Source organism: Psittacula echo, assembly GCF_963264785.1.
Source record: "Psittacula echo genome assembly, chromosome: 4".
NCBI lineage: Eukaryota > Metazoa > Chordata > Aves > Psittaciformes > Psittacidae > Psittacula > Psittacula echo.
The window spans coordinates 116,094,550-116,226,042 of record NC_137738.1 but is presented as its reverse complement, the minus strand read 5'-3'; the positions used below and the strand labels follow the sequence as shown (position 1 = coordinate 116,226,042).

Sequence of the window (131,493 nt, the reverse complement as noted above, 5' to 3'; positions counted from 1 at the left end):
TTTCCCATGGCAGTAGCACACCAACAATGACAACAAAAGCATGCTCAGTATTCGGACTCTTTTGGGAATATGTTATACCAGCAAGTTTGCAGTTGTGCCACTTTTTTCTTGTTGATATATATATATAGTTATTAATCATGATCATTATTTTTTAATTATATATAAAAAAAAGAGGGATTTGGCACTCACCATTTAGCCATTGCCAGCAAAATAAAAGCTTGGCTGAAAATATGTCAAAGACAAAAAGAAATAAGTGTAATATATTGGGTTTGTCTGCTGCTTTTGAAGACTATCTTTTGGAGGAAACGACTACCATACGAAATGGTGCAAAGAAATGTAATTTTTATAAGGCTCTCTCTTACTAGTCGCTATCCCCATGTGGTTTGTTATCGGTACAGTTCTCTGTTGCTTACCTAGAGCTATGCACACCAAATCGCTGAGATGTTTAGTAGCTGACAATGAAAAACTAACTAAAAAAAACCTAAATGAATGAACTCTAGATAAACTGTGAGATAAATATCATTTACAGCATGTAATATGAAATTCCTTCTGTCTCCTGTCAGTTTGTGAAGTGATTGACATTTTGTAGTTAGTTTAAAAATTATTAAAAACTATAGATCTCAGAATCCATGCTTCCTTTATCCATTTGTTGCCCTTCGTGTCAGTGACAACCAGTTATTTGCCATGTACCTGGAAAGAAGGAGAAGTGCAAAGTCTAAAGACTCTATAAACTGGGTCTGTATTACATAGAAAACTGATGATTTCTGTTTGCGATACTGTATAGAAGCAACTACTCTAAAAATAGCATTTTACACTCTGTGCATTCCAAATGAATGCTATTTTAAATAACCTGGCTTGGATTGCCAAACACTGAATCAAAATATACTCTCTTGTTCTAGGGAAAAAAAAATGAAATGAACGTTACAGTACAGAAAGATACAGTTCCACAGTCAATAGAATCTGTTCGTGTAGTGGATCTAGCCACATGCTAATACACCTCTTTTTAGGGAGCACTTTGATCTCCAGAGTTTGTATAGTCTGCTAAGAATAATTTCCTCAAATGACTAACAACAACTAGTGTCTACTGCCACTGAAAAGTGTTATCATATTTACCCAAGGATTTTTTTCCCCTATATGGACAAATTATAATTAACCGTGTGTGAGTGACAGTTCACTCATGTGTCTCACATGGCCCCAAGTCAAAACACACGAAGAACATAAATGCTTGCATAATTAAAATCGCATGATAATGCAGACAAGTTGTATTTTCTGTAGCAGCTTTTTATTTTTAATATCTATTAAAAATTCATTTATGCAAATGTTTTCCCCCACTCCTTTAAACCAAAGAGTAAACTTAAAGCAAGCGTTTTTAATCTGCTGACCATTTCCAATCCTGTTCGCTCAGGGATTGTAGCATTTGTGACAGCACTATCATTTGGCAATGTCAAAGCCTACTGAAGGAAAGCAATAATTGTACTGGAAAACATGTCAGTATGGGAAGATACAAATACAAGGATAATTGAGAAGGGCAAGAAATATGTAGAAAAATAATGAAGATATTAACGGAGGTGTTATTCTCATCTGCTTGACAAAAATGCACCCTGTCTGAAGAAGATCATACTTCCAAAAGCCGTTAAAGCTATCAGAAACATAAGTTGTTGCTGTGAAGGAAGTCACTATGTTTTGACATCTGGTTTTTGTCTTAAAGACCAAAACCCAAAGTGTTGGAACTTTCTGCCAAATGGAAGTTTTAAAGGATAGAAATCTTGAAATGCTTCATTATATTTGTCTTTGTATCCTCCCCCACTGCACCAGGATCTCTTAGGAGCTGGCTGAGAATGACTCAAGTCAGTAAGTTTAATACATTGCATTTCTCTGATAGTTTTGGGAATTGACTTTCGTAGGATTCATTATTCTTGGAATAATTCAAAGAAAGGCTCGATCTCACGCAGTTTGTTATTAGAACAATCCACTTCTGATTGTTGAGTGTTGCGCACACCAAATCCCTGGTGTAGCAGCTGACTCAATAGGAAAAAGAAATAAGACATTTTGAACTGAACATTGCCTCAAACGTGGCATTTCTCTTCCCCCCATCCCTTCTCTGGTCGGCCCCGTTTCCCATGACAAACTGTACTTTCCCTGAGGCCAAACATGCACAGTGCACTGTTGACTGCTTGAGGGGCAATGCTCACTAGAAGGAAAGGGAAACAGGAAAGGAGCTGGAATTACAACTCCCACAAGATAAAATGGTCACATTGATCATGGAAACAACAAAGAAACCTCTAGATTTTTCTCAAGGCAAAGCCTTTTTTTTTCCTGCTAAGAAACTTCCCTTTGACCACGCTATATTTTCTAATCAGTAATCTCTTTTGTCTCTGTACCAGTGCCATCTGGAAATCCAGATTTGAGAGAAAAGAAGGAAAAGAATAAAAAAAGAGGGTGCTCAGAGACAAAGCTTCATGAAATATCACTCATTTCTAGACTTTCAATGCAATTTCACCAAGTTTTTAACATGGCAAGATCCTCACACTGGTGTGGGTTTAAGGTGGTCATAGGGAAAAGGTTTTTCATGTTCTCAAGCGCCACAGCTGAATGAACAACCCATCCAGATTACCTCAGATTTTGCTTAAAAACTGAAGTCCAACTAAAGGACAAACTTCTGTTGAGCTCTACAAATCCACAATTAATGACTTCTTCCATATCATGCATTCTTTTGCTTTCCTAGTCTAGTCTGGAAATGGAAATATCAAAGTAATCCCAAAGTAGTATGTTTCAATGTTATTTCTCAACAGAACAAAATTCATACGTAACGTAATATCTCATGCAAAGAAAAATGTCCTTCATTAAATACCAGACCTGATTTCAGCAGTGAGAAACTAAGGGAGGAAACTACAAAAGCCAAATAAAAATGAAGGTGGCTTGTCTCAAAGAATCATAGAATCATAGAATAGTTAGGGTTGGAAAGGACCTTGAGATCATCTAGTTCCAACCCCCCTGCCAAACCTTAACACTTTTAGGATGTTAATGATTCCCAACCCCAGCATAAACACATGGCTTCTAAGCTCAAAAGAGTGTTACAGCTTTCCAGACTGACACAACGCAAGAAGCGCAAGAGAGATGCTTGTCCATTGATCACACGCGGCACCTTTTAGCTTGTTGGAGCACATCTGATGAAAAACAAATGGGCTTGATGTAAAGGTACAAAGTGAAAAATAAATGATTAAAATTCCTTGCAGATTTGATGGTATTACTGTATATAGCAGAAAATGGTAACTAAAATGGTGATGAGGTGTTTGGGGTTTTGCAAGTGTAAATGTTATTAGTTTATGTGGCTTAAATACAATAGGTTCATGGAATGTTTTGGGTTGGAAGGGACCCTAAAGATCAACCAGTTCCAATACCCTGCCACAGGCAGGGACACCTTCCACTAGAGCAGGTTGATCCAAGCCCCATCCAACCTGGCCTTGAACACTGCCAGGGATGGGGTAGCCACAGCTTCTGTGCCAGTGTCTTTCCTTATATGCCACCTTTTTCCTTATATCTAAATATGCCCGAGTTTTCATGGCAAACCGTAAAGAGAGATGCTTGTGTGATGTGACACCCTTATTATAGATACACTTAAAATGTAGAACTATAGATCACAATCATCCTCCAAAATACTCTGTGTGCCTCACTAGTAACTGGTAACCTCCACACGCTTTGGATTTGGACCTGAATCTGTAGAGATTGCTCAATACTTTTATTAGAGGGATCTAGAGGCAGACAAAGCTATTCCCACACTTTCTTACCTCCCTCTTTCTTCTCCTGTGTGTACATATGCACATCCAAATCTTTTATTTTCAAGGCATTGAAGGGGGAAGAGAGGAGTACTTAGTAATAAGTAAAATTACGTGTGTTAGAGACAGCTTAAGTATATGCACTGCTGCACTGTGCGCCTGTGGGCGTAGGTGTGTAGGATGTGACTGCTGTCTTCTGAGCCATTTTGTTGCCTTTCTAGAGAAAGATGAGGAATGTTTGCTTGGAAGTCAGTAGAACACCGAGTATTTCTGAACCTGCAAATAGCTACAAGAAACGCAGACATGGGAGATAAACCCTGCTGAGACATTAGGGCGTTGGGCTGGTTCGATAGGGTTGAAGGGGGGCAGGTTCTAGCTGTTTTATTTACAAAGCACTTGCCACATAGCATTGGATCCTCTCTGTAGAAGTATCCAGAGAGATTATGTTTGTGTTGTAGAATACCAAAGAGTTTAAATGTGTTTAGTTTTTAATATTATTTTTTATTTACCACCCCCTTCCAAAAAGAAAATGATCAAAAACCAAACCCACACAGGATGGTGGTGAGGGAAGTCAAAATAAATCACTATGTAGGACCATGCTGATTCCCACACATTCAGGATCTATTCCGAGATCACTGCTGCCCATCCGAAAACTGCACATAACAGGGTAAACAGTTTGGTCAAGCAATGGGTAGCAGATGGAGGGGGTGCTCATTTGCCTGGTAGGCTTCACAGATGCTTGCTCAAAGTGAAAAGTAGCAACTAGGGTATTTAGTTATACCTCATAATATATATATATAAGTACGATAATGTAATTATACAATATATAATATATAGTATACCAGTTATTGCCTTGGTTAAAACAGTGCTGAGGGGGGTCTTTCGTGGCAGAGTCCCAGCCTTGAACTGTCTTTTCTCTGCACCTACCAAACCACACCTCCCTTCACACTGCTCCTACTCTGCACCTCTGTTCCCTTCTCCCCTGGCTTCTCCCAGCTCTCCTCACTCCCTCCCGCATCTCTTAGCACCTACCCAATTGCTTGTTCCTTTCCCATTTTCCATGTGCTGAATGAGCCTGCTTTCACTCCTATCCCCCATTTCACTTGCTTCAGATCCCTGCATGTTCTTCCACCCCTGGGCTTTCGGTCAGGGTCTTTCCTCCATCGCTTCAGCAGGAGAAGAAACAAAGGAACAAACATCCTCCTGCTTTACACTGCACAGCAGAGCACCATCCAGCATCACCCAGCCGGATGCCTGCAAGAAAGCCTTGCTCAGCCCTGATAGTCTCAGAAGGCAAAATGCTTGTGCCCCTCCATCTCAACTTCCCTTCTTCCCCAAATTTCATTCATTAAAACTACCAAGATATTTTTTTGATTTGTTGTTTTGGTTTTTTTGGTTTGTTTGGCTTGGGTTTTTTTACTGAATTTGTACAATTTATGTGTTTAAAAAGCAGCCAAAAGAAGCAGATTTGCCTCACCCCACCTAGGATAACTATCCAGTGGTGGGTTATTTAATTCAAAATCCAGAACAGTTCAAGCTGACATAAAAAATTGAATACTGCATCAGAAATGGTTTAGTAAACTTCACTATAGGCTAATTCACTAAGTTAATTTGTTAAGTGTTAAACACAGGCAGCTGTAAGTTCCACTTACAGCACAGTAGGGTTTCCATCTAAATTCTGCTCAAAAGTTCATTAAAAGGAACAAAATGATTCTTTTCCATATTGGTTGGGTGTTGGTTAGACCTCCAAATCATGAATACGCATAAATCCCACTGCACTAAGAGCATTGCTGGGCACCAAACCCAACACTATGCAAAGAGGAGCAAAGTATCTTTTGAGAAACTTTACCTCTTTTGACTTTACTGTGCAGTACTCTCAGACTTTACTGTACCTACGATAAGAGATCCAGCTGACAACAGTATTTTATGAACTACTTTTGATGTTCTGTAGGACCCCTAAAAGCCCTGGTGACTCTAAAGTCATTTTATAAACACATGCTGAGAAGTTAATTTTTAAGAGAGAATAGCTACAACTCTGACATTCAGCCTTAAGCCCTTATAAACCATATTTTCAGTGCCCACTGCACATTTCTGTTTCTTGGATTAAATCAGGATATGAGGGGAAACTAACCAGAAACATAAAAATTAATGAACTGCTGCTTCTTTGGAGTGATCCTTAGAGCCTTGCCCTTAGAAGTCAACCCATATTCATTGACTCCTCCTGGGCCTTGAGGTGGAGAAGAGAGAAAGCCTCTTTGCCTGCCAACTAAAGTATAATTAGGTTTTAAACCTCTAAACATACTGGAGCTGGAGGAGGGCAAAGGACCGAGGCCAGAGGAGGGTGCAGAGGTCCAGAAATCAAAGCTGAAATGGACACAATAAAACGCATGCTGTGAAGCAGAGCTGCTGTGATGGATGTGAGGACACAGTGGGAACTCCAGCCAGATCCTCCTCTGCTCTGTGATGACCTCATTTAAAGACATAGAAAGCAAAGAGGCAGTAAGGACTTGATACAGCCCACTGTAAACATGAGCAGTTACCTGAGTGAACAAAGACGTGAGTAAAGTTAAGGCTCAACTGATACTGAGTTGGAAACCTATTGACTGCATATTGCTGCATTATGAAATTATAATAGTTCTGATTATGCTCAACAGTAAAAGTTAAACCTTGAAAAGCAATATGGGGGAGAGGGAAAGCTCTACTTAAGTATCTTGGTAATTTATTCAAAAGATTTGCTTATAACTCCCTTTAAAATACTTCTGTTTAAAGCCAGTCAGGAGAACTAAAGAACCTTAGTTCAACTGAAGTCAGTAGTAGTTTATTGTAGGAACAGATCTGAGTTGTTCTGCATTAGGTGCCAGTCAGATGTTCTCCTTGCCCATCAAATCTGCTGTATCAACAGTACTTGTGTCACAGCAACACCTCCAAGTTCCTACTGAGGTCAGCATCCCTTTGGTAGAGGCACACACAGCCCATTGCTGCCCCAAGCTTACAGCCTAAGCTGACAAGGCAGGCAAGCAGAGTTACACAAAAGGCAGTTTGCTCAAAAGCCAATACCCATATGTTGGAGGGAGAAACTGAAGTGGCATAGGGCTGTCTTCTTTCAGTCATCCCTACTGGTAAAGGTTCACCTTAGTTGAGTCTGGCTATCAAATGTGTCGACAGTGCTGAAGTCAATGTGAGCGCGGTTCTGGTTTTTCATGGCTATCTAGAGACTCTGCAAAGAAGCAAGTCGTCATCCTACACTAATCAAAATCCACCTGCAATTGATGGTCCAACACATACAGCAGGTTTCTGCAGAGTTTTAAAAGTGAGAACAGCTACTGAGAATTGAGATCATTATTAAAGGAGTAACAGACATATGCTGTGTACCAGCTTTGATTTTCACCTCTTATTTAACTGTCCAAACCAACCAAGCATGTTATTAGTCATTTAGAGTTCCAGTCTGACAAAATACTAAGAAAAACCATGAGAAATGATGAGTGGGCTTAAGACACCAGAGAAATCTATAAGGTGTACTTTACCTCTTGCCAGCCCCCATACAGTGCTGCCTGGAAATGCTCAGCTTGATAGATCTTGCCTAAGACAAACTCCCTAGGCTCTGCATAACACGAGAGGTAGGAAATGGTGTAACTTAATTTCAACATTACTTCTGCAAATGCTTTGAAATACATAAAATCCTTTGAATGTAGGGAAAATGCAAGATGAGGGTGTCAGGAGTAGAGATTTTATGGAGTTTATGAATTCGTGAGAGAGCACTAAGAAGAACATTTGTTCTCTGTTATTTCCCGAGTCTTCTGACAGCAACTGCTAGTCAAATATTCAATCCTGAGCCAGCAGACCAAACCAGTTAGTTTGAATCTGAGCTCTGAAATTGGATTTCTCAATCTGATTTTACTTCAAGGGAAACTAAGTGGGACACATGACTTCAGTCAATGAAGTGACACAGGTGATAGTAAAATTAATCTGACAAACCAAGAAGATGCAGGTCTATGACATACACATTGCCTCAAACACAAAACTTGGCCTTGTCTAAACTCGCTAGAATTAAGATCCACTTTATATGTTGTACAAAATTGTGATACAATCAGCTTTTTATGAAGGTGGTGATACGCAAAGCACCCAAAATCATGGGATTTACAAGAATCACATATGATGGGAATGTACAAGTAAATGGTTGCATGATACACGAGGACGCTGGCTTGCTGCCTGTGAGTCACGCAAACATAGGAAATGCTAATAAATGAGGCAAGGCAAACAAAAAAGCAGAAAGCAAGGTGAGGAAGGGACAGCTCTAAGCAAGCCCTGTCCATCCTTTCACTGAGGAGCGGCTGGCAGAACTTGAGCCTGAATTGAACACTTAAGAGGTAACTCAAAACCCCCAAACCTCTCGGGTCTGGTATAGCCTTTGGGTTTGGCCCATCTCTGGCAGAATATCCCCACAGATATTCCCCCCCATGCCATGGGTGATACGTTCTATAACATCTCTCTCTACTTAAGTGAACAACCACATTAAATCTATTTATACCCTAAAGAAATGGAGTTTTCTGAGCATTCTTTTTTCTTTTAAGAAGTTCCTTCCCAGAAGTAATTTTCATTGCTCTATTTAACAAAACAAAACCCACACACACAAAACCCAAATGAAGCCCAACACTTTGTTTAGACAAGCCTAAAACAAAGTCTAGTGATTGCAAAACTTAACAACTACCACCACTTTTTCCTCTTTTTGTTTTATCTGAGCTGAATTTCCATGCTGACGGGGGATATAACACAGTGTTGGTGGAGTCATAAGTAACAGGAAGTACTAAAAGGAAGATTATCCCTGCAGAGAGGGGGAAGAGGGAGTGGGAAGACGAATGCAAAAAAACCCCAAAACCAAACAAAAACTATATACACACAAAAAAAGCAAACCCAAAACCCCAATAAAGCTCCAAACCAAAGAGTGCACAAAAGACCTGGACAGCATCTCCCATGGAACAAACAGGCGGCATTTCCGGCTCAAACACTGTGCTGGATTTGGTTTTTTCTTCTGTAACTTTTACCTTGGTTTCTGAGTGAACTAGATGGGTTTTTTTTTTCTTTTCAATTCAAATTTTTTGATTTTTGGCAGGAAAAGAACAATTTTTTCCAAAGTGTCCTTCCATTTTTCAATCCTCTCAAGAAACACCCAACACCTGCGAAGGCATATCCTGCAGCACCTGATGCTCATAGCTGGGACTAACTTCAGCAAAGAGGTTATTTTGCAGCTCAGAGTAAAGAAAATACACTGTCAAGACAAACTGCAGCTGTTTAAATCATTCCTCTGTGAAACGATGGTTTCCCGCAGGGAGAAGTCCCAGAAGTGTGTTTTTGCATCTGCAAATGCCTCGGCTGCTCTTCTGCACAGCACAGCATGGAGAGAATTGGGAAGATGAAGTCAGGCTTCTGCAGCTTGGGGTTTGGGTTGTTTGTTGTTGCTGGTATTTGGAACAAATGCTTCAGATGAGGAGAGATCATTTCTCACTGCCTCCAGCAGCTCCACTAAAATCAGTGCGGCTGTACAAGTGGTAGTAAGTGTTAAACAGAGCACGTAACTCCTCAGCTGTGAATGGGTTTCTGATGTTGACCCCCACATGCTGCAGCATATCACAACCATATGGATATAAGGAATGCTAACAGCAATACTTAGGGATGAGGTGGGCTGATGCCAACCTGATGAAGTTTAACCATGCCAAGTGCAAGGTCCTACACCTGGGTCGGAGCAATCCCAGGCACAGCTACAGGTTGGGCAGAGAAGAGATTCAGAGCAGCCCTGCAGAGAAGGACTTGGGGGTGTTGGGCAATGAGAAAATGAACATGAGCCGGCTTCAATGTGCGATCACAGCCCAGAAAGCAACCGTATCCTGGGCTGCATCAAAAGGAGCGTGACCAGCAGGTCGAAGGAGGTGATCCTGCCCCTCTACTCTGCTCTCGGGAGACCTCACTTGGAGCTGGTGTCCTCAACATAAAAAGGACATGGAACTGTTGGAACAAGTCCAGAGGAGGCCACGAGGATGATCAGGGGACTGGAGCACCTCCTGTATGGAGACAGGCTGAGAAAGTTGGGGCTGCTCAGCCTGGAGAAGAGAAGGCTGCATGGAGACCTCAGAGCAGCCTTCCAGTATCTGAAGGGGGCCTACAAAGATGCTGGGGAGGGACTCTTCATCAGGGACTGTAGTGACAGGACAAAGGGTAACGGGTTCAAACTGAAACAGGGGAAGTTTAGATTGGATCTAAGGAAGAAATTCTTTACTGAGAGGGTGGTGAGGCACTGGAATGGGTTGCCCAGGGAAGTTGTGAATGCTCCATCCTTGGTGGTGTTCAAGGCCAGGTTGGATGAAACCTTGGGTGGCATGGTTTAGTGTGGGGTGTCCCTGCCCATGGCAGGGGGGTTGGAACTAGATGATCTTAAGGTCCTTTCTAACCCTAACTATTCTGATTCTATGATTCTATGTTCCATCTAGTTTTGTTCCAAGGGACTTTGGTGCCTGGGCAGGGGACACCTTCAGGAGATCCCTATGGCTCTGGCCAAATGCTACTCAAAAATGCACTAAATTGACCTTGAGTTGCTCCTGACAACACATGTAAGGTAATGGTTGCTTCTGCACATAGAATTAGAGAATAGAACCACAGACTGGTTTGGGTTGAAAAGGACCTAAAGCTCACCCAGTTCCAACCCCCTGCCATGGGCCAGGGACACCTTCCACTAGAGCAGGTTGCTCCAAGCCCCTGTGTCCAACCTGGCCTTGAGCACTGCCAGGGATGGGGCAGCCACAACTTCCTTGGGCAGCCTGTTCCATATCCTTGGCACAGCTTTATGCCAGGCTGTGCTCTCTTGACTCTGGTGACATAAGATTGTACCATGATCTCCATTAGAGCAGTCTCAGGATAAAAATCAGACCTAAATATCTGTATTTGACAAAAGAAGAAAAATGAAAAGTAGTAAGCTCTATTCTTCCTTTCAGGCAGGGCCAAAATATAGAGCCTATACCTGACAAGTAGGGCCATATACATAGGTAGAAAGGAAAAAAATCAGTCAGAATAAGGACTTAAGGGTAACCTCAGAATGAGAACAGGTTTGTGCTAAAACCCATGACAGTGAAAAAAGAGGCTCTGAAGCAGCAGCCTGGAATTTAGCAATCTCTGTGGGAGTAGAACCTGAGCTTAGCTCTTGCTGCTTCCACCTGAGGAGCATATGTTGAGGTGTTCACTACCCTTTAGGAGAGTTCCTTCTCCCCGGATAGCAGCAGGCATCTCCTGACGGCACAGGTATAAAGAAACCCCCAAATCAAAACCCAAACAAAAACCCCCTCAACCTTCACACATCCCCAAACTCTCCCATCTGTCAGAAATCACTGCGACCCTCTGCTCATCTCAGGGAAACAAACAGGATCCCTGGACAGGCACTGGATTTGGCCATACAGGGATGCAAGGACACGCTGCTCACCACAGTCTGCAATCCTCTCAAGATGTGATCATTAGGATTTGTTCTAGAAGTCCCTGATGCAGACTAGGGGCTCTGCCTGTCTTGGCACATCAGCTCTTCGCTTTCAGTGCTAGCGCTGCCAGGTACCACATCTATTTGTGTCGCTGTAGCCTCCACAGACAGAAGGCTGAGGAGCAAGTCCAGCAGCGCAACCCATGGCTTCCTGCCGCAGCCTTGCCCTGGAGGGCTGCAGTCAGGGTGGATGGAGACTGGTGGCTGTGCACGCCCTGGCTTGACCTCCTCAGGGCACCACATGCTGTCTAGTGGGCCAGCAGTCATCCCAGATGTGAGCTGAAAACGCTGCAGCAAGGTTTGTTAATGCAGCTCTTCAGAAAAGTGCTGGATTAGCCCGGATTAGCGGCTGACATCGTGGCTGCGCATAATGAATTATGTAAAATGGTCCTGTTGGTGTAAAGCAGATGTGCTGCCACATGACTTGAGCTGCAGGCACAGCCAGGAATAAAATAGATTGGATTCAGTTAAGGGGAGGATAAAGAAAAAAGGGGGTGTGTGTGTGTACATTTCATATCATATACTTCCAACATGCACTGTATCGTTGCTTATTCCAACGATATTTGAAACCACACAAAACAGCGTTTTCAGCACTGGAAGCAAGACAGAGTTCTTCACTTACAATTAGGGAAAACCATTTTCCTTTGCCTCTGTTCACAGTTACATGACTCAGTAAATAACATAAGAACAGGAACAGCAGTCAGCTATCACTGCTCTTGAAGAGATACTGAAGATATGGTCTAATCATTTTCCATTTAAACCAAAATGCTTTCACCTAATAAGATTAGTCCATGCATTTTGATAACATGCTCCCCTTTGGAGTCAGGTCTTCTATCAACTTAAATGAAGCCAACTGCCAATTAGACAACAAGCACAGAGACATTCATCAGACAGCAAGAAAAAATACAGGGGAAGAAGGAAAGCCAGGACACTTCGTGTTTTCAAAACAAACAGAAATGAGGCTAATTTAGGTTGATATGTGGTCAACATCCCCTTTAGATATCACACATGAAAATGCTAATATCTGGACAATGCGACCCTGCAGCTCAGTGGTATCAGACATTTCTTACCACAGGCAAACTCTGCACAGGCAAGTGCTAACTGATGTAAAATGTACAATGAATAATTTGTCTGCAGTGACTAGATAAAATGGCAAAGGCATCTGGATGCTCTCTATAACCAGTGAAGGTAAAATCATGAGATTTAAGCATTCAGAGAAGAGCCCTTCCCTTCACTGACAGTTTTGGTAGATGGACCAGTTAGAGAGAGCTCCCCAGTTGCTGACCGCTACCATGATGTCCATTCATGAGCAACCTCATAAATAATCTTGTCAAACCACAGCCACCAGATCTTCTAAAGCTTATACTTTAGGTTGCCACTGTCTGCATTAAGGCTGAGACACAGAAATGAAAACACATGAATATCACTCGTGTGTGATGTGTTGTCAGAGGAGAGAAGATAAGACACCCAACTTCATCTTCTGTGATGCTGCTGCGCTATCCAGCAGCAGGGAAGGTAAGAACTTGCTGTGTGCTTGCCAGACATAAGTGGCAGGACTTTAGGAGAATGTACTGAAATGGTTCTAGCACTTCCAGAGGGTCATTCCTCCCTGTGAAAAGGATGCACACCTTCAACTAGGGAATTCATTTACTGATCACACCAGAATCAAACCTCTTCTCGCTCTTTTTGCACTTAGATCCAGCTACTAGATGAGATACACAGGCTGATACTCAACCGCCACACATCATTCTTCTATTCCTTCATGTTATACAATTTAGTACTAATGCTAGTTGTTCAGATAAGATTGGTTTGTGGATGAAGTACAGCCAAAAAGTCTGAGGCCGGTGGGAAGAACACAGAAATGAAGACTTGGTGCTTGCTTTGTTCAGTCTGCACTTTGTGCTAATAGGAGATATCAGTGGAAAATCCAAGAGAGGCTCTAGAGATTTCATCCATGCCCAGCTGATGAGTTAAACCCAATCACGCACACTTTGCAGCATGCTTATGCACATTACCTCCCACAGTACTGTGATGAAAGCATGACATAGTAGAAACAAGCTAATGGCAAACTGGCATGGAGAACAATTCCAACAAGGCAGTTGTTAACCAGCCAGGAGGTATTATCAATAATCTGGTAACCCTATATTGCTACTCACATCTGGGATAGTTTTAGCACATGCAAAGCACTCCCTAAAAAGACCCCCAAAAACCCCAAAGGGACAAGAGAATGTGAGCAACACAAAGTCTTCCTATCTGTCTGTTAAAATAAATTGTGACAAACTATATTTTTCTATTCCCCCTCCTGAATTTGCTTTTTGCCTGTTAGATTGACTGCTTTCAGAAGAATCTATTTAATATTTTCAGAGAAACAGCCATCCCCTGTACGAGTACAGAAGAGGAAATTGAGAGCATTATTAATGCTGCTCGGTTCAGAATGCAGCTATTCGCCTGAAAACAAAAATAATACTACTTTGATTGAGAAAAGATTTACGAACAAGCAAATCAAATGGCACGGAAGTTGCCTAGAAATGTACGCTGCAGCATTTTATATTGCAGCATTCTGAGCTGCCTATGAGCTCTGTACATTTGGGTGATTTTCATTGAAATTCAGCACACTACATTGCAGGCAGGGAAGCCTGCCAATGATTTTATTTTTAAGATGCAGCAGCTACATGACCCATTTATGCCTTCCACAACCAGCAACTTCTCCCCCAAAATAAAAAGCCCCAAACAACCCCCCACCCAAAACCAGCACAGATTTAAATACCCGTCCTGTGTTTTGCTTTCTATCTTTGCCACATGGATAATGTGGAAAAGCAGCAAGGATTTACAGTGGACAACTACTGAGATCTGGCTGGTTTCCTTCTCCGTTCTTCTGCTTTTAATCTCCTCATGTCCAAAAGAAAAAGTGAAACACTATGAGAGGCTCTACTTTGTTTACTGCCAAATTAGTTTTACCTATCATTTGATGAGGCCCTAACATGAACAGAGATCTTGTCTGACAGCATCAGGGTAACAATGGCATTTGCCATCCCCTTCAAAACAGCACGGTCCTCTTCTATCCCTGTACCTCCTGGTTATTGCTTTGGCTGCCTGTCAGTCAGATTGTCCTCTCACTGCAGAGATGGCAGAGGTCTCAGCAGCCCATTATTTATATGACACTACAGTGGAGGAGAACAGGCTGTTCCCTTGGCTTCCTACAGCTTCCAGGAAGAATTGTACTCCTAGCCCTTAGGGAAGAAGAAAGGTGGCCTGTCCAGTTCCTCAGGCTGGAATGGACATGGCAAAGTTACAATGTGCAACTGGGTGCTGGGGGTGGAAAAAGACAACCCCCCCTTAGCAGCTACAGAGCTAATAGCCATGACCAAATGTGCTATGGGAAAGTATGTCTCACTATGCACATCAGTGGGGAAAGCAAATCTGCTCCTTATGCACCTCTGGGACAAAACTCATCATGACTCCCCATACGAGTCGCCTAGCACATATGCTAATCTAAATCCCATTTTGAAAACCAATATTAGTCATGTCAGACCTTTAAACTCCCTCCAATGCCTCCTCCCTGCTTTATAATAAGGTATACCAAAGGACTGGCTTTATAATTGCAGTTTTTCACTTGTTTGGAAACTGTCAGGTTCATATTTTTAAGCTTCTCTGCTTACTGCAATCAGTGCACATGGATTTTGTTTTATTCTAAAATGAAAACGGGGCTCCAAGTGTTAGTAACTGCGGGAAGAAGCCAAGCTCATAAAAGTTCTGTGGGAAGTGCAGTTATGCCCATTTCCACTGCCTTAAGCCAGAAATGTCAAGAGTTGCAGTTTGTACCTGCCAAGTTAAAGCATTACATCTGATTATTTAACACTGCAGCAGAGGAGTATTCCAGTCTTCCTAAACAAGAAAAGTGGAAGCTTGCACCAGGATTCACGAGGAATTAACCAGATACACAGTAAAATTCCTCCTGCCAAAGGGTTGAACTGCTTGTGGGTGTTTATGCACACTCTAAACCCCCAGATGACACTCAAGATCAGTAAATGGGCATGAATGTAGGAGTATCTTATTAGAAATTAAGGTTACAGATTATCCCAAAACAACGGATCTGGGACATGTTTCTTGCCATATGATGCTTGCATTTGCCCTCTGTTACACATAAAATACCCTCAGTATAATTCCATTAGAGGCACAAGCACACGTGAAAGAAGAGATAGGACTTACTTATGATTCAAATATGTCAAAAATAATAGCACGTTTTTGAGCAGATTAACAAAACAGTACTTATTTGGTTTTCCACTGTACTTCTGTGGAGATGATTTGGACTCAATTTGAGATTAACACTTCATGATGGCAGCTTTGCTTGACTAGAGCTCCAAGCAAAAATCATTTATATGCATGCATATGGATGAAAATAGATTAAAACATAATAAATAGGAGGGCCATTAGAGTGGATGACTTCCCAGGAATGCGTTTGGCTGATGTTATGAAAACTGACAGGACAAGATGAAACAAGGCTAAAGTGAAGCGGTCTGACTGAAACACAGTGAACCCTCCTAGAAGGAAAGAATCCAAATTAATTCACCTGTTACTTCTTGGAAGTTGGTTTGGATCTTTACCATTAGCTTCTATCATTTAAGCAACCAGGCCTATTTTTTGTTTTTTAATCTCAGCAACTATGATATTTTTGTTTGATTCCAAAAGGAAGTTCTCTTATATAATTTATTTCCCAAAGAATAGTAAATATCTCCTATCCAAAATCACAGATTTCCCAGTTCTCTGATACAGATCTCAGACTCAGTCTTCATGCCCTATCCTACCCCTGTCTTGGGCAGTCTTACGTCCAGAGTCCTTCTGGTGGTCCAAACTCTACCATTTCCAGCTGTGGAAAGTTGTTTACTGCCTCAAATGTTGCTGTGTATGAAGTGAAAACTGCCTGTGTGCTATTGCCCTTTTCCAGCAACTTTCTGCAGTGTTTGCCACTACAATGGTTCAGAGGCAGCCTTCCTAGGAGCAACAATATATGCGCACCATGGGCATTCAAGAATCCAGATAGACTGAACATCACTTGAAGCAGTTCCCAAAAAAGATCAAGAGACATAAAGATCAGTACAACAAGGCTTGGACTAATAATAGTCAATCCACTACTGGGATGAACTGAATCAGATCTTCAAAGAGCTCTAACAGCTTTTTTCAGGCTTTCGATACTGCTGAATGTCTTTCACAAAGTCAGAATAATGCAAGGAGGAAAAGGAGGACACTGGCTCAGGATTCCAGATAAGAACTACCAAAGTCCTGAAATCCAGAAAGAACACCTTAGTCTCTTTAGAGAAGAAACTGTAGGATATAAAAATGTGTGCCTGAATTCACAAGGTCAATGACAAAGAAGAGTATTTTGTATATAATCTTACTTGAAAAGCTTCATCTGGATAGAAAGCAGAAGCAGTAGAGGTAACCTGTTGTAAGGAATAAAGACTCAACAGCCACTTCAACAAATCAATGGGCCAGAAATCCTGGCAATTTATTCTGTGATTGCCCATGAGTTTTTGTGTTCCTGGGGATGTGAGCCAAGGAGTTTTTGGGGCTTCGTGCATAGCAGCATGAACAAAGAATTCCCTCTGTGTTTGTAAGAGTGCTTGCTTGTCTTATATGTTGTTTTGAGATGGAAGAACACAATGAAAGTTAATAGCATAGGCTGTGGCACAAATGATTTGGGTAAATTGTCTCCAGAGAACAAAACCATCCTTGCTTTGCTTGCTAAGCCTAGAAATCTCTTGACTACTGGACCGAGCACCCTAAGAAGTCCTGTGAACAGCAAAACTAAGGCAATTCTGTGCCTTGCAATCTCTGTTTCTTTTATTCCTGCCCAAAAGTATGCCAAAACTTTCCATTAACTTCAAACATACCTATGATATATCTTTAAAAAAATTAATCCTTGTAATTGCTGTATAATAACTTAAGGCAGCCACTTACTACTTACTTTAATTGAGTAACCTTTAATGAGCCAATTTCAAGTGTCTAAACAGTCAAATTACAGAGCACCAATTCTTTTCCTCAAAACCCCTGCAGTAATCCTATTTTCATCATATCCTTGGGTGACTGAGTAGTGTTTAATTGTATTTTAACCTAAAACACACTCTGAAAAGGAGGATATCATGAAGCAATCATCTCAAATGGGTTCAATCAAGTTCTTGCAGTGAAACTAGTTTAATTAATGATTACTTTAATCTTATCTATATTTCATTTCATGTTAAACATTTATTAGCTCTGTGCTACTAAAACAACAACAACAAAAAAGACTTTGGTATTTAATTTTACTTATTCTCTTCTTTGCGCAAAACTCCCATATTTTCATTGCAAGAACACTTTAGTTATAAAAATACATTTTATTCCCCAGAATGTTTTCTTTTAGCAACCAGATTATAAACTAGAGAGTTAAATTCTGAAAGCTGGTCGAATAGTTTGCCCCTGTCAATTCTGCCTTTAAGATTCCCATATTCAATTAATGACACTGATGGAATGAGATATCCAGGTAGCACGTACAGACAGCTCTTTATTGTCGCAAAGAAATTCTGCTGACACAATACAGCAATACAGAAGAAATCCAAGCACTGGATCGGCACCAGTGATAAGGCACCCTGGGATCACTGGCAAAGGAGAAGCGCGCCCAGAGAAAACATGCAAGAAATTGGAGAGTAAGAGTGCTTATTGCTTCCATAGGAAACTATCTGTTTCCTAGCCCAGCTAGCTGTAAGGGAACTGAGACGTGTCAGCAGGGACAGCCTGACAGCAAGCAAAGAGGCTGAGAGTACACTGGAAGCCCACTAACCACTTAGCAGTCAACACCTTCCCTTTCACAGTAAGCTCAAGAGAGGCATGAGCCTGTGCAGAGCTTCACTGGGTCACATCAAGTAATCAGAACATCTCAGAACCAAGAGGACTGCCTAGATGTGAATTGTCAAAACAGTGACTAGTGTAGCTCTAGGCCAGGCGCAGAAGCACAGAAGCACTCCTGCTGTTGAGTCACAGCAACAGGGAGCTGTAAGTAGGTGTGTAGCAGTTCGAAAGCCACAGGCACACCACAGGATGACGACTGTCAGAGATGACTAGTGATTTTTGCTACAAAACAGTTTATGGCTACTGCAAAAGTCTGAATTCTGCTATTTCTTTTAAAAAAGATAACGCTTGGCTCCTTTTGGAGATCAGGTCCCTTTGCTATGGCAGGTGACTGTAAAGTCACAGCTGCTGTGAAATACAGAAGGTCAAGATGACTCAATTTGTCTTAACAGGACTTATAGCTTATGAGCAGTTACTTTTGTGATAAACATGGAAATCTAAATGTTGAACCACAGTAACAAGTGCCTATTGAAGTGATCATAGACCTTTTCTAGTATGGAAAGATCCATTTTAAACCAGAGAACAAATAACAGATGATATGGAGGGAATTTGCTTCAGCCATGACAATTTCATGTACATACTGCATGTTACATGGCACTGCTTCAAGATTCTATGGTTATCCTTCACCTGACAGCAGCCTTCCAGTATCTGAAGGGGGCCTACAAGGATGCTGGGAAGGGACTGTAGTGATAGGACAAGGGGTGATGAGTTTAAATTGAAACAGGGGAAGTTCAGGTTAGATATAAGAAAGAAATTCTTTACTGTGAGGGTGGTGAGGAGCTGGAATGGGTTGCCCAGGGAAGTTGTGAATGTTCCATCCCTGGCGGTGTTCAAGGCCAAGTTGCACAGAGCCTTGGGTGGCATGGTTTAGTGTGAGGTGTCCCTGCCCATGGCAGGGGTGCTGGAACTGGATGATCTTAAGGTCCTTTCCAATTCCAAACTCTTCTATGGTTCCATTCTATGACAGACACATTGAACACTCATGTAACTCAGTCTTCTGAGTGTCATGACACTCGTGGCTCTGCACTTCAAATAAGTACCAGCAGGCAAGCATTAAAGGTTTCTCAATTTCTCCGACTACACAGACCACATCCATGGATTTTGCTGCTGGAGATGACTCCTGCTAATCTCATGGAAAATAAAGTCATTCCCTGCAGTCTCCACCACTCACCAAAAGTAGAACAAACCAATAGGTGAATCTGGCAAATATATTCAAAAATACATTAACTAGATCAGACATCGTCCAGAACACATCTGTTTGCATAAGAAAAATAAGCTTAAAATTTTGTCTTAAAAATAGAAATCCTAAGGCATGGTCATGCCCAGATATGGAAGGAAAACTGATGCTTTTATTGGAAGATACATTGCGTTTAAAAGAAAAGTTGAACTCATTAGATCCTCATTTTAGACATAAAACTTACAGAGTGAAAGAAATAGTGCCTGTCATCCCAAAGCAATACACTAGCTTGAACTAACGAAAAAAACGCAGAAAGATGGAATTCACACCACACTGCCATCGTGGAAATTGCTATTTGCTATCTTGGACACACCAGTAAAGTGGAAAATTCAAACAAAACTGAATTTCCAGCTTTTCTCCTTTTATAACCACTGAAAAAGCACAGGGCTTAGATCTCAGAAGAGCAGTAACATCTGGATTCACTATGCCTGACTTCATATATTGCTTTTACCCACTGAAAGGGCAAAAAAAAGACTAGACATTTCAGAAAATGCTTCTCAGCCATCAGGACTTGTTGGATCCTAGATTTGTTGAAACATATGGTGTAGCAGCACCTCCTAAACAGAGGTATTTATTAAAGAAAACAGTTATAAATATAGATCCAAATAAACAACTTTCAGTGTGAAAAGCTCCCCAGCTCTGCCTTCTTTGTTTACCCATGTTAGCTTTTTCCTTAGAGCACGGTATACCAGAGATAGCTAAGGGCTGAATGTTAATGCAGATTGATACAGAGCACCATTTTTGTTTGCTTAAAACTGACTTTATACTTCCCCCTGTTACTGACTGCTCTGGCTCCCCTTTACCAGTCTTTGGCCAATATATCATGACCCCAAAGTTACTTTCAGCATGGTGACTGTTCTTCTCTAACTTAATCCATTTCACGTTAAAAAAAACCAAGCAAAGCAAAACTAAGCACCCAAGAACCGAAACCCTTGCTTATTCTAAAGGGGATAATGAGAAGGAGGAAGGACAGACTGACTGCTGGCATGGGCAATGGCTTAGAGAGATTTGGTCAATGAGCAGACATCGCATGAGAGCTAAGGTGGGTACCCCAAGTGGTTGACCCAAAACTGGACTGAAATGGACTGAAACATCTAGGAAATGACTATTGAAATCCTAAATTTATAGTCTCAATTGCTGATTTGCATTAAAAAGGTAGTGGATCAGACTGCTGGAGCTCAGCAATGAAAGCACAGGGACAGGCCATATCACTGGGGAATTTGACCTTGTTGGTCTCCTTATTCCCACCCAACAGCCAGAACCAAAACACGTAGAGAAGCAGCTTGTTCTGTAAGGGATTTGCCATGAGTTTTGCATATTTCACTTGCCAGTTTTGTGAACCAATATAAGCGACACTGCAGTGTTTCACTGATGTACTGGGAGCAGGGGAGGGAATACTGCTAAGGCCTGAGCTGCTCTGCAAACAGGTATGTCCAATACCACGAAGAACGTAAAATGTATATTTGCAACCCAACTTTATCATCAAAGCAAATTTTACAGGCATTTTGTGCAAATTAAACCAAAGGATTGGGAGGAAGGTGCTTGCCTTACCACAGCAGCCTGACTGCAGTCCCATGACAGCATTGCAGCAAGCCAGAGTAATTGTGACTTAGTCTTATCATAGCAACCAAATTCTTATTTATTTTGCTAAAATGAGATTGGGTTTGGAAGGATTGGACACCTGCCACTTTCTCTGTCCTTCGCTTATTGCCCATCTGCAGCTGACAGAAGTGTTAAACTATACAAATAGCAGAGGGAAGAAAAGCAGCAAAAGCAGAGCAGCAGAGCTTTTCTTTGATTTGCATAGTCACTCCAGACATAAATTCAGCAACAGGCACAGATTTTCTCCCTCTTACGGTTTCCCTGTCTTTTGTATTATTCCCAAAGTTCTGTACTATTGGCTTTTTCCCAATAAAGTTAATTCTAGAGAAAGGGACACTCTCAAAGAATCACCTCGACACGCTTGTGAGGTGGGCTGATGCCAACCTTATGAAGTTTAACCATGCCAAGTGCAAGGTCCCACACCTGGGTTGGAGCAATCCCAGGCACAGCTACAGGTTGGGCAGAGAAGAGATTCAGAGCAGCCCTGCAGAGAAGGACTTGGGGGTGTTGGTCGATGAGAAAATGAACATGAGCCAGCTTCAGTGTGCGCTCGCAGCCCAGAAAGCAACCGTATCCTGGGCTGCATCAAGAGGAGCGTGACCAGCAGGTCGAAGGAGGTGATCCTGCCCCTCTACTCTGCTCTCGGGAGACCTCACTTGCAGCATTGTGTGCAGTTCTGGTGTCCTCAACATAAAAAGGACATGGAACTGTTGGAACAAGTCCAGAGGAGGCCACGAGGATGATCAGGGGACTGGAGCACCTCCCATATGAAGATAGGCTGAGAAAGTTGGGGCTGTTCAGCCTGGAGAAGAGAAGGCTGCGTGGAGACCTCAGAGCAGCCTTCCAGTATCTGAAGGGGGCCTACAAGGATGCTGGGGATGGGACTCTTCATCAGGGACTGTAGTGACAGGACAAGGGGTAACGGGTTCAAACTGAAACAGGGGAAGTTTGGATTGGATCTAAGGAAGAAATTCTTTACTGAGAGGGTGGTGAGGCACTGGAATGGGTTGCCCAGGGAGGTTGTGAATGCTCCATCCTTGGTGGTGTTCAAGGCCAGGTTGGATGAGGCCTTGGGTGACATGGTTTAGTGTGTGGTGTCCCTGCCCATGGCAGGGGGTTTGGAACTGGATGATCTTAAGGTCCTTTCCAACCCTAACTATTCTATGATTCTATGAATCACAGAATTGTTAGGGGAAGGGACCTCTGGAGATCATCAAGTCCAACCACCCTGCAAAGGCAGGGCCACCTACAGCATGTTACACATGAACATGTCCAGGTGGGACTCTCATCCTTGATATCAAAGGCATCTCAATGGTTTCAACCTTTAATCCAATGTGGACATCAGTATTAGCTTCACACGCAGATATAGGAGAACTGTGATATACAGCTGCAAAATCCCAAATGCCCAGATCTAATGAACCCTTACTCTTTAATTCATAAGGATGTGGATGTAAAGCAGAAAATCTCAGGCCCTCTGCAGACAAGCTGTGAATTTAGGGCTCATGAGAAAAAAGATCAAATACCACCTCTTCTCACCTAACATGTGAACTACAGCATCTTAATTTAGGCTTCCCAATCTAGCTGGAAGCTGCATCTCTCTATACTTGCTCCATCATAACGAGTAACAAAGACTGAATCTGCCCTTTATTTTATATGCAGACAGCTCTGACTAAACAATTTTACTTTTTTACCTGTTTTTAGAATAAAACCAGGAAATACACATGGCTTTTCTCTTCTAGAAAGACTCAGACTGGCAGTTGGGGCACTCCCATGGAGTGTAGGATGCTGCCACACAGTGCAAGGATTTTAACTAGATGCTCAAATGGATACTCTGATCAGTGGGATATCGACTACTGATACAGTGGGATGTTGACTACTCAAGTGGGTCTCTCCTAACTTCCTTCATCCCCATTTAGAAAAAGCAAATAGGGTTTATTTCACTGTATTTATCATCACAACAGGAAACAAGTCCAAAGTTAAGTCCCCCCATGTCCATTAAAAGATCTGTTAAATTCACCTTGTGGTCTCTTACTGCTGGCACTCTCATGATGAATAATTCAAGGCTGCTCCTGCCGCAGAGGACAGCACTCCATCACGGGTGGTTTGTCCAGCCTACACTGTGCTTTGCAGTTGTAGTTTTTGATCTCTTAGAACAACTTAGTGCACTGGTTTACTAAAAGCAATGTGACCATTTAGACATCAGGAAGCTAAGCCATCTTAAATACTTCCTATTACAAAATAGCTGATGATTCTGGAGTGCATTTACCATGAAACCAGTTTCCTAGGTGACTTAACCCTTAAATGTTTCGTATACTTAAAATCTTTTGTATTATGATTGTTACAACCTGATTCTGTGAGTTCTAGAAGAGATGGCATTGAGTATGGGTGGGCAGAAGAACAGGGACACTGGAGAGTTCAAGAGTAAGGCATGCACAACTTTCCTATTTCTTTGCCTGCTTTCACATATTAAATCTGTTTGGATCTTAAGCTCAGCCCCCCGGCTCTGTCCCTAAAGTAGATAAAGTGATCTCTGTGATCAAAAGAGTCTTATAACCAGAGCAGAGCCTGAAAATCTCTGACTAAGCCTGACCCAGGGCCTCCAAAACAGTCCGTATAAACACTTTCGTACCTCATCCTGACATGTCAGTATTTTCACTATGGCTTTTAGGTACTGGTCTTAGTCAGAACCAGCTCCAGCAAGGCTCAGCCCTAGACATAGTCCTTTGTAGATCTGAAATCTCAACTGAGCACTTGCTTCCTTTGTACTCTTATTTTGATTTTTAAATAGTTGCTCCAAATATAGACATACCTACAGAAACACATATTTAGCCTAACTGAGGACTAGCCCCAGCAATGCCTGTTAAAACTGACAATCCAGATGCAGCCTGACCCAGAAAGTCCTTAACTTGATGATTGTTAGAAGCTAAAAGAGCAGTCCAGGGGAGCTCTCGCTGTTCTACCCTCAGCATTTAAGGGCCACTGTAGACAATAATCATATCCCATCTAAGAGTGTACTGACTTTGTCTCATCATCAGTCATATCTTTGGAGACCATCTTTTTGGTCTGTACCTTGTTTTGTGTCTTCTATACTCAGTGTCAAGAAACAGATGAAATTCTCACAATGGTGGTGGGAAATTACATTTTTCCATCCTCCTAGGACAAAGAAGAGGCAAAAGCCTCCTTAACGTTCCGAAGATCTGCCCCAGATTTGAATATTTCCCTTTTTAAAAACTGGAATGAAATCACAGTTATAGATTTTCTTACTATCCAAGTCATTGAGATTCCCCCATTAAACAATCATAAAGAAAATAAAAAAGAAGCTTAACACATCAGCAAAATTAACACACTAGCTCTTGAAAAGGCCAGAATCTCAATAACTCCAGCTTTTGCAATCTAAGCTGAGCACACAGAACTATGACAACATCCTTCTGACACAGTGTTTAAGGCCCAAAGAAATCAGGAAGCATTTGTGCAAGCTCCGGAAAGGTACCTGCTGTCTGGCTGAAGCTGAGAATCTCTTTTGTAGACACCTCTCACACAACATCTCCAGGTTCTCCATCAAGGTCTACACATGGAACACAGCCTGCCATGCTTTGGTGATAACCAGAACCACACGGACTAACAGCTGTCTTCAAATTCATCACACAAAGAACCTTCTGTTGAGATAATCACTTCAACTTGATTTATTATCAACCTGTCCCTAAAATTCCATCAGGAAAAGGATGAAGTATGGTGTTTGTGCTTCTAGATGTCTTTTTATGGCAAAAAGTAGTTATTTAAGTGACTTGCCCACAGCAAAGATAAACATCATGTTCAACTGGACTTCTACTGATAGCCAGACCCCTGGTAGAACCAATCCTCCTTCCTGTGACAGCTATCCCTGTGTAGGAATTTAGATCAATTCTTGATTAAATATTATTGAACACAAGTGTCAAGCATATTGGACACAGTTTGCCCATCTTTAGGAAATGAAGCTCAAGGTTATATATGCAATGCACTGATTTTTTTGTTCAGGTATTCTTTCCACTAAAAACACAGTTTTAGTTTAGTACCCTCAGCACACAAACTATTCTATGTTTTTATAACCTGGAAATATCTAATCCTTTAGTCAGGGAGCCCTTCTACACAATTATAGTAGAATGCAGTATTTTCTTCCCCACCCACTACAGAAATAGTCTTTTGGCCCGTGGCGACAAATCCACTTGCTCCTCTGCATTTTGTAGTGTTTCTAAAACCGTATTTATTACAGCTATGAAATTGATTTTGCGCCTTACAACTACTGCTGTGTTTTTCACTCACTATGCCTAGTCATCATTTAGGACGTCAAGTACTCTCTATCTGAAGCTAAAAATATGAATACAGATAAGACTTGCAATTCTAACAGTGGCAGACCAGTGATGAATTGAAGGCAAAACTCATCACAAAACAGGCAGCCTTGCCACAAGACCTCACAGCAGAACAAAGAAATACAGAATTTCCAAAGCAAATTTGCACATTTATTTTTAATCCTTTAATATCACCTGCTTGGCACGTTACAACAACTGCTATGTACGAGCAAAGCATCATGGCAAATAAACTCCTATTTCCTGATAATACAAGTAGTCCTTCTGGTAGGCATATTCAAGAAAGGTCAATACTAACCTGGTAAAAAAGGTAACTATCTGCAATGTCTTTGTTTATGCAAAGCTTCAGGCAAAAAAGTAAGCTCACCTCTGCCTTATCTCAGAGCTGAAACTATTCCTAGTGAAGTTGGATTAAATGTTAAGCCTTGGTTTTCTGTTCGGTTCACACAGACACCGCTCTTGGAGGCCAGACATTTCACAGTCAACAATTACATCACCAAAAGCTTCATAGGCTGCTAATGGGCACTTTAGGGAACTGCCAAGAGCCATTCAAGGAATTTCCCACCTCCTCCCTCTGGAACATCATGTCTAAAGCCCAAAAGTAATTTTCTTACAATTACTAGTTAAAAATTATAAGTTCAGGTCTTTTCAATCACATAATGGTGTTGTGAGTTTGAAAGAAGAAACAAAAAAGAGAAAAGACAACTGAATTCTTCCCACCCCTCTCAAACTATCACAAGTTTCAAAAAAGTTAGGGTTTAAAGGTGGAAGGGAAAAATCAGTTAAGGTACCAAGACCTAGAAACAGAATTCAGACTGTGCACTTACTGCAGCAGAAGCCGTATGTGCTCGCAAAGCTTTTAAACCAGCAGAACTTTCAATATTACTAAGATCCAACTCTTAGCAGAGAAACAAATAATTGAGGATTGAACTTAGAGGTAAACAACAAATTTACTTAGGCAGTGTCAAAGCCATTTACAATTCCTAAGCTTTTGTGTTCTGTAACAACACGGGTTCATTAAACCTGATTTTCATAGAACAGAATGACATGCAGATATACTGTTACATAAATTAAAAACCAAACCACCACAGTTCTTTTAGTGTAAAGTGCATTTTGATATTGTAGAATTTTGTTCTTTGCTTCCCCCAGTGTAAGAACAATTCCATCTTCCTCCTCCTACAGGCACTAGAGATTCAGACAAATGTAATCCTGAGTGATTTTATGCCCATAAGTAAGAGTTTTCAGCAACTAAAATTAACCTATAAGAAAGAAATATCTTGCTCTCTACTCTAATGTCTTTACAGGCAGTAGCAGGTAGACTTCAGATCCCTATCAGTGTGCAAAACCAGCCAAAGCCACCAACACACTGAAAACCACATTCTTAGGATTACACTGAGTAGTGACAGCATCTACTATACAGTTTGTAGATGATTCTCTCTGTGATGCAGGAAACTAATCTTGCCACCTTGACATGAGATTTTTGGCTTATTTTTTGCAGCACACACTAAATACAAAGTCATACAAGATGGTGTATTTAAATCTGCACTACTTTAAGAAACTTAAGACTTTCATTCTGGGTTCCTCTACATACAAGTTTTTTAGCCAGTTATGACCAAACTATGAACACTGAACTGAACAACCCACTCCAACTATTTGTTGTAGTTCGCTTAAAAGGTTAACTTCATCTTGAACTTAAGAACTGTAATGCAATCTTGAAGTAATTGCTTAGAACAATTGAGCCATGCCATTATGTATTTTTCTCAATAAATAACCCCACTATCTTAAACATAAGCCAGGCATTAGAGAAAGGTATGTGTTGCTACTCATTGCCTGCATCTCTTCATAACTTGTTTCCACCTCATGCACAGATCCAAACTGAGACAGTCCAGAAATGGTGTTTCTCTAGTGTGTAAAATCCATGATCAACCTCAGAAATTCTGTGCTGTGTCTATTCCTTAGCATATACTATACTAAACATCAGCAATCATATCACACACACACTATTCTTGTACAGTAGCAAATTCTCTGGCCCACATAGAGAAAGACTGGAGTGACATCTGCTGTTACGCTTGCAGCTTTAGGAACAGGATTTTTTTTCATTTAGCAGCCATTTTGATTAAACAGATGCAATGGATCTTCTTAACACCCAAAACCAGGACACGAGCACTCACACTCCTCTCAGAATGCTGTTAAGCAAGTTGAACACTGATATAAAGAAGTCTTTGAAGAGATTTTACATTCACGGAGGCATCAAGCGCATACAACTTCTCTTATTTGACAATATTTCAGTAGTCAAGGAAGCGTTTTGCTCAGCAATTTTCATTATTAAAAGTTTAAGCTAATTTCTCTGCTGCTTTGGTTTGGAGATGAGTACTTCATTTGGAAAGGCCCACATCATACCAATTAAAAAACCAGAGAAAACTAAATTATTCAGTGCAGGGTTCAAGTATTCCACTTTCTTAGTGTTTTGTATTATATTCTTCTAATTACCGACACATATAAACCAGTTCATTTCCAAGGTAAGAGACAGCAGGGACATCTACAACTGCCTTAGCTACTGCCTGATTAATTACATTTCAGCTGAGTTTCAATTAGGAACGTCCCCAGCTGCAAAACATTAACGCATTTGAGTGGCCAAACCAAACACTTCAGTGCCTGTGCAGAATACTGGAAAAGCATAATTTATGGCCAAATTCATGCTGACAAGTAAAGCATCACAACAGGATAGTTCAAGACCTGATTCAGCAAAGATACCTGCGCCAAACACAAGGCACTGAAGTCAGTGCAATGCTGATCACAGAACTACATGACACTTCAGTGGTACATGGACAGGCAGTTTCACAAGATGCTTTCTAGGATTGTGATTTTAAATTCCCCAAAAGAATTTAGGTACAAAACACAAATCTAATGTTCATTTTCTCACCTCTGCTGGATGACCCCAACAAAGAAGTAAAACAGGAGACCAGAGTTAAGGCATGTAAAACCAAGTGAAGAATTTGTCCTACCTTTGTTAGTTGCAGAAGAAATACTTGGTTGCTTAAAAACGAAGCCATGGAAACCAAAAAAAACCAAAAAAAAACCCCCAAAAAAACCAAAAAAAACCAAAAAAGAGGTTGGCATAGACAAATGACCACACCACACACTCCCCTGTTTAGCAGGCACCATGTTGGTGCAAAGTAAATACACAAAAACTCACCTTTTGCAGTCATCTCATGGACTGCATCACTTCCACGATGACAGAAGGGCTGTGGGTCGATCCTCTGCCTGCATCACATATACACTTGTATCCTCAGACTGTGCTTAAGGAGGCTTTTATGGGTGTGAGTAGGTGGTCTCCCATCTAAACTCCAGCCAGGGAGCCCCACATGAACGAGCTCTTCGGCCATTCCCCTTCTCAAAGATACTGGGAAGACATCTCAGCCTCTCCAAAAAGTGTCCATTTCAGGAAGCTCCTCAGCCCTCAAGCACACCTTCAAACCCTTGTTTCTCTACAGGTAGGTCCCAGCGATTCTCCTCTTAGGGGAACATGCCACCCTGCACACCTGCCTTAGATAACAGCCATCAGCAACGCCTTTACACCACCCACATCCAATAGAAGTTGGGTTTCTTTGCCCTGCCTTTTTTTTTATAGCTGGTTCATCTCCATGTCTCCCTCCTGAGGCAGTCACTACATAAGGAAAATCTTCTTCTCAGCTCCTCCTTCAGGATCAGGCTTTGCTAACGTTTCTAGTGCTCTTCCTTGGCCCTTTCACCCCACCAGGTTTGTTTAAAATCAGCAATTTTCCCATACCTTCAAGAACAGCATCCTGCAAGGTATCACAGGGGTGTCAGCAGGAGGGGCTGGGCAGCCTCTGTAGGGACATGCTGGCACACGCAGCTGCACCACAGGGCACCTCTGCATAAAAAGATTTAAGGACAAAATGCCACTTAGCAGTGAGGAATGAGAGGGGAAAAAGTGAGAAACATGGAGCGGGAGGAAGTTTTTCTTCATCCAGGAGGTTTTTCATCCTATTTTTCCCTTGGTCCTGTTGAGGCAGCGTACTGGGTTCAGCTGGAACAGCAAGCAAGCAACTGAGTAGGTGCCTGGCGCAGCCAAGGACAACCCACAGAGATTCACCTGCAAAAGCACACTCATAATCCAATCAAATGTACCAGAAACCCTACAACAAACCTTACTACAGCTTTTAGAGTCTGCTGGCACATGAAAAAGGAGTAACAAATGAGGGTGTCACAGTTTTGCTTCTGCCACTCAAAGTCACAAAGTCTTTCAAGAGCTGGAATTACCACAGGCCCTACAATTCTCTGAAAATCCCTGTCATCACCCTTGAGTACACCATCCATCAGCAGAGAGGATCCTGCATAGCCCTCACACAAGCAGGACTCAAAGTCTTTCTGAGTTATCACCACACATGAAAACTCATTTTCCCCCAACCTCCAATTTTTTTACCCAATACTCACCAGTATAAGAGCTCAGACTAACAATACCATAAGCCTTAAGGGAGAAGATACTAAGGATGATATTAAGAATGGTTTTTAAAGATTAAAGAGAAGCAATTCAGCTTCTCTACTTGCAAAAAGACTAAAAGGTTTAAAAAAAGAAAATTATTGATAAGGAATAGCTGTTGCATTACGCTACCAAGCAAATGCTTAGCTGGTGACATGTAATAGTGTTATAATAAGAAGCAGTTAGGATTTAATCTGGATTTAATGTGTACCTGAAGAGAGCTGATGTTGTCAGGATAGAAAATAACAAAGACACCAGAAATGAGCTTATAGAAGCCAGACAGTACACAGCTGTGGCCCTTCAAGCTGCACAATGAAAGCCTGAATAAAATGTTTTCATGTGCAAGAAGACTTGAAAGTTCAAGTTTATAAAGAAAACTGAAGTAAGGTATGAAAATAAAGTTTTGCAAGAGGTATGTCTACAAGGTATTTACATATGCTTAATGAAATCTAGGTCAAGTATAATGGAAGTCAGCACAGTTAAAGATACAAAGTGCCCAGCCCAATGGAACCTATTCTGCAATTAATTTTATTGGTGTCTGGACTAATAACACAGTGGCTCTACTACATATGCTGTGACTACGTTTCTGCTTCCAGCATAAAGAATAACTTTGCGTATACTTTTGAGCTTATAATATGCATGATTAATTTGTCCAATTCAATTTATAGAGGCAGAAAGTAAAGGTATTTCGTTAATGAGAATTTAAGATCACAGTGTTACTGGCCAAAAAGTTATTTATTAGTACTGTACAACTAGTCTCTGCTGACAAGCAGGTAGAAATAACTTATATTTAAATTACTGGATGAAAGCTACTAAAACTCTTGAAATAGACATCAGAATGCGACTAGCAATCGACTATGCAAAAAGACTGCCTGCACAGATTATAAGCATGCTGGAGACAGTCTGCAATAAAAAGACTGCTTCTGCATCTTCAGAACCATAGTAAAGGAAAAGCCAGTTAAAGTTCTTCCTATGACACTGACTCATGGATATCGATTTTTCTGAAACTGAGTACTTGCATGACTCAGTTCACGTGGCAGTGCTGAAAATGTGACAAAGAGTGTATTTTGCTACTCAGCACAGAAAAACAAGGGCACAAGTAAAATTCAGAAGATCAGGTTTTGGGTAGGGCGAATTGTTTTGCACATGCCCTACTGTGCTTGTGACATTTCAGGCAGTATTTTTCCTTACAAGCTTTGACAACAATATTCTCTTCCCTTCCCAGGACAGATCTAAAAGTGTAACACAGCTTAAAGATGCCCAACCCATCTGAAAATGAAATAAAAATTTAATAAGTGTAACATTACCAATACAGAAAAGTTATATTTCCCAAACTCATGAATCTGTTTCTACCCTGTCTGCGAGGTCGGAGCCATCCCAGGCACAGCTACAGGTTGGGCAGAGAAGAGATTCAGAGCAGCCCTGCAGAGAAGGACTTGGGGGTGTTGGGCAATGAAAAAATGAACGTGAGCCAGCTTCAGTGTGCGCTCGCAGCCCGGAAAGCCAACTGTATCCTGGGCTGCATCAAAAGGAGTGTGACCAGCAGGTCGAAGGAGGTGATCCTGCCCCTCTACTCTGCTCTCGGGAGACCTCACTTGCAGCATTGTGTGCAGTTCTGGTGTCCTCAACATAAAAAGGACATGGAACTGTTGGAACAAGTCCAGAGGAGGCCACGAGGATGATCAGGGGACTGGAGCACCTCCTGTATGGAGACAGGCTGAGAAAGTTGGGGCTGTTCAGCCTGGAGAAGAGAAGGCTGCGTGGAGACCTCAGAGCAGCCTTCCAGTATCTGAAGGGGGCCTACAAGGATGCTGGGGATGGGACTCTTCATCAGGGACTGTAGTGACAGGACAAGGGGTAACGGGTTCAAACTGAAACAGGGGAAGTTTAGATTGGATCTAAGGAAGAAATTCTTTACTGAGAGGATGGTGAGGCACTGGAATGGGTTGCCCAGGGAGGTTGTGAATGCTCCATCCCTGGCAGTGTTCAAGTCCAGGTTGGACAGAGCCTTGGGTGGCATGGTTTAATGTGAAGTGTCCCTGCCCATGGCAGGGGGTTTGGAACTAGATCTTAAGGTCCTTTCCAACCCTAACTATTCTATGATTCTATGATTAGTATCATGTGAACATCCGTTCTGAAACGCATGCAAAGCATGGACTCTGAGGACATACATGATACAGTAAGGATTGCTGAGGTCTGACAATGCTCACCTTGAAATTCAATCATTTCTGCACAGGGCTGTAAGGCCATGTTTCTCTGGGTGTGTGTTCTTGAAGACATAAGACAATAAATTAGGCTACTGTTAGCAACAGTTGCCAAAATTTCAGAGAATAAGAAAACGCATTCAGGTTCAGTATACAGGAAAAAACAGTGGAGTTTTACCTAGCTGACTGGTTTAAGGAGTCTACGTGAATCCTGGCCAAAGACCCCTTACTGAAATTACATTTTAGTTTTGAATTATCTGCCTCTTCTTTCCTGTGCAGCAATTAGTTCTTCACTTTTCATCTGGATCTTGGAACTCTTCACCCACAAATCTCCATGCCTTAAGAAGAGTTAACTATTCCCATTTTATAAATAGGAAAACAAACAGAAGAGAACTTCAGATATTTGTGACTGACTCCATAAATTCGTAAGTCAGTAGCAGAATCAGTGAGAAGCAGATATTGTGCATCCTTTGCCAATGCCAAAATAGTAATGTTTAACTGTATGTCTACTTTAAATAGGATGCAATAATAGAAATACTAAAGATCCCTAAATTAAGCAGCATTCTCAGGTCTGCTTCACTTTGAAGTTTTAAATACCAAATAGGAACTGCAGTACCAAATGAATACTGAACTGAGGAGCAGCTAGATTAAACTGGCACCTTGCTTAAATATGCTGACCTCAGCGACTACAATATCAGCACTTCTTTTTTCTCTTACTATGCCTGGAGCACTAACACAGCTCAGAAGGCTGGAGACGAACGTTCTAACTTCTTGTGTATTACCAGTAGAACTATTGAAATTTAACTAGCCTCTGAGCATTCTGCGGAAGTCAACAGACATGACTGAGGTCATGTTCAGACAACACCTGTCTTAGTAATACTTCTGTAATGCTAATTTTTCCTCACTGAACAAACCTGAAATTCCATAGGGAGCAGGAATAAAACCTTAATGGCTTCGCAGAGGATTTATGCCTGGGGATATTTCATTTTGCCAATTTCAAAACATGGGAGAAAACCTACCATCTTTGCACCTAAGTTTTACCATGTAACATGGGAGTTCAGCAAAGTTATATCTATGTTGCTCTAAGAGTCAAAATTCTATTTACTTGTATTTTAAACAGTATCCAAAGTTCTCTATTCCTCCTATGTTACCCGTTAAAGATAGGGTAATACCCACCACAAAAGGTTTGGGAAAACTGCAGCATGACTGAGAACTGAACCTGAACTGTACATATGCAGCCATTCTTATGGAGCTGCATAAGCAGCTGCTTATTTATCTTCGTCAGTCACACTGGGAGATAAAAATCAATTGTTATTAAAACTATCTATATGTGAAACAATCTTTGGTTCAGGTATAAATGAATTTTTACCTACTTACCAAAATTAAATTTCATTTTTTCACAATTTTCTAATGTGATTTACTTAAAACTGGGGGGTGGCGGAGAATAGACTCAGAGCTAACAATGGTTTTATAGGAGCTGTGAATTGACTTTCAGCTACCAAGATAAAAGAACACCAGCAACGACTTCTACTTAAATATTGTATTAATTTTCACTTCACAGCTGTAGTCACCAAACTCAGCATTTTTGCACTGCATAACAAGCTGCTATTATAGGAAGCAAAATACTCTAATTCAACACTCCAACTTAGAGACTCATAATTAGATGAAGTAATACCAAGATTCTTCTGTGCCTTAAGATTTATGCAAACATTTGGCTTCATTATTGCAGATGTTTTCCTATGGTTCACAGTATATGGGAGGATCAAGATACAAAAGCAGCCTTTTAAGTTATCAACTTTGAACAGCCTCCATCTCAACCCTTGTAACATTCTTCCACAAATTCCCAAATGGATGCTTTATAGCACTGAAGCAATCACTTCAGGTCATAAAACGATAAATAACTTTAAGTAACTTTTCATTTTCTCTAGTGAGAAAATTATTATTTATGCTTTTGAAATGACAAAGACTTTGCACAAAAGGTCTGGAAATATCCTGCTTTAATTACACATTTCAAAATTGAGTTACACAAAACAATTCTATTTTTTATACTCAGTAAATATATTAAAAACTTAAGAGACCAGGAAACAAATAAGCAGTCTAGTCTACAACTAATTCGGATATTTTCTGGAGTAGCATGCCATCAGAAATTTGTCCCTTGTGACTGAAAATAAAGAGGGAGAAGGGGCAAAGAATATGAGTTTCAGCAAGAAATTGTAACACCCCTTTTGATCTTGCATGCAAGCTGAGAATGAGAAAAAGTTTTGATCATTCAGTCTACAGCCTTATTTAAAGATCAAAAAACGCGTGAGCAACTTAAAGCCCTACTTCATTAAAAGAAAAGAGGCTATGCCCAGTCAAAGAGTTAATTGAATGGTAAGTGGGACACTCTTGCAGCTCTGCTTAAATGACAGAAACATCATTATTTATAGACTGCCCTGCAGTCCACAGAAGACAATCACGGTCCACTTGACAAGTTTTTTCCATACAGTCTGTTTTTTCTTTTCAAATCTTCTATTACCTACCTGCTACCTTAAGATCTCCAGGTTGAGCTCTTATAGCTTGTTAAATAAACTAGATATATTAATTAAAATCTCCCAGCCATTTTGAAACAGAAATTGCATATAGTATATGGTGACAAGAGCTTTCAGAAAACTTGAAAACAAGTGGCTCGAGATATTTGCCAAGGAACGCCTTCTTTTACCAACAAAATTAAACACATCAGTGATAAAAGTTCTGCTGCAATGAGTAGAGCTTTTGCTGAGACTACATAAAATTCTAATCCTTAACATACGTCTTCTCAGCAAGTGAAAATGGATTCAGCAAGTCAATTGATTTCACCCATTCCTTTGAAGATGCCACAGATCTAACAAATACCCAAAATTTTGCTTAATGCAGAAAGAATATCAAAATGTCATTCACTCTTTTGGACATGCTAATTTCAATGCTTGTAAGTCATACGTTACTATGATTCATTGTACATTTGGCTAATCATTTAACAGTTCCTAACAAAATGTTTAACACTTGAAAATGCTTGAGCATGGTAGATGAGCAATCAGAAAAGTACTTAATGTCCAACTGATTTACATTTTCTGTCTGTTGTCCATTCTAACCATTTAAAGTATGTTAACACATCATATATTACCTGCTTTCATTTAAATATCTTGCTGTGCAATACAATTCACATAAGATCAGAGCTAATTTTGATCTTTGATGACGTACAAGAGATCCAAAATCAGACTGGCTGTCTCCAGAGCTACTTGCAGGCCACTGCACTTTGCAGCGTAACAGTCCAACGTCAGAAAGTCAGCAACCTTTACTAGAGGCTTTTTAGGGCAGCCCTGTATAACAGCAGAGCCAAACTGGCCCTGCAAAAGCCTCCATTTGAGATTCTCACCATTGCCATTAATCCCACAGCTGCATTTTGAAACTAAGTCTGACCAACTAGAGACAGGTGGAAAACCTGGTGGAACAAACCAACAGTGTCCATAAACCATGTCTGTAAGAATTTCTCCCTCATCATGATTCAGAGAGCGAGCTACAGACTCCAGGGAACGGCAAAACTCATCGGCAACCAATTGGTATTGTGTCGGAGAACAATCTATGTCTTCAAAACTGCTGGTGGACAGACTGCAACTCTAAAAAACAAAACAGGAAAACAGAAAATCAGAACACTGTTTTGCAGAAGTAATTTTAATCAAATATGTATCATACTATTGCCTTTCTTTTTTAAACAGATGGTTGAGTCCTAACTAATAAAGTTTTTCATGTGATTATTCCACAATAGGGAAAATTTCTAAATGAGTCAAAACTGAGTTCTGCACAATTATGTGTCAAGATAAAAATACTACACATCTTTATTTTAACCCTTAGAACAAGTACTTACTATAATAGATACCTGAAGATTAACAAGTACAAATACAGTATTATCAAGTCTAAAAATGTAATTGAGTGTTTTAAATAGAACCCTTTGTTTTATATTGGTAGGTAGACAACAAATATGCAACATTAACCTAGAAAAGACAAGTGTTTAACTGCAGCAGTGATCATACATAAATTCCCATTTCCTAAATATATTAAGCAGCTTTAAAAAAACCTTGTCATTTATACCTTATGTCTTATGTAGGAAGCCAGGTGAGTTTCTGTACAGCCACCTCCTAATAACGCCAAAGGTTCCTTCAGTGTTAACTGTAACACATGTTCTGCAGTTTCACAAGCACGCTGAAAACCATATTAATTTGACATTAGACATATCATCATTAATAGGATCTTCCCCCTTGAAAAAACTACTGGAATAGAAGTTTCAGTACTTTCTGGTACAGACTTCATAAACTTGAATTACATGTGGATATAAAGCTGTATTTCCAAAACAATGTTCACTTAATGAGAAACTGTCTTTATTTGGCCACATTCAGTGTGAAAAAGCAGAAATAAACCCCCTGTATTTTACTCCTTCTTTTTGCAAAACAAGGTTATATATAAAAAGTCACTCAGTCCCTATGACATTTCTAAAGCAACTATTCGATGCAAAACTAATGTTTGACTACTACTGCAGGCACTGCTGCTGGCCTTTTGCTGGGCGATTTTTTCTTTATGCTCTTATAGACCAAGAAATGAGAATGAAAATGTTTATACCCTGCACAGGCCTCAAGAACAGGTGAAAAATGTTTGCCTATAAACAGCTTCCTGTATTAAAATAGAGGCATTAAATGAACTCTTAAAGGGCTTTGAAATTTTGGAAACAAGTATGTTTCTGAACTGCTTTCTTGAAATTGTATACCTAAAAATCTAACTAAAATCCATTTATGTACTGAAAATTCACTTTCTAAACTCACCATATCTATATTTCTCATCATTTTTTTCTATTAAAAACATGACTTTTCAAGAAAGTGTTCAAGAAATTTGCCTACCTTTAATTCATCCCATGCTGTTTCATTTCTGTTACAGAGTATCAAACTGCAAACAACTGTGTCATTAGGAATTAGATGCACAAAGTTTTTGGAAGCAAAACTCTCAATGCACAGGTCTTTCAAACTGCCATAACAACTAGGAGACAAGTCATGTATGGAAGCTATTGGCTTTGAACCTGTCCAACATAGAAAAACAAAGAAACAACATGCATTACAGTCATCACAACAGTTTGTTGTATTTCATAAAGCATGCTCTTGGCTTTTTCAATTAGATATATTTTTTAATAAGTAACATTTTGATGTAAAGAAGAAATCAAATACAGAAACCAACAAGTTTAAGATAAAAAAGGAATTGTTTTATTCTCATTAAATTTGTAAATAATTTATTTTTGCAAAGAGTTACTATAACTGGATATTCCTCCTGCAGCTATCAGTAGTCACATGTGCAATGTTTCATCATTAGAGCCAATCATTGATCAAGTCTCACCTTAAAAATAGTTTTCAAACTAGAAAAGAATAACTTTGCTCAGCTGTTTAGATAGGATACAGGCAGAAATAAGAGAATCCTTACTCTGCAAGGATACCAACCTGGATAGGTTTTCATTGAGAGATCAACGCTACAGACAATTGTTTAGTACAGAAAACTCCCTTGTTACCTGTCATCTGACTCAGGGGTTCCATGAGAGACAGCCCAGCTCTGTCCACAGCGATGACACCGTTCTCTTTCAGATACTGCTTCAAGGATGGATGGATAACTTTCTGACACACTACAAGGCCAATCTCATCATTAACCAGCTGCTTTCCTATGTTAAGCAACTGATTCAGCTCTGACACTTCTAGAGAAATTCCGTGATGGACAGTTATAGTTCCTTCTTCAGGGTTGAAGCTGTCTCCTGACATGGACACACAGAAAACTGCTATCTTGATCATGTTTGAACAAGTTCTTTTGACAGTAAGTGGTTTTGCCAATTGGATTTCTGGCATTTCTATCAGTAGCCCAGGAAGAACTGCAGAATCCATAACTCTTCTACCTTTCATGGGTACTATTACACACTTTCCTAAAACAGCATTACTCTCAGCATGACATGGAACAGTAAATAGAAAAGCCTTTAAAATCAGTGTGGTGAGATGATCAACCTCTGTTTTATTCAGCATGCAAGCAGGTTTGCTTCTTAGTACGCTACGTACCAAACAAAGAAGAGTCTCAACACTGCTAAAATCCACAGCCACTCTGCAACCACAGGCCTCAGATTGGAGGTAGTCCATACACAGACTCAGAAGGTGCTTGCTTATTTTAATGACAGTGCAAGACGCAATGTTTAGGCTTTTAAAGTTTTCAATCAAACTACAGCAGAGAATGGCAGTAAATAAACCGCAGTCACTGAAGCGGGATATATGGTTCTGTACAGAGGCCATCAAAACACCTAACACAGGATGACTGACAGGAAGACGACTGAGTATAGCTGAAGATTGTGAAGTTGTACAAACATAGCCTCCCATACCATTGTGGAGCTGTTTGAGTCGACCAGCAGGACCATAGCAAGATTTTAATATTCCACTCAGCAGGGACAGTGACTGACTAACTCCATCTTTAGTTAAAGGTTCAGTAATAAATAACGGAGGCTTTTTAGCTTCAAGACGAGACATTTTCAAAGTGAGATTTTAATTCTGGCCAACAAAACCGATTTCATTTTTCCTCAGATCTATAATTCATAGCACTTTTAAAACTTAAAGTAGAACATCTGAATTCTTTGCAACTAAGGATCATTTTAAAGGTGAGACAGTGCATACAGTACAATAACAACATTTCCCATGACTGCTCCGGATCTAGCTCTTAAAATGATGTTTAAAATCCTATTGTGAAATTGATACACAATGAGAGCAGCAAACTATTTCATTCATGACGATCTTTTTTAGCTTCTGAATGTGAGTGAGCAGATTTTTTTGCCACAAAGTTTACGAGCATGCTTCCAAAATGGACACCTATAACTGACAGTCCCACCACAAGCAGAAAGTTCTTTCTATTCCAGTTAGCTTTCCTCATCTCTTCTTATGGCAAAACACAGATGAAAAGCTTCAGAGCTAGTCACACCTACAGTAAAACACAAAAAGGTATTAGGATAATCTTATGACAGTATTGCATAGCTTGAACTGCTATTTTATATGTAACAAAAAAACTCAAATAAGGACAATCACAGAATCATTTATGTTGGAAAAAACCTTTAAGATCATCAAGTCCAACCGTTAACCCAGCACTGCCAAATCCACCTCTAAACCATGCCCCCAAGACCTCATCTACACAGCTTTTAAATACTCCAGGGATGGTGACTCCACCACTTCCCTGGGCACCTTATTCCAATGCTTGACCAAGCTCTGGGGGAAGGAATTTTTCTTAATATCCAATATAAACCTCTCCTGGAGCAGCTTGCAGCCATTTCCTCTTGTTCTACCACTTATTACTTGGGAGAAAAGACCAATCCCCACCTTGCTACAACCTCCTTTCAGGTAGCTGAAGAGACCAAGGAGGCCTCCCCTAAATTTCCTTTTTTCCAGGCTAAACAACCCCAGTTCCTTCAGCCATTCCTCATCACACTTATGCTCTGGACCCTTTATCAGCTTCGTTGCCCTTCTCTGGACCTGCTCCAGCACCTCAACATCTCTTGTTGTGCAGGGCCCAGAACTGAACACTGGATTCGAGATGTGGCCTCACCAGTGCCCAGCACAGGGGGATGATCACTGCCCTGGCCCTGCTGTCACACTGGTGCTGATACAGGCCAGGATGTTGTTGGCCTTCTTGGCTGCCTGGGTAAACTGCTGTCAACCAACACTCCCAGGTCCTTTTCTGCTTAGCAGCTTTCCAGCCACTCTTCCCCAGGCCTGTAGCATTGCATGGAGTTGTTGTGACCCAAGTGCAGGGCTCAGTTCCGAGCCTTGAACCTCATACAATTACCTATATATGATATAACGCTTTTCAATGAAAAAACCCTATACAATATATATTACAAAGCATACAGTACACTAATTTTACACATCTTTTAATGACTTCAATACTGACCCCCAGTTTCTATACTGTTTTACCTGCAGGTCTGTAAGTAACAGGCCACTATAAACCACACTGAATTGTATGAAAATATCAAAACTATAGTGATGTTAACCTGGTTATACTCAAGAACAAAAGAACTGAACTAAGCAGCACTGCTTCACAGGCAACCACTTCAGAAACAAAAGACTTTTAATGTTCAAGAAACTCGAAATCCCTGATTCTGAAGATCAGTTTCTTACTTCAAAATGCATAACAAACAATAGTTTTCCAGATTTGAAACACTTCAAAACTTAAAGGGATATTCACTTACATTTCTATGTAATAGCTACAGTATTCAGACTTCTCTTACACTTAGTTTCGTTTTCTGTTGTAGTTACCATCTCTATTAACAACACACAATATGTTACTGTGTCACAACTATTTCTGGCAGTTTTGAACCGGAAAGGATACTGTTACCTCAGAGTTTGAAATATCTTTAAGACATAAAATATCACGTAATTTATCCTATCACATGGGATTTAGTGATAGTTTTTAACATATATGATGCGGTTTTTGAGTCTATGCAACTCAAGATTAACTGTGCTGCAAAAAAAAAGCATGCAATTCTGAAAGACTAAAGTTGGAGCAACAACACTGTATCTGTTAGAAAATCCTCATTTAATTGAGTTATTTCCTGCCTCAAAGATACAGATATAACTAATTAGGCAACTTACCCACAGTACATAGCTCTAATGCTACTTCTCTTTAGTTTTTTGATCGTTTTGCAACACGTATGCCACAATCCCAGGTTCTGGAACAATCTCCACTGTCTTCACTTGGAAAACAGGGCTGGACTTGATATGAAACCAGCCCCAGTGCACCAGCCCAAGGCCAACTCCCATAACAATCAGAACTTTGTAGTCCTTCCAGATGGTTTTAAGACCCATTTCAAGTTGGCATCTACCTAGGTAAAGAAAATTTATTATTTTAAATATATTCTAGAAATCCTCCTTTTACTCTATAATAACAGCACAGACGAAGCTGAACCTTAATATTGTTAATTACACTGCAGCAGATGATTAAAACACAAAAAGACACAAGAAAGTCTTACTTTGTGAACTTTAAAAAGTAAAAAAAAAAAGCCATTAAAATAACATCAATTCAGATATCTTGAAATATTAATTGCTGCATTTGCTTCAAGCTTTGGCATGCTAAACCGTAAATGTAACAAAGCTATATATCTAATTACAAATGTTACTGCTTCAGATAGCAAATATTCTAATTACAAGTGTTACTGCCTCAGATGGTAAAGATTTGAGGTCTAAACCAAAGCAGTTTCAAATTACACTACTTTTCCCTCCCATGGTTAGTAACATTCAGTGACTGAGCTCCTAAGCTATGGGACTTTCAACTTACAAGCCAAAGCTGCACTGCTTCCAACATCACTTTGTGATGCCTGGAGTAGCAGTTACACCCAACTACCTTAACTCTTGGTCTTCAGAGATGCAACAGTATCGGTACAAACACAATAAACCCACCCTTACATAAAAAGGATGCATAAAACTCTACTTCCCACAGAATTTCATTAAAAAATACCTACAACAGGAGAAAAAAGGCATATATACTCAGATTTTATATCAAAATCTTTAAATGGCTACAGAGAGTCAATGTTCCTACACCCGCCGAACTTCATCCACCTGCAGTAGCACCGTGTCCTACCCCTCCACCATGCCGTGGGGATATCACAGCTCGGCACCACTTGTCACACAAGGCAGAGGAGACTCCAAAGTCACGGAGCCGGCCGGTACGCGTAAGGCAGCCGCGCTCCAACTGGAAGCTGCTGAGGAGACACTAAGGCGAAGCGCCGCGGCCCGGCCCAGGCAGCCCGTCCTGTGACAGACAGCAGGAACTCCACAGGCCCCAGCCAACCGTCCCCCGCGTCCCAACGACCTTGCAGCGCGGTCGCGTGAGAGGGCCTCAGAGGGCTGAGGCGGACCGCGGCGAGCGAAAGGAACGGCACACCTGAGACCCTCACACAGCAAGCGGCTGCCCGACCGCAATCCCGGCACTCACCCCAACGAAGCGAGGGGAGGACTCAACTTCCCGTCCGCCAACACCACAATGGGCCGGGCACACGGGCCGCCCCCTCCGCGTTCAAACCTCTCAACAGCGGGAAGCGGCGCAGCCTGGAAGCGAGGCTTTCGCCCGCTATTGGCTGAGCCGTGCGTGACGTGTCCGCGCTCTCCCAGGAAGACCTCAGCCGCCCGTGTGCGGCTGCGCCGGCGGCCATTTTGCGTTCGGGCAAGGTAGGGCGGGCGGTGGCTACAGTTGGCGGCCATTTTGGATGAGGTCGTGCGTGAGGGCAGCGGAGCCGTTAGAAATCGGTGGAGCAGGTATGGCGGGGCTGCGGCGGCTGCCTTGATACTGGCAGGCTCGGGCCTTCAGCGGGGGGCCTCTGGGAGAAGCGGCCGCGCCTCTGTCTTCAGTCTCGCTTTCCTCCCTGTGTGAGGGGATGGTCTGCGGGATATGCTGCTGTGGTGGAGGTGGCGGTTCTTGAGGCGCCGCCCTTCCCGCCAGCACCCCCTCCCGGCCCGATGAGGAGCGAGCGCGAAAGCCCTGATTAGGCGTAAAACTCATGCGATTATAGAATGATTAGGGTTGGAGGATGGTAAGGGGGCTGGAGCACCTCCCATACGAAGACAGGCTAAGAAAATTGGGGCTGTTTAGCTTGGATAAGAGAAGCTGCGTGGAGACATTAGAGCAGCTTTCAGTATCTGAAGAGAGCCTACAAGGATGCTGGAGAGGGACTCCTCATCAGGGACTGTAGCAACAGACAAGGGAGAAGAGGTTCAAACTTAAACGGGAAGTTCAGGTTAGATATAAGGAAGAAGTTCTTTACTGTGAGGGTGGTGAGGCGCTGGAACAGATTGCCCAGAGAAGTGGTAAATGTGCCATCCCTGTTGCCCTGACCAAAACAAATTCAGGAAAACTGTTACCTGGCCTCAATTTTTTCTTTAGGTGTTCTCTTCTGTGCGTTTTCTATATTAGCTCTTCTTCTCTATGCCCCCTATTCCTGCAATCACTGTCAAGAATATCGTGTCTTATATCCATGTGTTAATGGATGGGTTTGTTTTTAATTTTGTGTGTAGCTGCGAAGCTTACAACTGTAGTCAGAAAAGAAGTTTTTAATATACAATTTCCATACGGAAATGAGTATAAATTATTTTTTTTTTTATTTTACGGAACAGCTGAATGCAGTGTTCATTGAGCTGTTCCACGAAACTTAAAAAGAAAAATAAAGGCATTCAGCAATGCAAAAAGATAATAACCTGTAATGAGCACTCTGGTGTTTCTACGAATCTCTCATTCCTCTAGTTCTATGCAGTTGTGTGGTGAATGGGTAGCGGTTTTGAAAGTGGATTGTTGAAAGGTGAATTGGCAGTTCATGAATGAAGGGACGTAGGTAACAATGAGCTAGAAATATTCTAACTGGTTGGAAGAATAGTTTCCAAAGGTTAAATGAAAGAATTGGAAACAGTGGGCCTAAAAATTCTGAAACTGCAGAATGGGAAGATTTTGATATGCCTCTGTAAGAACTGTGTGAGTAGCTGAGTTACTTACCCCACACTGCTTATCCCAAGCTTTGGATCAGCTGTCAGAAACTGAGGAGTGTAGGGTCTGGGCTGGACAGTGTTTGATTCCAATACCCAAGGACTGAAAAGTTCTGAAAATTCTCTTTTATGTTGTGATAACTAAGTTTGAACTACAAAAATACTTAATACTAACTTATTTTAGAGAGTTCCTTATAATTGACATTTGTGTTATTGTCTCTGCCTTTTTCAGGTGCCCACTTCACCCCACACATGGTAACGACACCCAAAGATGTGCAGCATGTGAACAGTTTGCAGGTGCTGTGTTAGTAGAGTTTTCAGTTCCTCATTCCCACTGTGTTCCAAATTCCCTCGCCACAGGAGGCTACTTCTTAGCTAAGGTAAGATGCTGTTCATCAGCTGGCAAAAAACACTTCAGCTCACTCTCTGGGAGGCCATGTTACACTTCATGTCAAATTTAGGAAAGAAGGATATTTTGCCAAATTATTTATGAAGCACGTCTTGCTCTAGCTACGGGGAACCTATGTGTTTGATTGTAGACCATGGTTTTTTTACGGGCTCTCTATCAAAAATTTAGATGTTGAAATATTGCAAATACTATGCCAAGTCTTTTTTCTTGATATATAAATGCATATAGCTTCTGAGAGGAGTTTTTCTGCCTTATTTGCTTCTTTTCATTTTTCCTTATGTACAGTTTCCTTTAGAGGTTTGCAACAGATGTAGTATTCCATGAAACTGAGTCTTGTTACCAAATAGTAGGTATTGTAAGAGTTGTATTTCCTGTGGGTTTTGTTGTTGTTTTTTCACCACAGGAAATGGCAAAGTATTTTGGGACTTGCTGCTTTTTTTTTTCTCCTTGCACAATTAAAGGGAATTTTTCCAATTTTTTTTTTATGTCTTAATATTGGGTGTTTTGTCATTTGTGATAGTTCAGTGACTTTCCTGGTGGTTCACACATTACGTGTATTCTTCTTGTTTATCTAAGGATTTGCTTACATTCATTCTGTCTGCCGCATTTCCTTTGTCTTATCTTTATGGTCAATGCAAAGAATAGGGCAGTTGGCAAGTTCCCAAAGTCACTTTACTCCCATGAAAAGCAAATTAAACCCAAGGTAACTTCTCTTGTGTGTATTTTTACCTTTTTTTCTTCTATCATTTTGTAAATTGGATTTGGAGCAGATTTCTGCCTGCCAACAGTCCTTCTCACATCAGTAGTAGCAGACTTGTAACACTAGTATTCTGGATGGCGAATTGTTATGAAAAAGACATTGGTGATGCCAGGAGAAGTTCAGCTCATTCATCCATGTGCTTTGTTTGTTCTCAAGCAGGACATGAGCGTTTGGAGAAGAGATGATACTCTGGGATGTTTTGTTGCCACTCCTTACTATTGCTACTGTAAGGATTAATGATAAAACAGTAGCAGTCTAAATATTGCTCTCAGATCATAGGCCTGCAGCACCATTGTGAATTGTGTGCCATATGCAGCTCAAAAATTACTTACGATCTAGGTAAACTATTTTCCTGGAAGCATGAAGCAAAGTACTTTGTGTTTTACCATATTGCAAGGTACGAGTAATTCTGTGAAAGTGGCAGGTTTATTCAGTGTTGTCATTGCTGTCATAGGAGCTCTTAGTTGATGGTGTGCTCCACAGCAAGCTGTGTTTGTAATTGCAGGTTTCCTAACTTCAGGCTATGTTTCTAGCTGCTGGGAAAAGAGACTAGAGCATTTAACACTCTCCTACTTCTTGATGTTTCTTGCCACTGATATTTATATTTTTATTATTTCTTTTTCTTTTTTGTCGGGAGGAGGAAGTAGGGGTAATTAGTAAAGTTCTAGATACAGCCTTTTATTAAAATTAAAAAGCTAATCCAGAAATTCCTGAAATGCTGCCAAGACCTTTAGTTTTTAGATTCTGATGAGTTGCACATGTCCAGGTCTTGTGTTTCAAAAGGGCTGTGACAGATCTTGCTATTTGCTTTTTGCATGATGGGGTCATTAGTCAGTCAGTAGAGTTCTTGAACATTAGAAATAAATGGAATCATAGAATTATAGAATAGTTAGGGTTGGAAAGGACCTCACGATCATCTAGTTCCAACCCTCCTGCCATGGGCAGGGACACCTCACACTAAACCATGCCACCCAAGGCTTTGTCCAACCTGGCCTTGAACACTGCCAGGGATGGAGCATTCCCAACCTTCCTGGGCAACCCATTCCAGTGCCTCACCACCCTCTCAGTAAAGAATTTCTTCCTTAGATCCAATCTAAACTTCCCTGGTTTACGTTTGAACCCGTTATCCCTTGTCCTGTTATTACAGTCCCTAGTCCATCACCAGCATCCCTATAGGCCCCCTTCAAATACTGGAAGGCTGCTATGAAGTCTCCACGCAGCCTTCTCTTCTCCAGGCTGAACAGCCCCAACTTTCTCAGCCTCTCTTCATACGGGAGGTGCTCCAGTCCCCTGATCGTCCTCGTGGCCTCCTCTGGACTTGTTCCAACAGTTCCATGTCCTTTTTATGTTGAGGACACCAGAACTGCACACAATACTGCAAGTGAGGTCTCCCGAGAGCAGAGTAGAGGGTCAGGATCACCTCCTTCGACCTGCTGGTCACACTCCTTTTGATGCAGCCCAGGATACAGTTGGCTTTCTGGGCTGTGATCGCACACTGAAGCTGGCTCACGTTCATTTTCTCATTGCCCAACACCCCCAAGTCCTTCTCTGCAGGGCTGCTCTAAATCTCTTCTCTGCCCAACCTGTAGCTGTGCCAGGGATTGCTCCGACCCAGGTGTAGGACCTTGCATTTGGCATGGTTAAACTTCCTAAGGTTGGCATCAGCCCGCCTCACAAGTGTGTCAGGGTCCCTCTGGATGGCATTCCTTCCCTCCAGCATATCAACCAAACCACACAGCTTGGTGTCATCGGCAAACTTGCTGAGGGCGCACTCAATCCCACTGTCCATGTCACCAACAAAGATGTTGAACCAGACAGGTCCCAACACTGATCCCTGAGGGACACCACTCATTACTGTTTTCCGGCTGGATATTGAGCTGTTGACCACAACTCTTTGCGTGTGGCCATCCAGCCAGTTCCTTATCCACCGAGTGGTTCACCTATCAGATTGATGTCTCTCCAATTTAGAGACAAGGATGTCATGTGGGACAGTGTCAAATGCTTTGCACAAGTCCAGGTAGATGATGTCAACTGCTCTACCCCTGTCCATCAGTTTCGTAGCCCCATCATAGAAGGCCACCAGATTGGTCAGGCAGGATTTCCCCTTAGTGAAGCCATGCTGGCTGTCACCAAGCACCTCCTTGTTTTTCATGTGCCTTAGCATGCCTTCCAGGAGAATCTGCTCCAAGAGTTTGCCAGGCACAGAGGTGAGACTGACTGGTCTGTAATTCCCCGGGTCATCCACTTTCCCCTTCTTGAAAATGGGGGTTATATTTCCCTTCTTCCAGTCGTTGGGAACTTCACCTGACTGCCACGATTTTTCAAGTATGATGGCCAGTGGCTTAGCAACTTTGTTTGCCAGCTCTTTCAGGACCCGCAGATGGATTTCATCAGGTCCCAAGGAGTTGTGTACATTGTTTCTTAGGATGGTCTTGAACCAGATCTCTCCTACAGTGGGCCTAGGGTCTTCTTTCTCACAGGCCTTGCTTCTGCCTTCCAAAACTTGGGTGGTGTGGTCAGAGCATTAAACAGTGTACAGCTTGTACACTGTTAACAAAGAAGTCAGAACTACACTTGGTTTTCACCTGATGGCTGTCATTTCCCTTTAGCAGCTCTTCTGATTTAATTCTAGGAGTTACTGTTTCAAGAATTTCTGAGTTTTATCTCCTACTAAGATTCCTCTTACAGTTGTTAGACTATAGGGGTGCTTCTATAGATAAGCACCTTAGTACCTGACGGAATTGAAATATGGTGTCCCAAGTGGTGCAGAACACTGTTCCTTACATTGTGTATCTTGAAATTACTGTTGGTAATGTTGACAGAATTTTCTCTGAGATAGAGAAGTTTCCAGGGCTGTCCTGTGCAAGGGAGAATGACAGTTGTGTGGCACAAGGCATATTATGCCAGCTTCTCTCTGTATGACTTCTGTTTGAAAATCAGTTTTCTCTCTATAACTTTCTGCTTACTGTTAATTGTGCAGCTGGTAAAAGCTCTAACTTTGAACTTTTTCAGAACATAGTTGAAACATTTTATCAACTGTATTAAACTTTATTTTCAGTAGTTACTTGCAGAATAGTTCTTATGTCAGACTCATTTTAACCTAGTTACATTAACAACCAGTTTGCTTCTCAGTGTTCACGATCCTTTTACTATTTCTGTTTCTTACTGCTTGGATATTGGTATGATATACAGAAAAAAAAATCATTGAAGTAGTTGGAAGTTTTCCTTGACCCAGTATATAGAATTGAGCCCTTGTTACTTTCATGTTTTCTTACAGTTCTTTTGAAATCAGAGGTCTCAGTGTTTGGATATTTGGAAGGGAAGCACTGCATAGAAGTGTTTGTGTAGTTCAAAATGATTACTGTTGAATCTAAATATCTGAATTAAGCTGTGTAGTTGTAAAGTGGATCTTTATCTTGTTTTGCACTTTTAAAAAGTTAAGTAAGGATAATGACTGCATTTCATTATGTTCAAGTGTAGTGCCTGACGGAGATGCGTATCAGCAACCTGACTTGTAACGTGAAAGTCTGGCAGCTCTATCTCAGTAGTTCACAATAAGTTGAAGTACGCAGTGAGAAATTGGTATTTCTTTGTGCATTCTTAGTATTTTCTTATGTCATCTCTTACAAAACTGACAAGATTTGTCTATTTTACCATGAGATTAATCCCTTAGGAAAAGGAAACTTTGGAGTGTAAAAGGCAAAGTGTAGTTTCTGTTGCATGTTATCTGTTGCAGGCAGCAACTAGTGACATTTTGTTTCTTAATTTTGAAGCTTGAACTGTGTTGTTTGGGTGGGTGCATCTGCCAGTATACTGAGACCCTTGTTCACTTGGTTTTCTGTCTAAGCCAAGGTCCTTCCTTGCCTGTTGCTGCTGTTCCTATCCTGTGTGAAAATAAAATGTTATCCTTTTTTTTTTTTTTCCTGGGTTTTTGTAGGTATAATTTGGTACCATAGGACCCATTCCCTGTCTATCTGAATCCCAACCTTGTGGGGTTAGCGGGAAGGACTTTCATCAATTTTCTGCCTTTTGACAAGTGAATCTTTAGCTACCATTTCTGTGGTAGTTAAACCCAGCCGTTTCAGTGCTGTGACCACAGCTAGTGTCAGTTTGTGGGGGGAGTAGAGGGGGAATAAAAAAGCAGCTAAAAACCTGTAATCTGGGTGGAGTTTTTCCTCTAGCGCTGATCACTTTTAATTGATGTTTTTACAGGACCAGCCTACACTGACCTATCATGGCATCCAACAAATTCGTCATTAAGGTAAGCTGCATGTCATAGCTTTCATTATAAAAAAAAAAAAAAATCTGTTATATTGCTTAGAATGTGTGTACATTCATTTTAAAAGTTTATGATTAAGAGGAGCATGCTTTGGGCTTCGGCCATAGTAGTATATTTTGTATCAGCTTTTCTCTGCTTTTGGAAAGCAAACTTTGTGAATTGCTGCCGTATTGTGGCAGAGTGTTTCTAAAGTCAGCTGCAGATTAAAATCATGTTACTAAAAGTGATCACTTGTGTAGTTTGAATTAGAAACTGCATGAATTTTTAGTAAAACACTATTTGCTACCTGTAATAAAATTCAGGGTTGATTCTTCTGTTGCTGTAATCTCACAGTATTATTTTTGTACATCCGAGATAATCTAAGTTCCTGGTCGAAGGCACAGTAATGTTCTTCAACTGTTTATCACACTCAACTCTTTATTTGCATATTTTTTGCCTCTTAGCCCATTTTCAGGCAATAGCTGTCTTGCATCCAGTAAAATTGCATATAGTAAAATGCCATTGCAATTTATTTTGCAAACAGCCTTTGACTTTTGGATATGTATTTGAAGAGCAGTGCTTTTCAAAACACTCTGTAGCAAACATAGCACTTCATAATTCTTCTAGTGTAACTGTATCAGCTTACCAATAAACAGAACTAATTGTTCAGTAAAAATTATGAACCTTCTCTTTAGGGCCTTTTCTCTTGTTTCTGTGTTCCTGTATGCCTAGGGTAGTTTAGGTAATGCGTACATTTCAAAGTGATTAGCACAATTTATTATTCTCTTGAAAATGCTTTTTTTTTTTTACAGGAGTTTTTTTAACAGAATAGACTTTTTCCTCTGTGGAAAAACTTGGGGTTTTTGGAGGATAGCTACAAAACCCATCCTGACTGATCAGCTGTTGAAATTTGGTTTTGTGGGTAACCAACCTGTTCAGAAAGCAGACCGAATGATTTTTGTGTGCTCTGTGTTCTTTTCCAAGGAAAACTGCTGCCATGTAGTGGGACAAGTGCTTTAATTTTTTTTTAAACATTAACAAGATTGTCAACCTTAAATTAACAGTATCATGTCTGTACTATTCAATGCTTCTGAACTGATAAAGGAGTTAGGAGAAACACTGTTGATCTTGAGCATATTTTAGCAGATACCCTGAGTATGTATGCCACTGATGTCAGTAAAAACAGGAGCTGAGGCTGAAGGTGGTGGTTTTCTCAGCTGGGAACTCTTAATATCATAAATATTAATGTAGGTGACCAAGAAAACAAGTAGTGTGAGTTGAAATATCTTCACTAGATAAAAAGCCCTAAGACTCTTGGTTAATGACCTGCATAAATGAATCAGCTTGCTGGTTCAGCATAAACACTTGACTGGCATTCAGCATGTTCCCTGGCAGTCACTGAGTAATTCAACATCACTGACTGAGCAAATGGATAGGTTCTCACTGAGCATGCGTTCTTAGGCAAGCAGTATTGCAGATAAACTTTTGAGAGTGCTAGTGAGATAGAACTTTATTTCCTTTCCGGTAGGACTTGAGAATGAGAGTAAGTGTTTGCATGTACTGCATGCTGAAAATTAGTTTTGCCTTGACTAAAATATATCAAATATGTAAATATACAAAAAGCTGGTTGGAATTCACTTTGTGCACAGGTGTGTAGCATTTTGCGTGTTAGATCAGGGATTTTGTATGTAAACTTGCTTCTTTACATTTGCTGGATTTGTGTTTAATGTGAATATTCCCTTTTTCAAGACTGTTCAATGTTCACATAAATTTTTCGAGGAAGATCCCTTTTCAGAAGCTTCTTCATTAAAAGGCAGAAAATAATTTCACCCCTCTGCAGGGGGAGTATAGAAACCTTGTTAATTTAAGGTTCCTTCTGTTTGAAATTGATAGGGGTATTTTACTTGAGTTTGATAAGGTTTAATTCATGCCTCGTATTTTACATTCTCTACTTTTAAGCTTTCAGATTTTGTAAGCATATCTTGTGTTAGTCTGTTTGGTAAGGGAGCAAGAAGTGAAGCTTATGGGTCTTTCAAGTCTTAACTGACGGGAACGTCATTAAGAGGGAAAACTACCCTTGTTGATGGGTTTGCTTCTTCAGAACTTGCGTTTTATAGAATCTCTGTGCCTCCAGTGTAATGGTCAGGTATTGTCAGTAGAGGGAGTAGTTGGCCTATTTTTGAAAGGCAAGCCTAAGCTTGGTTTTATGGGCAATTAAGAGCTATTGAAATAAAATAATTGATGCAGTAAAATAGCTTTAAACCTTAATACGAAAACTGTAGTTAGGTCCTAAGCACACTTTCTTCACTTGCCAAATGGCTGGATGCCATAGTGTTGTGATATGCAATAGATAATATTTGATGCAAGTTAATTTGATCAGCAATTTTCAATTTTGGGGGATATTGATACTTCATAAAGTTCTGCACGGTGAAATACCCCCGAATCTGGAAAACAAGACATACGACTTTAATTAAGCTTTCTATGTGTGTTGCTAAAATATTTTATTGCTGTTCTGAGAAATAAATCTAAACTTTAATTGGTGAAGCTTAAAGCAAAATCATGAGGTCTGTATGGATTTGAAAAATAATATCACTAGGGTCTTGTTTAAAACTTTGGACAAACTAGAAAGAATTGCTTTTCTAGAATTGTGTAAATTGACTTTATTCATGCCAAGTTGCAGAGCTAAATATAGTATTTTTTATGGCTGTAATAGAAAAACTTCATTTACTGTTTTCTGCAATTCTTTCATTTGCCAGATACTGAAGACTTTTAAGTTGTTTCTGCATTTCAATAGCTCCATGCAAGGGGAAGATTTTTTTACTTTGCAGTTTTCAACTTTGAGAAATTAAGAGCTCTGTTCTGTCTCAGATTTGTAAGCATTTGCTAGCACATATCTTAGATTAAGATAGTTATAGTGTCAATGTTCCCTCTGTCATCTAGCACACTCTGCAATCTATTTGTCAGCAGTGTTGTTCCTTGTTATCAGTTTAAATTATTGCGTGCTGGAAGTGAATATGAAACATTTTGGTCCTTCCTACTTCAAATTTTCTGCTTTAAATTGTAAGTTTCTCTGAAGCAGCAAGCGTGGTTTTCTGTTTTATATTGGGAATTAAGATGGAAGTACTGGAAATGATCGAACAGAAAAATGACAGTATGGCTGTAATGTGGTCAATTTTCTCCTTCATTTTCCTTGTGTTTGTGTCTTTGGTTTTTATGTTGATGTATCTTAATGTAATTGTTAAGATACTGATTTATAACCAAAGACATCTTAACATTTGTCTTTACATATCTTAGAATGCTTCATGCAAGAAAGTGTGCATAGAAAGAATGTTGGTTATAGGCCCTAACAGTAGATAGAAGGAAATGGAAAGATCATCTTCCTGTCAGCCAGTATGCTAATATGTACTTACAGTGCTCGATGGTTAATTTTAGCCTCTGTTCACAGATATGTAGAAGATGTTACTGTCTTCACTCTGGAGCAAGAAAATGAGCAGTTTATTTTGAAGGGGCCTTTCTTGCTATTTCCATGCATGTTTAATCATGTTAATGGATTTCTAATGCTAAAGCTTCACTATTTCTCTGGCCTTTCCATGCTTTCTTTTTTTTAGTTACTAGTTATAATGTAATATAGCAATAGTATGTCAAAAATGATTTCTGTATCAGATAGGTCTGTTTGGATGGTGCTTACATGAATCTAAGTGGGTTAGACAGATTAAAGTTCACACTTCTGTGAAGTACGTGCACTGAATTAGCTGATCAGTATTTCTGTAGATGCTTTTTGCCGTGTGAGAAAGTGGTGTGCTTATGCTTCTTGCAAGTTGCTTGGAGAGAAGAAAAGCCTGGGGAGATGAGTAGGTTTTCTTACCTATAATTTTTTATTTTCTCTGATCCCTTATGATGAGTAATGGAATATAGTAAATGCATTTTACTGCTTGATGAAGTCCATAGACACATGGAAGCAGTGTTTCCACTATTGATATTTGTCCCTGTGGCTTTCAGTTCCTTTCTCCTTCTGCTAGCACTTTAATCTCTCAACTCTTTATCCACTCATCATTTCCCTAGGCTTGAAAATTTAGGAAAATTGTTTAAAATTACTTTTTCCTATGTTGTGACTGCACAGAGTTTACTAGATTGATACTACAGATGCTTTTCTTACATACATAGCTTTGAACTCTCTAGTTTGAGAGTTAGATTTTTCTAGAGGTTGCTTAAAATACCTAATAAATACAATAATCCCTGATGTCCCTTTCTTTTCCCCATTTAAAAACTGAGATATTTGTATGTGAAATGGAGCAACCTGGTCTAGTGGAAGATATCCCTGCCCATGGCAGAGGGGTTGGAACTAGATGAGTTTTAAGGTCCCTTCCAACCCAAAGCCTTGTGTGAAATTCCCGTAGTTGGAATACTCACAAATGTTTCAGTAGAAATGTGCTAATATTAGGTATTACGCAATTAGGTAGAATTTGTAGAAGTATCTTAAATCTTAAAAGTAAGATACTGGTGTTCTCTAAGCTGATTAAAGGTTATTGAATTTTACGTGAATTGTGTTTTTTTTGAATTTGCTTTTTTGGTCTTTGAAAGTGAAAAAATAATTGTATTAACCATTAAGTAGTTATTGTCTGGAGATGAAGTTCTCCTAGAGTGGCATTGCTCAGAACAGCTATAAATAAAGGTGGTTGGTATTGTTATTACCAAATAGCATCATACACTTCACTCAGCTGTGATGTTCGTTCCTATTTGAATGAATAAAATATGATACTTCTCTGAAAGGGCTTAGAAGGTTTAAGGAGAAGATAAAAAGAGACTGTGGGGCAGGGGTAATATGATTTAAAAAAGGAAGCAAAAAACAGTAATAATGGTTGGAGGGACATCTATTTAGTTCTGTTTCTTAACTCTGCATTTAATTCCCAATTTCATGGGACCAGATATGGGGTGATTAAAGTGATGAGTAGATAAGTTCCAGAAGAAAGAAAAGATGAAGTTGGGAGGTAGAGGGGGGAGGAAAATTAAGGACAGGATCTAATTCAGAACCTCCTGGAGTCAATGGAAGTTTCCTCACTGACCTCAGAGGATTAATTTTCAAGCCTAGGGAAATGATGAATGGATGAAGAGTTGAGAGATAAAGTGTTAGCACAAGGAGAAATAGGAAGCCAGAGGGATAAATATCAATAGTGGAAACTCTGCTTTCATGGGGATCACTTCAAATGAGGAATAAAAGGATGGTTCAACTTGCATTAATTTTTTTGGTAATTCAGATAAATCTGATTAGTTTTAAAAATAACAGTTGTGCCAAAAAATTAGTTTTTTGCTAACTGTAAGCATTATACAACTGTGGCAGAGATATGGCATTCTAAATACGCACCAAACCAAGTGATACTGTTTTAATGTTTAATTAATTCAAAGATGTCATCTCTATGGTATTTGCCATATGCTTCATTTCTAACCAGCACCACTGTATTTTACATCTCCACTGTTCTTTTTCTTGGAGATCTTGGTGCCACTGCCTGCTTGACTCCTGAGTCCCGCAGTGAAAGAGGGAAAAGATGGGAAACTTAGAAGCAGACTTCAATCTCTCGGGTTCCAGCAAAACATCAGGCCTTAGCAGAGATGCTGCTTGGGATCACTGGATGTCTTTAGGTCCTGGGGAGGCTTCAGCTGGCACTGTAGGTGAAATTCTTCAGCTCTTTCCAGTGAGTTCAGATGGAGGTTAGTAGGCTGGGAGGTAACGGGATCCACATTTCATATAGTACCTGGTGATGCTGTGTATAAACTTAGTATCATGAAAATTTAATACAAAAGTTTGGTATTGTTTTGTGTCGCCTCTACCCACCTTAAGCATTATGGATTGTGATGTGGAAGTTATCTTAGTATCTGATGTATGGGTGTGTTCTGATGGGACTGTGGAGTAAAAGAGAGAAGAGAGACTGACAACACATTTTTATTCTTTCCTTTGTTCCATCTATGTAGTTCACAACTTCCTTAAAAGGCGTCTATTTTTAAAAGCAAAATTATAGCTCAGCTTCAATTTTCAAATAAAAGCTTAGCTTCTGGACATTTATGTTCCCTGTAGCACTTAGTCAACCATGACTTTGCACTCTTTCTTAACTCAATAGCCAAACTTTTCTGTAAATGATGGTGCCACAAGACATGGCACTCTATTTTGGTATTCTGCTGCAGTCTGGTATTCTGCTGCAGTCATTGCTAAGCATGAGCATGGATGACGCTCAGCTATTGTGAAAATCTTTTAAACTGCTGATAGAATGATGACTCATGGTCACCTGATGAAAACAGATTCATTACCATGACTCCAGAAACTTTAGATCCAGTGTGTTTCACTTCCCACACTAAGTCTAAAAGGGATGATGATGCAGTTATTTTCTAACAGTTGACAGCTGCTCAACCAAGCTGTGATAGTGTGGTTGGCAAAAACTATAAATTCAAGACTTTATTAATAATAATTTAAGGAACTAAAATCTGTCTGAGCTGTGAAGAAGTCACCAATATTATTTGCAGTGTTACTTGGAGAGTTTTCTAATCAAATTAGGCATTTTAGATTTCATTTACCACTCCTCAGTTAAGTTCATTTTACAGTGGATCTGACCCAAACCTCACTGAAGTCAATGGGATTTGGATCAGAGCCTGTAGGAGTTTATTGGTACCACATTGTAGCTTAACTAAGGACATACTAATTTATTTCACAAACAGCCTTTCTCATTTCAGTTTATCTGTCATTTTTTAAGTGCAGCCTGATTGTCTATAATGTCAATGTCTCAAGAAGTTAGGTTGGAAAAACAGTGAAAAATGATACAGCCAAATAATAAAATCAGTTTTAAGTCCAGTATGAAGAGAGGAAGAAATAAAAGGTAGAAACAAGATAGATTTCTCAGATGCTATAATACTAGTCATATGAACTAGCGGTATTGAAGAGGCAAGTAAGATTTAGTAAAGAAATTTAGTCATAATGTCAGAAATACATTTGAAAAACAAGCTACAATATGCAGCGAAGTGATATCTCAATTGACAAATAAGAACAAGGCCATAGGTTCAGTTATTGATACAAAGAAATGATATGTGAAGGTAGGTCTGGCCCAAGCCGTGGTGTCTGTACCTTTGCACTTCAAACTAACCTACTTTTATTTCCCTCCTCCATGGAATGCTGTATTTTTAATAAGACCTACATAAAAGACAGCTCTGCCTTCTTACTGCAAAATGGTATTTCTGGCTGAGAAATTTTCACTTAGGAAAGTGGTCTTGATCAGGTGCAGACATTTTTCAACCAAAATACTAACTTCAGCAATTTGAGTGGTTCAGGATGATCTTTTCCTGCTGGCTGCGTACACTTTTCTAGAGAAGTATGGTCCCTTTATGAAGCCTTAAGAGCAAGTGTTATCTTTCTTAGTTTTGTACTGTATTGTCGTTCTAGCTTCACTGAGGCTTCTTCACTGTTTCTGCTACCTGTACAGTTTGCAGACAAATCCTCTTGTAGGAAATCCTCATTCTACAAGCTACAGTAAAACAAAGATTTTATCCCTCTTTCTGTGTAACTTGTCACATACACATGAAATAGCACATTGCATCACATACTTGTTGAAGAATAGTTGTTAGTCTTGAGGGAGAGTGAGGAAAATAACAGAAGTAAGGCAGAATGGCAAGTGGTTTCCTCATGAGAAAATGTGACATAGCCACAGAACATTTTCTCAGCATCTTCATATTGTTAATAACTGAGGTTTGAGTATATCCATAAAGGTACTTCAAGAACTTTATCCTCATGTTACTCCAAAAACTTGTACAATAAATAAGTGAAGCTAAGCACTGTTCAGTGTGCAAGGTCTTCTTTGCAAAGCCCTGCTTAGTCCAGGAAGTAGTTTGGTGCCTGGCATATCTGACATCACTCAACTGGTGAAACAATAGTTTATATAAGATGCAGTTAAATACAGCCTTTCAAGTTCAAGCCAGTATTCTCCTGTTTTAAACTCAGAGGGTCGTCTTTATTTGTTGACTGTACCAGTGATTTAATAGCTTGCATAATTAACCAAATACACATGGTTGTGGTTTATCCTGCTTTGTATCACACAGATAAAGGCTGATAGAAGTGTATAGCTCTGAACGTAAAATATTTGCTGAACTAGAGGGCTGGGAAAGAGCTAAGTCTTGGGCCATTACAGAGGATCTGTTCAATGCCAAGATACTAGGATTTGACAGCTGGCAGGGTCATGCAGTATATAACTTTCCTGTTTTTATTTTGACATTCCTGTAGTATAAAAATAGGAAGGAGAATAATATAAGTAGTGTGCTTTTTGCCATAATAAAGTAATCTTCAGTAGTGGAAAACAAGGTTATAAAGAATTATTCCCTTTGTGGTATTGTCTGTAAGCCTTTGGGTCTTATTTTGTTGGGGGTTGAACTGTCACATAGTTGCAATAATTGTCTTGAGGATTTTGCACGCGTTTTAGATGAGAGGAGTAAGTCTGACACATCAAAAGTTGAAAATGAAGTTCAGGACTTTAAAAAGCAATCAAATACAAACATATTCTCACCTCAAATAAATGTGAATATTGAGTGGTTGCAGCGTAATATGAAATAGACTGAATAGCAGTGAGTGGTGGTTAAATTATCACTGGCTGCCATGGGGGTCCCAGCAGAGAGAAATCTTAAGAAATTTCGAGAATAAAAGAACAACATTGGTTTATTGATTTCTTCAAAAAATTGTTAGAATTTGTCAGTTTTAAATCTTGATGTATCTTTTTTTTTTTTAATATTTCAGATAATTGAGTATTTTATTTTGCTTTTATTGTTTGGTGAAAACTATATGATGGGGTGGTTAAAGATGACTTAAAAAACATGGAAAATGTTTCTTTACCTATATCCTTTCATCCTAATGATTCTCAGGAACTGTGAGTTGATTTCTAGAATATCTGGAGGATACAGCTGGGGGTGCTTGCTGGTTGTGAACTGGAAAGAGATTTGATTATGGATGCCCAGCATATTCTGTGTGGTTCAGAAATTACTTTGCTATTTGAAGCCATTTTCTGTATGGCTGTTAGAGATGGTTCATATGCTGTTGAATCTGTAATGAAGTATTATAAATTCTACTGATGATCATAATAATAGATTATCATAATAATCTATTATTATGATCATGATAATAGAAAGTTTGTTCTTCACAGTGGACTATAAATTCAAAACTACTTTAGAAGGTGAATGTACTTTTGTAATTACCAGCAGCATTGCTTGTCCTGTTCCTTGGAGACCTGCGTGTAAGCAGAGCCTTGCCTCACATTCTGTTGCTCTGCCAATCTGATATTCCTCCTTTACACAGAAATACCAGGAATAGTAGATTGTCAAGCACTTCAGCTTTTTCTTATTAAGAAATAAAAAAGTGGGAGAACATCACTATCACCATTAACTCTCAGTAGCTGTTGGCTCTTCTATGAACCTTTTTGAAATTATGCCTAAATATTAATGCAGGTCTGTGTCTGCTCTTCAGAGAGTACAGATGTTCCTGGAATAATGTTTGCTTGTGTCTTCCTTCTATTTCTATTCCGTGCAGGAAGTGATTGTGTTCTTAACACCAGACTTAATCTACATAGATACTAGTGACATTAAATTGATGCAAATGGTAGTTTCAGAACAGGCAATGTAAATGATATTTAATGGTAATGGTGCTCACTCACCATGAACATCTACTTTACAGTAATGCACAAATCAAAATCTTCTCTGCTGCTAATGGCTGTCATCATACTGGTACTTGATTTTTGAAATACTACTTCTTTCTGAATGTTTGAATTACCATACAGATTTGGTGGTTAGACCCCGATGAGCAAGTGGCATGCTTGTTTCTCTAACCTGATCATCTGCAAATCATTTCAGTGATCCTCAAGACCTTTAGATGATTAGTTCCCTTGTCTTTTCAAGTATAGTATGTATCTCTTCAAATAGTCAGTATGCTGCCTGTTTAAATGTTCTAGTAGTAAGACATTAATCCAAATTATCAAAATACAATGTAGTTTAAATGTGGTGCTATCTACTATCTTGCTATATACTACTATACAGAAAGGTTTTTGCAGATGGTGGTTTTGTTGTATGCTGTGTAGGAAGTTCCTTTGTATTGCAGGTGAGGATTCCAAGCTTTTCCACAAAGTGAAATAACTATGAAGGTTCTGTTCTGTGAGAGCTCATTCTTGTAGCAAAGATCTCCCTTGCTTCTATTTTTGTGTTTATAGCAGCACCTTATAGCACCTTACAAATCAGACAGAGCTAGGGAAAGAAAGAATGAGCTGAAAAATAGCAGGGTTGTGGGACAGGCGGTGGAAGGTCAGCATCCTGTGGAGGAGCAGCTCTGGGATAAGCTTTCACCTGTGTAACTACTGTGGAATAGCAGGGGGTATGTTAAGATTTTAAAATTGCAGATTATAAGCATGAAAATGCAATAATGTACCATTTAATATTTTAAGGAACAGATTTCACATGAACAGGTAATGGGATCGGAAAGATTATGCTGCTACTTAAAGGGAAAGAAAACCTGTCACTGAATAGTTACGCATTCTGGAGTTTCCTTCTGTGACTATAGGAACCATATGAAGTTTCCGCAATCTGGCATTACACTAAATACATTCTCAGGCCTCTCTCTGTTGTTTGCAGCTGTCTTCAACCAATACATTAATGGTTTTGGACTAAAGCAAAAGCTGAGTATTTACAAATAATTCAGCACCCGGCCCAGCCCGGACAGCGGCTTCTGGGCTTGGAAAGGGAGGGCTGCTCCCTACACTGAGCTGGTGTTTAGACTCACCAGCCCATACAGGTATGGGAATGGAGTCATGCTGCTTGCTTTCTTCCTCCCTGGTGCAGTGCAGCTAACTAGTCCTCTCTTCAAAGTCAGAGGAATGGAAAGCAGTGTTAGCTCCTTTCAGTTCTGCCCGTTTACAGAGCCATGCTGCTTCCTTTGAGGAAACTCAGAAGAACCCTTTTCAAGGGTCATTTACTGTTTGTTTTTGTAGTGAATTACCCTTCATACATATTTCTTTTCTAATGACTTGTTGATCATTTCACTAATTTGGGAGGTATACTTTTAAAGACTTTTGGTGACATGTTTATTTTTCTTAAATGCTTATAGAACAGAAACACTAACCTCATGAGGCATGTGTCCCCCAAATGGAATTAGAGCAGTCCCACAGTGTTCGTTCTGTTCATCCTCTACATCTCTGAATTTTTCTCTTCTAACTTTAACCCTGTAATTTTAGAAAAGACACTATTTTGAAGAACCTTGCAGTCCAGGCACACATTAAAAATGCACATACAGTATAAGCATACAGAAAACTTAATAGGCAATTTCTCCTTCACCTTCCCACATGTGAACACAAGGAAAAAAAGCCCCACAACTTTGCACTTTGAATCTGGTGGGGTTTGGGTTGGTTGGTTGGTTTGTTTGTTGTTTTTTGGTGGTTTTTTTTTTTTTTTTTTTAATCCTAGAAATTTCAGTCCTGGATGGATGCTGGAGAGTTGCTGGCTGTGGGAAGAAATCTGAATTAATGCAAAAAATACTGAGGATTCTTGTATTGAGTGATTGAAGAAAATACTTTCTTATTTATTCTGCACACTTGCCTTTTAAGTGGTATGTTTTACTGCTAGACAGAGACTGGAAAGATGGAAATGTTTGATATGCTTTTGCCATGTCAGTCTTTATATGTAAGTGTGTGAATGGTGAAGCTACTAATTGATCTCCCTGTGCTGCAGATAGCTTGCATCTGCTTTTCCCTAATGGTTTCACAGTGCTCTCCTCAATCATGAGAGCAGTGCGGTTTGGTTTTTATTAAAACAAAAAAGAAAGAAGAAATCTTGATATTTGCAGAAGACTTTCCAGTGATTTATGGGTAAATTAACAACAGCAATTTACAGTAAAAGTTGCTAAAAATCAGAAAATTAGAGATTTAAGCGATTCATGTAATGGAACTGTGATATAATAGTTGTGTCAAATTATTCTAATTTATATCACATCTTATGTGCTAAGAGAATGAGTTAAGTCTGCATAGTTGAAGAATGTCTTGGGTTTTAACAGTGGTGATGTTTGTTATTTTCAATTTCTTAATCTTTTTTTTTTTCCAAATTCTTTTCCTTCCTAAACAATGTAAAGGCAAGAAAAATCCACTTCTGTGAAACAGGACTCTTCTGTGTACTTTTAGAAAAGCTTTGTTTCAGTTTGTTTATTAATTACTTGTGTAAAAGGGGTAAAGATGTGTATATATATGTATATATATAAAAAGAAGTATATGTATGTTGTAATGCTCATTTTAAGACACTTAAATCTCAATGCCTCTAATATTGGCGGTCTGGCATTCATTGTAAGTATAATAGGTTATTTCATGCTGCTTCTCTTTATATGCATGGTTATGGTACTGAAATGTTAAGACCACACACAGACAACAAGGTCTCCAGCCACTTGCGCATGTAAACAGTCTGGCTTTTTACAAAGTGGAAAAATATTTCTTGTGCAGTATTTTAACATGATCAGCATGTTAAGGCTCAATCTGCAACTGTGTCAACATTTCTTTGGCTGTAACCATTAATTCTGTAGCCTCTTGATAATATGTAAAATGTGAAACTGGTTTGTTTACTACTGGGATTTGTCAGAAATTACTGTCTGCATTTAGCTTAGTACTTTCAAATATATAATAGATCAAAGAATTATTTTGCATTGTCACTGTGGTTTTTTGTAAAACAAAGGAATTTTTTCAGCTGGCTCTGAGCTCTTTAAAGGAACATTGGAGCAGTAAATTTCATAAATATTGTTCTTATACCTGTTTGATGTTAGCCGGCACAGGTATATTAAATACAGTGAACAAGAATCTGTAGCTATTATTTGACATGGATTTAGATGCATCTCTTTCATGCTTCAGCTGTCGTGAGACCTGGCATGGCTTCAACATACCTGGAGTTTTTGTTTATTTTTTGGTAATTAATGCATGTTTTCAGCATTTGTCTTACTATTGGGAACCTCAAGTGCAGTGGTCATAGAATCATAGAATCACAGAATAGTTTGGGTTGGAAAGGATCTTAAGATCATCCAGTTCCAACCCTCTGCCATGGGCAGGGATGCCTCGCACTAGACTATGTCACCCAAGCCGCTGTCCAGTCTGGCCTTGAACACTGCTAGGGATGTGCAATATTATCTAAGCACCATATCGTCTTCATGACAAAGAATTATGAAGACTACAAGTTCTGATAGACTGTTCTTCATTTGTTCGTGGTATGGAGCTAATAAGAGTAAGACGGAATAGAAGGATTTCTATGGATGTCGTATCTAGTCAGATAATAAATATTTGGTTTTACATAGTGTCTTTTATCTCTGATTTCAATATATTTCTTAATATATTGTCTTTATATTTTTATATGCTTTAATATTGTCTTTTTTAATATATTTATCAATCTAGTTTCAGTGTATTTTTGAGGTTTTACAGGACACCCCCCCCCTTGCCCCCCAAAACCTCAGAGCTTGCTAGACATCTCTACAGAACTTTGCTAAAGATATTTTTGCTTACTTAGAAGTAGGCTGTATAATCACTAACTAAAACTTACCACTGCTCCTGAGCAGGATTGGCAGGAATTAATTCTCTGATCTTACCTAAAACAGTTCACCTGAGCTTTTCTTACAAGTTTGTACATCTGAATGATCTGTCTTTCTATGAGTATTTTATTTAAAAGATAAAAATAACAGCACAGAATAGAATGTACATCACTCAATAAGGCTTTTACTTTAAAAATCTCAAAATACAGAATTACAATATGGATGAGCTAAATTATTGGAGAGAATTTTTTTTTAGCTTATAGAATAAGCTATTATATGAAACTCTTAAAAGGCAAGCCTGCGTTTTTAAAATCAGTACTATAAACTAATAAATATGTCACTAGTACTGTAGGAGGTTAGTAAAGCTTTCAGTTTGGAGATTACTGCCTTTTTATTTTTAAAACTTAAATGCTCTTTGCTGCTTAAATTCTGTTACCATTGCTGGATACCACTCAGACCAGATGTTTTTTAAGTGCTAAAATCTGAATGAATCTTTTTCCCAGTAAGACCCAAACATACCGTTCTCCCAAACAGCACATGAACAGAGAGGATCAATGTGTTTCATCATCCCTATTCAACTGCCTGGCCCAGCTTCTTTTCCTTTGATGGGAAAATGATAAATTCAAATTACGAAGTGAGGCAACAGATGATCTTTATCTGTTAAAACTCAATTCTTGATAGCAGGGGGTTTTTTGCAAGATTTTAAATATTTCACTGAAATTATGAATTTTGTGCAAAAAAATTTAGTACAGTAATTGGAACAGAATATTTGACCCAGAACCAGTAGGTCATCTTCGAACTGAATGTTATGGCGTACTAAGGGAGCCCCTTTTCACTGCATATCTGGCCTCTTCAATGTATGTAGGTACTGTGTAGTGTTTATATAATGTTTCTGTATTAATATATATGTTTTTAATATATGTATTATTTTTTCACTTGGATTTTACCTGTAAATGGTAGATTTTGCCCGTACCTACCAACAATGTATTGTAGTCTTTTGAATGGTAACAGATCACAGGCTTTAAGAGTGAGTTTTGTGATGGGCCCTTTGCCATTGGTTTGGAAATGTCTCCATCAAGTTATACACATCTGGGAAAATCAGTCTACATTTGTTGAGTAGATTCAATTTTTAGTTAAGAAAACCCTCTGCTGAGAGTGACTGTCCTGTGATCTTAGTGGCTGCATCCTGGGCTGCAGATTGAGAAGGTGAAGCTGGAGTCTCTCCCATTTGAAAGTAAAGAACAGAAAGTGTGGGGTGACTGACTTAAAAGAAAACTCGACAACAGCAAAAGTCAAACAAACCAGAAACTGCAGAAGATCCTTATTTATGAGACTGAGGGTAGCTGACTTGAGAATGGGCTGCAGTGATTCAGTAGTTTGAGCAAGGAACAGAGACGGACTGAGGGCATTGGAGAAGAATGAGGAGAAAATGAGTGATGGATGGCAGCCCTGGAGCAGGGATGTGCAGCTAATGCCAAATTGAAACCTGAAATTAAAGGCTGAATGGGATACAGCCCTAGAGGGCAGGGGGGCCCAAGACTCTTGGTTGTTATTCAAGGATCACCTGCTCCAAGCTCAGGAGTGTTGCATCCCAACTAGAAGGAAGTGCAGCAGGAGGGCCAGGAGACCTCCTTGGATGGATGAGGAGCTGCTCAGGAAAATTCAAAGGAAAAAAGAGGCTTATAGAAGGTGGAAGCAGGGACAGGCGGCATGGGAAGAATACAGGGATGCTATCCGGGAAGCTAGGGACCAGATGAGGAAGGCTAAGGCCCAGTTAGAATTGAACTTGGCTAGTGATGTTAAGGATAATAAGAAGGGATTCTATAGGTACATAGCGAGTAAAAGACAGATTAGGGACAACGTAGGCCCCCTTCGGAAGATATCGGGAGAACTGGCTACCCAGGATTTGGAGAAGGCTGAGGTTCTGAATGACTTCTTTGCCTTGGTCTTCACTGGCAAAGTCTCTGACCACACCACCCAAGACTTGGAAGGCAAACGCAGGGACTGTGAGAATGAAGACCCTAGGCGCACTGTAGGAGAGGATCTGGTTTGAGACCATCTTAAAAACCTAAACATACACAAGTCCATGGGACCTGACCAAATCCATCCGCGGGTCCTGAAAGAGCTGGCAAATGAAGTTGCTAAGCCACTGGCCATCATATTTGAAAAATCATGGCAGTCAGGTGAAGTTCCCTATGACTGGAAGAAGGGAAATATAACCCCCATTTTCAAGAAGGGGAAAATGGATGACCCAGGGAATTACAGACCAGTCAGTCTCACCTCTGTGCCTGGCAAACTCTTGGAGCAGATTCTCCTGGAAGGCATGCTAAGGCACATGAAAAACAAGGAGGTGCTTGGTGACAGCCAGCATGGCTTCACTAAGGGGAAATCCTGCCTGACCAATCTGGTGGCCTTCTATGATGGGGCTGCGAAACTGATGGACAGGGGCAGAGCAGTTGACATCATCTACCTGGACTTGTGCAAAACGTTTGACACTGTCCCACATGACATCCTTGTCTCTAAATTGGAGAGACATCAATTTGATGGGTGGACCACTCGGTGGATAAGGAACTGGCTGGATGGCTGCACGCAAAGAGTTGTGGTCAATGGCTCAATGTCCAGCTGGAGACTGGTAACGTGTGGTGTCCCTCAGGGATTGGTGTTGGGACCTGTCTTGTTCAACATCTTTGTTGGTGACATGGAGAGTGGGATTGAGTGCGCCCTCAGCAAGTTTGCCAATGACACCAAGCTGTGTGGTTCGGTTGATACGCCGGAGGGAAGGGATGCCATCCAGAGGGACCCTGACACGCTTGTGAGGCGGGCTGATGCCAACCTTAGGAAGTTTAACCATGCCAAATGCATGGTCCTACACCTGGGTCGGAGCAATCCCAGGCACAGCTACAGGTTGGGCAGAGAAGGGATTCAGAGCAGCCCTGCAGAGAAGGACTTGGGGGTGTTGGGCAATGAGAAAATGAACATGAGCCAGCTTCAGTGTGCGCTTGCAGCCCAGAAAGCCAACCGTATCCTGGGCTGCATCAAAAGGAGTGTGACCAGCAGGTCGAAGGAGGTGATCCTGCCCCTCTACTCTGCTCTCGGGAGACCTCACTTGCAGTATTGTGTGCAGTTCTGGTGTCCTCAACATAAAAAGGACATGGAACTGTTGGAACAAGTCCAGAGGAGGCCACGAGGATGCTCAGGGGACTGGAGCACCTCCCATATGAAGATAGGCTGAGAAAGTTGGGGCTGTTCAGCCTGGAGAAGAGAAGGCTGCGCGGAGACCTCATAGCAGCCTTCCAGTATCTGAAGGGGGCCTACAGGGATGCTGGGGAGGGGCTATTCATCAGGGACTGTAGTGACAGGACAAGGGGTAACGGGTTCAGACTTAAACAGGGGAAGTTTAGATTGGATCTAAGGAAGAAATTCTTTACTGTAAGGGTGGTGAGGCACTGGAATGGGTTGCCCAGGGAGGCTGGGAATGCTCCATCCTTGGCGGTGTTCAAGACCAGGTTGGATGAGGCCTTGGGTGGCATGGTTTAGTGTGTGGTGTCCCTGCCCCTGGTAGAGGGGTTGGAACTAGATGATCTTAAGGTCCTTTCCAACCCTAACTATTCTATGATTCTATGAATGGAGAGAAGGTTTGGAACAGGGCAGTAGTCTCCTGCTTGCCCTCTCTTTTTCCAAAGTATGGAGCAGGAAGATTTAAACAGGAATTGGTAATGGCTCAATAATGAGATGAGGATTAGGAGTAGTAAATAATATTCAAACTAATGGAACATCTTGAGTGGCGAGGTAAATTGGTCAAAAGACTGGTTTTGACACCTTGAAATATGGAAGAGATTAGGAATATCCAGATGCTGGAAAGTGTCAGGTTTGGGGGATGATGGGCACAATTATCTAGTTTAGTCTGTACTCTCTTTTGCACCTTGGAAGGAGAAGTTTAAGGCTCCTGAAGTGAAACAAAGTCACAAATGCTTTATCTTTCTCCAGTAGTAATCTAAAGAAAAGGATGATGGTTACTGCAGATTAGTTGTATTGGTTCAGTTGCAGGAGGCTTCTGTGGTGCTTCCAGTCCTGCCAATTCCCTTTGGGAGTCGATGTGTAGAGATATGGTAGATTTTCCTTAGTCGGTTTTCCACCTGCCCATACAAGGTCATATTCAGACACTGTTTAACTTAAAAAATCGACCTGTACTCATCTAGGAGCATGCGTGATGTCCTTGGCCTTTTTTAAAGTCTTTCTATAATATATTGTGACTGTGTTTTAGTACATTGCTGCTTCACTGAGTGCGTTTTTCTTATAAAGAGATGAACAGTATCTGTATAAGGCTGGAAAATAAAGGAAACTTCAGAGATTTGCAGTATCTCTTTTTATCATGCCATATTAATATTAATGAATTTAAATGTTTGCACACCCCAGTACTCTCTTTGATGTTAATTACAGTAGATCACATAAATTCATTCTTGGTGTCAGACAAGTGAGGAAATAACTTCCTTTTCATTTAGCTGTGTTCCTTAGCAACAGACTTGGTCTTATTAGTTAATAACGTGTATTTTTGCTGTGTTTGCTGTATACAAATGCTTGTCTTTCTGCTTTTTAAAAAGCTCTGAGTGGACCTTTATCACTAAGTTCAAGCAGAAAATAATGTAAAGATATAAATATATTTTTACATGTAAGTGTAATGAAGCTTAATTGTATTCTCAGACAAGTTAAAACAAAGTTCTTTTTCTTTGTCTTCCTTTTACTGGTGTAAATCTGATAAAATGGACAGTGTGTTTGCTTGCTCCTCTCTCTGTGGTGCTTTGTGTTCCTGACATCCAGGAACTGTAATTTGTCACGTGCTATCATCTCTGTGCTTCATCTTCCCTTCAACAAAGACAGCTGTGAGAGTAGCATGCTATCAGGTTTTTTAATTAAAAAATTAGCTGCTGCTTTGAGGGGTAATTCCCTCTCAATCTGTAATATAGGGTTTTTTTCTTTTTCTGTTGAAATCCATCTTTTTATCCTAAATTTATAAGGTGGACTCTTTCCAGCATTGGCTCTTTAAAAAGATGAAGACATGTAGGAAGTGCAGACTCAGCCATAGCAGTCTGGCTCTGCAGATCCTGTTGAAGATCCTTAGTTGGCACACTCTGATCTGTCTTTGGTAGGTGGTTTTTGCAGCATATGACAGTCTATCCTTTGGTTCTGCTGTGATGTTCACACTTAAAATTGTACGACAATTGTATGACAGCTCTTGACTTTTTTTAACCCAGTGAAATCATGTTCTATTAGTAGCATCCATTGTCATGTATTTTAATATAAAATTTCTGTCTGCTGGTAGGCATTGCTTAAGTTCTATTACAGATGTTACTGCTGTGTACAAAGAGGCCTTTCCATCTTGTCAACCTGGGTTTGACATGTCATCTTGTTTGACATCTTGGTTTTTCCATCTTGTCTTTGTGGGTTTCCAATAACATGGGTACAGGTAAATATTGTAATGGGAAGAAACTTTCTGACCCATAATATGATCTGTTTGTTGGAAGAATGCTTCAGAGATCTGGTCATCTACTACCCACAGAGAGTAAAACCTTTACACAGGATACTGTGGTTACCCCATAGGAGAAAGGGGAAGTGTATTCCCAAAATAATCACCCTGAAATTTATAGCTGAATGTCTTGAGCAAAATGCAAATAGATTTACTCTATGAAGTTGATTGCAAAGCCTTACAATGTTACGAGTTGTATGTTTTCTGGGACTATTATTCATCTTATTCAGTTGTTTTAAAAATTCAATCAGGAATGTGAAACTTCTACTGAATCTGCTTGGTTTTACATATCAGAATATTTAAAGACCCTGAAAGATACATTTGGTCCTCAAATACAAGAAATTGTCTCTAAGTGTGTGACTGTGAACTTTTTCTGCATCCAGGCAGAGATGCTACAATGACAGAATCTGACCTTATTTTTTAAAATCTCTTCCATTGCTGCTGCTTGTTGGTGTCCTTTTGTTTCTGTAGCTGAGATGGATTTTTTTTTTATAATGGCATTTTAGAAAAATTATTTTTGATCATCTGTAACCAGAAATACATAGAGAATCTTTATTTATTAAAAGGGATTGTGGAAACAAGGGAATTGTATATCATGCAGCATTAATAGAGACTGTAGTCTTAAACTGCTTCTGTATAATGACAGGTTGACCTTTAGTTCTACTGTTTGTATGCAAGTTAAGTGCTATTGGCAGATATGGTCTACATATAGAGACTCATTGAGAATTTTCTTCTAAAACCTCCAACACTTTCTTGTAATACTGAGATGTGAGACTGTTTAAAGCAGTTATTATTTAATTTCTCATAAATGTTAAGTGAGAGTGCTTTTTAAAAATCCCTGGAAAGCAGACCTAAATACAAACCGTGTAACATGAAAACTTCAATGGGAAAGAAGACTCTGGCAGGTTACTTTCATACTTTTGTGTTTCCTTTGAAAGAAAAGCTTTCCCAGATGGTCATTGCAGGGTACTGAATGCGACCAGGAATTTCATGTAAGCATTTAAGTTCATAGCCCCTGTCAGAATTCCTTATTTGGGGACTGGATTCTTTACAAAGGGTTTTTCTTTTTTTTTTTTTTCTAACCACTATCTTTACACTATTACATGAATGCAAGTTGAGGGTAAGATTATCTGCGAGGTCATAGTGAAACTTAAAGCATGATGGACAAAGTATACTTACCGAGGCTGGAACTAGAAATAAACACACAAAGGAAAGTATATGGCCTGACTGATAGTTATAAATTAAGTGTCAAGGTTTCAAATCTGGGAAAGTATCATCAGAATTTATAAAGTTCTGTTTAAATAGTCCATTCTGCTCACGTCAGACATCTGTTAGTGGTTATTGTTTGAGTGACCACCACGTACATTATACAAAAAGGAATGTGTTTTTTGTAAGATCTGTGCTAATGTGGCAGATAAAATCCCAGTGTTTGATAGCAGTGCCAAAGGGCAAAGAGGTGCTGAACAATATTCCTCATCTTTACCATAACTTTCCTTCCTGGAAAAACAGGCTTTGACAGTGGGAAAATGAAGACCGAGATAAGGAGAGGTGGAAAGAGGCTTGGGAACTGAGAGTGATATAGACCAGAACTGTACTTGAGGAAGAAGGGAAAAAAGTGCTTCTGGTGAGCTGATGCACCAATAATTATTTTTTTGTTGATTACAAATTTGAGTTATATCCCCTACGCTGGGGTGATAAATTAAAAGGAGGAGCAAGCTAAGGACCAGTTGTTTTTGTTGGCATGTAGCATAAACCAGTCCTGTTTTTTACAGCTCTAGCAACTGATTGTTGACTTTTTGAAGAAAAATGTGCTGTTTTTATCAATGCTGTATCAGTCCCAGTTTCATTTATCAGAGGAGCAGAATTGGAACTTACGAAACTTATTTATTCCTTTTGAGCTACAAAGCAGTTGACAATGATGGTTGTCTTGTTTTTATTGATTATAAGCATTGCAGCGTTGCTGTCTTGAATGTCAAATGTCAGTTGTGTGTAAACTGTCTTAACAGAGCTAAGCAGGTACATGCAGGTTATGGAAAATCAGGTATACTGCAGACATGTTAAGTCATTCACTTTTAGTTTTCTATCTTAACATATTGCTGGGTAGACAGAAACGTTACAGTTAAGCAAGATTTGATTCAGCTAGGTGACATAGTAAATGCTCATTCCTAGGTGGCGTACCTTACTTTACTGAGCTACTTTCTTCTGTCAGTTTATTATAGTACTCACCGGTTTAGAAGATGCGTTAAGAAGCAGTTGTGACTTGGTAGGCATGGAGAAAGTCTTGAAAGATGAACTTAAACTCATGAAAAATATCATGAAGCATTAGGAGACCTGTGGCAATTTTCTGCGATAGGCTTACTGATAGAGCAAGGAGAAAAAGAATCTGATAAATGGGGAAATAGATGCATTTTTGGCTAGAAAGTGATAGAAAATATTGAGGGACTGTTTTACACAAGATTATCCTCTAATGTACAGGAGATAATTTTTGGTTTCTTGGGAGTTTTTTAGCAGTTTGGCTCAGTGTGGGGGGAATGTGGGAGACGAGTGAAGCAGAATTAGGTCTCCTGAGGGCGAAAGCACTGGCCTTGAGCATGATTCTCTCTCTGCATTTGTACACAGCAGGGGAGGGTACTAAGATGCATTTGTGGAGTTTTTCTATTTACCAAGATGTCGTTAAAAAGCCAAAATTTTTGAAACAGATGCATTAACTTTGAAAACTAATTTTCCAGTTTCATAGTGTTCTTAGCTGGAAAAGAAACAATGGGGTTTAATATAGTTGTCTATTTTGGTTAATTTGTACTCTGCACTGGAATAAGTACACAGAAAGCCAGATTTTAGGGCATTTTATATGGGAATAAGAAACTTTGGCAGAGCTTGTTATTTTTAAATTGCCCTAGTTTCTTGTATTTGAGAGTGCCTTGTATGCTAGGACCAGCAAGTTGTCAGATCAATGTCTTGACATCTGTAGCAGGGAAATTAGCATAAATTCCACTGAGGCAGAATGGATGGATATACAGATTTGTGTAGTATGTTGGGAAGAAGTCCAAACACCCATTGTAAAGAGAAGTCGTGCATCACAGCCTTCTGGCTTTTTTACAGGTACTGGTGAGTGTAAGGAATGGGCAATCTGGTTGCTATAACCCATTTAGAGTCTCCAAAATTGATTTGCCTCACCAAAGTGTCTTTCAGTGAGCTGAAGAAGAAAGTCCTCACATAGATTACCTGGCTGAAGGATAAAGGTGGATGGAGGCAGTACTGGAATTGGAAGGGAACTCTGGGGTAGACCCTGTATTTATAAATAAATAAATATATAAAAATATATAAAAATATGTACACATTTATGTATTAAATATATATTTATAAATTACCTGAGAAAGGAGGTTACAAAGACTTACAATGAAGTATTACAAAAAACCTCAGAGTATTGAGTGCCCGTACTATCAATTTACGGATGAATAAGTCAATGTGATGTATGTGGGGTGAGGGAGAACGGCTTCAAACTGATGGATGCAAATGATGTGTCATAAGCACAGGACCACCACACAGGAATGACTCAGCTCAATTCACAGCAGCATTTTAAAATGCAAAACCAATTTGGGGAATAGTAGGAACAGAATGAAGAAAGCACAAGAAATAACATCACTGTGCCATGGTACAAATTGTGGGCATGTCTACTTTTTAAATGCTACGTGTACTTGCAGTTCTCCTTAGTGGAACTAAGAATTAGTGAGAGGTGTAGAAATTCTCCAGTATAAGGAACAATTTAACACTCTTTAGCCTGGAAGAGAGAAAGTCTGAGGTGGGTGTGTGGGGAATAAGAGTGATCTATTAACTCATGGATGTCCAGAAGAGATAAATAAGAAATGACTGTTTGTTCAGATTTAACAGCTGAGGGTATTCAATTAAACCAACATGATAAGTTGAAATGAACTAGGAGATATGAGTCTTCATGCACATGTGATCAGTTTGGGGGACTGCTTGCCACAGGATGTTGTGGATACAAAATACATGCAGTTTTATAAACCAATCTAACAAATTATGGGAGAAAATGACCACTGATGACTTCTAAGTATGGATACAGCCTATGAGATATAAAGCATCAGATTCTCATGTTGCTGAATGTCTCATATATTTACTAAGGAAAGTACCATTATTTGCTTATCTTTTTTAACCGTTTCCTGTAGACAGCTACTACTAGTCACTGTCAGAGCATACAAGTCATTGTGGACCACTGGACTGGCCCAATAAGACTTTTTATGTATTTAAAATGAACATTTTGTTACATAAAATCAACGCTATTTATCATTCTCAGTGATTTTAATGTTCTCCATGTGTGTTGGGATTGCTGCTAATTATCACTGGAACTTTTATAAACATAATTGTGGGAAATATTTACCACGTATTCCCAATTAGTAACATAATCCACAGGGAAATTTGGAAGAATTGGCTTTGAAACGTAAAACTTCCAACTTTTTAAAAGTGCATTCCCAAACATCACTTGAAATCCTAGGTACTGATAGTAGTCTTTAACATTACTAAAATGATGTCCTTTCTTCTCTGGGACAGTGGCTTTGCTGATCTCAGTGAAACAGATACATAAGTTTTGATAATAGATCACATTTTTTTTTATTTGCTACTCCCCCTTCAGCTTTAAACAGGCCTTCTCTGAAATCTTGGGAGCATGTTGTTTCTATTATACTTCATAATAGGTGAAAATGAGCAATGTGTTACCATGCTGTCTGCACAGGGTATTAAAAACAAGTGTTTTCCCTTGGGCTTTCATTACTTTATTGACCACATGTGAATATAATACCTATCAATGCACTTAGTGTGAAAAAGAGTTGCGTAAGCTGACAAAGCCAGTTATTGAATAGACTATGCTTGTATAAAGTACTGAGTTGCTTTCTTTCAATGCCCATTCAGTGTTTGTTTTCATGTTAAAAACAATCACTTTGGATCTTCTTTTCCGCTCTTGAAAGAGACTTGAGTTGATTTTTATGGATCTTTAGAAGAAAAATAATAGGCACTTAACCCCCTAACCTGGGAAACTGATTTGTAGAAATACGAATACTTGCAGAAGGATTCACTTTCGGTTTTTGTTACAGATTTTTAATGTGTCTGATAGGTGCATGAAAATGCTGATTGACATGTATAATCTAATGCTGTATGCACCTGCCTTCCTTACAGGCAGGAGATCTGTTACTGGTGCCTCCTGAAGGCCTGATGTTAGAACAGAGTCAGGTGTACTTTTCAGCTGCATATGATTTAAGTTAAGGCCAAGTTGTCCACCACCTGCTTTTCATTGCTCTCTTCTCCTACCAGAGGTTGCCACTTCTTAAGTTTGTTAGGAGAGAGAGATGAATAGTCACTCCCTATTTATTTCTATCCAACTGAATAGTTTTTTAGTATGTATTTTAATACATGTGTTGTATCAGAACTGGTTTAGTAGGGGACAGTTGTACCTGTTCAGTTCTGAAAGGGGTAACCTCAAGAAGATGGAGGCAGAAGGGACAAGGACAGATAAATGGGGAAATAGCTTCCTCAGTTTTAGTCTAAGCAGCCTTTCTGGTGGCAAACACCTCCATCAGGAATCAGCAGCAGCTTTCACACCTTGTCCTCACTTGTTGCTACCTCTTCAGTGTTCAACTATGTTAATATTTTACACATTTTTTATAAATCAGTTGCTCCTGTTCCTTTTGTGTCCATTTTGCTTTTTATGCACAAAGTCTATTTATTATATATTCTGTGCAATGCCAGATACAAGCATTTTTTCTCTTGAATATTAAAAAAAGAAAAACCTATTACTTTGCTCTCCAGCAGGTAATTCCTTGAGATTGTTGCTGATCTGTTTCCATTTTGAAATACAATACATTCTCCATCCATATGATTCTGCTTTTTCAGCAGTAAGATTTAGAGCATCACTTGTTCACTTGACAGGTTCGTCTGTTTCTTCCCTTGTACCTTTGTAGATAATACATTGATGATTTTGTTGAACTTGCTTTTGCTTTATGTTGACTAAATATGCTTCCACTTACTAGAAGGATTTTGTCCAAAGGGTGTGACTTTTTAATATGCTTTTTTCAGATGTAAATCACATTTTTCTTACGTTATTTCTGAAAAAGCCTTCATGCAGTTCTGAAATGTTCTGGGCTTAACTTAGACAAATTAGTTAAAACACAGAGTTAAAAAGTACTGCTTTTACGCACTTGGAAAATGTAACATTTCAACCACTAAAGCAAATAGAACAATTTTAAGAAATTTGGCTTGCTCATGCTTCTTTGCAAATAAAAAAAATATTTCTGCTTTATGTATTTGTCTTAAAGTCTGAGCATGTGTAATCAATGTATCTTTAATCTGCTAAATTATTTTGGCATAAGGATTTCACATCTGCAAATATTTTATAATGAAACATGGACTGCAGATGTTGGGTTTGGTTTTTCTGTTGCCTCCCCCTTCCCACTTCAGTAGCTGTATGCTGCGGTAGGTAACATCTTCATGAGAAGGAGGGAAGGAAGTAAATTTCAGGTCAGGTGAGACCTCGTCTCTTAGTATAAAAAGGAATCTGAGGCTTTGTGAAACAATTGTGAAGTTGGGGGACGTGGAACAATTTCCTGTGTGGTATCTGCCCTCACTTCCCAGTTCTGTTTTTGTGAGAGGGAAGTCAGCCCATCCCTGCAGCTGGTGTACCATAAACTCAAGAAATATGTTGCTGGATGCATCATATGCTTGCGAACTGCTGCTCCCTTCATCTTAGCAATGGGCACATTACCTTCCCAAAGGTACAAACCCTTGTGGTTTTATCTCTACTTCACCTTACGAAAATTTTGTAAATTGTGTTTTCCCTGCTATCTAATGGTTGGATTTATATCCTCTGGCAGAGCTTACATCAAAAGATACTGAGGGTGGTGGCTTTTTACCTTTATTTTTATTGCACTTAATTAGCTAGTCATGATGAGCATCTGCAGAAACACATAAAATTAGGTGGTACATTACTAAGCCTCTTAGCAGTCCTGTATGGTGGTTCTTTTCATATGCCTAACAAATACATCAGTCACTTGCCAATACATACTTGGGGTCCTCTGTTTATACTTTAAAGTTTGGTTTATTAATATTAAAATATAGCATGTAGAGCATGCGTGTGAACACTCTTTAACATGTAAAAGGTCTGAAAAAGGCCTTCAAGCTTTTTTATTACTGGCTGTAATTTCTTCAGAAAATTATGTTGTCACTTTGCTGTTTGTGATTATTAAGTTTGTTGGAAGCTTTAGTCCTCCCTGCTTTTTGCTAGCAGTACTTTAAGCATGTGTCATGAACCTCCAGCCATTCTACTGCTTTAACCAGTTGTTTGACCTGTTACAGTTAAAAATAGCTAAATTTGAAATTCAGTTTGGTTACTATGAGAAAGTATTGAAGAAGCTGATAGTGAACCCGTGGTACTTTTGTTTCTATAGGGCAAAAATCAAAGGAAGTAACAATCATGTTAGAATTGCCAGTTCTCAATATTTAATGTGATGATACCTATTACTGTAGTATCTGATCATTACTAAATGAATGATTCAGACATGCAGAGGTTTTTGTACAGGGTGCGTACTAGTTCCTTTATCTTTCCATCTGGGTAACAAACTAATCCCAGCGCTGACTTTCTGGAGCCACAAAGGACATCCCATATTCCAGTTTAGTACGGCAGTGACAAGGCCATTCTTCTCTTTATGAATCACTTTCATAACACCAAATTTTTTGTTGATAGCTTCGGGTGAGAGATGGGTAAGGTACCTCTAATCTTCATCTGCACCCACTTACCAAAGATCAAGTGATACATAATGTGTTTTGGTGTGTCCATGCCCTAGGAAATGCCCTTAAAATGTACAATTTAAAATGAATTGCATTTATGTAGGTGGTGAATATGTTCAGCTACCCATTTAATATGGCCTCTCACCCCCTCCAGGCCAGTGTCATAAATGCAGGTTGCTGCATAAATGAGTGTACATCGCCTGCTAGCTATGATTTAAAAAATATCATAGTTTTTATAAGAATATTTTACAACAAAATAGTGAAAGCACCTTGTTGGAATCTCAAATTATCTTTTTATTATCTTAAACAAATACTGTGCTGCTATTTCTGTTTTTCTGGATCAGCTCTGACACAGGCAGGGACATGGTATATATCCTTTCAAAACAATGTGGAGATTGCACTGTTACTTGGAGACTTTGCCCTGAGGGAAAATTGGCTTTTTGCAATTGTTTGAGCTCCAGCTACATGGCTCCTTTCGATACGCAGGCTACAAAAACCTCCTACGGAATTGGGATCAGACCAGCACAGATTGACAACCTAAATTAAGCTTAATTCTCTCCTGCAATTTAGGCCTCTTTTTCAACATTGTACCTGATAGAGCAGTTCTCCAAGACCAGTTCAGATGTTTAGATTAAGTAATTACTGCTTAGCCTGACTGTGGTGATGAACTGAAAGGCTCTGTTTGCACTGAAGCATTCTTATGTTGTTAAAAACATGCAGATCCTTTAACTCAGCAGATACTTAGGTGCTTTTGAAGGAGTTGTCTTGATTAGTTCATTTTCCTGTGTTGATTTGGGTGGATCTCTCACAATTACATGCTTTAAAAGCAGCGTACTAGTCCTTACTTTGAAATTCTCCAGTATCATACACAGCTCCATCAGATTTGAAACTACTTTTATTTCTTTACATTTCCCTAAGAGTTGAATCATTCACAACTATTTTTTTGTTTACTACCTTCTGCATTGTTCAAGAATCTGAAATACTGCCTTGATAGCGTGTCTTAGTTTCTTGTGTTTTCAGACTACATTGCTCAAAAGTTGGCTCGTTCTCTGCTTGCACCTCTTTACTTGACATGGGGACCTCTGAATGTGATCTTAATACTCATGTAGCTCATTGATTGACTTTTCAGATAACTACTTCTTTTGCTCCTCTAAACCACCAGAAAATTAAACACTCCTCTGTTCAGGAATTTCTCATACATAAACTATACTCCTGAAAAAGCAAGCCAACCACTTGCAAAAGATTGCTTAGATATAACTTGTATTCAGGTTATAAAAGGGGGAATTTCCTCCCTGCTTTTGGGAAGCCTGAATGCATTTTAGGTCATCCGGTTCCTGCTTGAATCTGTGTATAGTTTAGTATAGCCATCTTTGAGGAGAGATCTGCAAGTTAGACTCTTATGCCATTGCTGATGATCTGCTGCTTTACTGTTGTAGGGTGATTTCATGGGGAACTGAAAAGAGCTGAGTGATGTTAGCTAATGGCTGTGAGCCTTCTTTAACAAAACCAGTTATTTGTTAAAACTGTTCTACAACTCTAGTAAATAAAATAGAATCCATTTGAGATTTTCAGAGGGCAGCCTGGTTGTTCCCTGTACACTCATGAAACTGCACCATAGAGCCCAGATACTGTAAAAGTTTTGTGAGTTGTAGCAGAGCTTGGGCTGTTGGTATGAATGCTACTCTCCCAGTTGTGCTCATCTTCTGGCTTTTCTCCTTCTTCTGATCCAAGATCCTGCAGTCCCACTTTGCATCTAGTGTGAGCAGCTGTGATTTCCCCAGTGACAGAGTGAATGGCTCAGCTTTGGTTTTGGGTTACAACTCATCTCCTCAAAGCCTTGCAATATTTATAACGAAATAAAAGCTCTGCAGAATTTCCAGAACCAAACTGTTCTCCAGAAAAGAGAAAAGGTCAAAAGTGGAATTTACTACCCTGCTCTCCCCCCCCAGTTTCTTTCTTCTTGAGCATTCTGAAGAATGGCCTTGTATCATAAACTCCTTGAGGGTTCCTGCTTGTGGCTTTTTCTGGAGGTTTCTCTATGGTCTCTTCTGCTGTCTTTCTGAATCAGCTGGTGAGTAATCCTGCTATAATCATGTTGTGGTTTAAGCCCACCTGGCAACTAGGTACTGCGCAGGTGCTTGCTCACACACATGGCTCTGTGGGATGGGAAAGACATTTGGGAAAAAAGGTAAAAACCCCATGGGTTGAGATAAGAACAATTTAATAATTGAAATAAAAGTAAAATATAATAATACAATAATAATAATAGGAGGGAGAGAAGGGGGGGAAAGAGGTTCTATGGTATAGAATACCCCTTGTGCACCTCCTCACTGGCAGAGCATGGGGCACTGAAAAATCCATGATTTTAGGGTAAGTGCTGCTGAGCAACACCTAAACCATTGGTGTGTTACCAACATTATTCTTAGAATAAAGCCAAAACACAGCATTGCACCAGCTACTGGGGAGAAAATTAACTCTATCTCAGCTGAAACAAGGATAAATCAATTCCTTCTGTTAGGTGACCTGTTTAATGTCATGACATTAAACCCAGTCACTGATGACCTGTTGGTTTCTAAACACTCTCCTGAAATTTGAAGTTGAAATAACACTTGCTTTGAACAGCAACTAGAAAGGCACCAGTTCCATGCAGCTTGACTATGTAGTGAAAAAAACCCAAACAACTATGTTGTCCTCTCTCCTCCCTTTTTTTCCCTAAGGAGGAAACCCCCCAAAAACCAAATCCCACAGATTCTGAAAAAAATACATGGAAAATCTGGGCACATATCAAATCATAACTTTATCTACTTAAAAGAATGAGAAATGTACAATGTTCGGTACTGCCAAACCTCCTTTGCCCCCATATTTTTTTATGCCAGGTTGAGGCATTTGACTACTGGAAAAGTGTGTCCTACAGTTTGGGAAACTATGTGTATTACCTCTGACTGTATTGTTCCTGGGCATGTTTGTAAATGAAAGGTAAATTAATTTCTTGTAATGACAACTATATCTCCTGTGCTGTGTGTGCACTTGCTTAAATAATGATTTTTGCCTGTTGCTGGAGAAGAAGGTAAAAATATTGAAGATGTTTGGTGCTAACCATAGGAACAAAAGGAAGACCTAACATTTTGGGGTCAGAAAAGTAAAGGAGGAGAACACACTTTTGCTTCTGAAAAGCCTGGAAAAAGTGAATATACATATATATATATAGTCATAATATAGTTGTCAGAGTGTATAGGCCAATGACTACATAATTGTACTTAATGTTGTAGATGTTTGAACTTGCAGAGCTGAATGTAGAAAGAATTTAGGATGGAATATATTAAAATTAGCCTTTTTTATTATAAGACAAGATACTTCACAAGCTTCTTTATTTATTTATTTATTTACACCCCCCCTCCCCTCTTTTTCCCCCCCTCTCCCCTCCCAAACTATCACAGAATGGTTTGGGCTGGAAAGGACCTTAAGATCATCCAGCTCCAACTCCCTGCCATAGGCAGGGACACCTCACGCTAGACCGTGTTGCCCAAGGCTCTGTCCAACCTGGCCATGAACACTGCCAAGGGTGGAGCATTTGCAACTTGTTTGGGCGACCTTTTCCAATGTCTCACCACCATCACATGTGTTTCCTTTTCCACTGACCCTACATCCTGCATCTGTAGAATAATTACAGCAATGGGAAACGCTAATATGTGCCTTGGGAGGCTGGCTCTCCAGTCCTGTCAGGTTTAATGATGCAGCACGTTGGGAATGATATAACTGAATACAAACTCACCATGCTGATCCTCAGCATCCCAGGTCTTTTTGTTTATAATAATTGGTTTTGTGCTATTTGAAGTGATGAGGTTTGAAGAAATGAGAGTAGCCATGTATTGTAAAAAGAATTCCTGAGTATAAGAATGAAAAGTATTTGTGTTTATCTGCTCACTGGAGGATTTGAGATAATAGTCCACCATCTAATATGTGCTTCTCCTGGGGCAAGGTTTTAACAGGTTTTGAGCAGATGACTTGCCTTGACTGACCTACCACTACGCACTGCTATTCATTCTGTTTATATTATGCTTCTGGTTATCTTTTCCATTTGCAGAATCTATGAAGTGTTTGATGTACTTGTATAAACAGTTTGATTCCAGAAAATATGTTCTGAATTAGATGCCATTACTGTACAACAATACACTAACAACATTTTGAGCTCTTTTCAAGCCCTTTGTTTAATAACACAGTGAATGTTATTAGACTGTTACAGTAAGTCCCGTTAACATTAAAAACCAACTTGTAAAACTGAAGAGTTTTGAGTTCTGAAATTATGGAGGATATCAAATTGGAGCATCTGTTTCTGTCTTTAGTTTTCTGGTGAAATGTTTTCTACTGATTCTTGACAAAAGTGCTTCCCATTAAATCAGGCTTTTGGGTTTCAGTTTTGATCATCGTGCCTCTAAAAATCATTTTCAGTGGAAATTTTTAGATTGAGATTCTGTAAAAACATAGAATTAAAAATTTCTCTACTTTTGGTTTGCCTTTCACTTACAGTACTGAGGAGTCACAAGTTGCTTCTTGAAACCACAACTGCTGGAAATACTTCTTTTCATCTAAAATAAAAGTACCTAACAGAGACCTACAAGGAGTCTGGAGAGAGAATTTTTACAAGGACATGTAGTGATAGGGCAAGGGGGAAGGGCTCTGAGATGAAAGAACGTACATTTAGATTAGGAATTGGGAAGGAAATTCTTCTCTGAGGTTGGTGAGACACTGGCACAGGTTGTTCAGAGAAGCTGAGGCTGTCTCATCCCTGGCAGTGTTCAAGGCCAGGCTGGATGGGTCTTGGAGCAATCTGGTCTAGTGGGATGTGTCCCTGCTCATGACAGAGGGGTGAAACTGCATGAGCTTTAAGGTCCATTCTAGTATTTTCACAGAATTCCACGTCTCCAGAATACAAACTAAAATTATTTGGAAACATGTAGAAGATCATCAAATGTTAATATAAGCAGTATACATTTGGCTTCCAATTCCCTCTATTCCTCACAGTTATTTGTATTAGAATTTAGTCTCTGTACAGAGAACTTCTCCTTTGCTGCTGGAATGGCCAAAGCTCTATTGAGCTTTGTAGTGTAAGTACCATACAGAAAGCTGTACCATGTGAAGGCATATAAATACAGTGTAGTGTATATCATGTATTGCATAATTTGAGAGTGCAAAGGAGCCTGTGTGGAGCTGTTGCTTATATTGTGTTCAGGACTTAAAAAAAATAAAAGGTAGCAAGACCCAGAAAAATCTGTGCTTACATTATCTTACTCCCAATGTTCCTCTTTGTCTGTGACAGTTTGCTTCCTTGTGTCCTGTCCCAAAACTATTCTAATTGAATGGCAAAGCTAATGGCTTTTGGATGTTAAAATAGTTCCAGGTATGCCATCCACAAGAAGATTGCTCCAAAACTCAGAGGGAAAGAAATCTTCCATTGGGAAAGCTTGTTTGTTACAAGGATTTACATATTATTCATAGGTATTTGTTTTTCTTTGAAGTAATACAAATGTTTGGTCTGTTTGTAATATTTTGAAGACTATTTTGAACTGTTCCATTATCTGGTTTCAAATATGGTTTGTTATTTTCTTTTTTTTTTTTTTCTAGTTGTTTTCAAGGCAGCTGAGACAAATATTGGCATTCAGACGAAAATAATTACAAACATTATCTCTCCTTGAAAAGCAGGTCTATACTTTGCATCTGTATCTATATGTCAGTTTCTGTAGTCAGTAGAAAATTATGCAAGCTAACATATAGCATTTGGTAATTTGAATTTTCTTGATGTACCAAATACTTGTTTATTGTTGTAAGTGCTGAACCATGAATAATTTAGTGGCTTTCACTTCATAATAGGCAGTGTCTGCTAACTTTGAAGTTAAGTAGTCAACTCAAAAGTTTGCTGGAGCTGACTAATGATTCACCAGAGATTTTTGAGAGATATTTTGTCATCAATTTAAAGCTCAGAGAGGTTTGGTGTTGCAGCCACCTGGTAATTCTTGGTTCTCTAGAGGAAAGAGAAGCCTTTTGATAAAACACATCAAAGCATTCTGCTCTTTCAATGACTGATACCTATAAGTAACTTAGAAGTTTCTCAAAATGATTTCACAATGCCTGACTTGTGCCAAACTTTTGCATTCTAGCTTCAATACAACACTGGTGGTGAAATATATCTTAAATTATATTTAAATCATTATTTAAATAGTTCTGATCATGGATAATTTACAGATCTAAGTGTTTTGTAAAAAGCAAAAGTTTCTACTTTACCAAATAGGCTGTCATGATTAACAAAATTGATGCTAAACCTTGTTGTGCTTTGTATTAACTGTACAGGTGAGGGTACTCTCAAAGTCTCTACTTGTGCTATACCATAAACCTAAGATATAGATGTACTCTCTTAGACTGTAGATGATGTACAACTATAGTGTAAAAATATGTATCATATTCTTTCTAGAACTAATTCTGTTAGCAACTGGAATTCTGGTGTGGGGTTTGCAGATGTTTGGCAGCGAAGAGCAAATACGGAGAGAGGGAGAGTTAGGACAGGAAGTGTGCACTGCAGCGTCCACTTGAAACCAAAGCGGTCTAATGCTGGTTTGTACATACACAGTTGAGATTTGTCTGGAATCAGGATGTTGTTCCTATTCCATCAGACATTCCGGATGTGCAGTTGCCATGACCGCACATGTTCAGTCTTCTCAAAGAGTGAGTTTATTGCATCACAAGTGCAGCACAAGCAGCCAAAACAGAGTGATGAAATTGGCTTTTTAATTTTCAAGTTGTTCCTATAAAGGGCGTCTGAGTGAGATGTGGTGCTGTGTTACAGGAAAGGAAAGGGAAAGCATTACTTTGTAATGCAGCACATTGCTGGGTGTGAAAAAGGGGAATGTTATCTTTTTTCACTAGAATGAAAAAGGGGTGACTTGGTGCACAGTGGCACTAAGGACAGGTGTTTGTGCCATTCACTCTTCCTTATATTTTAGAAGCTCATTGTAATGACTGAGGTACTGATGAAAGAAAGTAATTAAGCCTCCTATGTCAAGTTCTCAATTAATGTCTACAAAGGAATTTCAGAAATAGTTGATGTGTCTTGGGCTGCACCTGATTCCATCCATAGCAGCTTTCCGATATCTGAAGGGGGCCTGCAAGGATGCTGGAGAGGGACTCTTCGTCAGGGACTGTAGCAATAGGACAAGGGGTGATGAGTTTATGCTAAAACAGGGGAAGTTCAGGTTAGATACAAGGAAGAAGTTCTTTACTATGAAGGGTGGTGAGGCGCTGGAACAGGCTGCTGAAAGACGTGGTAAATGCTCCATGCCTGGCAGTGTTGAAGGCCAGGTTGGACAGAGTCTTGGGTGACATGGTCTAGTGTGAGGTGTCCCCCTGCCCATGGCAGGAGATGGGAACTGGATGATCTTAAGGTCCTTTCCAGCCCAAACCATTCTAGGATTCTATGATACAGTTTTTATTAATAGGTTAGCCTTATTATCATTTAACCATTCCAAGTACAGTATTTGCTAAGTGACGAATATTAGGTAGTCAACACAAGTTCTTTAAAAACACTGTTTTTACGTTAAGTAGTTTGGAGAGACTTCTAAAGAAGCTGAGTTTTTGAGGAGTTAATAAATTTAAAATGCAAACTAGGCCATTAGTGTGGTACTACATTTTCAGAAAACAGAATGATGGGAGGTGGTGTAGGTATGGCTAATTCTTCACATGTTAACATTTTGCTAGAACTCAGATTTAAAAGTGGCATATAGCAGAAGAAAATTCCATGTGTTTGTGTTGTTATTGTTTCAGCTTTTCAGTGAGCAATCCAAGACATAGGTCTGGTGCTCTTGTTTCTCATTAAGCCCACGAACAATGGTAGATTTGTAACTCCATACTTCATAATTTTTCACAGTTTTAAGTTGTGCCTGTTGTATCTCTGAATCAGATGCATGTGCTTACCTGATTGTTTTCCTCCTGTCCGCGTGACATGTGCTTCCCAGCAGCTATAGTTGAACATTTATTTTCTCCTTTTTTTTCTCTTCCAGTGTGGGAAATTTGCTGTTTTGGTGGATGTTCATATTTTGCCTCAAGGCTCCAGTAAAGACACCAGCTGGTTTTCAGATCATGAGAAAGAGGTACAACAAATATCAATCCTACTTCAAAAGCATGTGGCTGCAGGGAAAAAGTTGGATTGCCTTGAACTGTTCAGGATCTTTCAGTGTTATGAGAACATTGTTAGTTATACCTACCCATCAAGGGTTGCTGTGGGACCCCAAAGTCAACCATATGTGCTTTTTGAGTCACTAATGACCACTTTCAATTTGCCTTTTAATTTTTAAACTCTGTGTGTGCACACATGCGTGTGTGCATGCTGTTCTCATTCTTCTGCCTTGACTTTTAATTTTAAAAACATACTTCTCATGAATGTTTGTAAATTACCCTCAGTGATATGAAACAGATTGTGACAGGTATGGTTTTTACAGAGTTTGTTGGTGAAATATCTTTCTACTAATTGTTTCTCGTTCTGAGAAGTGTGAATGATGTTGCATTTAGAGAGTGCAGAAAAGCATAATGACAAACTAGAGCAGAGCCATTGCATCTTAGGAAAAGAATCTCCCCATCTTTATTCTGAGCCGTATATCCTGACAACAGCTGAAAAATGGGAAAAACAGTGCATCAGTGAGCAGCAAAATTAGGACTGTAACTTTCATCAGCCTCTCTGTGATTTCTCCTACAAGCTTGTGATGAGTTACTGGCGGGAGTTTTCCCCTCTTTCAGCCTGGGTGGGAACTTGAGAAGTTCCCTGTTGAAAATGAGCGCAGGACGTGTTTGAGATGCCTCTGGACTTTCCCGCAAGTCTCCGTTACGGCAATTTTCAGCAGATAGTTTTCCTAATCATGGCAGAATTAACTTGTCACTGCAGAGCATCCCCAAATGTCTCAAAGTAATACACTTCAATAGAATTAAAAGAAACAATAAATGAATATCCCGAGGGAGAGAAGGCTGAATATTTAAGTGTGTGGTTCATCCAATTTGTGCTTTATTAAGCTGAGAAGGAAGAAAATAGGGGAAATCTTTTCTACTTCTTTTTTTTGACTAAATGAATACTCCTTACCCCTTTCTATTTATAACCAGGTTTACTGTCCTGGTTATCTGACTTTTAAGTGTTTTCCGAATGTATTTTGTAAGACTGCCAAAACAAAAGATACGAATTTCAGGAAATTAGCTCATGATTGACTTAATAAAGAGGCATGACAGGGCAGCATTCATTGCATTTCTGTGACCGCAGATCTTGAGTGAAGTACAAAGGCTGCATATTTTCAACAACCCAGAAGTTTGATTCCAATAGCTTTATAATTCTCTTCCTGAAAGTCCTATGCAGAATATTTGTTAAAGTGGGAAGAAAAAGGTCTTAGAGGCAGATTATGCCTAAATGTTTTTTAGGGGAGCTGTTACATACTCATCAAAAGCAGTTTTCTACATTTTTGTGTTTTTGGTTTTTTTTTTTTCCCAGTTTCTGGAAAATAGCAGTGGTGGTGCAGCTCTCTTGCTTGTCTGTGGGAAAAGCAGATGCCTCTTAGCTCTCTTGTAACACAAACACGATTTCTGCTGATGCCCTTCTCACCCCGGAGGAAAGTCAGAGACTCTTCGTAGCAGACACTGCGGTCCCAGGCAGGAGCAGGGAGCAGCCAGTTCCTGCTTGGAGCATGAGGCACATAGAGCAGTCTGGGAACTAAATGAGTGCCCATAAGCAGGAGGGTGGTGTGAGGAAATAAGAGTTCACGGTGTCTAACTGGGTGTTACAACAACCATGGTTTGCACGCTGATGTCACGTGTTGTACCGTAGACCCATCTCAGGATTGCTTTGAAATGCAGGTTGAGGCATTGGGAACTTTCCCCTCTCTCTGCCCTTCAAATTTTCCTGGCCTTGCTGTCTGTCTCTTTTCCCCTGGAATAACAAAGTCAATGTTTTATCTTTGTACTTCAAGAACTGATTTCAATTCATGTCACTGCTATGATCCCTCTCCATCTATGTAGGTCTCACAAGTTCTTATGGTGGTTGAAAGTACGTACAGGCGATTCTCAAAGCCTGCTGTCGTTTATATTTCTTAAATATAGTTCTTGAATTTAAATAATACTTTTGAAAACATAACAAGTAAATTCTTTTACACATAAATTAAAGAAGGGCATGCTATTCCTTATTGTTGCAGAAGGAATTAAATGCACGTTGTGTTTCTACTGCTTTCTAGACTTTTTCATTCTAACTTGAATGTATAGTCCTGTGAAGGAATGTGTAATGAGATCACTTTAATGAGTTAAACAGAAGAATAAGTAAATACAGTGTTTTATAATTCTGCTCTTCAAGCAGAAAGGAAAATGTATTTCTTACTGTAAGGAGAGAAAATGCTGTTTGTGGTTGACCAGTGTATGTGCATTGTTTTCATTCAGAGCAATATGTTAAAGATTTGTTGCTCTGCATACTTTCTATTCATCAAAAGTAAATTTGAAGCCAAGATATTTTAGTTTAGATTCTACTAAAACAATTTTGTCTCTTGTCCAAACACTGTAAAAAGGTAAAATGGTATTTTTGTGTGCCACAAATTATCATTTTTGTGAGCACATTATTGTGCACAATGAAAAATGAGAATACTGAGGGAAAAATATCAAATATGTGTGGATGTATTAATTTGAAAACTTATTCTGGTATTCAAGAGATTAATTTTTTGTGTTTTCTCCAAGTTTTTATTTTTTCTATGGTTATTCTGGCTGAAGGGTTTGTTCTTATGTGGTTTTCCTTATGCTTTGCTGAAGGAAGTATGGAAAGATATGAACAGTTATATTTAGGAGGAGAAAAATCAAAAGGAACTAGAGAAATTAGGTTGCTGTGACCTAATCAGCTCCAAGTCTTTGCCCCAGAATTACCCTGAATTGAAACAAGGTATCTGCTGTGGTTTATAAGGATTCTTGCAGACAAATAGTGTGTTGACAGTTTCTGCAAGGATTTTTACTAATGCTTTGCTTAAATACCTGATGTTATATTTCCTAAATTGTGTTTCTCACCTTTGGGTAATACCTCAGTACTTAATTGCAGATGTTGTTTTTCCTTTTTATGTGAAAGGGAGTGATTTTGTATTGATTTCTGCTGTGTGTCTGTGGGCATATGCATGTATAGATCTAAATAGGCCGATGGTTACTCTTTCAGAACATCTGCATGCTGCTAGAGGAAGTGGTTGCTTCAAGGGTCAAACAGTACTTGGAGGCACCTAAACAACGTGGTCAGTGGAAGTCAATGGAACATGCACCATCTGGTCCTCTGTTTCTTACTGGTAAAATAAATTACTTAACTTACTGTGAAGTAAAGTAACTTAAAGTATAGGTAGAAACTGCTGTTCTTTATTTTTTCTGAGGAATTTGCCATCATGAGAGCCAAGAAGCCTGAAATAGCTGGTGTTTGGGTCTGAAGTTACTTCAGATATGTTATTGAAAAAGCCAAGTGGGTTTCAATTTTCTGTGTTACTGAAAAATGAATTTCAGGCTGTAGTATATGAGCCTATCGTTGGAATTAAAAAGAATAAATGGTATAATTCTGTGTCTTCCAAAATTCATGGAAATCTTGCTGGCTTATTAATTCTTCTTTTCACTTGAACATTTAGAAGTTCTTAATTAAGAAATAATATCTTTACTTCTCCCTCTTCTAACAATCTCTTCAGCCTTAATAAGATGCTAAGATGTGACAAGCAGCATGTCGTTTCGCCGGTGTTGCTGCAGGCTTGGCAGTAGCATCGATGACCTTGGGAGTAGTCACTGTGCAAATGAGAACAGTAGTAAGAGCATGTACCTAATTTTTTTGATGTTGTTTGTATGTGAAGGTGGTGAGACTAATAGGAGCAATTTCAGTACATGCATGTTTTAAAGTAAAGATAATGATCAGTGTAGCTTCTGCTCTAATATTAGATCAGCTTTGGGGCTAAATGGCTTGCCAGCTTTTGTTTCGTGTTACTTCATTAACTGTTGTGGCCATCATGGTAAGTTTTACACTTGATAGGCTTATCTGTTGGTGTTCCATCACCCAAGCAATTGATTTTTAAATAGTTCTTAGGAAATAATGGCTTTTTTTTTCCTTTATTACCAGCCTGGAGCATGTTATAAACTTATCACAGAAAAGAAGGGCTGCAGTAGTAAAGCCTTGTGTTGGCTACGGTTTCTCATGTTTCCTTAAATATATGGAAATAGATCTCTACTGAAATGCGAATTCCACAATGAATGCAATTACATACTTACAGTGTACAATACTGATAGAATTTTTTAATTCAATGTATATTATATTAAATTCTGAAAAATTCTTCACCTCTTAAGGTTTTTGGTTATTGAGAAGGTATATTGCTATAGAATTCTAGTTGATGATTGCGCCTTTAAATACTATTATCGATAGTAATTGATGTTTTTAATAAACACAGGTTAAATACTGTATGGTTGGCTGCTTATTGCAAAATTTGAGGCATAGACAAGAGCCAGATTGTTATGGCATGACAGGAGGGTTTTTTCCCACCCACAGGAGCACAATGCCGCATAAGCAAAAAGTGCTTCAGGACACTAAAGGCTTTCCAAGCCCTTTTTTTTCCGAGCAAGTTGTAACTACATTTTATCCCTTTAAAACATTATTAATGTTTATAAAACACATGAGATTTCAGATCCCTGTACTTTTCTGGTTTTGAGTGAACAGTTTGAACTTTCTTACGGTGAAAGTGAGGGAACGTTGCAGAAGGTAAAATCAGAGTTTCTGAGATTTGATGAGGTTTTTCTGCATTTTCTTTTTCTACCTCAGTAAAAACAAAACCAATGATTTTGTTTGATAAAATTGACAGACATAATAATTCTTTTTATATATGCAGACAGATACAAAACTAATTTGGGAGGGCCTCAGATTCTCTTTATAGCATGAAGTTTTTGGTAAAAATACTGGTAGTCTGTCCCAGGGTTGTGAATTGATCTTCTGCTTGGCTCTTCCCCCTTGTTTCCTGAAAATGAAAAACTAAAAGATATGAGAGATCAACATTAAGCACTCGAGGAGATCAACAGTAATATCTGTGACAGTTTTAGATTAAATAATATTTACTTTGGATAAGCCAGAATTCCCGTTCCATCAGTTATCTGCAGTTAATCCCACCGTCATTAATTAACACTAAAGAAATAAAGGAGAAAAACTGTGATAACGAACATTCATGTTGAACTTAACTTCCAAATCCATCTTTCCTCTTCTCTCAGCCTGTTTTGCTCAGGGCTGTAATTTGTAAGAAAGGAGTGCTTTGTTCGTGTCCAAGAATCAAGTTTATTCAAGTTACATTCAAGTCTGTTCTTACCTGAGAAGGAAATAACAGAATAGGTGGGTGTTCACTGGAGCAACTGGGACCTACCTCTAAGGGACTGACCCTTTTAGGTGAGCTACAAGCCTAACAGTCTCTAGCAGTTATCATCATTCAAATTAATGGTTTTGGAGCCATTCAAACATGGCTCCAAAACCTCATGTGTTTTGCCTTCCTCTCTAGAATCACAGGGCCTGTTTGTGGAGTACAATGAGATGCGTTTGTGTTTTCTCACAAACAGATGAAGGGCAAGATAGCTGGCCAGCATTTGGCTGACACTGTTTTGTAGTATACAAAGAAATGCCCGAGCTTGGTACGTGGCTAACTCTGTACACATACTGTAGGTGCTGCTGATGAAATGCGTAAGCTTGCAGCTATTGTTGCGTTTGGAGGTTATTGAAAGTTTTTGAACTCTTCAAACTGAATGTGGTTTCTTTTTGCTCGAAGTTATGCAAGTCTGTATGTAGAGTTTCACTGCTGTAAAACCCCCACTACTGTAAGGGTGTATCTATAGAAGGAACATGAAGATGCTTATTATCTGGTTATTTACTACTTAAAGTATCCCAGGTCAGCATTCCACCCCTATTTGAACTTGCATCAGGTCAGTTATAATTAGTTTGCTCTCCACATTGCAGGATCTATTCAAAATTGATTAGAATCAGAATTATTAGACCAGTATTGGTAAGATTTTAAATTCCCTCCAATATCAAAACATGATGTATTAAGATTTTCTTCAGAAATAGAAGCCAAGCTACTTTACTTTGATGAGCAGATCTCATCCTGCTGTCTAGAGCTGCTGAGCAGAGATGACTATTGGCAAGCTGGCTATCTACCATACCTATTTTGAAGAGAAAATTTTCACCTATCAATTTCTTTTTAGTATTAACATTATGTTTAATACCAATATTATTTAATAGCACCTTTCGATTTTGTGGCACATAATATAAATAACCTTGCAAGTTACGTGTTAATTTACATTTCTTTTTCATTTAAGTTACACCCACAGAGCAGTGTGTGGTGGGTCGCATACCATCTCATTAGGAAATCTGTGGGTGTTACACACAGGAGAAGAAAGAAAGAAAGAATGGAAAAATGAGAGAAAGTAGCCAAGACAAGCAAGTTCTTCCTATTCTTCCTTCTGTCTGAACAATTTCCCCACCCCTCCCAAATGGCTAGTATGAACAGTTTGCCAAAGTAAGCTTTAATTTAGTCTTTGGACATAGGCTTTGGTATAAACTCTCTGTTTCCTGTGTTTAATTAATGTCCAAACGTGTTTGATTTTGATTTGGTTTATTTTTTTAAGAGAAAAGTAAAGTGGGGTAGATTTTTAAAGATTACATTTTGCCTGTATCCAACATGCAAGGCCAAAATCATGCAAGAAAGGCATCGATCAGGTATGGTTCACTTGCATTATTTGAAGTTCAATGTAAGCCCTCCAAAACCAACCCCCACATATTAGTGAATTTCTTGCATTTAAAACCCCCACTGCTTCACTCTACAAATACATAATATTTAAATATTTTTAACATATATGTGCCACACATTTTCACTTGGCAGCACTTGTGCTACTCAGTAACAGATACTGGTTTTAAGTGATGATGTTAAGCATGTTAGTGTGTCATAATCATCACCTACTGTAGACTTCAGTTAAAAGCAGATCCTGTTTCTTTCATGTTCTGCAGAAGGTGGTTCGTTTTGATTAAGAGCAATGAGAATTAAGTAACAAGAGGCTTGAGGACTGAGTGGAGGTACTAAATACAGGAGAATGACAAAGGGAGGACCGTGGAAAATTAACACGGACACAGAAAGAAAGTACGGCTGGGAGAAATGTCCACATTAGAAATTGAAGGAAGGAAGGAAGGAAGAAGGTATCTTGTAAACTCACTTCTTCCCCCTCTTGAGAGAGAAAGAAGTTAACTGTTTATCCTACGAGTAATTTTCAGATCTTTTCTTATGCCTTCCCTAGCATCTATCTTGTTTTTCTTGGCTTGAAAGTAGAACATTTTTGCTCTGATTTCAGGTACTTTTTATTGTACTGTCTCTTCTACAGTGAAAATAATAGAGAGCATGCTGTCACATGGCACAGTGAGCTCCCCAGCTTGATGTTATCTGCTGTCTCTGGGATTATGTATATTGTTTTTATACTTTTAACCAAGTTTTCTAAGGAAATGGGGCTTACTGTGATCATGTTTTCCCTCTGTGTGTGTGTGTGCCTGTCCATCTTTTCCCCTGGTTGCTTTTTGCTAAAATGGTTGAACTTTATTAGCAGGTAGAACTCTTAAGTCATTACATTTTCAGACATTAACTTCTGATAAGCTTCCTAAAATGAGAAACTGGAAGAAGTGTAAGTACTGTTATGAACAGTTCAGCCTTACTGAGATCTGGAGTTAAAGTTCATGTCTTATTTAGTATAAAAAATGCATAAGATGCAATTTCATAAGCAAATAATTTCTGTTTCTTATGAAACTGAGCTTGGCTCCTGTAAGCACACAAAAACCATACCATAAATCATGATGGTAAATATTCCAAACTGCTTTGGCCTTGCATTCTAATTTGAACATTATGATGTTTTTAAGGAGAACACCCTTTTCAGACTGCCCTAGTTTGCTTTAGGGAGTGTTCACTATTACTGTAGAATGGGAATTGTGTAAGATGTTCATAGGGTATGTTCCATGTTACAATCCTGTAGCAGCAAAACTGATTTATTCCCACCCTCTCAGCTATTAACTCTTTCTCCTCTGCTGTGAAACCAAGTTTTCTTTGGTTTTAACTAGAATCATTTCACTTACCTTGCTTAAAGAGCAAACTGGAGGGAGAGGTAAGCTACGGCACATCAGCTACCAGAGGGGACTGAGGAGGACAGAAGTCTTTTAAATGAACCTTGATGTTTGTAGTTGCACACTGTAATTTCTGTCTCTCAAAAGAATTATGAGGCACCTTCTTTACAACGGACTGACTTTGGATTTGTGGCCAAGTTCCGCAGATCTTTGTGAACTTTCAACTTGTCAGTGACAAACAGAGTCTCACAGCTCCCTGAAGTACACAATAACTTATGCAATAACTTACGAAAAACATTTTTATTAGTATTTTGTACTTAATATTTTCTGTATTTGCTTTAGATTACTTCCCCCCCTCATTTTTTTTACAGCCAGCTAATGGGGAATAAAGGCATCTCTTTTTCCACCAAAGGATTTTTCTTCCAGAAATTCAAGGGTTTATATATGAATTTTTATTTGGTTGGTTGTTCTTTTCTCAGGGTAGAGGATATTTGACAAAGGCAAAATCCCACGTAATTATGCATTGTTTGGGAAAGTTTTTTTTTTTGTGATTTTTTTTTTTCTTACCTTAGGTTATAATACTATAGTATTGGGAAGAGCTCCCAAGAAGGGCAGCAAAGATGATGCAACATGAGGAAATGCAATACAGCAGACTTATGAAATACAGGGAAACAGTTAAGTGTGCTAGGACTCTTAGCCTGGAAAATACATGAATTAAGGGGAACGCAACAGAGATCTATGAAATAATTTATTCTCTCTTCCAATTTGAGAGCAAGAGGGCATCAGATGAATGTACTGGACGCACTGTGGTAGTTAGCAGAACTGTGGAACTCTTTGCCAAAGAATAATGGATATGTTAAAAACTTACGCTGAGTCCATGAGAAACATGGGAGAGTAATCCGAGGAGGGTACAGGATTCACAAATCTCTTTTGGTTCAAAAAAGGCCTTAGTTGAGAGTGCTTGGAGTCTGGGAGAATACTGGGGAAATAAGCACATGTGCTTTGTTCTTGTATTTAGTCTCTCCTTGTAGCCATTTATAGTGACTTTAATATGTCAGGCATTTTGCTATATGGACCTTTGATCTTACCCAGTATGGCCTTGCTTGTCATTGTCCTTTTGTGGAAGATAACCTGCACTATAAATGGAAAACTCAGTATGTCAGAAAGAGTTGGTGTGTTCCACAGATTGTCAGAGAAAGCTCTGTGCTTTCTAGGTTGAAGGATATACTTTTCCTGTTATTACACTGATATTTGCAGAGACTTTAGCAGTTGCTACCCCTGTCTTAGATGAGACTTTTGTAGCTGCAGCACCAGGTGGGTTAAATGCATTCTCCTCACTTCACTTCTTTCCTAGCTGCTGCTGCCATGTGAAGTTATTTATGGTTTGGATAGGAAATGAAATAGTGTATATTAAAGATGCACTTTATTAAGTGATTTTATAGTTAGTATTGTTTTGAAAAGAAGTGTCGTTTATTTAAAAAAATAGGAGAGTTGTTTAACGTGGTGTATTTTTGTGAGAAGACAGAATTTGGTGTTGGTTTTGAAAGGCCTTGACCTCTAACCCTGAATTATCACCTGCCTTCATTCATTCTGGTTCTTTCTCTTGCTTCCATCTTGTTTCCATCATTTATCTCTTGTTTCCATATTTTATTTGATGAATAGAAAAAAACCCCACTATGAAAATTACTCTTTAAGCATGTGTATGTACAAAAAAGATGAGTTTTTATGCATGCATGCACAAAGGTGGATAGCTACTGTCTTACACACCTATATAAGCTATAAAGGTCCTTCTATAGCATACAAGTGCTTCTGCATAATAATTTTTCTGTTAGGCAAATATAAAGTTTATCTTTGGACTTTTCATTTTGTAGTTAGGTAAAAAAGTCAGTATCCATTAATTGTGTGTACTTACAGAGTGGAATTATGCTTCATCTTTCAGTTTATCAAAGCTGGCTAGAAGTTAAGAGGCAAGTAACCTCCAGCAGGTAAAAATGAGGTTTGGGATGTTAGTTTGATGCAAGTTGAGCAAGATGAACCCACCTTTCATTTCTGACTTGACACTCACTTGAGAATATCAAAGTGACTCTCATCTAGGCCAGCGAAACACAGCTACCTGTTGAAAGAGCCAAAGAGCCCTGAGCATCTGTTTGTCCCAACTGGAAATTCAGCATTTTTGGGATCCATATGGAATGAATCTGTCCCTAAGCACTTACCATTTCTTATTTGAGAGTCTGATTCTTCTTTGTAACATGTGTTCCTCTTGAAGGTACTCTTTATTGTGTGCTCTGTAGAGCTTTGTAAAGCTTCTATAGTCATTTTGAAGCAGGAATGTGGAGGATAGGAGTGTCAGTGTACAGCTTCTATGGACCAGTAGCACTAGGCACAGCTGGAATAGGTAGCAGATAGGTTTAGAGGGGGGTTTTGTGTGCTCACTGTTTCAGTTGAGATCTTCTGAAGTGTAAGCTTGACTTTGAATTATCTTCTCCCATCCTTTGTGAACATGGCAAATAGGATTTCTACTAGAAGGATTTTTATAGATTCTGTGGTCTGTTTAATGCTCAGATTCCTTGTGTTGGAATGTCTAAAATACCAGAGAAGAAATTATTTGGTCAGTATGATCAACTTGACTTGCCTTAGCAGTCTGACCTTTATGAATACACGTGTGGGATAACTCAAAGGCTGTGCTGCCTGGAATGTGCTACAGATCGTAGATGGGTTTGGCTTGGAAGGGACCCTAAAGATCATCTAGTTCCAGCCCCCCTGCCATGGGCAGGGACACTTCCACTAGACCAGGATAGTGAGAGTAGCTTATCATAATTTACGCATTCTGCTGAAGTAAAGTGTTTGCAAATGATGTCAGAATCTGGTTGTATCTTTTGGGTTTAGTTATAGCTTTTATAAGGCATGGTATACCTTTAAGATTTAATTTTTTCAGCTTGGGTACCTATGATTGCATATATTACTTGCTGACATACATAGTGGGTTGTGTTGTTCAGATGCATATCAGGTTGTGCATTGCAAAACACACACACTGCACTTCTGTAGTGCTTGTTGTCCATGTGCAGAGCATGCTGTGTTTGTGTGCAGCTGTGGTGGCTTTGTGTTTGGGACTTCTGAAGAAAGATCTCTGAAAATCTCATACTGCAACAGAAATTCTGTGTTTTCAGACTTGAGTGGTCTTGCTGGGCAGTGATAGGAGTCATGAGGGTGGTGAGGCACTGGAATAGGTTGCCCAAAAAAGTGGTAAATGCTCCAGGCCTGGCAGTGTTCAGGCCAGGTTGGACAGAGCCTTGGGGAACATGATCTAGTGTGAGGTGTCCCTGCCCATGGCAGAGGGGCTGGAACTGGATGATCTTAAGGTCCTTTCCAACCCAAGCCATTCTATGATTCTATGATATGTTTTAGCAGGCATGTAAGCGTTTTGCATCAGGACCGTTGTCAGCATCATAAGTTTGAGGTGTTTTTGTATAACTGCATGGGAGGGGAAAAATAGCTTGATTTAATAAAAAAAAATCCCAGAAAATCCAAACAAAGCCCTCTTAAATACAGATCGTGAACATGGATGGAAAGGGAAATATGATTTCCCTGGGGAAAAGAAAGACTATATTTAAAATTAACCAGGTTTGATAGCTCCTTTTGCCTGTTTAATTAGCTCAACTATATATTAAATAAAATGGAAAAAATAGGGGTTTGAATTTTATTTTGAGCTAAAATATCAGATTCCTTTAAAAGAAAATAAAGTACTCTTTATTAAATGCTTCTAGAGAAAGCAATATTGTTTTGGTTACAACCTAAGCAAGAAAGAATATGGATTTGAAAGAAAACCTAAAAGAAATATGATTTCCCTGGAAATGCTTAGAGGAATTTACTTAATTGCAACCAGAAGTGTGACCTGGAAGTGTAACGTTTTGACCTTTTAGCTGTCTGGTTTCCTAAATGTGTTGTTTTGCTCTCTTTAAACTGTGAGAAAATCTGCTTTGCACATCTTTAACCCTTGCATTCCCTGAAAGCCTCAATGTCCCTGAACTATCCCCAGCAGTCCAAGAAAAACAAAAATTGTCATTAAGACTTAAGGAAGAACAAAATCATAATAGATATGTGTTGAACATTGAAGTTCTTTCTGTTTTCTTTTTAACTGGAAGTAACTGTGGGTGTAATTTCACGGTTAAATACGAATAGGAGTGTCTTTTAAACTTTCTATGTTACCATATTACACAATAAGATTTTCCTTTGTTCTTTTGTTCTGAAGTTTCATTATCATATGACAAAGGTAGAGAGAAAATTCACTTTTTAAATTGCAAACATTTTTGTGGGTTTATTTATATTTGGAAAATTTGTATGAGGCTTTACAGAAATCTGTCCAGAGAGAGATGGAGGCCAATTCCCGAAGAAAAGTTGTTCATACTTTCCCTGTGTAAGTAGTTCAGGGAGGGCAGTTTTCTTTCTTGTTTTTGCATGATGTGGGTCATAGGATATGAGCATTGCCTGTCTGCTCTTTTCAGTTATCTTCCCTTGACAGGAGACAGGCTCATGGGTTTTGGCCTTTTGTATAAAACACCTCAAATTTGTTATTTAATATTGAGAAGGAGGATGTTCTGTGTACTTTTTTGGACTTAGCATCTGTCACAGTGATGCCAGAAACTGCAAGATACTGAGCTGTGTAATGCTGGTGGTCGCTTGTAGCACTACACTCTTGAGTAAGCTAAAATGAGCAGTTACAAATGATTTGTAGCAGCCCATATCAAGGAGGTTGGTACTAGATGATCTTTAAGGTCCCTTCAAACCCAAACCATTCTGTGATGTATGATTTTACAGTCAGTCTCTAGCTATTTGCACCACATCTGGCACCTGCTTCACTGTTAGAGCTGATCTGATGATCACAATCATGTGGTGTTCTTTGTCTTTTTGGTGTCCTCTTTGCATCAGAACTTGTGAGAGCAGAAAGAGATTGACACTTACTTGGCAATAGAGCCTTTCAGCAACTGACTTAATTACAGGCTATTTGCCAGCATTTAAAAAGAGAAAATACAGAAGACTCCATTGTGGTGACTTTCCATCTATTTGTTATGCTTCAGAATTTCCTTATATTCTGAGCTGTTATAAACCTAACGAGAGTCTGTTATGTGAAGAGACAAAAATCTCTGAACCTTTGGCACAGCTTGCTTTGTTCAGTGAGAAACACATGCTGGTTCAAGTCCACACGTGTCTCTTAGAACTCACTTTCTTTTGAAGTGTCCTCTAGACGATAGGGTAGAAGAAAAGAAGACTCATGACCATGAACATCCACCTCTTGGCTCCACCAGGCTATCCTAGCAGGAGACAACATCTGTTGCTGCCATATGTCAAGATTAGCTTTGAATCATAAAATCATGGAGTAGTTGCGGTTGAAAGGGACCCTAAAGATTGTCTAGTTCCAACCTCCTTGCTTTGGACAGGAACATCTAACCTTTTCACGTTCATGCCAGCTGATGTTCTGCTGAAGATACCCACTTCTATGAGCTTTTTTACTCATTGTCTCACATCATGTCTCCAGTGACAGACTGCTGGGCTTTTTTCACCAAACCAAGAGGATTTGTAGCCATGTGATGCAATATAATCCTGACTTTTTTAAGCTACCCTTGCCTAGAGACCTTGTTCTCGGTCGAAGATGAAAGTCTTGTCAGCTGTAGGAACTATAGGGTTAAAACTGTTTCCTCTCAGGGAAGAAGTTTTGCAGAAGTTATTTCCTATTGCCAGGGAAAAAAAAGTAGAGCCTGGAGACCTGTGAAGGGTTTGACTTTATTTGAAAATCTTTCAGCATCATAGTATTGGCACCCACAATTATGTTGTTCTAATGAACAGTGAGAGGAACCAGTCATGTCTGTTCCATTCTAAAAGCTCATTTCCACATTTTGATTGGGTTTTTGTGCTGAAAGAGACTGCTTCATATTGTAAAATTCAAAATCCTCCCTTTTCAAGTATTTCTTGGCATCAAAAAAATGTGTGAAGCTCATGGATATCCTCAAGGAATAAAAAACCTAGAGACAGGCTGAAAGGACGTATTTTTTGAAAGAGGTATGTGCTTTGAAAGTGACTGTGCATTCCCTGGTGCCTTGGAAATCAAACTTGTCACCATCACAGTGTCTGTGTTTCATTTCAGCTAGAATCTACCTTACTTTTGTCACTGCAACAAATTCAGTGATGTAAGTCAAATTGCTCCATTTGGATACAGCTGTGTCTGGCCAGTTCGGAGGAGATGCTAAGGTCAACATGCAAATGTGGCGGCAGACAGTTTTTAACCAAGCTGCTCCTTCATGGCGATGCAGGCACTTTGAAGAGACTTCAGATTCTTCTCTGCTGCTCATTTGTCAACATTTACCACAGGGTTTGTTTCCCAATTCTCTCTGCTTTTTGGCTGGTAGCAACAGATGCCTTTCTCAGCCTTTCTCAGTTGTTGTGCTCGTCCCAGTGGTTAAAGAAGTCCAGGCACGTGGCTGCGCCTGGAACACAGTTTATACGTTCAAACCAGTGAGAGCTTATAAATGGCTTTCAGTTCATTTGTTAAAGCACATCATGTGCAATTAATAATATGGTCACTGAGTCTGAGATGAGCAAAAGGATGAAATCAAATCTTGTATTCTGTTAGAAAACAGTTGTCTATGATAATGGTACACTAATGACCATCAAATATATTGCTCTAGTTTATCTGCTTGACTGCATTAGCAGGTGTTTTTAGCTGTTACTGCTTATACATTATGCATGAGTATTGAGAGGCTGTAACCTAAGAGTTGTTTTTCAGGCCTGGATCTGCTTGCCTCTCCATCTCAGGTATTAGTGAGGGGAAGATGGTCTTCCTCTTTTAGAGCTGGTGTGTTCTCAGGACCATCAGGTGCATTTGTCATAGAATGGTTTGGGTTGGAAAAGACCTGAAAGATCATCTAGTTCAAACCTCCCCCCCGGCTATGGGCAAGGACGCCTCACACTAGGCCATGTCACCGAATGCCCTGTCCAGCCTGACCTGGAACACTGCCAGGGATGGGGCATTCACAGCTTCCTTGGGAAACCTGTTCCAGTGCTTCACCACCCTCACAGTAAAGAACTTCTTCCTTATACCCAACCTAAATCTCCCCTGTTTAAGTTTGAACACATTGCCCCTTGTCCTATCGCTACAGTCCCTGAGGAAGAGTCCTTCTCCAGCATCCTTGTAGGCCCCCTTTATATTCTGGAAGCCACTCTGAGGTCTCTATGCAGCTTCTCTTCTCCAGGCTGAACAGCCCCAGATTTCTGAGCCTGTCTTCGTATCATCTTGCAGCCAGATGGTCTTGTACATGCTTTACTTCTCTGTTCTTCCCTCCAGAATGCCCATGACAAACAGGCTAAGAAATGCCTTATACTGGATCCAGTTTGACCAGTATATGTTTGATTTCAGAGTGAATTCTGCACCTCTCCTGCTAGAGGAGAGCCCTACAACCCTACTCTTGGATTTCACAGAATGGCTCAGTCCAGTTTCACTGTTAACAGCTTGTATTGTAAAGGGTTTAGACAGTGTGCAACAGCCAGCTATCAGAGTTCTGATAGCAGAGAGGATTCTGCTAGGTGTTTCTCATCCTTGTCTTGATCAGATTTATTAAAAGGGTAGTGTCTTTTTTTCAGTCATAGCCCTGCTCCCTGAGAGGAACTAAATCTTGTCCCCAGGTCCTTGATGGGACAGATCTGTCACCTATTTGTGTTGGCAACTGTCCTGTGTTCAGAGCATTTAGCAGGTAGAAAACTAGCACTAGTACTAACAAAATTGTGAAAGAAGGTGGTGAAAAAAGTCGGTAATCTGGTTTTGTCTATACTTGGTTTAAGCTGACTGAAAGGCACTTGGAAAAAGACAGAGGCAAATTACATCACTGAATTTATTTGCAGGTGTAAGAGTTTGCAAGATGAGACCCTGCAGCAATACTCACTCACTCGATACTAGACCCTTTTTTTGTTCAGTCCTTACTTGATGTATATAAATTTAGTGGCCTGTCTGTTTATCTTAGTTATTAAACTTTTGTTGTTGTGTTTTATAGGCTTTATTTTACGTTTTCCTGTGTACTTGCTGGTGATAAGCACTTGAAATAATGAAAATGTTAAAAAATAATTTAACAATTCTTTGAACTGAAGGCAGAAGGGATGGAAAGAATGGAAAAGAATGGATAAGAATGGATGTCATCCTGAGCTGGTGAAGTTGTTCCAAATCCAGCTATTTGGGGTATCACAATTTGTACTGGATGAAAATTCTTGTTGTCATTAACCACAAAGTTATTTTGGGGGGGGGGGGAGGGGGAGGGATATTCTAAGTTGATGCAGAAATTCTGTATCCCTTCTGAACACTGAAAAAGCTCAAGGAGCATTGACAGCCTTTTGTATCTGCTGTCCCTGCTGGTGTGTCCTAGACTTGGACTTAACCTTTCATGTCAGCATTTGGTTTGAATCTCCCCTAAGTTAGCAATGGCAGCCTACTCTGGAGCACATGAACATGTTTTGGGAAAAGGAAAGCTGCACCATTAGCAGGAGGTTTGGAATAAAATGTTCCTTTTGGCTTTTGTTTACAAACGGATCAGGAATTTGGATTTAGTGGTGAATAATTCTAAGTGGAGAAATATGACTGGTAAAAAGCAGTGTAATAATATGTCTGTAGAGCACTTTGAAGATGAAAAGCTCTATATACTGTAAACATTATTACTAGTACAGCTTAATCTGTGTGGAATAATTAATCTAGCATAAGTAAAATGTAGATTTCTTTTTTAATGTACAATATAGTGTTTCAGAAGTCTAATGCACCTGTGTATTTAGTTTCATATTGTAACATAAGGAATTCATCCTCCTATATTTTTTTAATATCTGTATGTTGCAATGATTTATTTTGTTGTTAGTTTCCAAGCTTACAGACAGTCCTAATCCAGAACAACCTGTCCTAAATGTGAAATGTCTGGGCTGGGAGGGAAAAAATAGGGGTTTTTTTAAAAGATGATCTAAAAATATTGAGTGATGAGAAATAGGTGCCTGTCAGATACGGAAATGTTTGTGAGGCAGTCGGCCTTCTTAAGCTCATACCGTGGCTTTGGAGAAGCCTGAATTTAGTTGCAGAGCCACAGGTGCCAGATTGTGCTGGGAAGGGAACACCTGCCAGGCTGCTGCAGATAACTCAGCACCTCAGAGGCATTTTCCCAGGCTCCCAGATGAATGGTCCCTAATAGCCGTGGGAGAGGGCTTCCCATTGCTCCACACTGTACCACAGCCTCTTCTTGGCAGCTTTCTGGAAGCACAAGTCAGCTTGGCTTGTGACTGCTTTGGAAAACAAGTGTTGCTGGATAGTCTTACAGTAAAGAGTCAGTGTCTGATACTTCCTCTCGGTGTTGTGGGACTATGAAATATAACAAGCAGGGCAAATTACCATTCCCTTAAAAGGCATCACTCATTGAAACTGAAATCTGGCTTTTCTAGAACCACTTTTAGTCAGTCATATGTTTGGTTTCAAGCTCTATTTTGTTGGGTTTGGAGATTTTTTGTTGTCTTGGTGTTCTATTTTATTCTTGTTTGTTTTTTGGAAACTGGATCTGGTGATTTAGGTGAACAGTTTCGAAGTAAGAAAAACAGAGCTCCAAATCACTAACACCAGTTTTATTTCTGTTTCTGTATTGGTAATCTACATTGAATGATGAAGAGAAAACTGAAGATTGGGCCATGTGGGTTTGCTGAGCCTATGATCTGTGAACTTTCTTACTACATTACTGACTGCAAAACACTGTATGTAGCTTAATGTTGAAACTTCTATGTTGTGCTTAAAAGGAGTTAGTGATGGATCATTTGGTGCATACCAGCTGGTCTCTTCTTCCAGGTATCATGAACAGCAGCTTTTGCTCCTTGCTGGGTATACAGTGGCTGTCTTCCCTGGAGCATAACCCACAGCTTGCCCAAAGCCAACATTAGTATGTGCTGGTATATAAACAGCGTTGATGGTGGACAAGTCTGGAACTGAGAAGAGACTTAGACTCATGCTGAGTAACTGTGTAGAAAGTTCAAAAAGCTGCAAGTTGCATGAGGTTGTCAGATAAGAAGGTTTTCTTGTGGGGTTTATTTTTTGGTTTCTTATTTCATGAAGCAGAATGGTTAATCAGATCATATATTTCTCTTGAAGGAAGCAGAAAGAGGATATCACAGTTTTTATAGTTCTGCAGTAACTCTGGCAACTTTAAAACTAGGGAAGTTCTGCAAGTTCCAGCTGACTATGGATTAGATCAGATGTCACATACAAGAAGCTTTCATAACATTTGATTAGCGTAGCTGTGTGATGCTTTCAAGATACTGGTATCTTGAATGCATCTTAAAACTTTCTCACAGTTAGCAGTAAGTAACAGCAAATCATCTGTTCAGGCTTTTCCAGCAAAGTCAAGTAATAAATAGCCATGGAAACTAAAATTATTTTCTAGTGTTAGTCCCTCTGGGCCAAGCTTATTGGCTCAGGTGCAGCTCCCTGGGAAGGCTTTATAAGACTTCAGACCTGAGCTGACACTGCAAAACCAGTGTAAAGGTGTCTCAGTCTCTTACATAAGTAGGAATTCGGTTAGATTTGAGGTAGATGTTCTTTTCCAGAGAACAGTAGCCAGCTGACTCAAGGGCTTTAAGAGGAATCTGAAACTTTGTTCAGGCCATTAGTCAATCAGATATGATTAAACACTCAACCTCTCAGAGAATACCAAGGTAGCAAGAAAAATAAATAGATATACCTGTCACTGATTCACACAAGAATTTCAGGAATGAATTATGATGCTTTTTCCTTGAAAAGCAAAAGATTCACTTTTTCATTTTAAGTTCCTCGCAAGAAAAACACATTTGGAATATCCTAGACAAATGGAGGTGGAAACACTTCTAGTATTTACTCTTTATATATAATGTTTGAAGATAGATATATATATGATGTTTGAAGATTCGTTTGCAAAGATGTACTTTTAGCAATGTTACTTTTTCAGCATTGCTGAGGGTCATGGTGGAAAATGCTATTATCACATTAATAACTTATTTATGTATTCTTTGATTTGGCTCACCCTACTCACAATGTTAAAGAATCACGGATGCCAAACAGGAAATATCTAAAAGTCATTTTCTTTAATTGTGCTCGTAAATACACAGTTAATAAGGCTTGTGGATTACATCCAATTTTTTTTCCAGTGCTCATCATTTTTAAAGGACGGTTCAACTTGTCACATCTTGACTTGATCTCAAAAGGGAAGTCAAAGTTTAAATGTCTTCCTGAGGGGAAAAAAAAAAAGATGGTTGATAAATTTCAAAGGGATTCTTGTGATCAATAACTGTAGTTCTTAATGAGGGGTGATACTGAACAGCAGTTGATGGTGAGCTCCAGGAGGTCTTGTAGGAGTGTTATAGCCAGTGCAGGAGAGGGCATGCATTTTGGGGCTTATACTTAGAAATAAGGCATGCCTTGGCACTAGCTCAGTAGAAATTGAGGCTGGGACAAACAGGCTTTCCTTCTTTTTAAATAGTTAGATTAGAAGAACAGCAGTAGCACTTTATTTGCTAACTTTTCTGTGGTAATTGCACATAGGGTATGATTGCCTTGGAAGCAGAAATAATTTAAGTCTTGCAAAACCCATCAGAGTTAGGGAAAATACCACTAACCCTCTTCTGCACATTCATTTTAGTGAGGCATCCAGAAGGATTGTGGAGGAGGAGTCACAGATGCTAACTTCTTTGAGTTTCAGTGGGAGTTAGGTTGCTAAATACCTTTTTGAATTAAGTCCTAACTGATTTACTTAGGGTCATTTGGGAATTTAAGTAGAACAAAAGTAAAAGCTGATTTCCTTTAGCCGTAGCCTAATAGTCTCTTTGCTGTGATATAACCCTTTCTGTCCTTTTCTTATGTTACACATATCGTTCTCAGGAACAGAAACTGAAGAAGCCTCTGTGTTTCAGGTCTCTGCTGGATCGGCCGGGCTAGCTCTGTCTACTTGTAGATACTGAGGATTTTAAATATATGCATCTCTCAATTCAGTGGAATTGTAGATAATTAAGATATTTCATATTTTGGGGGGACTTTTGCCTATCAGGCTTGAATATGTCACTGTTCTCCAGAAGTCAGTTAGTACATGGTCATCTATAGTGCTCATGTAGAATATGTATGAAAACCTCGTGGTGAATAGGACTCTATTGGACTAGTGACCATGACATTAGTCTGTTAAGGAGATGAATGCACTGATCAATTAATTAATGATAATTTATTTCTGTGATTGGATACCAGAACCTTGGTGGTTAGTAATGTTTTAAAATGTTTCCCTTGTTTCAGATACTAATTTCTTGATACTTCAAAATGGGCATTTTCTTTTAAAAATTATCTTTTAAACTTACTTTTTTTTTTTTTTGTTTTCTTGAGCTGCTGCTTTCTCTCAATCCTTCCTTCACAGATGTACACCACTTTGAGACCAGAATGCCCAAGATACCTTTACACTTATTATTATCCCTTTGTTTTATGTTGCAGCCAACAGTTTGCACATTACTGCCTACTTTATGAAGAGATGGGTTAATCTCCGTTGTGCTGTAGGGAGACGTTATCGTGGTAAGAAATCAGTTTCTTATAGTGCTACTTAGAATTCTGCATTTCTGAGAGAAAAAAAGGAACATAAACTAATACTTTGTCAGAGTTTGGTCTCCTGAATCAAAATATCTTTCAGAGCTTGGTTTTGATTGGGGATTTTTCAGAGGATGTTTCCTACAAAAAAAAAAAAAGATAAGTTTTTTAACATATGATGGCTTTTTTTTTAAAGCTTAATTTTAAATTTGTGTATGCCTTGCCCCAGGGTGATCAGCTAAGCCACACCAAATTCTGTCAGTATGATGAGACTCAGCACTTTACTGAGTCTCTGCAGGGTGAATCAACCAGAGGTTGCAGTATGAATCACTTCATTATTGCTCGAGTGTCTTGTGACATCAACAGTACCATACAAGTGTATGCAAGAAAAGGCTTTCATTCACCTCAGTGCTATAAAACCTTTACACAGGTGATGTCATTGGACCAGACCTTTTCTTCATGTTTTCTCAAGCCAGGATGCTCTGTAAGGAAGTGATATCAATCCTGTCCTGCCACCAGCAATGAAAACGACCTATAACAATCACTGCTTTGTGTGCTGACCTTTTGATTAAAAAAAAAGCAAAATAAATCAGGTGCCTTTAAAAATAATGAATATTTGAATAGATATTTTAAAAGAATTTCTGATTTATCTAGGTAGGAATTCATTATATTCATAAATGTTCAAAACTCTCTTGAGATGCCGACAAGTTGTTTTCTAAGTCCTATTGGCTGAAGTGATTGGAGTGTGGTTTTAAAGTATTTCCTCAAATTTCTTCTCTGAACCTACGAATAGAATCCAATGAATGCCCAAAGACACTTCATTTTCTTAGCCAGCAAGTGAGATTGTTATAAAATGTAACAATAAAAATGCCCAACAGGAATGAGCTTGCCCTACAAGTGCTGCCAAAAAGAGATGCTCTGATGCTGCAGTCAAAACTTTGCTTCCATATGAAGTTCCTAACAGGAAAGGAGCTTTATTTTGCTGGGTTTCGCTCCCAATAAGTAGAAAAATAAGCACATATCCTATAAATAAATAAATTGGCACCAGTGTTTCCTTTCGGTAAGATAACACCTAGTCCTTCACAAACAAAACCCAGATGTTGAGCCTAATGGAAGAATCCTGCATAGTTTAATTGGTGATGCTCACCCAGTATCTGAAGTAAACTTAACTTACCTATGGGGCTGTTAGTGGAATCACACGTAATAGAATCATAGAATAGTTAGGGTTGGAAAGGACCTTAAGATCATCTAGTTCCAACCCCCCTGCCATGGGCAGGGACACCCCACACTAAACCATGTCACCCAAGGCCTCATTCAACCTGGCCTTGAACACTGCCAAGGATAGAGCATTCACAACCTCCCTGGGCAACCCATTCCAGTGCCTCACCACCCTCTCAGTAAAGAATTTCTTCCTTATATCCAATCTAAACTTCCCCTGTTTAAGTTTGAACCCATTACCCCTTGTCCTGTCACTAAGTTCAGTCCTTGCAACAGTTTCCAGCTTTTCTTTTGTAGCCTATTTGGAGGATGTCCATAGACTACTTGCAGTTTGAAAGCCATTGTACTAGACCTCTGCAGGTGGTTTTTCAGGTCTTGAGGATACAAGCAGAGATAGAATAGTCTTGGACACAGTTTTGCTAACAGAGTTGATATTTCTGAAAGGATTACGAAAGGCTTGTGTTCATCATCAAGTTATAGTAGCTTAACAAGCTGTTGTGCCATACGAATGCATCTCAGGTCTCTATGTAAGCTTTTTCAGCCAGTGGCAAATCTGTTTCAGCATCCCCGTCTTTCATTGTAATGACTCAAGAAAAGTCACTGCTGGTACACACTCAGAAGGGTTTGTCAGATACTAATGGAGATAGGCTGTTGGTGGAGAAACAGTACCTTGTAGAGAGGCAAGCACCTTTATGGATGACCTGATCATCACTGGCACAAGCCTATACTCAATTCATTGTGAGGAGATATTCCATCAAAAAATGAGGTCAACCTTATGTTTTTTTTCTGTATGCCTCATCTCTTTCTTGTCCCAGAAAATAGGGCATTATGGCTTGGTCTTGAAATATAACAAACTTCAAAAATTAATAGCTCTGTTTTTGTAAAATCAAACTGAAAACCAACAGCAAAAAAACCTGAGCTGAAGATACAAAGACAGTAATCTAAAAATAATAACTAAAATAACAAAATACCCAGCTATGCTCTCTTCATAGCATTGCTAGGTACTGAATAAAGTTTGGTCTGATCTGTTCTGAGAACCCTTCAATTTTTTATCCTTTGTAACTGGAAGCTTTGTTGTGTTCAAAACAAATCATGTGATCTTGAGTAAAATCTGTAATTCAGTAGCAGTTAACCAATTTGTTTAATGAGTTCAAAACTCACTAGAGTTAGAAGCACTTAGCCTTACACTGAAGTTTTATGCCAAATCCTGGCTGAATATGTTGTGCTGTATTCCAAACATAATTTACAGCTGTTGTGATGAAAGGACTCATCACCAGAAGAACACAAAAGAAATCACCGTTAAGTGCTTTGTCTGTTGGTTCTGTCTGGTGTATTTGTCCAGGGGTGCAGGTGGAGTAATTTGCAGCCATGACCGTCCTCTTGGGAGCTAAACTTGCTCTGACTTACTGATTTCTATATTTTATTTGTAATGGTCTAAAAAACCAAAACAAACGGAGGGATGAGATGCTGAAGAGAGTAGGTAAGAAACTACTAGAGTGCATAAAGTGAGTTAGTGTGCACTTTAAAACCTCAATTATTCTGTTTGCCAAAATAACATCCATATATGTTGATAGTATGTATGGTTTTGAATATGGCTCTGATTTTTGTAATCTTCTTTTCAATTCTTTTTGTATAGACCTGCGTGTGTTTCCAGACAGATTTGTAGTGTGTGTCAGTAAACTTGACTTTAATCCAAGTGATTGGACATGCGACAATGATGTATTGGTATGTACAAATCTGTTCTATAAATTTTCTGGTTTATAGTAGTAAGATAAACTTTTATAGATAGATGCTGGTATTCATGTATTTGTGACTGTCATCTTGAAACCAGAAAGTCACATTTACAGTTGGGCTGAAGTATTCAAAAAGACATCCTGAAGTGAGCTCAAAGCAGACAAAAATGAGAAGTTTTTGGAAGTTCATCATTTTCTGAGCCAGATAAGGCTCAGAGAAAAAGACCATATATTTAGAAAGCTAGGTATGATTTTAGCTCCTCGATTTAAGAATCTGATTTGTCTTTGTATTTTGTCCTTGTAACTTTTTACTTTCCAAAATTATAATGGGGCAGTTTTTAATGTCCAGGGGTCTCTTATATGTTCTCTTAGCACTTGTTCTGTGAAACAACTCAAACAGATCAAAGCTAGCCCTGCTGGGGAAGAAAAATCCCTAAACGTTTATGGAGAAAAAGGCACTGGTGTGTACTTAAATACCATAAGTAATTCTACTTGAATATTTCATCCTGAAGGCTTGATCAGGGTCAAAGGCTTATAGTTTTTATGCAGCAGTTAACTGCTGATTGTCTCAGGAGTGCTCACACTGACCCAGGTGGCCGGCTATAGGGCAGGCAGTCTCTGCTGTGCTCGCAGCAAGAATCAGAATTACATGCTGAGGGCTATGTGTATTTTAGTAGTTTATCTTAAATGTATTAAAGTATATTTGACCCTTGAAAATAAAAGTTTTTCTTCTGCCCTTCAACTTAGTATTTTTTTAATATCAAGCAGGGTGGTTTTATTTATTATACTAAATGCAGATTTTATGATCTTGATTCCTAGATTAGTAAGTATCGTTAAATGTCAGAGGACCCAGCAAATGTTTTTCTCTCTCTCAGAACATATCTAACTGCTTTAGAAGTACTTTGCCATTTTGGAAGTTATTACTCTCTCAATATTGTCTTGAAAACTACTTAGATGCTTTGAGTAGATAATCCTGCTTCTGCTTTTTGACTGAGAAATAGCTATCTTATTTTTTCTTGCCTAGTATCTCTTATGAGATACCCAGTTTCCCCATTTGGTGGTTTTAATCTTTCCATCAAATAAAAGAGGAGATGTTTTCTTTAGTTTCTTTCACATGATGCTAAGACAGTAGATGAAAAAGGCAATGTTATAAACTTCAGCTTGGCTATTTCAAAAATTGAGCTTGATCTGTGGGAACTCCTTGTTGTTTAAAAAGGGACTTTAAACACTCTGATGTTAAGAAAAAAATATTAGTGGGATTGTAACTTCAGCAACAATGAAATCTTGGGAGTTTGTTTTACTTACAAGTGCAGTATGTGTGCATAGAACTGCTGGAACAGTTGGTGTAGTAACTTGGTAGGAGAAAATAAGTTATCCCTGAGCCATCTTCTCTTATGTGAAAAAGTAACAAGATGTGAATGGCCCCTCCACAAATGTTTTGGAGTATCTTTTTAATTCCTACCACTCTTAACTTAAGGGGCTCACTTCAGACTGTTTTGTTGATCCAGAATTTCTACGGCACATTAGTACTGGATTTGTCATATACTCCAGTTGAGTACCTTGCCAAGCTGGAGGAGTGTTTAATTGCCACTGAGAGGTCATTTCAAGTTTTTGGCACTCCACAAGTAAGGGCTAAGGGCCTGCACTTTGCATGTGGACTTTTCTCTGTGCAGTTTAGCAGTGAGTATGCTTGAACTCTAAACTAGACCACAAAAGACCACCCAGAAGACCTTTCCGTTGATATACTCCAGTGTATTCTGTCATGGGCTAAAAATGAGGCATATGTTTTGTTTTCCTCTGTATGTTGTTTGGGTTTGAAGAATTTCATAATGTTGCATGCAAGTGCTTTTAAGCGTTTAATCAACTCACACCCTTGGTTTTGAGGGCCTGTGTTTTATAAAAGTAGTTGACTATATGTTAATGGAGACTTTGCCAGTTTTCAGTGTTGCTGAATGTCACTGCAATTGACTTGGTCAAGACTTAACAATCTTTTTTTCCCCCCTTTTTTTTAAGCTGCTTTTATGCTGGTTTATGGTTTGAGTCAAGCTTTCATTCCTGAGCTCTGTCAAGACAAGTCAGGCTCAATGCCATGCTTTCCCATTACTTGGAATCAGTTTTATGTCAGCCTGATACATATTTCTTTCACTCGCTGCAACTCTCTTCCTTCACATATCTTCAGCACTTTATTCTTTGCTGTTTCAGTGTCTTTTAGGCTCTTCTCTGTATCTCTGAAATAGACTCTGCTTAAACCAAGAGTTTCAAGGGATGTAGCCAGATATTAAATGGAATTCTTATATCCTGCATCTTAGCAAAGATCATAATTAGATTGCTTTTGAGATATTCACAAGCACAACTCTTAGCATCAGTTGCTGGGAGGAACAATTTGAAGCCTTGTGTGATTCATCTTGTAAGACAGAAAAGGTAGATTAGGCAGTCTGTCGAATTAGCATTAAGCATGAACTAATAAATTCTAATGAATAGAGCTGAAATAAAATAGAAGAAAATACTGATTTGTAATTTTCTACTTTCTAGAATCTGTTAGAAATGGGTGTTTCGGTCTATATCTAAAAATCGGGTTGTAATAATATTCCTGCAGGCAGTAATTTTGGAGGAAGGGAAATCTCCCTTAAAAAAACAATGCAGCAAGGTATTGAAAATACATAGGCAAATTGTAAGTCTCGGGGAGAAGATGGAAGAATAGCCTGGCTGATTAATGACAAGTTTAAACATAAACCCATTGTTTCCTGTTTTGCCAAACTATGTTTGTAATCTTGAATAGTTTTATCTTGAAAAAGAAGACAGTTTTGGGAACATGGCAAAAAAGGAAACCCAGGGAAATATATAAGAGCTCTGGAGAGATTAGTCATCTTTGTCAATGACGACATTTTCTTGAAGATTATTATGTAAAGAGCTAAAATGGAAAATTGGAAATGGGTTATCTGAAGAAACAGTGGAAATGGAAATGGGTGGAAGGCTTATTGGAGGTTTGTGAGCATTTGAAAATGTGCTAACAATGGAGTATTCATTGATAACCACATCGCTTTATGCAGGAATTTATGAGAGGAAGCAGTTGTAGGGAAAGCACGAAGGAGGTTAAGCTAATGATGATATTAAAGTGAAAATTGTTCATGTGAGATCAGAAAAAAAAGTGGGGAGTAGGAGCTCCTGTCTTGATTAAAAAGATCTTAGGATTTCCACTGAGCCTTGCTATTATGCAAAATATCATACAAAAATAAAGATTATTTTCCAAACAGAATATTGCTCTTAAAAAAGTAACCAAACAAAAAACCCCACATAGTTACACAAGGAGAAAAGTGTTAGCGTTATGCCCAGTGCTGTTTAAATCCCCAACAGACAAATAAAAGCAGAGTATTTCATCTTCGTGTCTGACTTCATAATCTGTGTCATTGTAACATACTTCAAGTACATTAGAGAATTCTCTTTCTTAAAACTTTGAAGAGCGTAAATGGCATGATGGGATTGGATTTTGCTTATGCTGGGAAGAGGTTTTTGGTACTTTGATTGAAACATATATTCAGCTGTAATTAACAAGAGACTTTAGCATTAGAGTATGTGCTGCTGGAACAGTGTCTCTCTTGGAAGGCAGAATGAAAGCTTTCTTCAGTTAGCAGCAATTTGTAAAGATTAGTAGAAGACTTTATGTGGAACTTAGTTATCTTAAATACTTTAAAGACTATTTTATTGTTAAGTAATATCAGATTGGGTAGGGGAAGAAGGAAATGCTGGGAAATACAATTGCACAATTCACACTATGTAAGTGCTAATCTTGGCATGGAACTCTCTATGTGTGTGTATATATAATAAATCAGTTAAACTGCTGTAATGGTAGGCTCCTACTGAAAAGGTCAGTCCACATCCCCTCTAGTTCCAGCTACATATTCCTTTCCTTTCTAGTTACAATGGGCCAAGTGATTCTTCAGTGAAGAATGAATTAGTTCATTGACTTGATCCAGCAGAAAACCATTTATTTGTGAGGTTTCTCTGTTTTTTATTGGAGGATTAATTTTCCGGCATGTCAGTTCACTGAACCAACTCATCCTGTACCCACACAGTTGCCAAGTGTGACACAAAAAATGCTGCAGGAGCACATAGCCAGGACTTGAATGAAGAGAGCAGGAGCCACCCCTTTAGGTAGCAGCTGATAGTTACCCTGGTTTGGAAGTCGCATCCAAAACACAAATTAATGTTACATTTGTTGTAATTCTTGTCCTGCTGATGATTTTGATTTCATTATCCTTTTAAATTTCATTTAATCATGTGTTCATGTGTTTTCAGATAATTCGTGCTTAATTCTTTTCCATCATTATAGGAAGCTTAGCTAAAGAAAACAATATTAAGCTGTAGTTTGGTAACTGTATGAACAGGGTTCACTGCTTCCTGGAGAAGAGATAGTTGGGAACTCTATTTAAATGCCACATAGTGAAAGAGGTAACGAACTGCTTTTCTCTTTGGTGAGTTTTCACTTTTGACATGCTTCTGTCATGTTTTTCTATTCATCCTTCATGTTTCTGGTCAAGCTGATGCAAGACTGATGATGCTGAAACATGCAGACCCTCCTGCCTTCTCTTACCCAAGCATTCTTGTGTCTGTCAGTGCTGGCATGTGTGGGGAGCTGGGTTAATTCCTTGACCCCTCTGAAAACAAGGTGAGGTTTTTTGTTGTTTGGGGTTTGTCTTTGTTTTTCATGGTTAACTTTCAGGTGGATCGCTTTGGTCAGGCTCTCACTGTGTGGTTGCTAATGTTGCTGCAGAGGCTTGGCAGGACCATGTGTTGAGTAAGGTTGAGACTTCCCTTTCAATGTTAGGCTAGCTTTCAGTTAGCTTGAATCATGAGCCTGCTCTCGCTGAGAAACTACATCACAAATTAATGATACTAACATCTTTGACTTGGTCATAAAGAAGAAAGCTGTGACAGTTTTACAGTATTCCCTTTTGTCCCAGCTGTCTGCCTCTTCTTCTTGGAGATTACCCCTGCTATAGCAGAGTTTGCCAAAAGGGCTGCATGCCTGCATCTCATCTTGCTGCATATCAGAGTCTTGTGGATTCATGCAAACCAAACTTCTCTGGGTTTTAAGCTAGTGCATTGAATTGCGGGTAGGACCAGCTGGGGTGTGTGTGTGTGCTCCCTTCTGCCAACAGCAGTGGGGGTAGGAACCTCCCGCAAAAGGAGAGGGAGGATACCTGAGAGCAGTAATGCTGTGAATTGCCTCAGTGAAATTTGTCTGAACTTGCCTTAGTTTCTTCTTATAGCCTACAAACTGACTGATTTACTTTCTGCATGGCAAAAGTCTAATAGCTGTCTGCTGTTTGTTACATTAATGATCCCGAGAGGTGGACAAATGATGAAATGAAATCTGACATAATTACTTCAATTAGTCAAGACTGGAAAAAGTCTGTGGAGAATTTCAGAGAAACCTCACAGAGCTGGGTATAGGGGCATTAGGACTGTAAATGAAAATAATCGGTTGAGAAATGCACAGTATTTTCACTGAAAAGAGCAATTCCAGTGTTCACGCACAGTGCTGAGTGCATTAACTGTGGGCTCTCTGGGAAAAGGCCAAGATATTGCTACAAGGAGTGCTTTGAGAAATCTGTGCTCCATAGCATTATTTATCTGAAAAGCAGACAGAATATTAGAGTATATAGGGAAAGAAATTAAAAGTAATACTTAAATTGTCTTAAAGCCAATAAATAAGTTGAATACCTCTTCAGTAGAAGATTATGTACCTCTCATTGTGCAAAATCCAGATGAAGGATAGCAGAAATACAGAAGGTCCTGGAACTGCACTATAAATGATTAAGCACATAAAATTATTTCCATATGAAGCAATCTTCAAAAAGTAAGGACAAATTGGGTAATCTTTTACTGATTTTGGTAGTTGCTTCTTATATGAGTGCTTCAGTTGAGTTAAATGTAACTACTTAGCAGCATTCACAACATCTCATTTGTCAATGCCTTGTGGTAATTTAAGATATTATCATCTGTCATCATCCTTTCACCTCCCTATTTTCCTCTCCCCTCTCGCTCTCTTGCTGTCACATTTTATGCTGGTGGTTAATGCGGATGTGAGCTGAGATTCCAGACTTTGCACTGAATGGTGTTCTTTCTGCAGACTTTGAGAGGACGGGCACCTCCAGAAAAGAGGCATGGTAGAAAGCTGGCAGCGATAATGGTTAGAGCTGCAGCAAGCTAAAGGTTTGATTTAGCTGCTGTGCATCTGTGAGGTTTTGATGACTCTGGGACCTAAAGCATATTCATTACTTCATTTTTTGGTAATAATTCTCTGTGTTTCTGTTGAAGAAAGAGTATTTGAGGAATGTTTTTAATTGTTTGAAAGAGCAATCTCTACCTTAACCTATTGCAGAAATCTGTTACAACTAATAGGAATTTCATAACTTGACTGGACAGTAAGCTGATATATGGGATGATAAAGTTCACCAGAAGAATTTCTGAATAATTTGTCATGATCTGAAATTATTTGGAGGGACAGATCCCGCAGTGTGAGCCCAGAAATGTTGGGGATTTTCAGGGTGGTGGTGTTTGGTTTGGAAACTAAGCTAAAACATTGACTAAATTGTTGAACAATGATTGTCTCCTGAGCTGTGCAATTCTGCCTATTTTACATATTTTGCTTCCGTATAACCAGCAAGATCAAGAGTATTAGTTATTCTTTCCGAGATCTCCTACAGATGTTAAACACTACTGTGATTGTATAAAGAGAACAGTTGGTTTTAAAATTGATGTGCTCTTTTTTCCACATTTTTCTGTAACAATTGAATTTTAAGTATATGAATCATGTTGTTGTATGCATTATGTACTCTAAGCAGTATTCTGGTATGTCATATAACCCATCTGGAAGGATAAATACAAAGTGTACTTCACTGTTACTGATAGGTGTTTAGATATCTCTGCTGGTTGGATCTGATACCCCTTTAGATTTCGTAGGTAGATAGAGGATCCTCATGTCAGAGTGTTAAAAGCTGTAGTATGGGATTACAGGAGTGCCTTGTTTTTTCAGCTACTTGGGACAACCAAGTAGTAGATTCCTTCCCTCATGGTTTGTAAGTTGGATAAAGGGATTGAGCTCCACATAAAATGGGTATCTTCTTATTTTATAAAGAAGTCTTTAAAAGTATATCACATATATATCTTGCATGTCCTCTTTTATAACTCCTAGAAGCAGGAACCTTAAAATTGCTGTAAAAGACTAGACCTTGTTTTTCTTAAAAACCTAAAGATTCATCATTAATATGCTCTACATTTTTCTTCAGTGTCATTAAGTTACTTTGGTTGCAAAGCTATTGCTTCTGCCTCTGTTTCTTATCAGTGGACACTTTCTCTGAAGATAGAGTCTTGTAGCATCAGCATATAAAATCAGAATGATTAATAGCTTAATTACTTAACATTAATTTTAAGGCTTTTTGCCTTCAAGCAAATACACAGAGCATGTCTCACGTGCTTCTCAGTATGTAAATAGTAATTTGTTTCAGAAGCACCTTCTGTGGCTATAGAAAGTGTTACAGATGTTCTTGCTATCTGCGTTTCAGATGTGTATCAATATTTACAATGGTCTCCCTGCAACTTTAGTTTTTCTATGCAGTACCACAATTTATTTGGTTTATACCATTTACAGCGTGTTTTCCCATTTTCTGTTATCTAGCAAGTGTTCAAATGCAAACCCAGAGAACTGAATTTCTCAATTAAATTCCAAACAAAACACTTCAACAGCAAACATTTTCCTCATAGAAGTCAGATGCTTTAAGCTAATCTGATGATGCTTTGGGGACCTTTGGAATGTTTGGAATTGCCAAGACTTATGTATTGAGTGAGAAACCCAGGTTCACACCTCATAGTTTGAGAAAGGAGAAAGTGGAATGTGTATCACAAAGGCTTTAACAGATTGGGCCAACTCTTGAACTAAATAGTACAGACTCTTGACAAGCAAAAACTTAATAGTTAAGATCCATGGTGTTAAATCAAAATGAATTTTGTACTAGATAATGAAGACTATGATCCAGGAGATTTTCCACTCTGTGCTAGGCCAAGGGTAGGTTGTACAGTTTTTCTCCTCGCCCGAAAGATGCATTTTTCTCTGGTTATTTCTTAAATTTCTTGAAAAGAATGGTATTTTTAAACAACCTGCATTCCCTGAAATTACCTGTTTCAAATGAAAAATCAGTACTCCCATGTGTAACATGGAATGATCCTCAATGCTTTTTACTGGAACTTACATACAGAGCAGAACAGTCCGCTTTAAATTGTAGAGCAATATTCTGCAAGTTCGATCAAAGAACTGTATTTCAGGTTGAGAATAGTATCCACTATTTCTGTGCTTGGAAGACATCTATGAATGTTTATGATGTGGTAGGAATTCGTAAGTAGAATTGCTAGGACAGATGCATCACTATATTGGAAACGCATAAAAATTTGCATCATGAAGTTGTGGGAAGCTTTTCCTTCATGTGGGATGGGAGAGGGCAGAAGACTAGACCCAAAGTCCTGCCTCTGTCAATTTTCTATCAGTTAGATTTATGGTACCTGATTCGTCGTTCCCTGCCAAGCCCCTCACTTGCTTTAGGAGCCGTTTTCTGTTTATCAGATTGGAAAGAGTCCTGTCTGACCTCTCTGATCTGCCAGTCATCTCTTATAACTGTTCTGAAACCTAAAGGCTATCTTAGATGGTGGAGCTCAGAGTGACATTAAAAGAAACCATGCAATTGCAAGCTTACATAAAGTTCCTCTAAATAAGTGTTTCTCTCTGATTCATTGTGCTAATTTTATTCACTTGTGTGTGCTGAGACAATAATTTATTTCACTGCTTTGTCTACATTATTGTATTCAGAGTTCCCTCCCACATGCCACTCCAACACTATATTTGATTTATTGGACCCACTGATGTTTCCTATTAAGTGTTTTTGATGAGCAAGTTGGGCCACATTGATAAATGCAATTCAGAAACAGTATGTATTTTATTGTGTTTTGTTGGGTTTTTTTGTGTTAACCAGGCACGAGATTTAATTATCCCTTAGTGTGACTTTATTGGTACAGAAGCATGTGCAACTGTTACCCTAAGAAGAGAGACAGCTAGAAAGTATGGAACTAAATGGGAGGTGGGAAAGGTGGCAGCATTGGTCACTTTGGAAAGTTTTCTTTCAACCCAGCATCCCCACCAATAAACTGAAAAAGACATTAAAACCAATATTGCATGAGTATCAGTGAAAAGCCAACTCTTTCCCTCTCTTAACCATTCTGTGATTCTTCATGATAAGAAGTTGTGAGGATTCCTCACAAGTGCCACATCCATGCGTAATTCTTTTCCAGATATTTAATGCTGTATTGCTGAATTCAGCTGTCTTGGAGAGAGCTGCAGATGGCAGTCACCGCTTTTATGTTTTGAGGGTTTCCTCTTCATTTTGAGTGAGATAGTAAGTTGAGTAAGATAGTAAAAGAATAAAGTTTTTCTCTAGGTCTTAATACAGGATTTTACTTTTCACCCAAACAACTCTTTGAGTAAGTACTAAGGATCTTAAAACCAGGTTTTGGGAGGCCAGTGTTACGAGCAGGTCTCGAGCAGTAACAACCTCCATTTCTGGAGGCGCTTCTTTGCTGAGTTTTAGTGACAAAAAGGAGCGAGCTTACCCTAGGATTTTAAGAGCACATATTTCTAGTAGAACTTGGCAGTTCAAGGGCTAAAGAAGCATTTTAATCTTTTGTGCCCACCCAGTCTCTGTACAAATGTAAATATGTCTGTCTTTAACAATTTGCCAAGAAATGTGGTTTTAATTTGTTAGCAGCAATCCCACCTCCCTGCAGCTCTTTCAGAGTCAAGTCACAAGTCTGGCTGAGCTTTGACGTTTTTCTCTGTCATGGTGTCGTTGTTTATATGATGTCTGCTTCTGCTGTCCTCCTTTTTATGCCTGGAATATTTTTCTTTAATTATTTCACTGCCTAAAAGGAATTTGGGATTACTAGACAGGATGAGAGCAGATTAGGTTTTTTTCTTTCCTTGACAAGTCCCAAAGTTCCCATAGGAAATAAATAGTATTCTCAAAACAGGCAATGTTGTTTTATTTTTTTTAATTAACTAAAATTATTAAGTCTAATAAAGAAAATAAAGGAAGTATCACCAATAATGGCTGAGTGTCTTAGTAGTATATGGGGTGCCCATTGTTGTTATTTATGACTCTCTCTGCCTTCTATTGTGGACTTATTCCAGCCTTAGGGAGTTTACATCACTCCTAATAGCAAAAGGCTCTCTGGTTCCCACAGAGTCTTTCAAAGACTGACTCATATGCCTTATGTTAATTGTTCAGCTCTCAAAATACAGCACTTACAGGGTGTGGTTCCGAGGGGAAAATCTACTGTACTTAGAGGGCATGTTCAGAAGTGTTTCACATATAAATCATTTTGATTTTTAATTTTTTTAATGCCTTAACCCTTTTCTGTCACTGCTTTATGTGATAAGTTGCTTGAAACCAAAATAAAAGGTTGATGATGACGTAGTGAGGGAATGTGTTACCCTACAACTCTGGACCATTAACTCCAGTCTGACTCAACTCACAAGTGACAGAGCTTTGTCATCTTTGCCTCTCTTCAGGGTCTGTTCTTGACACCCTGGTGTGATGGTACACTCCAGGCAACAATCATGCACTGTTCATAATCAGATGCAAGTCAGAACTGAGGTTTCTTACTTACCTGCAGTAGTGAGTACCTGTGGACAGGAGCTGTCCCCAGCCCTCTGGATTTTGTACATCACATTGCTTACCACATCTACCAGAGTTGCCTCAATGGAGTGGCAATCCTATCATGATCCACTGTGTGGAGACTTGAAGAAGATTTAATAGAATTAGCCTCACTGGTTACCATAAAGCAGAAACTCAAATGCTTCTGTTCTCTGGCTAAGTAAGAGTGCTCTCCAGCTGCTTTGCAGCAGAGGGATTGTGCAAGATCCTTCAGGCTGAGTTGTGCGAATGTTACTGGAAATTCAAATAGTTTCTACAGTTGTTACGGTTAAGAGTGTCTTCTCTTAAAATTAGCAGAGCTCTCAAGTACTTATGATACTGATACTCCCTTCTTGAATAGTTTACAAAATATGATGAAAACGTATTTAGTCAAGTTAGGGGAGCCCATACCTCTAGCTAGAATAGAAGCAGCAATTAATCTCTCAGAATAAACTAGTTAGGCTTGATTTCTGAGGTTGAAATCACACTGCATGTATGTATGTCCCATGTGTTTTCTGCCTGCTGTAAACACACGTTGCACCATTAGTGAACAGAACTTGCATCTATCAGTACACACAAAGAAGTTTGCATAATTGCCTCTGAAAGGAGGGCTCAGGACAGCTGTAAGGTCTTTCTGAAACTGTCAAAATAGCTTGATTTCATTGCCTGACTACCCTTTTTCTGCTTAGAAAACAGGAAGTTGTTTTGACTGGCTTAGTCTTCTGGAAAGAGCAGTGAGGTTTATCCCCTCTCCTTTAAAATAGAAATACAAATAAAAATGGGCAGGGCTTCAGCACCTTTAAGTGACAGGTTTAGAGGTGTTCCAGGCAGCGGTCATGTACATGCTTTGGTCTTGTGCCTCCGCAGTCTTTCTCTACTTCCTTTGCTTCTTTTGTACCACCTGGTTCATGTGCCAGCTTCACAGTGTGGAGCAAGGGCATAAATAAGCACTGCCTCCATTTGATAAGCTCCAGTCAGAAGCTGCATCATGCAGGCTGATGGAGAAAAGTGATATCAAGAAAAGGAGATGCACAAAGCCCCTTCTCGAGTGTTGCCGCATTTTTTTCTCTCCATAGCCTCTGAAGTAGTACTTTTTTTTTTGAGTATATGGTTTTTGATAGTGAAGTCAGGAACTGGCCCTGCTCTGACTGAGATTGCTTCATTGTGAAAGGAAATGCTCACAGCTTGAAGAAAAAGAGCATTTTCCTTCCCTCCCTCTTGCCCCGATCACATATTATATAAAACCATAGTGCTGCTGTTAGCTGAGACCAGAAAGAATTCCCTTGTTGTCCTGTAGTAGCCAACCACTCCAAGCTGTGAGCATTTGAAAGTTAGTATTAAAAGTTTTAACCCTTGCCTCCTGAAATGTGTAAATAAACTCTGTCTTATTTTTTTGTAAGTATGGAAAATCATGGGAATTCTTCTGAGAATAAGTGTATAGACCGCTGCGCCAGTCAGTCTCTTCAGAAAAAAGGCTGACAAACATGCTCCTGTCTGCAAGAGAGATTCCTGGCATTTGTCACAGTTTGAGCCACAAAGATGTCAAATATTTGCCAACAGTTTCCTCAGAGGGTTTGGAAAGCTACGTCCTTTACATTACAGTCTTGTTTGTTTGCGGGATAATTTAGCATATGAAATACGTTTGTTGGGAGTCTGACGGGGAGGGAACTGACTAGACACCCCAATATTAAAAGATGAAAAATAATTCTCTTAGACTGCTCAGATCAAAATAATAAAGAACATCTGTAAGTCTTGGTATTAGAAATGGAGCTTTATGTTGAATAATCATAGCTTGGTGTGTCATGTTTTAAACCTGTGTTTTCTTTTGGAGCAGAAAGAAGAACTTCCCAATGGGACGTCTGAATATTTTACTGAATCTTCTGAGAACAAGAAGGTGGAGATTAGTCTGAATGAACAAATAAAGCAAGGCATCTTGAAAGAAATGTATGTCACTCTTCTTTCTAAGGTGTTAAATTTATAGTCTGGTAAAATTTGGATAAATGGAATCTAGCCCATGTAATAAAATTTCAGATAATATGATCTCCTTTACAAAATATTATTTCAGATAACTACAAGACTACTTACTCCAGCGTGGATGAGCACATAAAATGATCATTGTTGTTTTGCATGGCATGAAAAAAGCTATTACAACCCACATAGATATCTCACATAGCGCTAGGCAGAATCAAAACAGGGTGTTTTTTTCCTTGAATGAAACCCTGAGCCAAAATAAATACGTGATGTTTGAATCTGGTGCAAAACACTTTGTAGATATATTTTTTTGCTCATTGTGAGAGTCTGCACTGTACCATGATACTAGTCTGTATCTTTTCTCACAGTTAAAGGGTGTCCCTGGTGTAGTGGATGGGGAGGGTTAATTGATCAGCTGAACATTACACTGGTCCTCTGCTGTACCAGGGTGCTGTTTTTGTGCAAGTTGCCAGTAGCCCCAAATCAGCTGCAAAATCAGGCATTTGCTGTGAACCCTGGCAGCTTTTCTTTTTACCCATGCTGTCTCATCTGTGTTGTCTTTAGAAATTAGATTAGATTTGGAGATACGCCAGCTTCTGCGTGATTTGCAAGAGCCCTTTTTCTGAAGAGTTAGATATGCTGCTCAGCATCAGCAGAGCAGCAGAGAGTGGTCTCAGCCTGGGATAATCTGCAGTAATATCTGTAGACTGAAAATGCAGCTTCGGGACTTGTGCATTAAGTTAATCTTACAGCCTATGCGAAATGTAGATGCATAGGTAACACACTGCTGAGGAGTGTTTATGTGCTGACACTCCATCAGGTCCCTTGTGATCCCATTTTCCTATATAATTCCTTTGAGAATATCATCTACTTGCATAGCCTAAGTCCTTGCAGATGAACAGGCTTGATACTAGATAAGTAGTGGTTAACTTTAAAGTAATGCTTTGAAATGGCCTGGGAAAAATTCCAGAGGAACATTCAAAAATAGAGATTAGAAGCTCTCACATAGAGAGGCGCATGCTGCCTCTCCCTGCCTGCCTCCCTGTATTCTTTAGGTACACATTATGCATCTGAATATATAGGAATGGTTTGAAATCGTTCAGGCACTTATGAAATGCTATTTTATCTAGCCAGTTTGGGAAGGAATTCAATATACTTATGCTGCATTGACCTTTAACATCTGTAATGAATCTAGTTCTGCCTCTTGGAATAGAATGTGAACTCCTTCATAGCTTAGTCATTAATAAATAGGGTTCCCCTAGTGCAGTGGAAAATCAGATGGATAACACTTGATATTATCCACACTAGACAAACATTACTGCTTGTCAAGATGATATACAGGAGATTTTTCCATGTTTGGAAAGAGGGTTGTCCTAGTGGTGCTTCAGAGTCTGTAAGAAGGGAAGATTGATTTAAGAACAAAATTCCTTTTTATTGCAGTGTGAAAAGGACAAAACTGAAGAAGAGTAACACAAGCAAACCTCAGATCAGCAAGGACTCCAAGAAGGTGTCCCTTGGCTCAGTGGACTCGCAAACAGTGAACAGAAAGAACGACTGTCAGACTTCTCTCAGCCCTCAATCTGAAATGACGTGTAGGAGTCCAGGACTTCTAAAGGACTGCACAAATACAATTGAGAGCAACTTGGAGCTTCCTGTTTTAGAGCTGGAAAATAATGTTAATCAGAGACAGCCAGATGGTGTTAGCAGCCAGCAAAAACCTTGCTCTGTGAAGTCGTTGAAGTCAAGTCTTCTGAGCGAGAACTCTCCTTGTAGCTCTGAGTCAGCATTGCTAGATCCAAAGCAAAGTCGAAAAGTGATCAGAATACAGGCTCAACAGAAGACCTGTAGTCCAGAAGAAAAGCTAGAGCGTTTCGGAAAAGTATCCTCTGAAGGGACTCCTTTAATTCCTAGCAATGCGGAGATGAGTAAGTGTGATGATGGTTGTTTAGGTCCATTCTTGGAGGAGAAGACCTCACTTAATTCCGGGTTGTTTTCTAAGCAAGACATGACAAAAGCTGCATCTGATGAGGAGTCACTAAGAAAAAACCTCTCCCAGCCTCTTTCTGTGAGGAATAGTATAGCACAGACAAGCCAAAATGAGCCAAGCACAACCACTGAAGTTGTGATGCCACCATCATGTATAGATCTGCAGCCTGTGCATACAGAGAAGCTTAGCCAGAAAAGAAAAAAAGACGTTGAAAATGGTCTCAGGAAGTTAAAACTACGAAGGCTTAAAAAGTCATAAAGTCTGAAATACTACCTTGACAACGTGGGTGGACAGCCAAACTTGTGTTTGGAAAGGATATGGAAAAAGTAGGAAGCAATTCAAAACAAAAATAATCAAAATACACAGTAAAAATGAGATAAAACTGTTAAAGAGAATTTAAGTAACTGAGTATCTTAGTCATAATTCTAATGAAGGTAATTCTTTAGGGATTAGACATTAATATTGTACAACCCAGGGTAGTATTTATAGAAAAATCTTTTATACAGTAATATTTACCAGACAATATTTTTGATGTGTGTATGTTTCAATACTATTAAAAAGTCGTATCAGCTGATGACAGCCCAAGTTAAACCCACTTTTGTGATCTGTTAGCAGCTGCAGTGATTCAGTGTTTTGCTTGTTTCAGGACACTGTTTTAGTAAAAATTAATTCTTCCTTTCTCTCTGCATTAGGCCATGGTTTATTCACATGATCTTTACAAGTAAGACAAACTGAGCTCATTTCAAATAAAACTTTAACCAGGATTTAATGTTGCTGATAACTCAAGGCCCACCTTTTCAGAGGGGTTTCAAAATAACTACAGTTTCTGCTTCTGCAGTTTTGATGTGAACATTTATTCCTAGCCCAAGCTGTGGATACAAGTGATCGTGCATTCAGCCTTTGGAGAAATGATTATTGTTTTATATATGCAGTCACCTGGATGTGCAGACCTTGCTGTTGTGAAGAGTTCTTTATATGGGAACAGACTTACTTGTTACTGTAAGATACAGGTAATTTTTAATTGCACAGTGCTTTTTCATACTGCTTTTGTAACATATATGTGAATTACCTAAGGAAATGTAACTTTTTATTTCATGCTTATCTTTTTATATATTCAGAATAAAATTATAAGCGGTTTTATCGTTCTCTTCAAATCATTTTGACCACAGATACTTTATGTGAAGCAATTTTAAACAATCCTACTGACATATTCTCATTTAGTTTCAGAAGGATATTCACATCCACAAGCGCTCGAGTTGGTAGTGCAATGCAGGTCCTTAAGAGAGTTAGCAGCTTGGCAGTTGACAGCAAGACACTACTAATGGAACAGCATCTTTCTGCTGTAAATCCTTTCTTCTTTTGCTGTAAGTGAAAAAGGTTCTGCATACCTTCCAGAAGACATTTTCTCTTTTTTCTTTCAGCCTGTTTGCATGATGTGTCTCACAGGGCCTTGCAGTCAGGTTGCTCCTGCTTACTAGTCTTCAGGCTCTGCAGAAAGGACTTTCTTAGTAACAGCAAAACCGAGGCTGCAAATGAACCTGGGTTTGGAGGAAGTATAGCCTGAGGTATGTTTACTGCCATCTCTTCCATGGGCTTGAGATCCTGGGCCAGGAAGAGAGTAAAAAGCACCTTTCTGATGGACTTAAAATTTTGAGATATAAGGACATTTAATTAAGAATTTATCAGAAAAGTAAGAGTAAGCTTAACCATTCTATGAGTCTATTTAAAATAGAATAACTTCATAGTATATATTAAAGTCAGCATAGATTTTCTGGGGGGCCTCTTTAAGTTCTTACAGTAGACTAAGTGATAAAAAATGCTACAAGCACATATTCCAGACTGCAATTTTAAATTACCATTTTTTCTACTTTGCTTTTACTTGGATCTTTGTAATGATACTCTTGGTTGTAACAGGTACCTACAGGAGAGGTTTGGATGATTATGCAGTAACAGGTGCAGATTGAGTTTGTAAAATCAGTTGCTTCTTTTGATTTTGTTGTGGTTAAGAAAAAGACCTTACGCTTGATTTTGCAAGCTGGTGAATGCACTGATTATATCTGTGAATACTGTGGATGGTCTTGAGCAAGTACGCCCCAAATTATTACTGCGAAGAGTTTGGGATTCTGATGCTTCCTTTCTTTTTCCTCTCCTCCTAATCCGTTTAACTGAAGTATTAGAAACCAAAGGCAACCACATAGAGTTTGGTATCATCACATACTGTTACTAGATACTTAATCACTTCACTGACAGTGTGGGAACATCCTCCTTTTAACAGTTACAATCATAGAATGATTTGGGTTGGAAAGGGCATTAAGGTCATCTAGGCCCAACCCCCCTGCCATGGGCAGGGACACCTCGCAGTAAGCCATGGCACCCAAGACTCCATCCAACCTGGCCTTGACACTGACAGTGATGGAGCATTCACAACTTCTTGGGCAATGTGTTCCAGTGCCTACAGTAAAGAACTTCCTCCTTATATCTAACCTAAACTTCCCCTGTTTCAGTTTGAACCCATTACCCCTTGTCCTATCACTACAGTCCCTTATGAAGAGTCCACGTTGTGGTGCAACAGTTAGAAATGTTAGGCTAGATGTATTAAAGGTGTTAGAGCCTAGAGAGTCAGAACAAATACAAGGGGACTTCTCAGAGGTGCATAGTTGCCTCATTCTCGCTGTAATTACTGACCTGTTAGGTTCCTAGGCTCTTTGTAGCTGTGTATTTAGAGCTTAGTTATATGTTAAAGTTGCCTCTTGGGTCAGAAATGCTATTACTCAGGGAAAAAGCTTTGAATTCATGATAATTTCTGGATTTTAGATGGTGTCACTGCTAGAAACCATTCTTTTGTCTCTGCAGCAGGACTGTAACAAGTTTCCCATTTGCAACCCTTATGGGTGCTTTATGTGATGTGTGACATCCAGGCTGGGTTGTTAACCATGTATTTTTGTTCTCTCTGTACTTGAAGCCCGAGGTCGTCTTCTCACCCTTTGCATTATCGACAGTCCACCTGCACCCAGGTGACTGGCAGAGTGTGATCTCGCTTTTGAAGGACAAACCTGGTGTTCCTGAAATCAGGCTGAGAGGGGAGAAGGAAAGAAGCTGGAAACTGAGCTAGAGTGAAATTAGTTTGCAGGTCTTGGCTGTGGCTTTCTATTACCAGTTTGCTTCTGAGCAGCATTCATGTACCTTTCTCTTAAAAGCTAAAGATATTTAAGGCTCTGTTCTGTTCTGAAACTGCCACTGAAGCACAGAAACCATTTCTTGGTTCTTTTTTTTAATCTTGTGTTTGATATGCTGGGTTTTTTCATTTTCAGAGCTTCTTTGAGCTCTGCAAAATGTGGAGATCTGACACTGGCTAAAGTTTCCATTGAAAAATACATTTGTCTTCAAGAGAAGTAACTGTCTATTCCAATCCAGCTCTGTTGTTTTGGGTTTTTAGGGAATCATCTGGTTAATTTGGTCTGTGCTGTTTGCTGATAGTGCAGCAGTCCTTTCCTACCAAGGCACTTCCTAATATGTGCAGATTATCCATTATTCTGTACATCTGAGTAGTTAAAATACTTGTTCAGTGAAATTCTGTCTTCAAACACACATCAAAAGCTGGACCAGCCTTTACCTATTTATTTATAAAGAGGAAGCAGGCTGATGTAAAATCTCCCTTGGACAGTGTTGATCGGTCGGAAGGTTTTAACTATCACAGGAGTTAATTGTGAGCAACAAGCTTTGCTCTCTCTGGTGTTATCAGGTTGTAGTTCTGCTCACTAGGGTCCAAAGTGTATGTTAGCGTGTCAGCACAATTGCACAGCACCATTTCTGGGTTACACTTGACTTGAAGGACTTCAAAAGCACCTGTTTCTAACCAAAAAGGAGAATGTTCAGAACCCGAAGTTGTGACGAGTGAGGTGTTAAGTAGCCTTTTGAAGGTGTTTATTTTGTCAGTGTGAACTTCCTTCCTTCCCACCATTCTGCATGTGGGTCACATTGCCTGGGTCTGAATGGACTCTTTATATCACTGTCTCATTGGGTTTTGACTGGAAAATGGATTCTTTCTAAGGAAAAAGATGGATTGTTTGCAATTGGAATATGAAGGATGTAAAACAGTTAGACTGTCCCAGATTGCATGTTAGGAGTAGTTATCTCCTTGCCTATACTAGTATGTAATAGAAGGTTTCGTGCTGTATTAAAACACTCTATTGCAAGCTTGAGCAGACAGAGTTAATAGTATCAAGAGGCTTTTAGCCAGCAGTGGGACGTGTGGGTTGGCCTCAGAAATTAGCTTTAATAAAAGGCGCTCCTCGCTTCTTTGCTTTCTGCTTTTTTCTTCTCTAATAAGCATTAAATAGCATCCAAACTCCGATGTGAAGAAGATGCTGGCTGGGGAAACAGCAGCACATGGAGCCTTTCATCAAAGGGATATCAAAGCATTCTGCAGCTGAACCTGGGAGGGATATGAATATGCTTATTTTGACAGTTGTGCAGCACTGAGGGTAAGCAATTCCTTCCAGGTAAGCTGGGTAAGGAACTTGTGCTGCAGATCTTTCATCAACTCACTCAAGTGTTTTTGAACATGGTTTTCCCATCTTGTTCCCCTTTTTTTTCCCAGATAATTAAAATGGAATCTGTCAGCACATGACCTTGCCCTTTCCACAATAGCCATAATGTGACATTTTTAGATGACACTTCTTGTTTGTTTGGTGTTGGCTGATGCTGAGAAATCATAGAAGAGTTGTGAAGATGATGTAGTGTCACAGGGCATTCCAGCTAAAACCTGGAAATTACCCAGGGAATTAATCTCCACCATCCCATCTCCTTTACTGTCCCCATAAATAATTCCAGAGCTGGGAATTGGTTCCTGTGAAAGCTGATGCTGCACCTTTTTTGAATGAAAATTTCACTGATTTGCTTCCATTCTGTCAGTTAGATCCTTTAGTGTAGCGGAGACAGAGAACCCCAGCAGCAGGAATTGCTAATGCACCTCCATAACTGCTTCATTTGCTGCCACAATAATTATCTTTTTAATTTGTGCATCAGATCTTTAAAGAAAAGTGTCTTGAGCTGTAATTCTAGAGATGGGCATTCCCCTTTTTAATATTAATATGATCCTGTGGGGCTAGAATGAAAAGGGTAGAGATGTATTTCTCCACCCTGTAGAGAAATTGGTAGGGACAATTTGCACATCACAGAGAAGGCGCTCGCTGGAAGAGCTGGGCTGGAGCTGGAGCTTGGGTCTGATGCTCTGTCTGATACCACATTGCTCCAGTGCTAACCTGAACCTCCAGCCAGGAGCCAACAGAACAGACAGAACCTTCAGTGCCTTCTTTCTCCTCACCCCCAGAAGTTGGAATTAGCCACTGGTGTCAATACTGAAAAAGAGGAAGCTGAAAAAAATCTTGTATTTAACTATTCTTGCTCCATTTCAAAGGGGAGGGTGAGCTTATGCAATCACTTCCATCTTCTGGGGAGGAAAGGGCTGAATCTGGTACTTCCCTTGTCAGAACTTCTCATCTTTGCATACACTAATAAAAGCATTGAGCCTCTGCCCTGTGACTTGTTCCAGAGGGACTCTGCCAAGGGCAGGAGTGGTGGTGGATGCCCCTGGAGAGCTGGGCCCCCTTAGCCCGATAGCTGAAGAGGAGAGGCTGAACCATACAGAGAGTGTGACCTCCTGCATTCCCTAGTGTGGTGAAGGGCTGATTGGTAATATTAACCATTTCTATGCAGGTGTGTTTGCTGCTCTAAGTGTGTATTCAGTGGAAAGGCAAATAGCTTCAGCAGCAGAATTGCTTGAAGATTCTAGTCTCGTGTTTAGGCTCTAACTGGTTTATGTTTCTCACTTCCTAGGTCTCAGGTGTACAAGCACTTGCTGGCTGTCCTTTGCTCCTATTAGCAATGCAGAAATAGCTGTTCCCAAGGCTCTTCCAAGAGTGACAAGGATATATTGGCATCAAGGCTGATGTAAGGTGCACCATCAGCACCTTTTGCAAGTTGCCTGTGCTTAAGATGGGCCTTCTCGGTGCGGAGGTGCAGAGGCTTTGATGTGGCTGTGTTCAGCTCCAGCTGAACCAAACCCAGATTCAACAGGCTGCATTAGCTGTAGCTAGAGCAAAGCTGAGGGTGCTCAGGGGAGCAATTTCATCATTATTGTTTTGTAAAGCTCCCATGTTTAAATGGCAGCTCAGGAAGCACACATTTTCCCAGTTCTTAGATGAATAAGGATCCAAAGAACACACACTAACAGCAGGAAACTTCTCCTGACTAAACAGAATGTATCTTCCCAGAGCAGTAAGATGCAAACTGGCAAAGTTTAAGTTCCACAAAATTGGTATTGTGATGAGAAGGCATTCAGCCTCGTGTCTATTTCCATGACAATGGAAAACAGTTCATAGACCAGTGTCCATCTTGGTGGTGGTTCCAGGTTTTGGAAGCCTGGTTTGGGGTTACATTTATTCACCAGTGTAAAATTTGAAGCTACCACTGACATATGAGGATGTAATTTAAAGATATTACAGCAATTTCACAGCATTCTCTTCCCTTCCCCTGTGTGGTTGTGGGTTTATAACACTGGGAGGTGGCAGTGGAAATGAGGTGTATGGGGAAACTCCACTGTAACAAAACCTCTGCACAGCCAGTGCAGTGCTTCACAGCACAGGAAAGGCTGGAAATGCATAAATGAGTCCTGCACTGAGGATTTGACAAGTCCGGAGGAGCCCAGCTTTTGCTCTACATAGAGCCTCCAGCGACCTAAAGAGATTTAGCACTATGTTAAATGATGAATTCTATATTTAGAATTCACCTCCGTAGGTTTCCACTGGAGCCTGTCATATACCAGTTCCCAAGACGAGCAAAAGCCCTATTTTTTTTTTAGTTAGCATTATAGAAGACAGGCTGAGATTTATTCCTATAAATTCAGGTATAAATGTTTCAGTCATTTAGAAAAGGTGGTTTGTTTCAGCCTCATTGGGGACCTACATGAACAGCAGACATCAGGATGATGGATAATTTCAACACTGAGTACAGGAAAGCATTTAGTTAATCAATTCATTCTGTACTTCTGAGGCAGGTGGAAGGTTCTATTATCTTTTAAATGGCATTTTTGGTCACAACATGTCAGGGAAAAAAGAGGAAAACAAATACTCCTGGGATTTGTTTGAGGAATTATGGAAGTGGTCAGATGAAGCCAATGTTGTTGACTTCCCATTCAGCAGGCAGCCAACTGATGATTCTCCAGTATTTCAGTTCTGTGGCATGTGACTGTGAGGAGGGAGAGCTGTCCCCTGTCACGGCAGCATAGTGGCACGTTTGACGTCTCCTGTTAAAGTGAGTGTGAAATAAGAAGTAACGCTAAAGAGATTTTAACAGAGTTTTTAACTCAGCTGTAAAGAAACTACAAGGCAGAGATGCCTTGCTGTCATCTTGTTTAGTGTTCATTGTATTCCTATCACAGTACATAAATAGAGATATTTTACTAGATACATATGAAGAAGCATAACCTTGCACTAGCTGGTTTAAGCTCAAGTACAGACAGCAACTCAACCCTACTTGGGTTTCAACTGAATTTCTTACCCACAGCGAATTGTTCCTCCAGCTCTGTCCTAGAACCTTCCTGTAAAGCACTGCTGCGGCCTTATCAAGAAAATATGCTAAAATAGGAGTAGACCATCAGAGAGCAAACCCAAACCGGCACACACAGCCCCTCTGAGGTGGGAGGGGCAGCGCTGGTTCAGCACTAAAAGCTATTGTGTTGAATAGTTTGTTTATTTTATGCTTTACAAGCACTTCTTGCCCATTAGAAATCAGTATCATCTGTGGATCCTTTCCCATCCAGGTCAGCAGTTTGGATCCTGCCTAGCTACGTACATTTGGATACTATCTGGTGGGAGCTCATTGGCTCATGCAAAGTAAACTGATTGCACAATTCCAGTCACATCATCCTCCTCCTATTCTTAGAAGTACACAGAGGGCCACTAGCCAAAAGACATGGAGAACAAGGGACATGCTGCTTTCCAACCCCTTCAACCTGACTGGGAACCAGAAGGGAACATGGAATCAGCTAACAAAACCCAACTGCATGGAAACGGGTGGCAGGTCCTGGAAGCACAAAGCTGCCCCTGCCCCAGCAGTGTGGCAGGAGCGCCTCCCTGCTCAATAATCTCCACGCTTTTTCATGTTTTCATACAAAAAATTTAATAAATATTACTTTTCAAGATTTATTGCCAGGAACAACACATCAAAGATGCATTTTCATATAACACTAATATCACAATACAAGGTATCTTCATGATCTCAATGGTTAACCACCGAGATGACTATGTTTATAAGCCTTTTGATCTTAAACATCGTAATAGCACTTTGATTTCCTCACTTGTTAAGGCGGGCAGTGTAATCTATGGCAAACCTACACAGTGATCTTACTGGACATTCTACTGTTCAAGTATTCAACAACTAGCTTATTAGAATACTCCCTAAATGCAGTAGATTACAAAAAAAGTCAAATCTACAAGTGGTTCAGTATTACATATTCATGGTGAGAAAAAACAAAGAATTAGAATTTACAAAAGAAGATTGCTGTGTTCCCAACTTCACACGCTAATCGGATACTTTCAGTACATGCAACCACTCACATTTCCTCTACATAAAGTAATAGCTCAGTTTTGTTCCCTTAAACTGCTTCTTAGCAGATGATCTGCCTGTCACTCGGGTTTCAAGTCTAAAGCAGCAAAACAAAAAGAAAGAATGTTCTAGTCTAATTCTCTAAACTGCCTCAGTCAGTACTTACAAATAGTCTTAAAGTGATACTATGGAAGGTGTTTCAAACGTTGGACATTGTACAGAAACCAGCGTCAAGGCCTGGGAGCCCGTCCTATTAAAAATAACCTATTTTCGAACACCTCAGTTTTGGCATATAGGCAACATGTAACAAGGAAATAAATTCGAAATAGAGAAGCCACAAGCTTACAATGCTATCAAAAACCTTCAACTCTAAACACATACATATAAATAAAAAGGAATGATATTTTAAGGCTCTTGATTATTAAGTTAATAAATCAAATATACACAGTGATTAATAAAAAAAGAATTATTTACAGATCTATACAAACTTCTATTTTTGACACATTTTCCTCTTTAAATTCTTCATTTACCAGCAACTGCTGACAAGTTCCCCCCACCCCGCCCCCAACAAAAATACAATAAAAAAATA

At 39.4% G+C, this 131,493-nt stretch overlaps 2 protein-coding genes across 9 annotated transcripts; one reads left to right on the top strand and one right to left on the bottom strand.

Moving 5' to 3' along the window:
• Positions 1 to 34,044: 34,044 nt before the first annotated feature.
• Positions 34,045 to 42,179, bottom strand: MKKS (MKKS centrosomal shuttling protein). Of its 7 annotated transcripts, XM_080616839.1 has the most exons (7): positions 42,067 to 42,153; positions 41,691 to 41,883; positions 40,728 to 40,957; positions 37,628 to 39,063; positions 36,972 to 37,147; positions 36,172 to 36,282; positions 34,045 to 35,699 (listed from the first exon to the last, which is right to left on the bottom strand). In XM_080616839.1, the coding sequence occupies exons 4-7, from the start codon at positions 38,616 to 38,618 to the stop codon at positions 35,259 to 35,261; spliced, it is 1,719 nt and encodes a 572-aa protein (XP_080472965.1). In that variant the 5' UTR covers positions 38,619 to 39,063; positions 40,728 to 40,957; positions 41,691 to 41,883; positions 42,067 to 42,153; the 3' UTR covers positions 34,045 to 35,258. The 7 variants fall into 7 exon arrangements, with proteins under 7 accessions (XP_080472965.1, XP_080472960.1, XP_080472966.1 ...); XM_080616834.1 differs by lacking the exon at positions 41,691 to 41,883 and having other exon boundaries at positions 42,067 to 42,179; XM_080616840.1 differs by lacking the exon at positions 41,691 to 41,883 and having other exon boundaries at positions 40,732 to 40,957; positions 42,067 to 42,179.
• Positions 42,180 to 42,282: 103 nt separating this feature from the next.
• On the top strand, positions 42,283 to 123,318 carry SLX4IP (SLX4 interacting protein). Of its 2 annotated transcripts, XM_080616841.1 has the most exons (9): positions 42,283 to 42,386; positions 43,837 to 43,984; positions 48,986 to 49,034; positions 83,956 to 84,045; positions 87,114 to 87,237; positions 104,557 to 104,634; positions 107,501 to 107,589; positions 120,174 to 120,283; positions 121,751 to 123,318. In XM_080616841.1, exons 3-9 carry the CDS (start codon positions 49,008 to 49,010, stop codon positions 122,553 to 122,555), a joined length of 1,323 nt encoding a protein of 440 aa, XP_080472967.1. In that variant the 5' UTR covers positions 42,283 to 42,386; positions 43,837 to 43,984; positions 48,986 to 49,007; the 3' UTR covers positions 122,556 to 123,318. The 2 variants fall into 2 exon arrangements, with proteins under 2 accessions (XP_080472967.1, XP_080472968.1); XM_080616842.1 differs by lacking the exons at positions 42,283 to 42,386; positions 43,837 to 43,984; positions 48,986 to 49,034 and adding an exon at positions 55,253 to 60,642.
• The last annotated feature ends 8,175 nt before the right edge of the window (positions 123,319 to 131,493 follow it).

Excerpts from the sequence above, each read along its gene's own strand:
- MKKS (XM_080616834.1), bottom strand. The coding sequence starts at position 38,618 with ATGTCTCGTCTTGAAGCTAAAAAGCCTCCGTTATTTATTACTGAACCT. Across the intron at positions 37,148-37,627 it reads ACCCCTGAGTCAGATGACAG|GTTCAAAGCCAATAGCTTCC; the intron begins GTAACAAGGGAG and ends TATGTTGGACAG. Across the intron at positions 35,700-36,171 it reads CTTCCTACATAAGACATAAG|AGTTGCAGTCTGTCCACCAG; the intron begins GTATAAATGACA and ends TTTGTTTTTTAG.
- SLX4IP (XM_080616841.1), top strand. The coding sequence starts at position 49,008 with ATGGCATCCAACAAATTCGTCATTAAG. Across the intron at positions 49,035-83,955 it reads CCAACAAATTCGTCATTAAG|TGTGGGAAATTTGCTGTTTT; the intron begins GTAAGCTGCATG and ends TTTCTCTTCCAG. Across the intron at positions 84,046-87,113 it reads TTTCAGATCATGAGAAAGAG|AACATCTGCATGCTGCTAGA; the intron begins GTACAACAAATA and ends TTACTCTTTCAG.